Genomic DNA, 118535 nt, shown 5'->3' with positions numbered 1-118535 from the left:
GACCCTCCCACACCCCCCCCACACACATACCCACACACCACCCCACCCCCCATACACACATACCCCCCCCACACACTACACCCACACACCCACCCACCCCCCAACACACATACCCACCCCCGACCCCCCACACCCACACACATACCCACCCCCATACCCCCCCACACTCCCCCACACACCTACCCCTCCACACACACACAGCACCATACACCCACCCCACCCCCCCAACACACATACCCACCCCCCACCCACACACATACCCGACCCCCCACACACACCCCCGCCCACACATACACACACACTCGACCCCATACACCCCACACTCCCCCCACACACCTACCCCCCCCACACACACCACCCATACACCACCCCCAACAATCAGGTTCCTACTTTACTGCTCGGTGAACAGCCGTGTGAGGGAGTAAGGAAACTTGCCCAACATTTCGCCCGGCCTGGGAATCAAACACAGGTCCCCTTCGCTTGCGAGGCCAGTGCTCTAACCTCTAGGCTGCAGGATCTTTAATCTTCACCCGAACAGTGGCATTTAGCACCAGATGTCAGCAGCAATGATCCAGAGGTAAAACACAGATCGAGCCGGGAAGGAAAGGAGTTCAAGTGTAAAAGTCCAGCATGAGTTGTGTAGGGGCTGACGCAGTGTTGTAATGTGACAAGTAGCAGGACTGTACAGAGATGGCCAGCAATCCCCCAGATAAAACTGGTCATTTACTTCATGGCTGTGTGCAGGGCATTGCTGTGCACAAATTGGCTGCTGCATTTTGCTTACAAAACACATAGTCACTGCACTTTACAGGATATCCTGTGAAGGATTTTGAGACGTCCTGGCTCGAAAGGTGCTACACCAAATGCAAAGATTATGTAATTATTAAAACTGACCTGAGACTTTGGAACTCCCTGCCTCAGTCTCTCCGCCTTGCCCCCTCCCGGTCCATCCTCAGGTCACATCTGAAGACCTTCCCGGCTCGGAATCGAGCTCCGCCACTGTTAAGATGCTATCCCACGTGAAGGGTGGTATATAAATACAACTTAGTGTTGTTAAAATGTAGCAAACAGACCGCTGTCGACAGGTTCTTCAACATCGTTGTTCTGTTCAGTGCTTGAGTGTATGTGTAAAGGGGACAATTTGTTATAGTAACTTTGCTGAGGCCCTCAGAATGGTTAACTACAAGGGGAAAGTACTTTGTTTTTATAATGAAGGCTTTTTAGAATCAGTAGGTGATATCTACATCTAACAATGAAAACAAGCGGTGTGGGGAAGTTGTACTGGTTGACTAGATTGAAACGATGTTCTCCAGCACCCTCTTCTGTTGCTGAAATTGTTCTCGACGTGTATTAGGAGATGCACCACAGTTTTGTACAGTACATACATAAATCTGATGTTCCATACATTTTTAGTCCTTCTTCCATAGATTACTCCAGTGGGTGGATATTCTCGATCCGACAACACTCCTGGCGTCAGACGTAAGTAAAGTTCTTTTGGAAAGCAGGATTGGATGCATAGGACAGTTGGGTGATTGGTGACGCTGTAAATTAATCCAGGGCTTCATATCTTGTGGAACTCCATCCTGCCGCAGTTTATCCTTGCCTTTGAGAATCTGCATGCTTTTTAAATCCCTAACCACGGCTTGCTGACCTCACCTCTCTTCTTTCTCCTACCTTGGAACTGAGGAGGTGGTTCCTTCATCTGCGTTTCTCGGTTGAAAAGGGGAACAAACTTCATGTATTTTGGGGACATCTGAGCCTCAAGATGTACGTGAAGCTTTAATCTCGCTTTTTTCTGCTTCACAAGAAAAATGACTCTTGCTCTCGTAGCAGCAGAACAATCCTCATGTTAGGAAACGTTAAGAGCCAGAGAGAAATAACACGGGCTCAAGCTATTGTGATGCCATCGCAGCATAACCGGTTTGTCACACGATTCACAGAGGCTACAATCAGGACACTATTTTGCAGCCTTCAGCAAAGCTATAAGGAGTCGAGCTTTTATTTTGGCGGGAGATCCCAATGTTTTTCATTGAAAATTGGGTATTTTAAGGTCGGAGCAAAACATGCTCGATACTACAGTGGGAAGAGGGTTGGGATTATGGAAGGATGACATTGATTGGGCTGAAGGCTCTTCTCCAATTGGCGTGATGTTGTGATTCACTTTACAGTATACTCTGAAGTGCTTTGAGACACCTTGAAGATGTGATAAGGCACTATATCAAATGCAGGGATTATTATTTGAAAATGGAGTCAGCACAAAAAGAGAGAAACTTATGATCTAATTCAACGGCTAGAATTGATGTAAGACCGATTTATTATTGTCTCAAGCTTATCAGAACACGCCACGTCTCTGAGCTTTCAAGGCAAGTCTGTGCTTTCCAGATAACAACAACAACAACAACAAGATTCCATTTATAAAGCGCCTTTCACGTCAGGAGGACGTCCCAAGGCGCTGCACAGTTGGGTCATGACCCGAGCAGTGGGGAAATGGTCAGGGTGAGGGGAGGGGAGGGAGCGAGGAGGGGGGAAAATGGTCAGGGTGAGGGGAGGGATGGGAGGGAGCGAGAAGGGGGAAGAGAGTCGAGAAGGGAGCTGAAGGCTCGGTCAAAGAGTAAACACTGAGCCTTATGCAAACCTCGTGAGTGTCATGGATTTTCTCTCTGTGTTCTACGTCAACAGAAAGAAATAGAAAATGCTCAAGCTCCACTACAGGACAGCCAGCGAAATCTGAAGGAGCCGGTGAAAGATGAACAGGTCAGTCTAGTATGAACCCCAAAGGCAATCAAAGGCTGTTGTGAGAAGCCAACCACTTCCTGGAATTTTAGGGTCTGATAACCATTTGGGATTCATTATATTTGTGTGACAGCCCGGTGCAGTGGTAGCACTCTCCCCTCTGATTCAGAAGGTTGTGGTTTAAGGCCCACATCGGGACTTCGAATCACTTAGTCTAAGCTGATGGTCCAATGCAGTGCTGGGGGGAAGGGTGGTGTTGCATTGTCGGTGATGTCGTCTTAGGATAAGACATTAAACCAAGGTCCCATCTGCCCATTCAGATGGATGAAAAAGATCCTGCGGCACTATTCGAAAAGAGAAGGGAGTTTCTCTCTCCCAGTGTCTTGGCCAACAATCCCCCAAATAAAATTGGTCACTTACTCCATGGTTGTTTGTGGGATACAGTTGCTCTGCACAACTGGCTGCTGCACTTCGCCCACAAAATATACAGTATATCCTGTGAGACGCTTTGAGATGTCCCATCGACATGATAAGACGATTCACGAAATGCAAGCATTATTATTGACCGTGCAAATCAAACTTGGTGAAAAATCGTTTTTGAATTTTTCTGTGTGTGTGTGTGTGTGTGCCTTTCAGATTAAAGAGACACGGCGGCTCATGCTGGTAAGTGTTCAGGAATATTTACTATTAGCACGTCAAAGACAGCAGTTAGATAGTGAAGATATGGAGTTTACTGCAAAACAGTAAACTAAGTGATACACACTGGTTATTTTTAAGCATATTGAGAAGCTGCCCTGTAGGAAAGGTCCTATATATATCGGCCAAGAATCTCCTTCAGGAGAAGATTGGAGACCAAAAAAAATCAATGAGGCAGTTCAGAATCATTGTAGCTTTGGGCACCGTATCATCAATGCAAATGGAGCCTTTATTTTTCAGCTACTTACAGCAAATGTAAATGATTGCTTGTAGCTTGGCAATTGTGCCATCTTTGCGTGCTCATGTGATTAACCTAATGCCAGTTTCCTTGCTCTCTTGTTGATCCAGTCTGCGGTTCATCCGGACACCGGCCATTTGATACCGCTAGTTTTTCGACCTCAGGGTGAGTGTTTTTTTAGTTCACTCCTTGAAGTTCTGAAGTAGTTTGCTTAACAATGCTACTCATTGCTTAACGTGAAGTTTGTTATTTTTTTTCTCTCTCCCTCTTCCACCACCAGCATTCATGCCAATTGCTACGCCTTTGGTAAGTGCTCTGGAACACTCTTCCTCTATCCCTCCACCTTGCCCCTTCCTTGCCCATCTTCATATCATGCCTGAAGACCTTCCTATTCAACCGTGCCCACGATCACCTCCCCTTCTCCCCATCTCTGTGTCGTGCTCCGCCACTGTCAAGTGCTCTGGGACGCTACACTGGTGCGGGGCGCTACAAGTTGTTGTTGCGATACTAGAATGAGTGAAAGTTGAGTTTACCAGTTCAGAAGAAAGTCAACAACATTTCCCTCGTCCTCTCGTCCCCCATATCATCTCGAATTTTTTTAGCTCATTTTTACATTTTTAATGTCATTCTACAGATGTTTTTATCCAAATCTAATTTTTGCAAATTATAATCTGCACTGTGCCATTCGTTAATACATTGCAGTTAATAGTCCTATTATATATATATATATCCTGTTTATACTATAGCTTGGCTAGATCTGCCTTCATTGGCATTGATTTTCAGGGATTCAAATTATTTGCACGTCAGGACGCCATGTGCACATGGGACCTTTGAGACAGTTTATTTTCTTGACCAATGCTACTTTACTGTAGTAAGAGGAGTCCTGTAGCTTTGTGGTTAGAGCACTCACCTCGCAGTCGAAGGACCCTTGTCTGAGTCCTGGGCAAGGCGAAACCTTAGGCAAGTTTCCTTACTCCACACGCCTGTTTGCCCAGCAGTAAGTAGGAACATGGTTGTTAGTTGATCGGCGGATCGCTTTTCCGGCTGCTGTGTTTCACCCACAAAATATAGTCAATTCACTTTACAGTATATTCTGTGAAGCGCTTGAGATGTCTTGAACACGTGATAAGGCGCTATATCAAATGCAAGGATTATTATTTTTATGTAAAAAGTGACGGCAGGATGAGGAGCAACGATATTTTAAAGGCAACATCAATGTACGGAGTTAGATATACCCGGTGGTGTTTAGCACCTACAGCACTGGAGCAGACAGTTTCTCTCCCAGCTCTCGGTTGTAGGTCAATTTGTAACCGACTCCAGGTTTGGTAACTTTTCTTTTAACCAAAAGATGTCTGCAGCATTCATTGCACGCCAGTCTCCTATCCCACCCGGTAATCCTAGCTCTCCATGAGGCTGGGTGAGTGCACAGGACCTTCAGAGAGCAGGATCGCACTGCGTTGCTTTTAACTTAGATGTAAATAAGAAGAATCGATCTTAGAAAATAAAAAGGATCGATCTATTTATTTTCATTGTGCTTTTTTAAAAAAGTATCCCAGCTGGGCGCAGAATTGACAGAATCCTTCACTGTAGCAATAAACCCACAAAGTACTCATCACATCAACGTGCAGCCTTAAAACATTCCGATTACCCCGTACACTTTTCAAAAGCGTTCTGCTTGCATTTCAGGTGATCGGTATGCTCCTGCCTCACCGAGGGATGAAACCAGCTTTATTCTGGCAGGTAATGGTGGTTGGCGAGTAATCTAGACCTCTACAGCGATACAGTACATTATCAGTACTGCATGAGAGAAGTCGCTGGGAACACTCAGCAGCTCAGGCAGCATCTACGGAGAGAGGAAAGTGAGTTAACGTTTCAGGTCGATGACCTTTTGTTAGAACTGAGGGATGTTTGCAAGGGAGCAGTTTATAAGGACAAGCAGAGAAGGGGGCGGGGAAAGAAAGACAAAGGAAAAAAATAGGTGGAAGATGATGAGATCAGAGGTGTTGGTGGTTGGTGCAAGACAAAAGAAGGCAATGGTGGGCGATTATAGAAAGAAAAGTTGTGTCTGAGACCCAGAAGTATTTTGGCTTCTGTTTCTGCATGAGAGAGACTGCAAGTCAATATCATAAAGTGGTTGGGGTTTCAACGGAAGCTAGCACCGGGAAATTTGACAATGCAATACAACTTACATTTAGATAGCGCCTTTCACATCAGTACTTGGCATCCGAGCAAGGGGATGGGGGTGGGCAAAGTTGACCAAAAGTGTGATCAGAGAGGTATATCTTGAGTTTACGCACTTACTCTTCAGAAGAGTCGCATCAAGGTTAAAGTCCGGAGTTAGCCAGGTTCAAACTGAGAGGGTTGAAAGAGTTAGAAGGTGAGGGAATGAAGATCGGTGTGAAATGCAGAGAATCAGGAAGTGGGCTGTCCAGTGTTTCAGGTCCCGGATGTCTTGCCTGTTTATTAGTTAAGCTTGACAATAGTTCACTTGGTTTGCTCCGTCCGGGAATAGCGAAGGTCTCTCAATATTCAGAGACAGACATGTTCGACATGATTCAATTACAATTGAATGTCCCTGAGTCAAATCAAACTTTGCACCATACACACAAGTTACAGGGAGACCAAAGTTAATTTACCCTGAATTAATAATCTGCTGCAACACTTCACATAGTTTCCTGCATCCTCCCCTGTTTAGGTTTTAAAAGGCTGTTGGATTAAAAGTTTGGGCCTCCTAAGTAGTTTTCTCCCAGCAAACAGTGAAGATGATGGGAATGTTGGTGTATTCCCAGCTCTCAGTGCAGGTGCGATGCGATCGGAAGTGAAATGCTAATGTTTGGTATTCCATCAAATCCCAAGCTCACAGTACATTCACAGTCACAGTGCAACCGGATATTCAGCTAAAGTAAATAGAGTATGTTATAATGGGGCTGTGCTAAGAAAGAAATCCCCACGATATTGTTTTCAGTTTTAATGAAGTCTGCAAGCAGTTGCTAATGAGGAAGTGTGTGAAATCCTGTAGCTTAGTGGTTAAAGCACTTGCCTTGCAAGCCAGAGGACCGGGGTTCAATTCCGGGCAGGGTGAAATGTTGGGCAAGTTTCCTTACTCCGCACGCCTCTGTTCACCTAGCAGTAAGTAGGAACCCTGTCATTAGTCGATTGGCGGATCGCTTTTCTGGAGGTAATAATCGCTTCAAAGAGAAATAAAAAATTATAATAATTTGGTCATTCAATCCACGACTGTTTTTGGGGCGCTGCTGTGTGCAATTGGCTGCTGTGTTTCACCCACAAAACATACAGTCAATCACTACAGTCTATTCTGTGAAACGATTTGAGACATGTCGAAGACATGATAAGGTGCAAAATCAAATCAAATGCAATGATTATTATTATTAATATCCCATGTTCAAATCCATTCACTCCCTGGCCCTGTTTTTTCAAGTCCTGTCTTAAGGCCTTTTCGGTCGTGCTTACAGTCAACTCCCCCCTCCCCCACGCCTAAAGGCGCACAGTCAGGCTCCGCCATCGTTAAGCGTTCTGAGACGCTGCCCTGCGTGGAGGGGGCTAAATAAGTAGAAGTTGTTGTCTTTATAATATGCTTTTTCTTTTCTCTTTGTGTGCAGTTCCTCTTTCATTCTTACACCGCTGGCTTCAACTCGGTGAACCGAAATAAAACCACCTCTAGAGTGAGTGTGAACTTTGCAAAGAACTTAAGTTTGTATCTCATTCCGCTAAAAATCTGGTAGATCTTATAATAATACATATACATATTTATCAAGAGTATCCTAAGTAAAGGGCATTACACAAATGCAAGTTGATGATGTGTTTTCGTTTAGGATGAAAAGGTTCCTTTAAAGCAAGTTCTACTCTTGGTTGGATCAGTGACCTACACAACCTGTTTAGGGGTGAGTATTCATGGCATTAGGTGTATTTTCAAGAATTGTCTTGATGTGATGTAGGTGGGCTCCGTGTTGCTGGCTTCTTGTTTGTGTTTCTGGCAGAAGAAAGAAATGATTCACTGTCGCTCAAACAGCCATTAAATGCATCTCAACATTTTGCACTAACCTTTTGTTTCCAGAATTTAGTGAGGTAGATTGCTAAAAATCAGAATGTATTTCCTACATTCTGAATGGGTGTTGAATCAAGAAAAGAGCGAGAGGAAAGATGCTTGAGTTTTGCACCCATGTCGTAAAGCCTTCCAAGCTGTTATCCTTAGGCAAGTTTCCTTACTCCACACGCCTCTGTGTACCCAGCAGTAAATAAGTAGGAACCCGGTTGTTAGTCATTTGGTGGATTGCTTTCCAGGGGTAGTAATCCCTCCAACAACTACAAAATTTGGTCACTCAATCCACGATGGTTTGTGGGACACTGCTGTGCGCAATTGGCTGTTGCGTTTTCCCCACAAAATACACAGTCAGAGGCCACGGGGTCTGACATGGTAAGATTAATAGCAAGCTTATAAACACGCAGATCATAGGATAATGGGGTCATCCTCGAGAGGCTCCAATCTTGGCTGTTCCCTAATAATAATCCTTGCATTGCCAAGATTGGCAAACAGCTGGTCACCCCACAGCAGTTTTTGTTTTTGGTCAGCCGGGTGTCTGGAACTCTCTGCCTCAATCCCTCGGCCTTGCTCCCTCCCTCCCCACTTTCAAATCCCGCCCAAAAGGCCTTCCTTTTTGATCGTGCTTATGGTCACCTCCCCCCCACTCCCTCTACCCCTGGCTCGGGGTCAGACTCTGCCACTGTCAAACGCTCCGGGATGTTACCCCGCGTGAAGGCCGCTATATAAATGCAAGTTGTTGTTGTCTTGGCCAATGCGGAAACCCATCACCATGCTTAAGAGCCTCCAAACCAATTCTTTTTTTTAAATATAGGTGTTTCCGCAATTTGTGATGTATCGATATGGATTAAAGAATCCTGGAATACAGAGTCTGTTCAGAAACATTATACCTGTGCCCGTGCTTGGTAAGTAGAACGACTACTGTGCTTGACAAGTAGACCCGGTCACTGAGGGCTCTGGCAGCGAGTAGTCTCCGGGTTAATAAATAAAGAACTGGCTGTGCGATTGACTAAAAAAAATGGTGATCCTTGCATTTGATACAGCGCCTTATCTCATCGTTGAGACGTCTCAAAGAACTTCACAGAATATACTGTAAAATGAATTGACTGTGTGCGGAGTCCTGTAGCGTCCTGTTTTGGTCAGAGCACTCGACTTGCTAGCGAGATGACCTCCCCGACATGAATGGCGCTGTATCAATGTCAATTTTATTGTAATATTGAAGTATCTTGCACGAGGGTTGGGCAATGTTGTTGGTTCCCGCAGTTGCTTGGAATCTTTTCGTTGATCTCTTGTCTGTAATAGCAATCGCAGGAGCTTTCAATGCAGTAGCCGTTCGAGGTGTTGAATTGGAGAAGGGGATTGAAGTCACAGACAGAAATGGGAATGTGGTCGGAGTTTCTGAAGCGGCAGGAGCCAAGGTAAGGAAAGAAAGTATTTCAAATCAACAAGCGGCTGAATTGTCTAATAATTAAAAGTCCATCCTCTGTCATTGTGTGTCATTCAATAATCTGCAGGTGAAAGCACGACATCGATCAATCTCTTTAATTCTATTTGATTTAAGACTTAAGTCATTCCTCAATAGACTTTGGTTATGTCTCAAATAACAACAACTTGCATTCGGATCGCGCCCCTCACGCAGGGTAGCGCTTGACAGTGACGGAGCATGAGGCCAAGCCGGGGAGAGGTCATCGTAGACTTGAGTACGAGTTGAGGTGTAAGAGGAAGTTCTTCAGGCGAGACCTGAAGCTAGGCAAGGAAGGGGCAAGGTAGAGGGATAGAGGAAGGGTGTTCCAGAGTTTCAGCGCTATTTGATCTTTAGACGCGTTTGACTAGTGAGGATTCACTGAAAAACGTTTCAATGCTTCTTCCCTCTGAAGGCAGTGAAGGATACAGCCATTTCGAGAGCGGTGTTAATCGGAACCACAGTAGCTGTGCCCAACATGCTTGGCAGCTATTTGCAAAGGTAGGCAATCTTTTACAGACTCAAGTCAATCCCCTGACCATTCCATTTATATAGTGTGCTTCAGGCGGGGTAATATCTTGGAGCCCTTAACAATGCTGGAGTTTAACGCTGATTGAGCCAGTGAGAAAAGAGAGACGACCATATGCCCGGTCAAAGAGGAAGGTCTTCAGATGCAATCTGAGATCAGCAAAGAGGGGCAAGACAGAGGGATTGAGGCAGGGAGTTGCCAGAGTTTCGGGGGTTACTGGCTGAAAGCACGGCTGCTGATGGTGGAGCGAAGGGGACGAGGGACGTGTAGAAGGCCGGAACCGGCTGATTGAAAGTGGCGGGTGGAGGAGGAGAATAATAATAACTTCCATTCGATACAGCGCCTTATCACGTTTTCAAGACGCCTTAAAACATTTCACAAGAAAATACTGTGTATTTTGTAGGTGAAACCCAGCAGCCAGTTGTGCACAATTGGGAGATCTTATCTCAACCTTTAATCTATTATTTAAATAAGGGTACAAAACCAGCTTTGCTTTTTATGAAAATATTAAGATTGAATGCTTCGTCATTTGATTTTTTTAGGATGAATTTCATAAAGAGAGCCCCATTCGCTCTGGCTCCCATCAGACACATAGCGACCGCGCTGGTATTCGGACTGATGGTGCCGGTTTCCTTCAGCCTGTTTCCTCGGATTGGAAAGGTACGTAACCAGTGTTTAAGACCTTCAGCAGAACTTCTCTGTCCTAATCTCTTCCCACCCCTATGAGTACGTACCATCAGCAATCAGCATTGCTCCAGCCCCATTCAACCAGCCATTCCTTCCAAACCACCTTTGCAAATGTGTAAAGATGTTGCAAATCGAACATAGATTCCAGAGGCTGAAAGAAAGCTGTTTTCTTCACTGTTTCTTCTAAGATCAGTTTCTTCTAAGATTGTGGAGTGGAGTCCTGTAGTGTAGTGGTTACAGCACACGCCTCGCGAGCGAGTGGACCCGGGTTTGATTCCCAGGCAGGGCATAAAGTTGGGCAAGTTTCCTTACTCCACACACACACATGCCTCTGTTTAACCAGCAGTAAGCAGTAACCCAGTTGTTAGTCGATTGGTGGATCGCTTTTCCGGGGGTAATAATCCCTAGACGACATGCACAACAATCTCAATGATCTGTAAAGCACATGAAAGGAGAAGTGATGTGTGACTCTCACTGCCTTAGACGCTCACGCGAACAACTGCAACTTGGTTGGACAAGATCGCAGCGGCCCATCAGTACTCATACATGCAAAAAAAAACTCACAATGGCACTAAACCTTAGCACAAATCGCTGCTTACAGGAGAGCTGTGAGGACAGGGAAGGTGGAACGAGGTAGAAATGAAAGTAAAACAGATACTTAACAGCACAAATCCTTGTTCAACTTTTTGTTTCAGATATCCAGGAGCAGTCTTGAGCCGCTGATCCAGTCGGCCACAACACAAGATGAGCTGTATTACCACAGAGGGCTGTGAAGGACAGTTGCTGACTCAGATTGCATCACAGAGACACATATGGTTTGTGTGGGCACCTCTTGTTAAATGCCGCTACACAGGGAGGAATTCCACCTGGGTATAAATTCACTACGTTGCTGTTTCTGGAGTCCTGCAGCTCAATGGTTAGAGCACTCGTCTCACAAGTGAGAGGACCTGGGTTCGATTCCTGGGCAGGACAAAACATTGGGCAAGTTTCCTTTCTCCATACGCCTCTGTTTACCTAGCAGTAAATAGGAACCCAGTTGTTTAGTCGATTGGCAGATCGCTTTTCCAGGAGTAACACCCTCAAAAATAATAATAATATGGTCTTTAAAAATTCACGACTGTTTGTGGGACACTGCTGATGCGCAACTGACTGCCATTTTACCCACAAAATATACAGTCACATTACAGTATATTCTGTGAAGTGCTTTCAGACGTCTCGAAGACGTGATAAGGCGCTATATCAAATGCAGGGATTATAATTATTATGTTTGTTGCACATCACTGTACGCACATTGGCTGCTGCGTTGGCCTGCAAAACACACAGTCACTGCACTAACAATAAGTCCTGTGAAGCGCTATGAGAGAGATATCTCCACGATGCTGTATGAAATGCAAGGATAATTACCACAAATTCTGTTTGTGGAGCTTTTTGGAGGGTCCAGAATATGGAAATTCTTAAACTGTTAGTTCTTTTAAGAACAGTAGAAAATCGGCTGCAAAGTTAAGACTGAACACAATAATTTGCCAAATTTCTGGACGCTCTGAAATGTTACTTTAAATGTGGACCCAGGTGGAATTTCCCTCCAACAGCTTGATATGAAGATATCCTGGTGCTAAAATTCTATAATCATTTGATGTCCTGGATGGAACGAGCAACGTACAGAGTTAATTTAATTTTACAACACTTTGATCTCAATCTGTCAGAAACCAGCTGTAATTCCTACTGAAGTATTTTCTATCCTGTTTTGTCACTTAACAGTTAATTCATGTTAGCTCATGTAGTTGCAATTTTCGGGACACAAGATATCGTGTTTGATGAAGTGGACCACTAGATGATCGCTGGAAGCAATTTAAATATTACAGTTCATATTAATAATAATAATTTGGTCACTCAACCCAGAGCTGTTTTGTGGGACACTGCTGTGCGCAATTGGCTGCCGGGTTTCGTCCTCAAAACACACAGTCACTGCATTTTACAGCATATTCTGTGAAGCGCTTTGAGACGTCTCAATGATGTGATAAGGCGCTATATAAATGCAAGGATTATTATTATTTTATTATATTATCTCCAAGCACCATTGCACAACTGTCTATTTTGGGGACCAAAAAGATGAGAATCCACAATTAAATGTGGCCACATGTGTTAGAGGTGTGTTTTATTTTGTCCGTCTTAAATTCTCCTGTCCTCTCTTGCAGATGATTGCTTGTTGTGGTGCAGCGTACAGAGACAGTCCTTCAAAGAGTCAATCTCTGTCTGCGAGCCTGAACAGGCAGTGTTGCCGGGTCTTCGACAAGCAGTGGAACGAGTTTGGTCCTGGCATGTATTGCATTAAGAGTCACTGAGTGGAAATCACGAGTGTGGAAACGCTGTAACATATCTTTCCCCTTATCCACTCCCCAGCTACTGGCAAATATATTTTCGTCACATCATCAGCCAACTACCTCACCAGCTTGGAATTTCCCACAAAATCATGTTTTCCATTTAGGGAAAGTGTTGTATTGATCCTGTTCAACTTGATGCAGACTGTAAAGACTGCTAAAATATTGTAAATTAACCCATTGTAATTGAGGAATTGCACCTCATCCAGTGGTAATAAATGCAACTAAGACACAAGTTTGCTTTCCTCTTATTTATTGTCAAAATAGTTGAGAGAAACTATCTCGGATATCTTGTCTACTGTTGTGGTTGTAATACCTGAATATATCTCTTAAACGATTATATTATAATATTAAATATATTAAAGAGAGAGTGTGCGTCACCAACAGTGCTCTTATTTCAAGTGAAAAGTTGCTTACAATTCACAAGTTTTTCTTTCTCAAATGTCAAAAACTATTTTAAATCTGTTGATAATCGTGGAGTCCTGTAGCTCAGTGGTTAGAGCACTCGCTTTGCAAGTGAGAGACCTGAGTTCAATTCCAGGCAGGTCAGGGCGAAACCTTGGGCAAGTTTCCTTACTCCACACGCCTAATAATAATCCCTCCAAAAAACCAAAAACAATAATTAAATTGGTCATTTTCAATCTACGACTGTTTGTGGGACATTGCTGTGCGCAATTGGCTGCCGCGTTCGCCCACAAATATACAGTCAATTCACTTTACAGTGTGTTCTGTGAAGCGCTTTGGGATGTCCTCCCGACGTGAAAAGCGCTATATCAAATGCAAGGATTATTATTATAATATCATTGGGGTAAGCAACTTCCTAAATGGAGTTACTTAGCTCATGTATGCAAATTAACAACCATTATCACTGGAAAAACCTGGAGCTAATGATTAGATTTGCAAAGGCTGTTCTCTTCCTCCATTTTCTCTGAATATTCTCCCCGCTGCAAAATGCAAGGATTATTATTATGTGGCTCCTTTACATTTGGTGCAGCACATTTCACTTTGGGAGGACGTCCCAAAGAGCTTCACAGGATATACTGTAAAGTGCATTAACTGGTCGCACAAAAGCCCATGGATTGAGTGACCAGTTTTTATTTTGGGGGATTGTTAGCAAGGACACCGGGAGCAACTTTACCTCTTTGCCAATATTGCCACAAGATCTTTTAACATACACCTGAACAGGCAGGTGGGACCTCGGTTTACAGTCACGTCCGAAGGACGGCATCTCTGACAATGCAACAATCCCTTCAGCAGTGCATTGGAGTGTCATCTTAGACTATGTGATTCCATGTCCCGATCTGGGGCCTTAACCAACACTTCTGGCTGAGAGGCAAGAGTTCTACCACTGTACTTAGTCCAGAAACCTTTTCCATTGGTAAACATATTGAGCACTTTTATTTTTTTCCCTTGAAGCTGATTGGAGACAATGATCCATTATTCAATTTAAATCCAAAATTTTATTTTTCCAACAAACAATTCTTGTGTGAAAGTTTTCCCGTTTTACCAAGCTCCGGATTATGTGTGCCCAAAACACTGGTTCAAATATATCCAGGCCACATCGCGTTAAATGGTAAATGTTTCAAGTCCCACTCCGCCCAGCTTCATCTAACTTTACAATGGAAAATATTCTTTGGCCCCACAGGGCAGATTCAATGTGTTACGGATAATTATACGTTTAATCAGTTTTACCAAACAGTAAAGTAAATGTATGTGGTTGAAATGGGTGTGTTTGAAACACAGCAAACAAACCTTTGGGCTATCAAGATTGTGCGCTGTTTATTGTACTCTGCGATAAACCGCCTTAACTGAAGCGTGAGCGAATCTGACAGACGCCCTCCCTACAGCCTCCGCACTGCTCTCAATTGTGGAGTTCTGTAGTGTTGTGGTTGTAGCACTCGCCTCGCAAGTTGCATTCCGGGAGTAATAATCCCTTCAAAAAGATTTTTTTTCAAAAAATAATAATTTGGTCACTCAATCCACGCCTCTTTGCTGTGCGCAATTGTCTGCCACGTTTCGCCCACAAAATATACAGGTCAGTTCACTTTACAGTATATTCTGTGAAGCGCTTTGAGACAACAACTTGGATCTATATAGCGCCCTCCACGCCGGACGGCGTCTCAGAGTGCTTTACAGTAACGGATCCCGGGGCCGAGCCAGGGGGAGGGGGAGGAAGGTGACCAAAGGCGCGGTCGGAAAGAAAGGTCTTCAGCAGAGACCTGAAAATGGGAAGGGAGGGAGCGAGACGAAGGGAGTGAGGAAGGGAGTTCCAGAGTCTCGAGGCATAGTGGCTGAAGGCACAGCCGCCAAGGGTGGAGCGGAGGACTCGGGAGGACGAGGAGGAGGTCAGACCCGGAGGAACGGAGGCCACGGGCACTGTTTTGAGGAGAGAGGAGGTCAGCGAGGTAGGGGGGTGCAGAGGAGTGCAGGGACTTGAACACAAGGGAGATGATTTCGAAATCGATCCTCTCTGGGATAGGCAGCCAGTGTCTGGCAAGGCAATGGGTGATCGGGGAGTGGAGTTTGGTGCGGGTGAGAATGTGGGTGGCAGAGTTTTGAATGATTTGGATTTTATGGATGGTAGTGGATGGGAGACCGGCGAGGAGGGCGTTAGAATAGTCCAGCTGAGAGGTGACAAAGGCATGGACCAGAGTTTCAGCGGCTTTTGGGGAGAGGTATTGGTGGAGACGGGCGATCCGTCGGAGGTGGAAGAAAGTGGTGCTGGTAAGGGACCGGATGTGGGGGAGGAAGGACAACTGGGGGTCGAACCTGACGCCTAGGTTGCATACAGGTTCGGAGAGTTTTAGGGGGAGGTCGGGTAGGTGGCGGAGGTGAGAGCCGTGAGATTTTAGACATTGACAAGAGCCAAAGAGTATGGCTTCCATCTTGTCAATGTTCAGCTGAAGGAAGTTTGCGCTCATATAGCCCCTGAGATCTGACAGGCAGCTGACAGAACATCAGGGGACTAGGGGTCGCAAAGAGAGGTGGAAAAGTAGAGTTGGGTGTCATCCGCATACATGTGGAAATGTACCCCATGTCTGCGGATGACGTCCCTAAGAGGGAGCATGTAGATCAGAAAGAGGAGGGAGCCAAGGATGGATCCTTGGGGTACCCCGCAGGTAACCGGGTGAGAGCGGGAGGAGCAGCCATTTGTGCAGATGTACTGCTGGCAGTTTGTGAGTTAGGACTCGAACCAGGCGAGTGCGGTCCCACTGAGGAGGATGACGGAGGAAAGGCGGTGGAGGAGGCTGGCCTGACTGTGTCGAACGCGGCAGAGAGGTCCAAGAGGACAAGGAGGCAGAGGGAGCCCTGGTCACAGATGGAGATGTTTGTGACTTTCATAAGCGCAGTCTCTGTACTGTTGGCGGAAACCGGACTGGAGGGGTTCGAAGAGGGAGTGGGAGGAGAGGTGTGCACGAAGTTGGTCGGCAACAACCCGTTCTAGAGCTTTTGAGAGGAAGGGCAGGTTAGAAATAAGGTGGTAATGGCTTGGGTTTGAGGGATCCAGGGAGGGTTTTTTCAGGAGGGGGATGATGACAGCAGTTTTGAGGGAGGCAGGGACTGGTCCGGAGGAGAGGGACTGGTTGATGATGTCTTCACTTTACAGTACATTCTGTGAAGCGCTTTGAGACGTATCGATGACCTAATAAGGCACCACATCAAATGCAAGGATTATTATTATTATAAATGCCATTCAATACATTATTCTCACTTTGCTTGAGATTTCTTCCAGTTATTGCGAAAAGATGTCAAGAATAGTGATTCCATATATTAAAAAAAATGATTTGGATACAAACAGAATCCTAAACCAACCGTGCATCAAATTAAGATGTAATTAAATATTTAGATTGGCAATAACTAAAAACAAAAAGTGCAATTAATGTTCAGTTACAGAAAACGTGGCATGATGAAGGCGGAGTGGGAGACTCACTCGGTGAATGAATGCAGCGTTGTGTGCAGAAATGCCAACTCTTCCCATTGGAGAACTATGAAAAATTGCTTTGGAAGCTGTGAGATTCTCATCAAATAAAATAAAAGTAACACCAGGTATAACATACAGTAAACAACACTCATTCAATCTGTAAATAGTAGAACTGATCATACTAAAGCATTAAGTCCCTCAAAAATTGGGTGTTCTTCCCAGCTAACCAACAGACCACAACTTACGTACAGTAATTCTATTACAAATCAGTTCCAGACAACCTTCTTGGCCAGGGTCAAACTTTCAGGCAGTTTTTTTGGTGAAGGAATGCTTAAAACATCCTGAAAACGCCTCCTTGGGCCATGTGAGCGTCACTGACTGCTCTCACGTGGTGAGCTGCTGATGTTAATCACGTCACAAGTAGAATCAGTGAATTTACCCAGGATGAGTGGGGAGGGACGGGGAGGGGGAGGTAAGGGGGTTAATTACAGAATAAAAATGGTCACTGGCTCTTTGGCTGTTTGTGGGACATTGCTGTGCACGAAATTGGCTGCTACCTTCCGCCCACAAAATAATAATAATTGTTGAATTTTCACGTCATTGAGATGGCTTAAAGTGCTTCCGAGAATATGCTGTTAAGTGAATTGACTGCATATTTCGTGGACGAAACGCACAGCAGTGTCCCACAAACAGTCAGGGATTTTTTAGTGACCACATTTTGCTTTGAAAGGTATTATGACCCCCGGAAAGCGATCCGCCAATCGACTAACAACAACAAAATTACATTTATATAGCATCTTTCACGTCGGGAGGATCTCCCAAGGAGTTACGGACCCGAGCTGAGGGTTGGGGTGTGGGAGGGGGGGAAAGCAGGGAGATCGAAAGCACGGTCGAAGAAGAGGATCTTGAAGTGGGTCTTGAAGGTGGCGACGGAGGGGGCGAGACGGAGGGACTGTGGGATGGAGTTCCAGAGGGTGGGGGCAGAGTGGCGGAAGGCCCGCCCAGCGATAGTGGGGTGAGCGAGGCGGGGGACATGAAGCAGGCCGGAGCCCACTAAGCGGAGCGAGCGAACAGGGTGGTAGGGGGTTAGGAGGTTGGAGAGGTAGGGGAGAGCAAGACCATGGAAGGTTTTGAAGGTGAGGACCAGGATCTTGAACTGTATCCTCTGTGTGATGGGAAGCCAGTGGAGTCAGGCGAGGATGGGGGTGATAGGGTCACGGAGTTTGGTGCGGGAGAGGACATGGGCTGCAGAGTTCTGGATGATCTGCAGCCTGTGGAGGGAGGAGTTGGGGAGGCCGACAAGCAGTAAGTTTGCATAGTCGAGCCTCGATGTTATGAAAGCATGTCTGAGGGTTTTGGCGGCCTGCGGTGTGAGACGGTGTCGGAGCCTGGCGACGTTGCGGAGGTGGGGGAAGGCAGAGCGGGTTATGGCACAGATGTGGGGTAGAAAGGACAGTTGAGGGTCAAACAAGACCCGAAGGTTCCGGACTGGCTCAGTGAGGTGGAGAGTGTAACCATGGATGGTGATGCTGTCAGCGTCTGAGGTAAGTAGGCGCTGATGGGAGCCAATCAGCAGAGCCTCGGTCTTGTTGATGTTCAACTAAAGAAAGTTATCTCTCATCCAGGTCTTGATGTCTGACAGACATTCTGTCAGGACAGCAGTGGGTCCTGGAGTCAAGGGTAGAGGTAGAGAGGTAGAGTTGGGTGTCATCCGCATACATGTGGAAGTTGACCCCATGTCTGCGGATGATATCACCAAGACGGAGCATATAGATATTGAAGAGGAGGGGACCAAGGACAGAGCCCTGAGGAACGCCGCACGAGACGGTCCGGAGGCTAGAGGAGAAGCCATTTGAGGAGATGAAGTGCAGGCGGTGTGAGAGATACGATCTGAACCAATCAAGGACAGCTCCGTGGAGATTGAGGTGAGAAGAGAGGCAGTGGATGAGGATAGAGCAGTCGACGGGGTTGAAAGGAGCAGAGAGGTCAAGGTGGATGAGGAGGCAGAGGGAGCCCTGGTTGCAGATGGACAGAATGTCATTTGTCACTTTAACCAGGGTGGTTTGTGTGCTGTGGGCGGCACGGAAACCCGATTGGAGGGGTTCGAGAAGGGAGTGGCGGGAGAGGAAGGAACGAAGCTGAGAAGCAACAACTCGTTCCAGGACCTTGGAAAGGAAGGGAAGGTTGGAGATGGGGCAGTAGTTAGGGAGTAGAGAAGGGTCCAGGGAGGGTTTTTTTAAGGATAGGAATGATGACAGCGTTTTTTAAACAACCGGGTTCCTACTTACTGCTGGGTAAACAGAGGCATGTAAGGAAACTTGCCTGAGGTTTCACTCTGCCAGGAACTGAACCCAGTTCCTCTCACTTGCGAGGTGAGTGCTCTAACCAACTGAGCTACAGGAATCCACATTAAAGTATAATAGTTTACACTGATTAAGCTCTCTGAGATGCGTTTTGGAAATGTGAGGAGTGCATCGCCCTGTGTGAGGGGTGCATTATAAATGCAAGTTGTTGTTGGAACAGGAGTTACCCATTTTTTCAATAACAATTGGGGGAAGAATTTTGTTTCTAATGTGCATTTCCACACATATGGGCTTTACAGGATGTGTCACATGCCCCCCCCACCCCCACACACTTTTGAACACAAAGAGAATGAGGCTGACAACTGAGTCAGCAGATCTTCTCGTGACTGACGGACAGATCACTGGTGAGTGCTCTTGAACAGAATGATTTGCTGAGAGACCAGAAACATTGTGTTCAGCTCTGCTCTCTTGCACAAGGTCCTTAAAGAGGATGCTGTCTCTACAAGGATCTTTGTTGATGCGCTGGCACAGTGCCGGCTGGAAAAGGACAATCGAGTCATATCTGAAGCATCTGCTCAGCGGCCGCCAGGTGATACAGGAAGTTTTCGGTCGCCGGTGGGAAGCGACGCTCTTTCAAGACCTCCAGGGTGATGGTGGGCTTCCGATTCTCACCTGACGCTGAGGCCAGGGAGGCCAGATTAGTCAATATTTCTTTGTTTTCAATGAAATTTCCTGAAATAAAGAATGAAAAGTCACATGAAAGCAACAACAAACTGCTTCTGGTGTGGGGTTGGTATCAGGAAGAGTGGAGGACAGGGAGGGTAGGGGGTAGGAGGGTGGCCAAAGGCACCTTCGAAGAGGTGGGTCTTGAGACGGGCCTTGAAGGAGGCAAGGGAGAGGGCGAGGCAAAGGGAATGTGGGATGGAGTTCCAAAGGGTAAGGGGGGGGGCAGAAAATGAGATCAAGCCACTGATCTGTAGCCACTGATCTGGGTTGGACTCCAGTTGAGGTTGATAAATGTGACAAGCTCCTCAATGTCTCCAGGACACTGCCTAGAGTGAAGCACATCCTGCCTCATACCTGGTTCCGTTACCTGCCCTGTGCTGAGGTAGATGTTCTCAGCCAGGCAGCAGCAAGACCACGACAATTTTTATTGCTGTGCAGAAATTGGCCAATGCGCTCGCTTACACCCACAACAGGACCTACCTACACCTTGTAAGAAAAAGAACTCTTCCGAGATGTTTTGATGTCGCTGGCACCTTAACAAGGGCAAGTTCTTTCACGAGAGGAGAAAAGATTGAAGAGAAAGGGAGCAACAACAACAATTTTGCATTCATCTAGCGACCTTCACGCAGAGTAGGGTCCTGGAGCATTGACAGTGGCAGAGTCTGACCCCGAGCCAGTGGAAGGGGGGATGGTGGGGTGGGGGGTACGGGTGGTGGGAGGTGACCGTAAGCACGTTTAAAAAGGAAGATCTTCAGGCGGGATTTGAAAGTGGGGAGGGAGGGGACAAGGCAGAAGGATTGAAGGAGAGAGTTCCAGAGTGCAATGGCTGAAGGCATGGCCACCAATGGTGGAGTGTACAGGATGAGGGACAAACAGGAGGCCGGAACACATCATGCGGTAAAAATAATGACCGTTTCGGAATAAATTACCTTGATGACTTGACTGTCTGATTTGTCTGGGTCATCAGCTAACTGGACAATGAGTTGGCCGATGTCCTTGTGCAGTTTACCCATTGTCATTGCCTCTGCGGTGGAGAGAGGGAAAACATTTCTACATCAGAAGCGACAAGAAAAAACGCGTTTAATTCTTTACTCAACGGACACAAGATTTTCCTGGCCATCGACAATATAACTGTCCATCAACAGCTTGACCGTGCTAAGGAAGAGGATGGTCCAATTTTTAATCAGTTGGGAGGGAAATGAAAAATGTGAAGCTTTATTGCACCGTTTATTTTAATATGGTGATAAACACCATATTAAACCTGCTATGAAACATCGTATTTTTCACCCCAACATGTGACTGTCGTCATCACACATCAATGACTCACTAACGCTGTTGCTCCCAACAATGGCTATTGGTATATACAAAAGATCTAAAACGGAACACAAAGTACACGTTTAATCCACTTTCGGTTGTATGATGTGAAGTGCTTTGAGACGTCTCGACGACGTGATAAAGCAATAACCCAAATGCAAGGATTCTATATGATACATTCTGCAATAGACACACTCTGTAGATTGCAATGGACATCAGAGGCCCCAAATTCCGCCTTGTCTTAGTTTTTTTTTAAGATCAACAACAACAACTTGGGTTTATACAACACCCTTCAAGCCAGATGGCATCTCAAACCCCTTTTGTCTTACAATTTAAGTTCCTACAGAACTGCGCAACAATTCTTAAATTCAGCCTTAATTTGGAATCCAGGTTGTAAGGACGTGACTGTTCTCACAGTTTCTGAGATCTATATTTCGGACTTGGTGTGACCTCTCCATCACCAGGTAGAGAAATAACTGTTCAGTCGCCCGATGCAGCAGCGATACCTTTAGCATGTGGACTAACGTTGATCTCACTCTCCAGGAGATTCACAAACACATCGTACAGGTCTGACCGGTCAATCACCTTTACGTCTGTGAACCCAGCGACATAACCTGCGTGAGAAACAGACACAGATATTGTCATAGCATGTCACAGCTCAGAAACAGGTCATTCGTCCTATCAAGTCCACGTTGGTGTTTTTCTCCACCTCAGTACCTTCTCAATCCCCCCACAACTTTAATATTCCCTCTTCCTCAACCTAGCACCTGGATGATCACTTTCCTTTGGGTGTCAGTCGGTAGCACTCTTGCCTTTGAGCCAGAAGGTTGTGGGTTCAAGATCCATGTAGGGCCTTTGAACTCACAGTCGAGGCTGACACTCCAGGGCAATGCTGAGGGAGCGCTCGATTATCAGAGGTGCCGTCCTTCAGATGAGACATTAAACCAAGCTTCTGTGTCTGTGTCTGTCCAGGTGCAAGTTAAAGACTCTCCAGCACTATTTGAAAAGAGAAAGGAGTTTTTCCCCCTATCTCCTGGCCAACAATCCCCCCAGATCAAATTGGTTGTTGTTTGTGGGACATTACTGTGTAACGTTCTTACCTGTGCAGGTCTTTAAAGCATCCAGTTCTTCATGGTTCAAATGAACGTAAGGGTGAAGTATTGACCAGTCCTTTCTGTGCCAGATTAGTGTTGGTAAAGTCCTAAACAACAACAATAAAAATTCATATTCTTTTTATCTTTCACACACTTACAGACTACCTTTTATCAGACCTTTCACAGTGGGAGGACATCCCAAAGCACTGACTGAGAGCCTGAAATGAGTGTGGGGAAGCGGAGAGAAAGCACAGTCAAAAAGAAAGATTTAAAGATAAATAATAATCCTTGCATTTGATGCAGCGCCTTATCATGTCTTCCAGACGTCTCAAAGCGCTTCACAGAATATACTGTAAAGTGAATTGTAAAGTTGTGGCTGGTTCCTGTGTGTGGTGCGTTTACCTGGTGAACTCTTGCAATGCTTCTATGCGAGGGTGGTGGACGATAATTCTCTTCTTTAGCATCAACGCGGTGTACAGGATAATGGTTTCCATTCCAAACTGATTTACTACGTCTGAGATTAAAAAAAAGGGAGGAATAAGCGGACATTGTTTTTTTAATCCCCCCCAGTACAAAGTATTTATAAATTAGATAAACTTCAGGCTTTGTGGATTTTAAGAGTGGACAGAAATGGGCGCTGTCACTAGCATGGGGTCCAAGTGAAACAGCATCAGCCTGAGATTTATTTCTCTGTATAAAACACGGCTGTCCCATCATTTATCCAGCATGGACTAGTTGGACTGAATGGCTTGTTTCCGTGCCGCAAAGAATTATAGAAACCCCAGCAGAGATAATAATAATAATAATCCTTGCATTTGATATAGCGCTTTTCACGTCGGGAGGACGTCCCAAAGCGCTTCACAGAACACACTGTAAAGTGAATTGATTGTATATTTGTGGGCGAACGCGGCAGCCAATTGCGCACAGCAATGTCCCACAAACCGTCGTAGATTGAAAATGACCAATTTATTATTGTTTGGGGGTTTTTGGAGGGATTATTATTAGGCTCTGTGTGGAGTAAGGAAACTTGCTCAAGGTTTCGCCCTCTGCCTGGAAAGACACAGGGCACAGAAAAAGAATTTGCAACTGTCCACGCTGGTTCTATTTCCCCACTGGAACCACCTACTCGAATCGCATTTCCCTGGTCGTTCCCTATAGGTTATGGCCTTTCCCACCATTATTTTTGAAGTGTTTTATTTGTTGTGATAGAAATACAAACCGTGCCATTGTTCATAGAGACTCCAATTATTTTGCCCTATATCCCTTGATACTCTGAGCTAACAAATAGCTATCCACCCCGTGCTCTAAGACCCTATATAAGGCCTCTACATAAGTGCAAGTTGTTTATAATAGAGGCTTTAGCACAAAAGCCTACTCCGGTACTCAAAGTACTGTATAATGTTTTGCCTTTACCTTTGATGGATCCTGCAAGGTAAGCCTTTTTGGTGTCGTAGTCCTTGACAAGAAACGACCCATTCTCCTCACTTTGACAGATGCCTTTAGTAAGGACAGAAATGTAACTCTCCATCATCTTGGCTGGGTTGCCATGTTTCATGTATATCCTTCGAACGAATCAAAAAATTATTGTTGACATAATATATATATATAATATATACACACATGTGCCTCTGTTTCCCTAGCAGTAAATAGAAACCGTTTGTTAGTCGATTGGCGGATCACTTTTCCGGGGGTAATAATTCCTTTTTAAAAATATTGGATCAATCAATCCATAGCTGTTTGTGGGACGCTGCGGTGTGCAATTGGCTGCTGCGTTTCGCCCACAAAATATACAGTCAATTCACTTTACAGTATATTCTGTGAAGCGCTTTGAGATATCTCAATGATGTGATAAGGCGCTATATTAAATGTAAGGACTATTATTATATATATGTATATAATGTGCAGTATATATATAATATGCACCCAAAAGTATTATAAGACAGAATGAGTCACAAAGAATGGCTTTTCCTAAAACCATTTGTTTTTAACTACAAGAGTAGTGTTCACTCAGCCTGTTTCACAGTCCCCTGCCTCCCCACCTCGCTTTGCCCCAACTCTCTGGAGCTCCATCCTAGAATCCCTCCGACCTGCTCCCTCCCTCACGTCGTTCAAGATCTGTCTCAATCTTACCTCTTATTGGAGTCGGAGCCTTTGTGCAATTTATAATGGCACACGTTGCCAAAAGCACTGTGAGCGACGGCAACTGGAGTTAAGCGCTCTAGGACTCTACCCTGCATGAAGGGCACTATATAAATGCAACTTGTTGTTGGCGTTGTTGTTGTTTTCCAGCCCTTTGGAACTTACCTACATAACACTCTGCCAAATGATGCATACTTCTCTGGGTTGTAGTCTTTGGCAGTTAGCACGAGAGAAAAATGAGTCACCTATGAGGAAAGAAAGATCAAATATCAGCGTCACCCAGATTTGCACCACTGTCAAGATAAAAAAAACGGCATATGTTTCTACATCACTTGATTGTTACAATTCCGTCACAGGTTTCTGTCAAAGTGCTGCAGAATAACACTTTAAAGCAAAAAGGTCGCAACCTTAGGCAAGTTTCCTTGCTCCACACTCCTCTGTTTACCCAACGGTAAGTCGGAATCCGGTCGTTAGTCGATTTTTCTGGGAGCACTAATTCCTTCCCAAAAAAAATTTGGTCCGTCACTTATGACTGTTTGTGGGATACTGCTGTGCGCAACTGGCCGCCGTGTTTCGCCCACAAAAAACAATATGCCCTGTGAAGCTCTTTGAAACGTCTCAATGGCATGTCGTGGAGTCCTGTAGCTCAGTGGTTAGAGCACTCGCTTTGCAAGCGAGAGACCTGAGTTCAATTCCAGGCAGAGGGCGAAACCTTGGGCAAGTTTCCTTACTCCACACAGAGCCTAATAATAATCCCTCCAAAAACCCAAAACAATAATAAATTGGTCATTTTCAATCCACGACTGTTTGTGGGACATTGCTGTGCGCAATTGGCTGCCGCGTTCGCCCACAAATATACAGTCAATTCACTTTACAGAGTGTTCTGTGAAGCGCTTTGGGACGTCCTCCCAACGTGAAAAGCGCTATATCAAATGCAAGGATTATTATTATATTATTATTATAAGGAGCTATATCAAACGCAAAGGTTATTATTATCGTGCTATATCGAACACAAAGATTGTTATTATCGGTTGGCAGAGGCATTATTCAGGCTTAGATGGTGTATTGCCCTGGTTCGGCCCAGTCAATAGAAGAAGGAGAATAAAAGAGCCAGATTCGTATTTAAAACCGATGTACCTTTGACAATGCAGTGGGGTCCTGGACTTGTGTCGTCGTGATATAATACCACGTCCTTCTGAACTGGCCAAACACAAAGGTGTGGAGGACATTGTTTTCATCGGTGAGACAACACTTCCTTAAGAGTAATTCTCGGAACTCTGCTGTGATGGTGGGATAAGACCAGACCCACAAGGCATCGCCATTTGTATCTTTTTCTAAGCAGGAAAGATTTTGACTGTGAGAGTACGCAATGGTCAGCATTGGAAGTTAGTGCAGAAGGTTATAACCTGATAACCACCATTTCTCCGTTGATCAATACAGCAACAACAACAACAACAAGATTCCATTTATAGAGCGCCTTTCACGTCAGGAGGACGTCCCTTATTAATACGAATTAATAAGCCAGCGATTAATATAAATCATTAACCGGGGGGAGGGAGGGGACCCTTCTTTACAGGGCGAAACGTGGGGCAAGTTTCCTTACTGCGACACGTCTCCGTTTACTCAGCAGTAAGTAGGAACCCAGTTGTTAGTCGACTGGCGGATCGCTTTTCCGGGGGCAATAATCCCTTCGAAATATATCGTATCCCGTGAAGCGCTTCGAGACGTCTCGGGGGACGTGATAGGGCGCCGCATCACATGCAAGGATCACCATTCTTCTTATTAAAATCGTTAGCCGGTGATCATTATAAATCAACGACTAATAGCAAGTACAGATCAATAACCGGTGCCGCTCCTTCGCTCAGTGAAAACCATTCCATCAAATGCAAGGAATTATTATTTAGGATTATTTTTGGGGGTCTGGCAGCTCCTGATGCTGAAAATACTCAATGAATTTGCTCTGATCCCACTGACTGTGTGTGTGTGTGTGTGTGTGAGAGAGAGAGAGAGAGAGAGATCAGATCAGGGCCCTCAATCCTCGACACATTCCTGCAGATTTGCCCTAAACAGGAAATATTTCCCCCAAAACAAGCACAACAAAGTGCTACACATAAACCTTTCTCTCCCAGATGGATACAATACTTTTGTGCAAATAAAACAACTCCTTGCAATCACGTAAATATTGTTTTTTTTTGTTGCAATAATGTACATTTTTTTTTGCTGCAATAATGTATCTGTTTTTTTTTTGGGGGGGGGGGAGGGGATTCCTGGCCGAGAGCTAAACCAGGAAGAAACTGCATGCATTGCAAACTTCGCTGGTGTGGTTTCGAAACCGTGGGGGTGAAATAAATGCACATTGCACAGTTCAAGCTCACTCACTTGCTTTAAATTGCTAAAGATATAGATGTATTCCTATTTTTGCAACCGACTGAAGGGAACCAGGAGCAAATATTAGGTACTTACCGACCAGTCCCACACTCTGCATCAAAGGCAATGCAGCCATTGCTTGGCTTGTGCTCCACAGTCACAGCTAAAGCTCTCTCTTTCTTCCTTCCTTCTTCCTTCTTCCTTCCTTCTCTCTCTCTCTCTCTCTCACTCACTCACAATCCGGGTTGGCAAAGGAAACTCCTTCTGCACCCACATCAAACCAATCCAATCAGATCCAAACCAACATAAATCAAATTGAAAGCAAAATTAAGTTACTTATTTTTAAAAATAATAATAATAATAATAATTCAGTCACTTGGATCCACGGCTGTTTGTGGGGACGCTGCTGTGCGCAATTGGCCGCCGCGTTTCGCCCGCAAAGTATACAGGCACTGCGCTTTACAGTATATCCCGTGATGCGCTTTGAGACGTCAAAAAGACGTGATAAGGCTCTTCCCAACTGATCAGTTAGTATTTATAATAATAATTTATATAAACGGAACAACACAACACTCTTGGTAAGAACCTCTCAGGATTTAATGTCAGACTGAATTGAATTTACCAGCAATTGTATTACAATGTATTATTTCTGTCCATTGTATTGCAATATTTTTCTAACTATAGCGTTACCACCGTTGCAGAATTAACTGCGGTAACTCACTGGATTTGATATTGTTGCAATGTAACAGGTAATGTTTCTTACCAATATCATTAGATTGTCGCTGACTTCATTAAGGTAACATACCCTCATTAATCTAACTTACTGTGACTGCAACTAACATTAATATTATATTATACATTTCCTACTTACTCGCGGTAACTAGAAACCCGGTTGTTAGCCGATTGGCGGACTAGTTTTCCGGGAGTAAAACTCCCTTCGAAACAAAAAATCAATTTAAAATAAAAATAATAATTTGGTCACTTCGATCCACGACCGACTGCGGGGACGCTGCTGTGCGCAATTGGCTGCCGCGTTTCGCCCGCAAAAAAAATACACAGTCGCTACGCTTGACTGCGTATCCTGCGAAGCGCTTCGAGACATCTCGAGGACGTGATAAGGTACAACATCAAAATGGAAAGATTATTATTATTACTATTATTATTCAGACTACCGTCGGCAGAGCGAATAAAAGTAATAAAATCCTTGATCGATATGATATAGGAACTATATACACGAAATGTAAGAACTATTACGATGATAGTGTCATCATCATCCATGTTATTATTATAATAGTAATAATGCTATATTATATATAATAGGGAGAGGGGGAGAAAGGGAACTGCGCGCGCAGGACGTGCCTTTGATTGACAGGAGGGTGGGTGGGAGAAAGGGAGCTGCGCGCGCAGGACGCGCCTTTGATTGACAGGAGCCGGCGGGCCGGGGGGGAGAAAGGGAGCTGCGCGCGCAGGACGCGCCTTTGATTGACAGGAGCCGGCGGGCGGGGGAGAAAGGGAGCTGCGCGCGCAGGACGCGCCTTTGATTGACAGGAGCCGGCGGGAGGGAGAGGGGGGGGAGAAAGGGAGCTGCGCGCGCAGGACGTGCCCTTGATTGACAGGAGCCGGCGGGAAGGAGGGAGGGAGGATGTCACGTGACGCGCCGCTTCGCCCTCCATTTTGAAGCGGTTGTCGGCAGCGGCACTCACACACACACACTCACACACAGAGAGAGACAGAGAGAGAGGGAGAGAGGGGGAACAGGCGGCTGAATCTCGGCCGCGGCAGCCAACGAGCAAAGACAATGCCGGCCTACTTCCAGAGGCCCGAGAACGCCCTGAAACGGGCTAATGGTGAGCGACGTGGGGGAGGGGTGGGGGAGGGGAGGCCATATGGCGGAGCCAACGTGTGTGTGTGAGAGAGAGAGAGAGAGAGAGGGCCTCAGGCCTCACACTAGGCCTCTCCTCGGCACATGGTGCCTTGGCAATGGGCGCTCTCGCTCGGGCGCTGCTCGGCCTTTCCCTCCAAATCTCCCCCCCCCTCCCCTCCCCGCCGCCGCCGCTGAATTAACCCTCGACTCCCATCAAAGCCTTTTCTTTTTAAAAAAAACACGTAGTCACGAAGAGAGCAGATTTCTCCTTTCTTCCCTTCCCTCCTTCACTCTCTCTACTGCCTCCTTCCCTCCCTCCCTCCCCCACCCCGCAGTTTGTCTGTCCTTTATAAAGTATTTGCAAACCTCCCCCTTTCTCGATGTATATATATATATATTTCACCCACAATATATACACATACATCCCCTTATACACACACACATATGGTATAGTCTGTGAAGCGCTTTGAGACATCTCCCAAGACCTGATGATCAGGCGTTATATCAAAACGCAAAGCATTATTACTATTTAAGTTAAACATATTCGGTTGTTTTTGGTCGGTTATTATACATATGGAATATCTATGATACGTCTGTGGACGATAGGTGTGTTTTAGGTTGTTGTATTCTTAGTGGGTCTGTGTGTTGGGGCGGGGGGGGGGGGGGAGAGAAGAGAGAGGTTAGAGGTTTGCACCCTTTCTTGGGGGTGTAGGGTGGGGGCTGACTGGTTTGGAATCGAGGGGATCTGAGATGAAGCAGAGCCCGTTCTTGGCGTCCCGCGGCTTCCGCCTTCAGCATCGTGTACAATTCTGTCTTTAACACGCACGGAATTGTAATGACTACTGCCCCTTCTCTCTCTCTCTCCCCCCCCCCCCCCCCCCCCCTTTGTATCTTTGCTCAAAGTTTTGAAATCTATTTATCTTTCTCCAGCGCGCTGGCTTCTATTTTTTTCCCTTTTAGCTGCTGCCTTTTTTTCCTACTGATTGATGTGTTCTTTTAACCTTACTTTTATTTGGAAGGAGGGGAAGGAGATGATTTTCTTCGCTCTTTCCCTCCCTCCTTCTTAACTCTTCCCACCACCCTCCCTCACGCACATAAACACGTACACAGAGCCCTGACTCTTGGTAAGATAATGATCCCTCCAAAACAAAAAAACAGTAATAAATTGGTCATTTTCAATCCACGACTGTTTGTGGGACGCTACTGTGCGCAATTGGCTGCCGCGTTTGCCCACAAATATACAGTCAATTCACTTTACAGTATATTCTGTGAAGCGCTTTGGGATGTCTAGAAGATGTGAAAAGCGCTATATCAAATACAAGGATTATTATTGTTAAGATACAGTGCCACAAGTGCTCTCTGCCCTCCCCCAGGCAACTTAATCATTTAGTGAGGCAAAGGCGGGCGTTGTGTTTGACATCCATTCTTTCTAACGGAGATCACTGAATAGGGGTCATAAATACAAACTAGGGTGGATTTTTTCCCTCTCCTTCCTCCTGATCAAATGTTCAGCGCAGTTTCAGGCCCTATCTAGTGACCTGGTTGAGATCAGCTGATTCAGCCCACCCAGGTATACTCAATAAGCCATTAGTGGAAATTTTAATATTTTGAGAGTTGCAATTGTTGTATCATGGCAGTTTGAGTGTAAACGTAAATAACAGTGAGCCACGGTTGAATGAAACTCAAGGTATGCACTTATCTCAATGTTTAGGTCATTTTAAAAACTGTTTTAAAGAATTAATGTGAGTCTTAAAATCCTGCATATCTAGATTATGCATATTTTAGATCAAGTGAAATTATGCGATTTGGGGGTTATTGAAGGAAAGTTTGAAATAAAAATGACACTCGTGTAAGGTTGCTCTGGGTCAGAGAGAGGTGGCAAAATTATGCGGGAAGTAAGTTGTAACAAAAATAAATTGCATTTATATAGCAATTTCATGTTGGAAGGATGTCCCACGGCATTGGACATTGAAAGGTTTGCACCCGAGTTTGAGGGGGTGGAAGTGCATGTCTTAAAGCATAGTCAAAGAGAAAGGGGTTGAGATGAGCCTTGAAGGAGGCAAGGGAGAGGGGAGAGGCAAAGGGACTGGTGGAGTTGCAGAGGGTGGGATTGAAAGGCTGAAGGCTTGACCGCAGAAAGCAGGGCAGCGGATATGGAGCAGCCCAGTGTCTTCCAAGCGAAGGGAGGGGAAGATTGGTAAGGTTTTAGCAGGGTGCAGAGGTAGATAGCGGCAAGACCATGGAGGGCTTTAAAAGTGAGGACAAGTATCTTATATTTTATCCTCCGGGGTTCGTGGAGATGGGAGTGATAGGCTCATGGTGCTTGATGTAGGAGAGGCACACTTACACAACTATTAGCTTCATTTCAAAGCAAAATGAAAAATAAACGTTGCCATTTTATTTTGAAATTAGGCTAGTAAGTGTGTCCATAATACTTCAGATTAATGGGGGTAAAAGAATAATAATCCTTGCATTTAATATTGCGTCTTGTCACATCTTCAAGACTGTAAAGTGCAGTGACTGTGTATTTTGTGAGCGAAACACAGCAGCCAATTGCACGTTTAAAAGATTTAAATCTTATTTAGACAAATGCATTAAAATATTTTTGACCTTTGATACTGTTGAAAGTAGCTTTTATTTCCATGTTAAACACGTCGTCTCCTTGATTAAAATGAGTCTGACAAAACAAAAACTTCAAGAACTTTTTATTGTTAGCATGCTGTGATTGGGGGCCCTGTAGCTCAGTGGTTAGAGCACTGATCTGGGTTTGATTCCCATCGGGGTGAAACCACGGGCAAGTTTCTTTGCTCCATACCCCGGATAATAATCCCTCAAGAAAAAAAACAATAAATTGGTCACTTCAATCCATTTCTGTTCGTGGGTCACTGCTGTGCATGATTGACTGCTGCGTTTTGCCCACAAATATGCAGTCAATTCACTTCACAGTATATTATGTGAAGCGCTTTGAGATGTTTAGAAGATGTGAAAAGCTCTATATCAAATGCAAGTATTATTATTAGGCACTGTGTGGAAAACCTGCATTCAAAGTAACAAATACTTATCCCCAGAGAGCTGCCTTTTTCTATTTGTATTCCCAGTATGCTAATAGCTACCCAAAGGTATTTTGATCCAATTTTTGTCATTTTATATAATGATAAATGTAAAGGCATGATTTTACATCTATGGCCGCTACCACAAAGAGATTAGCTATCTTAACAATTTACATTGAACTGTGCATATTGAACTTTACTACTATATTTTTGCCCACATAACATACAGTGAATTCACCTTACAGCATATGCTATGAAGTGCTTTGAGACGTTTCAAAGGTGCGATGAGGCACCACATCAAATGCAAGGATTGCTATTTCTAAAATGATACATTTAATTCAACAAGGGTTGATTGCAGCCTTTATGGATGGAAATAAAACAATAAAGTTTCTTTTGACTTTATTTGAAAAATATTACTGCGTTGTTTGAACTGACTTTAATAATTGCTTACAATAGCAACTTTAAATATACAATCTTATGGCATTGAGTCTGTCAGTTTGTTGGTTTATTGTAAAAGTTTTAAAGACAAAATTTGTCCAGTCAAATTTATTTCTGGGTGGCTATGCTTGAAGAGTACTAAAGTGTGAATTGATGGTTTGCATATATGCAAATTCTGGTCCTTAATTTACTTAGATCTGATTTATTTTACCGAAAGACAGTACATTTTTAAAAGTTCTAATGGTGAATGTTTGATTACAGAATTCTTGGAGGTTGGCAAGAAGCAACCTGCTCTTGATGTCTTGTACGACGTAATTAAGAGCAAAAAGCATCGAACATGGCAGAAAATTCACGAGCCGATCATGCTGAAGTACCTGGAGCTATGTGTGGATCTTCGAAAGAGCCACCTAGCAAAGGAAGGGTTGTATCAGTACAAGAACATCTGCCAGCAGGTAATTTACCACTCTGGACAAACACTTGAATTCCTTTAGTGTAAAGGCAAACTCAGTGTAATGTTAATGCAAGGCTATTTGTTTGGCCATCATACCAAATTTTCACGAGCTGACAATTACCAGCAACAACTTACACTTTGGGTTATATAAATACTTTGTTATAGGTGCAGTGGTGACTCTGATTTTCAATACTAGGCTAGTGTTGCTGATCTTTTAACTGTTTCTTTCATGTTTTGCAAATGAAACTTAGTTTTAATGTATGCAAAGTAATGTTTGGTCATAATCAAAAGCAGCCTGGTCTTTACAGGTTTGGCAAATATTATTTCAGGGATCAGTGGTGGTTGGGGAGGGGGCGGGTATTCAATGTTTCATATAGCGTCCTTCCTTTGAAGTATACCAGTAGTTGGGGTTTAAGTGCGTCGTGACTCTCATGGAGCACTGGATATAAAGATGAGCTCTGAAACTATTCATTGTACGACTGCCTTGTAGAGCATTCTGAGCCCCAGCAAAGGTCAGTCAACAGCACTGTTCTGAGTGAGTTAGGATTCTCTTTTGTGTGTAAAACGTAGAACATATAGTCCTTAATGGTGATGATAACAAAGAGTAAAATCTGAAATGCAAACACATCACTTTCACTGATTGGTGCTATTGGACTGTAGTGAATTGTGGAACTTATTATTCGTTCATTCTATTCAATCATTGTATACAGTATCTTTATAATTGTGTGTGTGGACTGCTGGTATGTGCCCAGTCTGTGTGGTAACGTTGTTGTGCTAATCACGTGTATATAGGCATTGATTGCACTCATTATAGGAAGTGTCTGCAGTTTAACTATGAAAACTTTTTAAATAATCTGTCCTATTAGTTTGGACCAGAGTGTTTTTTTCCTTTTCATTCCCTCTTTAAAATTGATACAGAAACTTTATTTTTTTGAATTAACCTATAGAATTTGGTTTTGTATTCTCCTTTTTCTGTGTCCTGTACTACTGTTTTTCTTGTACCTTTATGCTCTGTAGATTACTAGGGCAGGATTCTCGTATAGTTCAATACAAAACTCTGCTGTCTTATTCTTATAAATTCGTTATACAAACAAAATTGCATGGCCTGTTCTGCCTGCTTGGTGCCATCTATTCACTTTTTACTGTAGAAAAACAGAGTTGTGTTTCAGGTGAATAGAAAAGCATACCTCTCTTAACTTTCTGAGATAACCAGCTTGCCTTCTTTCTTAAGAGTAAATTGAATCCTGTTGCCAAGTCCCCGGGTAATGTTTCCAGCTCATTTTGAAAATGTTTAGTGCCTTTTGCATTACATTTCACTTTTCAATTGTCTTTTCTTTTGTCTAGGTCATCAGTTATTAATTCAGGAAATCTGCATTGAATAGCCAATTGCCTTTAACATTAGGGATTTTGAGTTTCCCTCAAATCAGTGTCAGGAAGTAATATTTTCCCATGCTGCTGGCCATCTAACAATCCTGGCGGGTGATTCACTCCCTCTGTAACCCGTAAATGTTGTGTTGTGTTTCTGGAAGGGAGACAAAAATATTGCTTACGTGACCCGCAGACATTTCTCAAATAGGACATCTGGCTCTCAGCGGCCAAAAGTTTGGACCACCATGATTTATGGTGATGGGGGTATTGTGACTTGAGTGGAATATGAACTATGTTTATTTGTTGTTGTTGTTGTTTGTGGTAGGTGAACATCAAGTCACTGGAAGATGTAGTTAGAGCCTATCTGAAGCTGGCTGAAGACAAGACTGAAGCAGCTAAAGGAGAGTCTCAGCAGATGGTGCTTGATATTGAAGATCTGGACAACATTCAAACTCCAGAAAGGTAGGTTCTGACAACATGGGTAAAATACATTCTTTAGCAATAAATCTTGCACTAACCTTAAAAGCTGGTCTTGTGGATATTGGCTGCAAGATTAAAGAAATGTAGTTAATAATTCTCAAATGCTTGGTTCCAGTGTACAGGATTTAATATTTACGAGGTTGGTTTAAATTTTCAAGTCTGTTCCCTCATTTCTTTTATAGATAAATGCTGCAAAATGGGTAATTCATTTAAGTATAGTGTTTGGTGTCCCCTGACCCCTGCTGGTAAGAATACATGTGTGCATATCAAGTGGGAAATTCCCTCTGGTTGAATATAATAATGATCCTTTCATTTGATATAGTGTCTTATCACATCTTTGAGATGCCTCAAAGCGCTTCACAGGATACACTGTAAAGTAGATTTAGGGTAGATTTAAACATTCCCTCCTCACCCACGCCTGAATAAAATTCTACTGTCAACCCTTCCCCACCCAAGATAAGGTGCCCACACAATCCATCAAACGCAGTCACTCATCTAAACTTTTTATACCTTCAAGTCTCCTTTTTATATACAGGGTGACAAAGAAGTCATAGTACCATTGCAATGTCTAATAATTTTTTAAAGAAATAAAATAAAGCTTGCTGATACTCCCTGTCTACAGGAAGACTGGTTATTTGGATGAAATACCAGAGGGCTTCCAACAAGAGAATACAGTTAGATAGCAGACAATTTTGGTTTTCAAGAAACAAACCACTTAATTAAGATAGTTTCTGTGAAATTCTTTGCAGTGTTTTGCTGAGTGCCGTGAGTGGCGAGGACACCCAAGATCGTACCGATCGTCTGCTCTTAACTCCGTGGGTCAAATTCCTTTGGGAGTCGTACAGGCAGTGTTTGGATCTGTTGCGTAACAACTCTAAAGTGGAACGCCTCTACCATGACATTGCCCAGCAAGGTATGTTTGTCTCAATCTCCATTACTCTGGTTTATCCCCCTCACCTTCCACCAGAGGTCACTGAATAGTGATCAGGGCAGAACGGAGACTGATTTGGGATTTTCCCAACTTGGGGTAAGGCCAAAGCAACTGCTATCTTGGCTGAGATCCACTGACTCACCACAAACTGGGATTCAAACATTCCAGTCTGTGTGGCGCAGTGCTCGGACTCTCCTATGATCAAAACGTTTAATTTCACTTTTTGGCCATCGATCGTTTGCTGGTATTTCTAGCGTTTAGGTTTTTATTTATTCCCGTCTCCATTCTGCAATGTCTGGCTTCAATACAATTGTGTAACTATTTTCTCGATGCACAACAACAGCATGACCTTCCCGTATCCTTGTGTGCCTGCTTTGCCTTATCTCCTCTCCACAATGTGCTCAATGTACTGGTTTGTGCAAAGGGCAATGTTACAACGCTGCCTCTCTCCGCCACCCCCCTCCCCAATTCTGGCATCACTACATTGCAATCTGGTGCTTTTTATGCAATAAATAAGGAAAGAAATTATATTGTTATATTTGAAAATGACACGAATGTCCTCGAATTGAATCCATTCAAATTTTCAAGGTTAAGATCGATAGATATTTGTTAGTAAGGGTACCGAGGGATATGGAGCTGAGGTGCAGATGAGGCATGGTCTAATACAAAAAGTCATGATAACTACCCCATTGTCTAAAAAAAAATCATAATTTCTTTAAGACTTAATAGACATTGTAACGGTGTCACAACTTTTTGGTCACCCTGTAGAATGGTGGACCAGGCTTGAGGGCTGAATGGCCTACTCCTGTTCCTATGAGTTCACTTGTGCTTCCTCCTTGTCTAGCCTTCAGGTTTTGCCTGCAGTACACTCGTAAGGCAGAGTTCCGCAAGCTGTGTGACAACCTGCGTATGCACCTGGGGCAGATCCAGCGTCACCATAACCAGAGCACGGCTATCAACCTGAATAATCCCGAGAGCCAGTCCATGCATCTGGAGACTCGATTGGTGCAGCTGGATAGTGCGATCAGTATGGAACTCTGGCAGGTAATAAAATCAATCAGACAAATGCTCTTGTCCATTTGCCAAGTAGCTTGTGTGCCCAATAAATTTTAAACTGAGGGTCCACAACTGGCTTGTCGCTTATTATTGCAGCAACGCTAAGGTACTGTACATTGAAAAATAATAGTTGGCCTCAGAACTTAATAGCACTCGCCTGTGGGCTTAATACCATGATTAGAACCTGGAGCTCCTCGTTGAGTTCACTGGTCTAGGGTTGCAATTGTAAAACTGTTGTGTACTAAATTTGAAAAGATCCCTTGATGTGGGAATTTGACTTCCTGTAAGACTGCTGAAATTACAAAAATTCTGGTCTAGATTTTTGTGTTGGATCATGATGGAAGTACATGCAGCTGAATTTCTCTCAACATTTATTTTGTAGGAAGCATTTAAAGCTGTAGAAGACATCCACGGGCTGTTCTCCTTGTCCAAGAAGCCTCCCAAGCCGCAGCTGATGGCTAACTACTACAATAAAGTCTCCACTGTTTTCTGGAAATCGGGAAATGCTCTCTTTCATGCGAGCACCCTTCACCGGCTGTACCACCTCTCCAGGGAGATGAGAAAGAATCTCTCCCCAGATGAGATGCAAAGGTGCAGAGAAATATTAATCATGCTGCTTTTGACAAAAAAAATGCCGTTTTCTTTGGGGTATAATCATACTTTGGGAAACCCACCTTTGCAGTGATCCAAAGGTGATTGTGCACTGATACTCTATGCCATAAAGTGGTAGGATGCAGATTCTCACCTGCAATTCACCACAAGGTGTGAGTTCCCATTGTCAGGGGGATTAATAACAGATGCTTTCCCAAGAAAGGTAGAGCGAGGACAAAATATAGTGATTTCACCCAGATTACTGTCACACACACGTTTGTTGATCTATTCCACATACTAAGCTTGTTCATCTTTTCGGAGGGAAATCACTATATCCTGGAGTAAGGACTAAAAAAAGAAAAGTAACAACAACTTGCAATTATATAGCACCCTTCATGCTGTGCAGTGTCTCGGAATGCTTAAAAGTATTAGCCGTTGTCAAATCTGAGTCACTTTCCTGCATTCTTAAATCTATACTCTGATATAACCCAATGCTATGGTATAGTCCACTTTTCATTGTGAATCTCTTTGCATCTCAGCTATTTTGTTCCTTAATCACAAGTATGTGATTCATAATTGCTGAACAAATTGCGTAGTTTGAAGAATATGCTTCAGGAGTCACTTTAACAGCGTGTGCGCGGCTTTTTGTGCTAGAACAGCAAAAAGGCCCGTACTTTATTTAGATGTATTCTGTTTTCATTCCTCTTGTGTGCAGGATGTCCACTCGAGTTCTTTTGGCTACGTTATCAATTCCCATCACTCCTGAAAGGACAGACATTGCCCGTTTGCTAGACATGGATGGCATTATTGTGGAGAAACACCGGCGGCTGGCTACACTGTTGGGCCTCCAGGCACCTCCAACTCGAAAGAGTCTGATGAAAGATATGGTAATGGTGTTTAATCTATATTCACAAATAGGTGATCAACACGGTCTAGGAACTAGGTTTAGCATTTTGGCTTCACATTTAATTGTCTGGCTGTAAAATTCTGAATGTTACAAAAGGATAGATCTACACAGTCACTGCTTTTCGTACTGCTGGTTACTTTAGTTCCCCAGAGTGGTACGAATTGATTGCCTTCAGAAATTCTAATGCAAATTGTGGGTGAGACTCTTTATTCCTGTAAGCGGATTTCACACACAACCTACTTTGCTCAACTGCAATTCAAAACGTTGGAAACACTGGGCTAATAACAGCAGTATGTCCTTTGGATCATGCATCCAAACGAGTTCCTTCTCGATTGGCAACATTTTAATTTTAGGCTTTGTCTTCTGGAAATACTGTATATCATTAAGTGGTTGGGGTGGGGGGGCTGGAATTACAAAGTTACACCATATGTTGGTCCCGCTCAGTTGAAGTCTAGTACTGTCAGAATCAGAATTCGCAAGAACTTAGATACCATCGCAGGATGGTGTACAGGTTTTGCATATTTTTATTTGGGTTCTATCCTTTTAGTCTGAGGGTACAAAGAAACATGAGGCGACACTTATGTCGTTTTGAGACTATTGAATGCTTGAAGTTCATATATTGTTGCAAAACAGTAAGATCGCTGACTGGAGTTCTGCATTTGAAATCAGTAACTTCAGCTAAGTTAGAAAGTACCTTGCCATTATTAGTTTTGACTTATCCTCGGATATTGTCTCAATCTTGCTTTATCCCCTTTTCTAATATCCATGGGGGGGACCCTTACTTAAGCTATGAACATTTTTTTTACACAATCGTTTGTCTGCCATTTTACTGTTGATTCGAACAAGGGTTTAAGTTTCAAATGTTCGCTTGAGATGTAGGCGTACGTGAGAATGCAGGTTTAGCCTGGTCACATTGTTCAGCACCATTCGCGAATGGCGCACTTCATTGTCTTGATCTCTGCTGTGGGATTCGAGATATTTCTTATGTGCCAGATTAAAAGTTGAAGGTTAATTAGGAGCGCAGCTGTTTCAAACGTAGTTACGGCTGCCAGTCATCTTCAGACAAAACTGTCACTTCAGGGATTCAAGTTTCTGGGCAGCGATTTTATAAAACCTACTGCTGACTTTTGAATTCCAGTTGTAAAGGTCATTGATACAAACATATTTAATGAATAATACTTACTTTGCTTCTCGTATTTGATGTAGCGTCTTATCACATGGCCTGGACAATGAATTCATCTCAAGGATTAATTTTTGTCCAACTTTAAAATGTTAAGACTAATTGAATTGTAGCTTTGGGATTAGCAAGGTGCTCGTCTGATGCAGAGATTTGAATATGAAATGGATCTTGTCTTGCAAATAATCTATACCAAGATGCTCAGGTAACCAAGGTCCTTTGGATTGGTTTCAACAAATCAATTAAAATTTGAAGCTCCTTGATCTCAAGTGCACGTGTGTCCTTGTGAAAAGATTTCAATTCTGGTGGATAATTACGGGTGTGTATTAAGTCTGTCCAGTGAGGTTACGGTTGTCTTACTAACACTGTCCACTCAGGATCTTTTGAATGGATCAGGAACTGTTTTTTTTCTTGAGGTGATATTGACATAACTCCTATTGATTTGTGTAGATCACAGCAGGCAGTATCCATCGGGGTTTACAGACAAAGAAACATAACTGTAGATTTTAGTAGTTCAGGTAAAACTACTTCTATGAAGGAGTTCCATTTTAGTGCTTTATTAACTTGTGGGCGATTGTGTGTCAGCATGGGTTTTGCTTCAGAGGAGTAGATAGGAAGAACATTTGCACCAGTCTCTTTCGGAGAAATAAAGCACATTGATAGGCTTTTATCCTTGTCTTATACTTTTTTATTTTGGATCAAACCAGGTGCGGTTCAATGTGATGCAGTGTGTGGTTCCTGAAGTGAAAGAGCTTTATAACTGGTTAGAAATTGAATTTCACCCACTCAAGCTTTGCGGACGGGTTACAAAGGTAAGATCATAACATTAATGGTATTTTGCTGCCAAATGTAACCTGTACAGTAGTTTGCCTTTATGTTGCAATTTTCACATCAGTGCGAGAGAGGGGGGAGATCTCAAAGCGTTTGAACCCAATATTTGTGTGACGAGGTTCATAAGCCGTGTGTTAGATGTAATTTGAAGGGGGCTAAGCATTTAATTCTTCATATATTGGGGTGTGGGGTTAAGGTAGGTTATTGTGAAACGATATCCTGCAGGATTTCTGTAACTGTCTGTGTTACTGTCTGTTCTGTATGACTGTCAGCCCATTTCATTATCTTGTTCTCTGCCTTTGTGAGAGCAGTGATATTTCTGATGGTGCTAGAGTAACACTGGAGGGTAATTAGCAGTGCGGCTGAGTATGTAGCCGTTGTTGTCAGTCTCCTTCAAACATTTGCATTAGTGGCGTTCATTGAAATGTTTCTGTGCAAAATGAAATGTTCTTTCATGTGTGTTTGATCGTTGGAAACTTTTGCTTGGTAAGTAACTGCTAGGAGATACTCTTTCGTTGTCAGGGCATTGTATTTATTCATGTGTCATTCCCTTTTTAAATCATTCTTGTATGAAATAAAAGGAATGCTGCATCCTTGCTGTTTCACAGTGGTTTTGCGTGTTCTTTCTCCAAGGTGCTGAATTGGATCCGCGACCAGTCGGAAAAGGAACCCGAGCTCCAGCATTATGTGCAACATCTGCAGAACAATACTATCCTGCGGCTCCTTCAACAGGTTTGTGACTTTATCAATAAGAAGCTGCAGAGGTTGAATTGTTTTCAGAGATTAGGATGAAGAAACGGCCAGCGTTCAAAATTTGTGTGCTTCTTAATGAATTTGGATCAGTTTAGATAAGGGAGCTTTGTTTTACGACCAAGCCAATTCACCAGATTAAATCATTCACCGTGTGGCTGTAGGATCTTGCTTGCAACAGTCTCTACACTTACGTTTATACAGCACTTTTCACATCAAATAAATAGCTGAATACTTTACAAACATCAAATTGATTAAAGGAGTGAATTTTGTTCCAGGCACTCGACACTAATTGTGATGCTCTTGAGTTTTCGATGTGATAAAGCACTTATATAAACAAATACGAGTTTTGTTTCTTGGTTCTTTCTAAAGTGGTTAATGGAAACATCAAAAAATGTACCTCCTTTTTGTTACTTGATGCATCTATCTCTATCTGCTGCTGGCAGTGCTTTCCAGTCAGTTAACCCAACAAGATATAATTAGTTCCTGTCCAAATTTCCCACAAGTAACCAGAGGGATCAAATTAATTAATTAATTAATTTATGCATGCAGTTTATTTATGCAGTTTATTCTTTTGTTCCTTGTGAGCAAAGTGAAAGTTCTTCTGTGCTGGAATAAAATTGGAGGTTGGTTGGTAACTGTGTGATATATAGCTGTGCGCAAAATGGCTGCAGCATTTCGACCACAAAATCCACTTTACAATATATTCAGTGAAGCGCTTTGAGACATCTCAACGACGTGATAAGGGGTTATATCAGAGGCAAGGATTATTGTTATGATATAGCTGTCTCCTGGCTGTGTCCATTTACAGAAATGTTGTTTTGAATTGTAGTGATTTATGGGCAAACTTGTCGCCTTCAATTTCAAAATTCACTCAATTTTCAATTTGAATGTGCTATACAACAACAAGTTCACATTTGTATAGCGCCTTTCACGTCAGGAGGACGTCCCAAGGTGTTGGAAATTGAGGTGGGGAGCACCAAACTTTACACAGTTTTCTTAATGGAATTGTCATGCGTTTTAACTTTCTGAATGAAAACTTCCAGTGTTACTTATGCATGTAGTCTGGACAATAATGCAGCTAATCTATTCCATTTTATCTTCCCTTTTTTCCCATTCCAGACACACATCCATTCACTGTAGTTTTTCTAACTATGTCACATTTAGCCTTTTTGTAATTTGTGCCAAGTCTCCAGATAAGGCAGAATGAGCTTTGCGAATTAAATGTAATTTCAATGTTTGTGGCAATTGTATTTGTGCAGGTGGCTCAGATTTATCAGAGCATCGAGTTCTCTCGTTTGGCTTCCCTGGTGCCTTTTATTGATCCTTTCCAGCTGGAACGATCTATTGTTGATGCCGCCAGGCACTGCGACTTGCAGGTAACGGGCAATAACTTGAGTTATCGATCTGTAGCAAGGTACTGTGCAGTGAAGCTTAACAACTCTTCTTTAGAATGTGTTGACAATACAAAATTACATTTGTATGACAAGTTTCACATTGGGAGGATGCCCCAAGGCGCTGGACAATTGCTCCGTTAGCAGAAAGTATTCACATAAAAAAGGTTCAAGGGCTGCATGTTAGAAATTTGTGGGGACTTAAATTGTTCGTTCACTGGACCTCTGATATTTGTTTTAATGTGTCTGCTCTTATAATAAAGCCGATTTTTAAAAAATTGGTCAATGGAGATAAGGAATTTCTTTAAGTGGAACACTCTGCATGTATTGGAACAAGTCGTGTTTGCACTCTAGTTTTGGGAACAAGATCAGAAAGTCAGTTAGAAACCTATGCCGCTGTAGTAGGCGTGCAGGAGAATGCCATCCAGTTTAATTATATTCTCCTCTGTTAAATATCTTCCAATAAATACATTATTGGAGTATGGCCAGACTGGGTTCTTATGACAGTTCTAATGTTTTATTTTAGAAATGATTGAAAAAGTAAACCTAGAACAATATTTCAGGACGCACAAGAACAGTAGAATAATAGGACATTAGTTTAGAATCACAAAGGGGGCAACTTCAGGATAGATACCAGGGAAGGTTTTCCTTACCCAGAGGGTAATTAATGACTGGATCAGGTTGCCAGGAAGAGTGGTTGAGGCCAGAACGCTAGACTCATTTTCAAAAGACAAAAAAATGATGCTGTGATGGGAAGATGGTAGGTGGTGGGTGTTCCGGAAGGATGGTATAAAATTCATTCACTGCGGTCAGGGTCCTCTTCGTCTGATTTAATCTTGTGATATCTTAGGTACCAGCATTCCGTATTGGTCCATATAATGTGACAAGGGATGTTTTAAAAAAATTCTACATTTTAGAAACTGTTTCTTGCGGTATTTGATCCTGCTTATGCTCACCTCCCTCTCCCCATGGCTAGGAGTCATACTCCGCCACTGTCAAGCACTCTGGGACACTACCCTGCCTAAAGGGCGCTATATAAATGCAAGCTGTTGCTGTATTGTGAAACATATTCTTTTGTGTTAGGTTCGCATCGACCATTCGTCGCACACTTTGAGCTTTGGCTCCGATCTGAACTATTCTCCAAAGGAAGACTCTCCAGTGGGACCTTATTTGCAGCCAATGCCATCCGAGCAGATCAGAAGCCAGCTCACTGCCATGTCTTCTGCTTTAGCCAAAGCCATACATATCGTGAAGCCAACTCACTTGCTTGTAAGTATTTCCCCTTTAACATTCCCAATCCGGTGCTCAGAATTAAGTTCAACACTTCAAAATGCGTATGGTTGATAATGACAATTCTAGCCTAAGCTACACATCAGCCTTGGAAAACATAATGTGAAATTGGAGCATCACATTTTGAGGATATGAGAGTAAATCTTGAGTTCTGCATCAGAGTTTCAATTTTGAGTGGTTGTGAGAGCATGTCTCACCAGATACTTAAGTGAAGCACATTTTTGTTTTGACCCACGCCTTTATCCTTAATGAGGGCAATGGTATACCTAATGTGCTAGAGTAAACCTGAAGGTCAATTAGCAGTGTGGCTATCTCTGTATCCATTGCTGCCAGTCCCCTTCAGATAAATGCATGTACGTACAAGGTCAGTTACTTTGTACGTACCAAAGTCACTTCTGTATTATTTTGGTTGGTGAATTGGGAGTAAGTTGATTGTAATACAATTTTTCGATGAGGTAACGGAGAGGGTGGATAAAGGTAGTGCAGTTGATGTAGTTTATATGGACTTTCAAAAGGCATTTGACAAAGTGCCACATGAAAGACTTGTAAGAAAGATAGAAGCCCATGGTATAAAAGGGACAGTGGCAGCATGGATCCAGAACTGGCTGGAAGACAGAAAGCAGAGAGTTGTGGTGAACGGCTGCTTTTCTGACTGGAGGGAAGTGTACAGTGGCGTCCCCCAGGGCTCGGTATTAGGACCACTGCTCTTCTTAATATACATAAATGATCTGGACTTGGGTATAACAAGTACCATTTCCAAGTTTGCGGACGACACAAAGTTAGGTGGGGTAGTAAACAGTGAGAAGGGTAGGAGCCAACTGCAGGAAGACATAGACAGAATGGTAAAATGGGCGACACATGGCAGATGAGTTTCAATGTAGAGAAATGCGAAGTAATGCATTTTGGTAGAAAGAATGAGGGGAGGCAATACAGGCTGGTAATACAATCTTAAGGGGTATAAAAGAACAGAGAGACCTGGGGTGCAGGTAAATGAATCCTTGAAGGTGGCAGGACAGGTAGATAAGCTGTAAAAAGGGCAAATGGGGTTCTAGGCTTTATAAATAGGGGCATAGAGTACAAGAGTCAGGAGGTTATGATTAACCTATATAAAACACTGGTTAGGCCTCAGTTAGAATACTGCACCCAGTTCTGGGCACCACACTATAGGAAGGATGTTAAGGCATTGGAAAGGGTGCAGAGGAGATTTACGAGGATGGTACCAGGAATGAGGGACCTTGATTATGAGGAAAGGCTGGAGAGGCGAGGATTATTCTCATTGGAGCAGAGAAGGTTACGAGGAGACCTAATAGCGGTCTTCAAAATCATGAGGGGATTTGATAGGTCAGAAACGGAAAAACTGTTTCCACTGGTGGGTGTGTCGGTGACTCGAGGTCACAGATTCAAAATAGTCTCTAAAAGAAGCAGAGGGGAGAGGTGAGAAGACATTTTTTTGTTGCAGCGAGTTGTTCGAATCTGGAACCCATTGCCTGAAAGAGTGGTCGAGGCCGATTCGATAACTACTTTTAAAAATGCGATGTACGGGTATTTGAGGAGGACGGATTTGCAGGGTTATGGGGAAAGGGCTGGGGAGTGGGATTGACATTGATTGCTCTTTTCAAAGAGTCGGCACAAACTCGATGGGCCGAATGGCCTCTTTTTGTGCTGTACAATTCTATGATTCTATGCATGAGTTTAAACCTATCCCGTTTTTTATTCCCCACCTTTTCTCACTGTCTATTTAACGTGTTAGACTGAAAAGGAGGAGCAGCATCAGGTGGCTGTCAGTAGTTACTTGAAGAACGCTAGGAAGGAGCATCAACGTATCCTGGCCCGGCGTCAGACCATCGAGGAGAGAAAGGAACGTCTGGAGAGCCTGAATGTCCAGCGAGAGAAAGAGGAGATGGAGCTGCGAGAGGCTGAACTTCAGAAAGTTCGCAAGGCCGAGGAGGAGCGTCTAAAGCAAGAAGCCCTGGAGCGGGAGAAAGAGCGCCTCCTGCAAGAGCATGAAAACATCAAGAGGAAGCACGTGCGAGAGCGGCTGGAGCAGATCAAGAAGACTGAGTTGGGAGCCAAGGCGTTTAAAGACATTGATATTGAGGTAAGATACCGCTGAGTGGATTGTGTATCTCGACTGTCTTTGCTGGGATCAACTGACTAAACTTGGGACCTGAAGTTGCAACCTTCTGGTTTGTATTGCTTGGTGTTGCATCGCTCAGGTGCTGCCTTTAACGACTGGGCCAGCGGAGAGCCATGTTGTTTATCAATTTCCCTTCTCTTTGGTTCTGCCACTCGTAAGCAAGCATGTTTCTTTGTCTGGGGGAAAAAAAGACTTTAATGAGTCAGCAGTTACTTGGAAGAACATCCAACTCCCCGAGTATCAATATTAAGTAAGCAGGACCAACTTTAAATAAATCACTGGCAATTTTTGTTTCACTCAGAAGATAATATTCCCGACTCTGCCAGATGCACCCTGCCTGCTGCCGGTCAGGTCAGGGGAATTGTGAGCATTTACCTGAACCACCTGTCGGGCCAGTAAAATGAACAATCTGATGCCTACAGAGAGAGAAAAACTATCTAGCCCTAGATTTGTCATGCTTAATAGCGTTTTGAGTAATGTAAGTTTAACAGCTCCTCTTTTTATAGGACCTTGAAGAACTGGATCCAGATGTCATCATGGCAAAACAGGTTGAGCAACTGGAGAAGGAAAAGAGGGAACTTCAGGAGCGTCTGAAAAATCAAGAAAAGAAGGTGAGTAGGAATATATATTTCAGGTATTTAAAGCGTGCTAGCCAATGAAAAGCAAATGCCCAGTAATCCTTCACCTCAAGTCTGAGGTACCCAGTTCATATCAGAGTCCTGTAGCTTAGTGGTTAGACCAGTTGCCTCGCAAGCAAGAGGACCTAGGTTCGTTTCCAGGGCAGGCAAAGGTTGGGCATGTTTCCTTACCTCCCCCACCCCTCTGTTTGCCTAGCAGTAAGTAGGAGCCCGGTTGTTAGCCGATTGGTGGATCGCTTTTCTCGGGTAATAATCCCTTCAAAAGTAGATAATAATATTTTGGTCACTTAATCCACAAATGTTTGTGGAACACTGCTGTGTGCAATTGGCTGCCGCATTTCCCCCAGAAAATATGCAGTCACTATACTTTACAGTATATTCTGTGAAGCGCTTTGAGATGTCTTGAAGATGTGGTAAGGCACTATATCAAGTGCAAGGATTATTATTATTAAACCCTGAGTTGTGGAGGAGGAAAGTCATTTTAAAAATTGATCGACGGCCAGAGTGACCGATGTGCTCTTGTTCCTGTTGATGTTTTACACAGGTGGACTTTTTTGAAAGAGCCAAAAGATTGGAAGAAATACCTTTACTAAAGAATGCTTTTGAAGAACAGCGGATAAAAGATATGGATCTGTGGGAAGTTCAGGAGGAAGAAAGGGTGAGTCATATCATTTGTCTCCACTCTTCTACCTACTGCATTCAGTATTGTCTGCTTTTAACTGATCTGGTATTTTGCTCTACTCAGTCTTGCAAAGAGATAATTTGCCTGTTGGATATGGTATTAGTTGTAATCTCTTTTTATTCACAGATCACCAATATGACAATTGAGCGTGAGAAGGCACTGGAGCACAAGAATAGGATGTCCAGAATGGTGGAGGATAAAGATATGTTCCTAGCCAAGCTAATGTCTTCACGGCGCACAATTTATGAGGTATTTTCTTTGGGTAGAACAATTTCAAAGCCGTTTCTTTGCAATGCGAATTCTTGATTAGATTTGCTGTCTTATTTAAAAAGTTCATAGAATTTTACAGCCCAGAAGGAGGCCATTCGGCCCTTCGTCTCTGTGCCGGTTGATTGAGAAAATACAATTCTACACAAAGAGGTAATTGAGAAGAAAGTTGAAAGCCAAAGGGAGTTCGTTCATGATCTAAAAAATGAACCTAATGACTAAATGGTTTAAATTTACAGAGAGCACTGATCTGGGCAGGTAATTGGAGTTCAGTGTCCGAAGAGGTAGACCGTATCTTACAAAAATAACTCGATGGAGAATGCAGCTCGACTGAGCCCTGGCAACTTGATTCTAAGTGTAATTAGGTGAAAATTAAAATAGGAGGCAGATTTACTCACATGTATTTTATAGAACTTGCCAAAGAAGCAGGTTGAAAAAGTAGGGGGAGTTGACTCGTCATTCACCAAACTGAGGCAGCAAACACTAAACAAACTGAGGGCTGGACTACAATTTCATAACTAATCCCCGTTACGTTCCCCCAGAGGCAGTGTCGAGGAGTGCTTTGAGGATTATCTCCAGTGTTAATGGGATGTGTTATGAGGAATGAATAGATGACCGCTTGCACTTGTATAGCACCTTTCATTTAAGATGTCTTTCATTCCTATGTTCAAGGTGTATTATCTCATAATGTAGCTTCCATTTGTAGCTTTATCTTCCATAGTACCAGCCATTCACTTAAACTGTCTTAATTTTTTTTGGATTAAAGGAGAAACTGAAGAACTTTCAAGACAAACTCAGTGAGGAACGGGCTCAGCGTCTGGAGGATCGCAAAAAAAGGCGTAAAGAGGAGAGACGTAAAGATTACTATATTCAGCAAGAGGAGGAGGCTGAGCGGCTGAAAGAGGAAAAGATCAGGAAAGGTACGAATGCTGAGACCGATTGACTTTCACAATAGATTAGTAAATGTCACGTATGTGAAATGTGCCGCGTGAGCGGATTCTCATCTCTAATAAGTTTTCTTTTTATGTAGAACGCGAAGAGAAGGATCGTGTTGAGCGTGAGAAGCGAGAGGCAGAAGAGCGCGAATACCAAGAGAAATTAAGGAAGTTGGAAGAAACTGAGAGGAAACGGCGCCAGCGAGAGATGGAAATCGAAGAGCGAGAGCGTCGCAAAGAGGAAGAGAGGAGAGCTGCTGACGACCAGACTCGCAGAAAGGTGGGTAGCGGCTACCTTATGGGCTTGACGGGTGGAGCTATTATCGGGGGACCTAAGCAATAAAGAAGCTGTTTTGCGGTGCTGTCCGCACACCTCTTTGTTAAAGGTACACTCCTTCAACTGCTCTGTTATCCCATTGTAGTTATGAAGTTATTCAAAATGACTGTCGCGTGAGAGATCCCAAAGTTTGACCCTGGATTTCAGTCATATTAATCATTGTTATAGAAACAGGAGTAGGCTGTTCAGCCCCTCGAGCCTGTCACGACATTTTATAAGATCGTGGCTGATCTGCACTTTTAAGTCCAGTTATCTGTTCTTGCTCCACATCCCTGAATACCCTTTGTGTCCCTTTATACAAAGATAATATCTTCAGTCATGCTGCATTCTAGCTAGAAGTAGAAACTCATCTCGATTACTAATTTGTATAGCCTAATGTGCTTTAGATATCTCACAATCGAGTTTTTCACACATATTACTATTGGCATATGCTTCCTAATGTTGAAACCACGTTTGATTCCAAATTGGCTAATTTGCCATTAATCCTTCAAGTTCAACTTTCTTTTAAAACTCTCACATATGGAACTTTTATCAGCTGACAGTAGATTCCTAATTAGTAATGTGTTTTGGTATCGAACTGATGGGAGCTTGGTTTAACGTTACACTGATGCAGTTTAAAACTTTTGGTCTGTATGTTTTCCACTTTGGAGAATCTCTGCATTGAAAAGATTCTCCCATTTTTAATGCGGAGGAGTTGTTTGCAAATGTGTGTGTGTTGCCAAACTACGACTCTGTTGATTGATCTTAACATTCACAATTGATGCAAAATGATTTGAATCTGCCACTTCATTGCTTCTGAACAGGAATCATCAATGCGCTGGTCTGACAGAGACACAGATCGAGATAGTGGCTGGAAGGACCGTGTTATAGAAAGGGATTCTGAGTGGAGACGTGGTGGAACCGATGGGTATGTGGTTGTTAAAGCCTCTCGTAAAAATGTGATCCTGAGCATTTTCACTGAGATTTTTTCTCTCTATGTGACTGTTCTCCTTTGTGCACTTCAGAGAGTGGCGCCGGGGAGAGAGTCGTGGCATGGATGACGAAAGGCCGGTGTTCCGCCGTTTGGAAGACAGGCCTCGGCGGGAAGAGGAGCGGGAGTCTTTATTCAGAAGAAGTGATGATGAGAGAGGGTCGACTTGGAGGGACGATGATCGAGAACGTCGACGTGGAGATGATTCCACAGCATGGAGACCACTGAGTAAACCTGGTATTTTGTTATCTGTCATCATTGAAAACATCTTTCACTTTTTTTATATATATATATATTATTATATATAATATATATTATATATTAAAATGTTGCAGGTGATTTTTTTTATAAGTCAACTGTTTAGAAAGTGCATTTCCCTATCCACTGTTGTGAATTTAGAAATATTTTCTGACTCTTAATTTTAACATCGTCAAAACTAAGAACCATTGTGTTTGGACAGAACTATAAGAGATTGCGTCACCAGTAGAGCACTGGCAGTCAATTTGACCTCCAGGTTGTTGGTTGCCCTTCAGATTTTATTTGCTTTCAAAACGAATATTTTGGTATCTATATATGATAATAATCCTTGCATTGGATATAACGTCTTATCACATCTTCGAGACGTCCCAAAACACTTTACAGAATATACTGTAAAGTGAATTGACTATATATTTTGTTGGTGAAACGTGGCAGCCAAATGTGCATAGCAGTCGTGGATTGAGTGACCGCTTTTCTTTTACTATACTAAGATAGATTTTGCAAATTTTCTATTTTAAGACAGAATGGTCTTAATGTTTCCTGCAGATGAATTTCCCAAGTGCACAAATCAGCTTTGTTATATAATGCTGTTTTAACAGAGATGGGGTTTCATAGAAAATAATCACCTTGCATTTCATATTCCATCTGCAACTTGCTATAGGCCAGTGGTGCTGTTTAGCTACTACTTCACGTGTAAAGAACAGCCAGAGCAGCATTTTAGACTTTTGTTTCTTAAAATTTCCCAGGCAGTGGATGGAGAGAGAGGGAAAAGGCCCGGGAGGAAAGCTGGGGTCCACCCAGAGATGCAAGGTCGTCAGAGGACCGGGACAGGGATCGCGATGTGGATCAGGAACGCCGTATGCCTCTGAGGTTTGTAGATGGAGCGGAGAATCCGTTTGCCTTCTTCACTACAGTGTTAATGCCACTCATCCTAATGATAATGATAAGTACACCTGGATCCAATTCAGACAGAAATGTTGACCTTTTTATAGATCGGTGTCCTTTTATAAGTGCAAATAGAGCATTGTTGTTGCATAACTTTCTCCATACCAAAGGTTGATGCCCGGGTGTGAAACTCATCTTTCCGAAAACACAATCTTGATCTTCTGCGCTTCACAGTGTTCCTACCAGTCAGTTGACCAGCAATCTAAAGTACACAAAATTGTTCACATCATATTAACTGGTGGCCAAGTCTGACCAGTCCAGAGTGAAGTATTTTTGTTCCAAATGTGTTTTGCTTCAATCATTTTGAGATTGTTTTGTTTTCCCTCTCCATTGGCACAGACTATTTTTATTAATTTTGTCCATCTATGATCATTAGTGCTTGTGATTGGTAATAATAATCCTTGCATTTGCTATAGCACATTATCATGTATTTGAGACGTCTCAAAATTATATTTCATAGAATACACTGTAAAGTGAATTGATTATATATTTGTGGCTGAAACACGGCATCCAATTGCCCACAAATAGCCATGGATTGAGTGACCAAATTACTATTATTATTTGTAGGGGTGATTACCCCGTGGAAAGCAATCCGCCAATCGACTAACAACCGGGTTCCTACTTACTGCTAAGTAAACAGGTGTGTGGAGTGAGGAAACCTGCCTAATTCATATTTTTTTAAGGGGTTATTTGACTCATTTCCTGTGAGCAGGTCATTGTCAAATCTAGATGGTGGAAGTGGAACATAAACTTGAAAACCCACTGAAATTACCTTGTATGTGTAATGGTCCGCACCTCCAGCTGTGTTGTGTTTGGCGAGCCTGACCTTGAAGATTTTCCGTCTATAGGGACAGGGAGGAGAGCCATTGGAGACGTGGGGGCGAAGATACCAATAGCTGGCGAGAGTCTGTTCCACGGCGTGATGAATGGGACGGTGAGAGAGATCGGAAAGAGATCCGCAGCGAGCGCAGAGATTTGAGGGATAGCAAGGATCTGCCAGAGCGCCGCATGACGCCGCTTAAAGCTGACCGGGACGATGGTTAGAGAATGCAACTTTGTGGAGCTTGTGATGTGTGTTTGTGTGTGTGTGCATGTAACGTATCTGCTGGTTTAACAGATTTACTTATGTTCAGCTGCTCCAGGCATCTGATCTGCTCCTAATGTGTGAACGAACGTCAAGTGGCCATGAAAGTCACCCGGACATCGAGCCCTTTTATCTCTCCTAGGCATTATGTAGAAATGTGATTGCTGCGATGATGTACCTCGGTCATCTTTCCCGCTCCCGCCGCCCTCGCTCCCACCCTCCACCCCCATCTCTGAGGCCCAGTCAGTGTCATGCGTATCAGGACATCCTCCTGACATGAAAGGCGCTATATGTAACATTGTATTGTACCTCAAACTAACTTTTAACCCCTGTGCATAACTGTAACACATTGCATTCTGTTACAGCCGTGTGGCGGCGTGCGGGTGATGACAGAAAAGACGAGCGGGAAGACAACGGGGTAAGAGATATTACCCGAAGAGCTCCACCACCAAATGAGGGCGACCGAGAGAGAGGAGGGGGAGCAGCCACCAGGGGAGCTGATAAGGAGAAAGATTCAGCCCGTCGTACCAATACCAATACCAACACCGAAACTGACGAAGACGGTTGGACCACTGTCCGCCGCTAAGTGTCTTTCAGCCCAGTTTACCTGGACCAATTAGCTGTATTCATTTTGAATCTGAATTTAAGAATTACAGTAACTTTATGGTAAATTCTTTGGAGATTTTGAAACTAACCAGTAAAGTTGATGTGTTTATTAAAATGTAAGCATGTACCTCTATATTAGTACAGCAAATTTAATACAAGCCGATCATGCAGCTGAAACGAAAGAAGCCTGCTAAACCGAACATCTGTTGCATGTCAAAGTCTTGCCTTCACGGCGCCAGCATTTCACTCGACAATCTAAAGTGTGACTGCTGCCTAGTTTAAACTTTCGGAATTTCCTAGTTCTATTAAATGAGCGAAGGCAACTGTGTTCAGAAAGGGGAATAAACATACCATCTGACAGAGCTGTAAACATGGATGCATATTGTGCATAATGTTAACTTGTGGGCTGAAATTGGGTCAAGTCGCCACTGTATACGGTCACCAATAAAGGTTTTTGTTATCTGACTCTGGTACATGTACTGCCAGTATGTCTATTGCCACCACAGATGTACATTGTGGATTATTGTGTGAAAGTATTTTTAAACCAATTGTCGCATACAGTACTCATTATTTAAACCTTTGCAGTTTGGAGTATCTTTGGTCAGGTTTAATTACCCCTCCTCCCTCCCCCAACCCCTTTCCTCATTTGGATCATCAAAATTAACTTGGACCTAATTTTCTTTCTGTCTTTAGAATAAAGGTTTTCTTTACCAAATCTATCTTTGTTGTAATAACTGTTGCATGCTACAGTACTGATCAGTGCAGTCAGTGCTACTGTTCCAGGCAAAGACAATGTCAAATAAAAGAAGTTACAAATTACCAGTCTGCATTTGTTTCTCTTCCTCCTCCACCCACTCGCTTCAACCCCTCCCCCCTTTTGAAAACTCATCTTAAAAGTTGAGGAACCCCCCCCTCACCACTCCATCATTGGTAGCCATGCCTTCAGCCACTATGCCGAAACTCTCCTTCAGTTCCTCCGCCTTATCCCCTCCCTCCCCACTTCAAATCCCAGCTAAAAAACTTTTTGATCGTGTTTACAGTCCTCTTCTCCCCCCCCCCCCCCCCCCCCCCGGCTCAGTGCGAGACTCTGGGATGCTATATAAATGCAAGTTGTTGAATATATAGGTTAACTGTCAAAGCTTTTGTTTGACGGTAGAGTTGGGTGGGTATTCTGTGACAAAATAATGGTGAAATCAAGTGGGCAGAAGTGCTTTCATCGGAACTGGGTGCAAACCCTCGACTATCCAGCACCTTGGGACATCCTCCCGACGTGAAAGCTATCTAAATGCAATTTGTTGTTGAAACTCAAATGAATTCGTTGAACTTTACTGAATCCAACTAAGATCCATTAAATAAGTTTACAGGTTTCCTTTTCGGAAAGAATGGGGAAGAGAAGGTTTATTCTTTGGGGGAAACTTGCCCTTAAATAACTTTTTATTTGCTTGAGATGATCATCTCAATTCCAATCTTTTATTACCTAGCACATCATTCTTCGAGCCAGCTCAGCCTCAAGGAGGCCCTATTTATTATTCCCCCACACCCAGGGGATAGTCACTAGTTGCTGCTCCTCAACAAGTGCAGGTTTGAGGATTCAATGCAGTCTTGTATGGCTTTACGTTGAAACCGCTTTGTCTTGCCCAACTTTTGTGCTGCCAGCAGAGGGAGCAGAAATATGTATTTGAATGGTCTGGATGTCCCTTGTCCTCTTCTCCACCATTCAGTCACTGTGCTCTGAATCTCGATCCCCTGCCTCTGTCTTGCCCCCCCGCCACTCCCTTTGCCCATCTTCAAATCACACCGAAAGGCTTACCTCTTCAACTGTCTTTGTTCACTTTCCAACATCCAACCATAAATGTTGTACTTGTTGATGTAGAAATCCGTACAGTACTGTGAATAATGGAATGTGTTGCCATTGAGTGCGTCCAGTTGCGGTGTTGTATGATTCAACACAGAATCAAGTTTGTTCTAGGTAATGGAATTACTGTGCGTTAAGCCCACAGGTGACTCCCCTCTATTGTATCAGTTAACTTCCATGCAGAAGGCATCGTTGAGTGAGGCTGATGTGATGATTAATGACATTCACAGCGAGAGGAACACACGCCAAATCTGTGCCTTGACCAAAAACTTTCATCTGGATCTGGCCAGTGGATCTCTCTCCTCACGCCCCAGTGACAGGAAGCACAGGAGCGCAATTAACAGGCTTGATTGTGGCAAGTGTCATTAGGACCAAATGCAACAAAAACTCATAGATTGGGGATTAATTACTTTTAGAATATTAAAAAAAGTTGTCAAGTGGAAATGGGTCAACTTAAAGTTCAATTGTACTGTGAATAAGGTTCTCAAAATGACCAATGTACTCCTGAACGGAGCCAGAGGTTGGGTGGGGAAGACTGCTACCCTTAGCTCAACTGAACCCAATCCTTAGATTAAGTAATAGTTCAGTTATTTCACAGTGAAGATTAATCTCGTAGAATAACTTCGGGTGACCCTTTTGTGATGTTAGGAGCCAGATGGAGTCCTGCAGCTCAGTGGTTCCTCACTCCTCAGTTTACCCAAAGGTAAGTGGAAACCCGGTTGTTAGGCGATTGACGGATCGCTTTTCTGGGGGTAATAATTCCTTCAAAAAAAAATTGGGTCAAAATTATTATTATTGCCTACAAATGCTCAAGGCGTTGTTCCAATTCAGGGTCATGTGCTATTTGAGCTGCGGTTTTCTGTTCAGATTTAGTGCTTCACTCCAGAGAGGCAAAAGAGACAGGTCTATGTTTTTCCCAAACAAAAAAAAACAGGTCGATATAAAAGATGTGGGAGGGAACCAGAATATTTTGCATTGGAGTCTGCAGATCTCTCGATGGCTGTGTTTCCCGACCGCATAAAATGTTACAGGGATGGTAGACCAGGAGGGGGAAAAAAGATCAGGGTCTAGGAGCTTTCCTTGAACAAACAATTCTCCCCCAATTCTCACCTTATCAGTAAATTAAAGCCTAACTTGGAGGAACGCATTGTCTTTTGATGACTGATTGATCGCAAGGATTTGCATGGCTCGTTTCCATTTTAAAACCAATAGCCTTTGGAAAGTGCGTGGAGTAGAAGCAATTAACGCATGTAAATGAGCTGGTAGGTTAGGTCCAGGTTTAAAACAAGGTTACAGTACAACCCATCGAATTTATCAGATAATAATAATAATGCTTGCATGTGATATAGTGCCTTATCACGTCGTCGAGACGTCTCAGAGCGCTTCACAGAATATACTGTAAAGTGCAGTGACTGGTGTGTTTTGCGGGCAGCCAATTGCACGCATCAGTGTCCCACAGTTGTGGATTGAGTGACCAAGTTATCGTTATGATTTTTGAAGGGATTATTACCCCTGAAAAAGCGATCCACCAATCGACTGACAAACCGGGTTCCTACTTACCGCTCGGTAAACAGGCGTCTGGATTAAGGAAATTTGCCCAGTGTTTCGCTCTGCCCGGGAATCGAACCCGGGTCCCCTCGCTTGCCAGGCGAGCGCTGCAGGACTCCACGTGGGGAGTGCCTTTGAGTGCAGCCTTTATCGGCGACGTTCAAACTCCCTTAAAAGTCACTTAAAGGCTTGAGCAATGAATGATAAGGCTCTTTGATGGTCCTCGTGGGAGTTAGTTACCATTGCCAACAGCTGCCGCGTTGAAGCCTGCAATCAATTCACTGTTTAACCACAGAAAGGCGCTCCGGCAGAGAACACAATTCACCATAAAGGGGGTTGGAGAGGGGGAAAACACACCATAAAATATGCTAAAACGTGAAAATTTATTGGGATTCTCTTCCCCCATTTCCCCCCCCCCCCAAAAAAAAAAAATCCTATGACTCATTATTATTATTATTATTAGTATTAACAATTTCATGGTATACATTTTACCTTAAAAATTCAAAAACCATTACATCATCTCTTAAAGCAAACAATCAAAAATACATTCTCATACAATATCACTGTCCTTAAAGTCGCTGTTTTTCTCTGAATTAATAATAATCAATAATCAAAATCGATGAACAAAACAATATATTCAGTTCCAATAAACTATGCCTCTCTCCCCCCCCCCCCCCCCCCCCCCCCCCCCACTCTCCCCCACACACTCACCCCTTCCTCCCTCCCTCCCTCCCTCTCTCTCTCTCTCCTCTTCTCTTTTAAACATCTCCCAAGATTATATAGAAACTTGAGGTAGATTCCCAGTGTGGAATTCCTTCCACCAGAAACGTTAGGAGATTTCTTTGTAAACAAATTCAGACCCCAAAAACAAAACAAAAACAACAACAAAAAAAGAGACACAGTGGGGGGGGGGGGGATGAGAAAAGGGTTACATTCAGTCACTATTAAAAGTGTTTATATCAGGACCTACAGTCATTCATTCAAAAAAAAAGGTCTGGATCATGTCCTGTTGTTTACACACAACACACACACACACACACACATGTCTTATCCATGAATCTGAGCTGCATTTTGTCTCTCTAATTCCTCTTCCCCCTTTCTCTCTCTCTCTCTCTCTCTCTTTCATTCGCATTTTCTCACTCATTCTCTCTTTCTCTCCCTCTCATTTTCTCATTCGTTTTCCTCCTCTTTTCTCTCTCCTCCTCCCCTTATTCTTCTATCCTCTGGTATTTTCCTCTCTCTCTCTCTCTCTCTCTCTCTCTCCTTCCCTGGTTTATCTCTTTCTCTTCTTTTTCATCTCTCCTTCCCTGGTTTTTTTTCTCTCTCTCTTTCTTTTTTCTCTCTCCTTTCCTGGTTCTCTTTCTCTTTCTTTTTCCTCTCTCCTTCCCTGGTTTTCTCTTTCTCTTCTTTTTCATCTCTCCTTCCCTGTTTTTCTCTCTCTCTCTCTTTCTTTCTCCTCTCTCCTTCCTGTATTTCTTTTTCTCTCTCTCATTCTTTCTCTTTCCTCTCTCCTTCCCTGTTTTTCTTCCTCTCTCTCTCATTCTTTTTTCTTTCTCGCTCTCTCATTCTCTCCCCCACCCCCCACCCCTCTCTCATTCCGTTTTCTCTCTCTCTCACATTCTTTCTTTCCTTCTTTCCTTCCTTCCTTCTTTCCTTCTTTCTCTCTCTCTTTCTTCCTCTTTTTCATTCCCTCTTTCTTCCTCTCCAATTTATTTTTTCTCTACCCCCCACCCTCCACCCAACTCTCCCTACCACACCCCCCCTCTCCTCTCCCACCCCCTTCCCCAACTCCCCCCCCCCCCCACCCTGACCCCCACCCCCCACTCTCTCCATCTCTCCCCCTCTCTCTAGCGGATTCTCTTGCTCACGCAGTTCCTGGTCCTCAGTTTGGGTGCGGGCTGGAGCTGGAGCTTGGAGAGTGGGCAGTACTTGATGGTGTGAGCGTTGTCGCCGTTGGCCCCGCACAGTGGGCAGGTGTAGCGCCTGAGGATGGGACACAAGACACGGCCGTCTGGGCTCTTGAGGATGTGGGTGGTGTAGAGGGTGATGGACTCATTATTGTTCCTGCAGAACACACAGATCTGGAGGTCGGCTCGGCCGCCTCTGCCTGTTCTCTGGTGGCCCCCGTTCGCTGCGTTGTTGTTGTTGTTGTTGCTGTTGGGGAGCAGGAGATGGTTTGGGTGGTGGTGGTGGTGGAGGTGGCTCCTGCCCTCCTCCATCATGATCAGGTCCACTCGGTTCCAGGTTGGGTGGTCGCGCTCCTCCAAGTGTGGTCCGAGCTCTCCACCGCTGTAGCCCACCGCCGAGAAGGGACTCAACTCAGAGAACCTCTCCTCCAAGTCCGAGCCCAACAGGTCCCCGTGATGGTGATGGGAGCAAAGCCCCAAATCGCTCAGGTCCAAGGAGCGGCCAATGCAAGGCGCCCCTCTTGGGTGTAATCTCAACCCTAACCCCGCCGGACCAGGGTGGTGCAAACCGCTCTTGCCCACCTCTCTGCCGCTGCCCCCATCGCTGGTGCTGTTGACCAGGGCTTTGCTGATCAGCGTCGACAGCCCCAAGTAGTCATTCCACGAGTTGAAGGTGTTCTTCTCGCCGTGTCTCTGGTGGAAGTAATCCAGGGGCGAGCTGTGCTCCTCCGGGCGGGGGGGGCTACGCGGGCGATGATGGTGATGGTGATGATGATGATGATGATGATTATTATCCACGGAATTGAAAGTTTCCATTGCTTATTGCTGAGCAAAAATGCAACGATTATTATTATTGTTAAAATCCTTTTGAGAATTAGATTTCTAGTAAAAAAACACAACCACACTTCCACCCCCCCCACCCCAAACCCCTTTTCTCTCCTCTCCTCTCCTCGCTCTCCTTCGACCAAGTCTTTGTCGTCGCAACCTTTTCTTTTGCGACCGGCTCCTTTCTTTTCATCCGGTTTCTCTCCCTCTCCCTCTCTCTCTCTCTCTCTCCGCCTTTCAAGACAAAATGTCACAAACCCAGGGGGAAAAAAAAAAATTCCAAGGGAGAAAAAGATGCAGGAAAAGTGTTGGTGGATGGCGGCGGGGGGGCGGGTGGGGGGGGGGGGCGTTGGGTGGGTGGGGGGTGGGTGGGTGGGTGGGGGGTTGGGGGTGGGGGGGGTGGGGGGGCGATGGCTATCTCTTGTGGTAAGAAAGACGATGGAGGCTCCGGGGTCCTTTCATCATCACCGCCACACTTCACACGAGAGCAGTCTTCCCCCCTCCTCCTCTCCTCACCACCATTGCTCTCTCTCTCTCTCTCTGAGCCCCTCTCAAGCCTTCTTTACACACAGCAGCTGTGCTCCCACGTTGCCCCGCCCCCCCCCACCGCTTGGCACCGCCCACTCCCCCCCGATTGGCTGTGCAGGCTGTCAATCGCCAACGGGGGCGGAGCTTACACCCCCCGCCCCCCATCCTCGTTCTGGTTGGCTGGCCGTCATTGGAAGGGGGCGGAGATTCACGCCCAGCCCTTGTTCTGGTTGGCTGTTCGGGCCGTCCGTCGTGAAAGGGGCGGAGTTGATTGCTTGCCCCGCCCACCTCCAGCCCTGGTTGGTTTCGGTGCTGTCAATCATCCGTCTTACCCCTCCCCCCCCTCCATTCCCCAGGGATTGCTGCTGTGCAGAGAGCTGTCACTCAAAGGAGGGATGAGAGAGTGGGGTTGACCCTGAGAGAGAATGGGTGGGTGAGGGTACGTGAGTCCGGTCATGTCATGTCATGTAATGTAATCAGCCGCCTTCCTCACTGCTTAATAATAATAATAATAATAATAATAATAATATAATAATAATCCTTGCATTTGATATAGCGCTTTTCACGTCGGGAGGACGTCCCAAAGCGCTTCACAGAACACACTGTAAAGTGAATTGACTGTATATATTTGTGGGCGAACGCGGCAGCCAATTGCGCACAGCAATGTCCCACAAACAGTCGTAGATTGAAAATGACCAATTTATTATTGTTTTTGGTTTTGGAGGGATTATTATTAGGCTCTGTGTGGAGTAAGGAAACTTGCCCAAGGTTTCGCCCTCTGCCTGGAATTGAACTCGGGTCTCTCGCTTGCAAAGCGAGTGCTCTAACCACTGAGCTACAGGACTCCACCTGAGGAGCTTCGCAGGCTCCTCATCCTCTGGTCACTTCTACTCTGCTTTGGAGCAACACCCAGACAGAGGCGAACCTACAATATTGTACTGGGCGGTGGGGGGAGAGGGGGAAATGTCTGTGGAGAGGAGACCAGGGCTGTATAGTGAACGTACTGAGGATAAATTGCCTGACGCAGTCGGTAGTACGCTTGTCTTTTTTGGGGCAATAAAGACCGTTGGGCTCAAGCCCCCATGTCAGAACTTTGAACTCATAATCCAGGCTGATACTCCAGTGCAGTTCTGGGTCACGGCTGCATTATTGGAGGTGCTGTTCTTCGGGTTACACTTCCGTCGGTTTGTCTAATACTACTACTAATAATCCTTGCATTTGATATAGCGCCTTATCATGCCTTCGAGACATCTCAAAGAATGTACTGTTAAGTGAATTGACTGCATATTTTGTGGGCAAAACATGGCAGCCAATTGCGCACAGCAGTGTCCCACGAACAGTCGTGGATTGATTGACTAAATTTTGTATTTTTATTTTTAATTTTGAAGGGATTATTACCCCCGGAAAAGCGATCCGCCAAACGACTTACTGCTAGATAAAGAAAGGCGTGTGGAGTAAGGAAACTTGCCCAACGATTCACCCTGCTGGGAATCGAAACCAGGTCCTCTCGCTTGCGTGGCGAGTGCTCTAACCGCTGAGCTAAAGGACTCCTGTTTAGGTGAAAGTTGAAGATCCCTTGACACTGCCTTGGCTCCAGGTGAATTCCTTGTTCGTCTAATAGCTGTTTGTGGGTTTCCTGATGTGTCAAGACACTTAGTTTCCCCCCCTCAAAAAAAACCCTGCAAAAAGCAAGCATGTCACATGGGAATAACATACCAGTTACTTGTGCGGTATTTTTACTGCAGCAAAATGATTGCTTCTCTTCTCCAGCATTCGATTCAGAAAATACCGAGAGCATTTTAATTATCACATTCAATGAAGCTGAACTGTTGAGTTTCTAATGTTGGGTTCACTGTTAATAAAGTTAAATGCATTTCATCTGCAGATCGCTGACAAGGTACAGCTGATAAATAACTCGTCTCATCGTGGACAGCTTGACCATGTTTCAAATCGTAGGGCGAAAATCCGCTGAAATTGCATAGACCCTGATCATCGAAGAGTTTAGCTTTGTCAGGAATCCGCTGTCTGTGAAAGATTGAATCTTCCTTGCAGAGGCGACATAGGGGGGTGGGGGGAGCCGTGCATGGATTCTCGGATCCAGCAGTGTAGAGCACATGGGTTCTGAATGCTCATTGCAAACTCCAAAATATCATGATCAAATACATTTTCCCGTATGAATTCTTGCAGTTGTCGCTTCCGCGTTTTTGGTCATTCAGCCCCTCAAGCTTGTTCCACCATCCTATAAGATCGTGGCTAATCTGTACCTCAAGACTAATTACCCGCCCCAACCCCATATCCCTCAATACCCTGACCGAACACATGTCTATCCACCTCAGTCTTGAAAATGTGAATGGATCCAGCATTAAATTAAAAATAGTTTGCCTAATTTGCACTGTGCCAGGTGCTCTCTGCAGTCACTTCCGAAGAGACGCAAGGTCAGAATTGTCGGACCGATTGCCACGTGAGGTTGAGGCCAGGAACAAAAGGAGTTCTGAAAATAGCCTGTCACAGTGGAGGTGGAGAGAAGTTAGCGGCACTGGTTTGCACAAAAGAAATTTGAATTTCGTTTGTTTTTTGCTGTGTTGGAAGTGTTCTGTGTGTAAGCTGAGATCGCTGAATTATGCACTTTACTCATCCCACAAAGGGATGCTTTTTTCCGTTGGGTCAGAATTGATTATTAACAATGTAATTAATGCATCCCTTTCACTGGGGCTTTAATGAGATAATTAAGGACACCTGCAGATCCCTCTTTGCACGAGCATCGTATAATTCATCCGTGTGCCCCGACAATCCCCCAGCTAAGATCGATCCCCCAGCTGTTCGTGGCACTTTGGCTGCCAGTTTCGCCTTCAAAATACACAGTCGCTACACCTGGACCCAATTGTTCAACCTGTGCTCGGCCAACCTGCAGCCTCTCCAGGTGAGATGACCAGTTCAGCATCGAGTTGAAATACTAGTGTTAGGACTTTGAATTCACAGGCGAGGTTGATGTAGTGCTGGGGGGAGCACTGTTGTGTTGGAGGAATTTCGGATGAGATGTTAAACTGAGGTCCCGTCTCTGCCTGTTCAGGTGGATGTTAGAGATCCCATGGCACTCACTATCCGATAAAAATATGTCAAAGGACATCATTAACCTTTTCAAATATCTGCTTTTAAGCAAGAAAGCTTCTAGGCCTACAACAATTGCAGACAGTTCTCCTGTTCTCAGTCTATTTCAAAATATAAATTATTGGTCTTGGCTATGAAACCGGCTGCCACTGGATTTGGTCATGTTATTCCTTCTCTCCATGCCCACTGCATCCATGTCTGCAGTCTCTCTTCCCAACCATGTCTGCAGTCTGTCTATGATTACAGTGGTGAGACATCACCTTGTTGACGAGTATCAACAAGATAATAATAATCCCTCCAAAAAAACCAAAAAACAATAATAAAAAAAAATTGGGTCATTTTCAATCTACGACTGTTTGTGGGACATTGCTGTGCGCAATTGGCTGCCACGTTCGCCCACAAATATACAGTCAATTCACTTTACAGTGTGTTCTGTGAAGCGCTTTGGGACGTCCTCCCGACGTGAAAAGCGCTATATCAAATGCAAGGATTATTATTATTATTATTATTATTATTATTAAAGAGCAGGGAGCGTCTCTCTCCAGGTGTACTCTCTCGACTACTCAAACGCCCTCCTCGCTGGTCTCCCCTGCTCCACTATTCCCCAAATTCAACTTATTCAAGACTCCGCGGCCTACACCACTACCTGCTGCCTCCGCTCGACTGGCTCCGACCTCCTCCTTGTCCCCCAGACCCTCCACCCCAACATCGACGGCCGTACGTTCAGCCACTACTCCCCGAAGCTGTGGAACTCTCTCCCTCAATCCCTCCGCCTCTCCCCCTCTCTCCCCATTTTCAGGTTGCGCTTGACTAGTTACCTCTCAGATGAAAACCCTTCCCAGGTTTCGCTCGCGAGACAGAATAGATTCCGTAAAGACTGTTTGTGAGCATCAATACCTTATTAGCTTTTCACTGCCGGGATCATTCTGCTTTGCATGCGTTGTTACATTTAAATTGGATACAGATTTGCACGAGATGTTGCAAAGGCAAATGCTGAAATGAACAGGTAGAGCGAGAGATATTCAGGAGAGAATTGTGAGCACAGTCATTGGCCATAGATTAATCCGAGCAATATTACATTTCAGTACAAAGCTTGCATTGTGGAGTCCTGCAGCTTCGTGGTTAGAGCACTCGCCTCGTAAGCGACAGGACCCGGGTTCGATTCCCGGGCAGGGCGAAACCTTAGGCAAGTTTCCTCGCTCCACACGCCTGTTTTCCCAGCTGTAAGTGGGAACCCACTTGTTGGTCGACTGGCGGATCGCTTTTCTGGGGGTAATAATCACTCCGAATTTTTTTAAAAGAAAATAATAATTTGGTCACTGTTTGTGGGACACCGCTGTGCGCATTTGGCTGCTGGGTTTCGCCCACCAAAACATACAGTCGATTCACTTTACAGTATATTCTGTGAAGCGCTTTTCACGTCTTCTCGACGTCTCAAAGCGCTTCACAGAATAGACTGTAAAGTGAATTGACCGTATATTTGTGGGCGAAATGCGGCAGCCAATTGCGCACAGCAGTGTCCCACAAACAGTCATGGATTGAAAATGACCAATTTATTATTGTTTTGTTTTGGAGGGATTATTATTAGGCTCTGTGTGGAGTAAGGAAACTTGCCCAAGGTTTCGCCCTCTGCCTGGAATTGAACCCAGGTGTCTCACTTGCAAAGCGAGTGCTCTAACCACTGAGCTACAGGACTCCGAAGGGAAATTTTCATGTGTAGATAATAATAATCCTTGCATTTGATATAGTGCCTTATCACGTCTTCTAGACGTCTCAAAGTGCTTCACAGGATATACTGTACAGTGAATTGACTGTATTTTGTGGGTGGAACAAAATGTGGGATGGCGTTCACATGTAGGAACTCTCAGTCAGGTTTGGATGCTCTTAAACACTTAATACATACACTTTACATTTATACAGCGGCTTTCGTGTCAGGAGGATGTCTCAAAATGCTTGAAACTGACAACGAGGCAGCCAGGCTGGGGTGGCAACTGAGAAGAGTGAGGAGGGGGAACGATGCCTGAAAGTGCGATCACAGAGGTATGTTTTGAGATGAGCTTTGATTGAGTGGAGGGAAAGAGGGAGTTGGAGAGAAGTTACAGTGATGGTGATGGATGTATCAGACACTTGACACTTGGTTTGGATACTCTTAATCATGGCGATGGGTTTCCTCATGGGCCAGACACCCGGTTGACAACCGCCCCATCCACCCAGCCCCCTTCCTCAGCTCTGGTGCCCATCCAGAATTGTTGAGCACTTTTGGGATGTCCCCTGACATGAAAGGGAGTGTGTATATAAGTGTGGTGTATTGTGTAGCACATACCTCTGAATGCAAATCTCGGTTACAACGGCACCTGGTTCTAGTGCGATCCCAGTCCATACAAATCCTCTCTTGAAATCGATCTACCACCGAGCCTCTCCTTATCCTCCTACCTGTCCATAGTCCGCATTCCTCAGAGAGGTTAGATTCCTGTAGTTCAGTGGTTGGAGCACTTGCCTCGCAAGTGAGAGGCCTGGGTTCGATTCCCGGCAGGGCGAAACCTTCGGCAAGTTTTCTCACTCCACACGCCTGATAATAATCCCTCAAGAAAAAAAAACAGGAATAAAATCGGTCACTTCAATCCACGACTGTTTGTGGGATGCTGCTGTGCGTAATTACAGTCAATTCACTTTACAGTGTATTCTGTGAAGCGCTTTGAGACGTCTAGAAAACATGATAAGGCGCCGTATCAAATGCAAGGATTATTATTACTGGTGGTTCACTGTATCAGCCCTTTCCTGTGTGCCCGACCCATCGTGGAATTTGTTAAGAGGTTTTGCTGCACAAAGGCTGGAATGAAGCAACACACCCATTGATAGGCTTTGAATCTAACCATCTGCAGCCAAAAAAACCACACCACGCCTTCGGCACAGGAAAGCTGCTGCTTTATATGCTCGACCACTCAGACACTGATTGTTTTATAAAGCTGCCTTATAGGATGTGACTTACAATGTAATATAGTATAATAATCCTTGCATTTGATATAGTTTGCACACACTCCAATTTCTCACAAACAGCCATGAAGTGAGTGACCAATATATCTGGACATACATGTGCTAAGTCCTTTATCACATCCACCCTAGGAGATGAACAATGCCACCGAGTTCCTCGCTTGCCCCCTCCCTCCCCATCTTCAAATCCCACCTAAAGACCTTCCTTTTTGATCGTACCTACAGTCACCTCCTCCTTCCCTCTCCCCCCGGCTCGTTGTCAGACTCCGCTACTGCTAAGCACTCCCGTGTTAATGGCGCTATATAAATGTAAGTTGTTCTTGTTAAAGTCAAGTGCGGCCCTAACCCTAGCATTAAAAAAGGGCTGTACACTTTCGCCTACAATATACACAGTCATTACGCTTTTACAGTAAATCCTGTGAAGCGCTTTGAGGCGAGACTGACAGCACAGTGAGAGTTTCCCAGTCCAGTTTTTAGAAGAACTTTTTGGGTGGTTGTTCCAGAAGGGCGAGATCAAATGCCCTGAAGTGCTTTCTTCACCCGAAGCTCTTGTGATAATCTATTACCACACCCAGCGCAATTAGTGAATGAAATAGACATTTGACACCCGCCTTTGTTCACCCGAAAAGTGGTCAGCCTTCATTTCCCTCACCTCTTTATTTCTCCCTCTCTTGTCCTTCTCCTTCAGAAAATATCCTTACTTTGTCAATACCGTTCAGGGCTTGAAGTTCTTGCCTCAGCCTCAACTATCTTATCTTAAAATTCACAATTCCCGCCGCTGTATGATTCAGTGTGTGTGTGTGTGTGTATGTATATGTTATGAGTCCTGTAGCCTAGTGGTTAGAGCGCCCAGGATCTGGGTTTGATTCCCGGCAGAGCGAAACTTTGGCCAAATTTCCTTACTCCACACCCCTCTGTTTACCTCGCAGTAAGCAGGAACCCGGTTGTTAGTCGATTGGCGGATCGCTTTTCCGGGGGTAATAGTTCCTTCAAAAAAAAATAATAATTTAGTCATTCAGTCCACGACTGTTTGCGGGACGCTGCTGTGTGCAATTGGCTGCTGCGTTTCGCCCACAAAATACACAGTCAATTTACGTAACAGTATATTCTGGGAAGCGCTCTGAGATGTCTCGAAGACGCGATAAGGCGCTATATCAATGCAAGGATTATTATTCTTATTAAATGAATTGAAAGCAGCCCCGAAAAATTCATCTGTTCAAGTTTAAGCACTTTTCTGGTTTATTTATTGAGGGTCAAAATAGCATCGGCTGGTACTTGCGAGATGCTATCATCCCACTGTCAATAGTTTTGTGTAACACTGTGTCGCTGGCAGCAAATGTGATTAAATCACTGTCATTTTCCATTGCGGCGTTTTTTTTTAATCCACGGATATGAAGTTGCCTGGGAGCTGTGTATGTGAACAGTGTGCCTTTTAATTCAGTTGTTACATTTCAGCTGCATAAACCCCATTCCAAATCATACTCTTTTTCTTCTTTTAAGGTACCCGAGAATTTAATCTTGCTGCACCTCTTCCCTTTATCACAAGATAATAGTAATAAAGCTTATGTAGCAGTGTCCACACAAACAGTCGTGGAGTGAGCGACCATATTTTTTTTAAGGGGTTATTACCCCCTGGAAAATGATATTATTAATAAAATTGTTGTGCATGTAATATTATTATGTACATAATTATTATGTATTTATGATGATGATGATGATTATCATCTACAAACCTTCGCTGCATTTCATTTCCACTTTGTGCTGTTTAAGATCAACCTTCCTGATTCTTACCCGACATTAAAACACAAGAAGTCACAAGGCTGGGAGAGAACGTCTCACAAATGGCATCTCCTATTAATCACACGAGTTCAGGGACTGTTTAACTACCGTGACTTTTGTCTTGTGGATGTTGCAGAAGCCTCTCAAATAATCCTGGGACCAAGTATCATTTGTTTTAGCCTTTACACTGCGGTTTGGTTTGGAGTACAATGAACTCCAAACATCGCTCCCACTCTTGTAAAACTCATGGTTTTATGGCATCCCTCCTGTTTATTCTCCATTCCTGTTGTTTATGGGGAGGGAAGTAGCCTGTTATAATTTCTACTGATGACCATCTTTCTTCAAGCCTCCTGCAGAGCAATAGAGACCAGTGCAGTGTATACACACTCCTCCGAGGGCCTCCTGCTAATACATGCAGATAACTGTTAATGGTTTCAAATCTGTGTGTGCATTTCCGTGCTAGGATGGGCTGGGTTAGGCTGTGATGGGATTATTATTCCCGGCAAGCCATCCGCTAATCGACTAACAAGGAAACTTGCCCAATGTTTTGTCCTGCCCGGGAGAATCGAACCCAGGTCCTCTCGCTTGCGAGGCGAGTGCTTTAACCACTGAGCTACAGGACTCCAACAAGCCCTTCTCTCTTTTTTCTTTGTGTGGATGAGTTTGCTTCTCATGGACTGAGAGGCGATTCAAAGTAAAAGTGTTTTGGGTGGGGGGTTGGGGTGTGTGGCTGGAGGTTGCTTTCTGAAGCAATTATTATTATTATTTCAGTGCGTAATGCATGCTTTTCCTCCCAAATAGGAATTGTTCTAGCTGTGGTGTATCCAATTCCTTACATACTCACAAGCAAGTTTATTCAGTGAGCTCTGTGTGTGTGTGTGTGTGTGTGTGTCTGCAGACTTAACAGCTTCACATCCCCAAACCGAGCTCATGCTCCTTCTCATTGCCAGGGTTCTCCGCGAGCAATCTCGCAGCTTTAGAAACGGGTCAGGGTTCAACTGTGCCACTGTCATGAGAAACTGCTGTCAGCAAGACTCCAAAATGGCAGGAGGCAGGAAGAGAGCTGAGCGAGACTGTCAGCCCTCTGAATAATAATCCTTGTGTTTGATCTAGCGCCTTATCCCGCCGTTGAGACGTCTCAAAGCGCTTCACAGTATATACTCTAAAGTGAATTGACTGTATATTTTGTGGATGAAACTCCGGCAGCCAATTGCGCACAGCAACATCCCACAAAGAGTCGTGGATTGAGTGACCAAATTATGATTATTATTATTATTTTTGGAAGGGAAAAGTGATCCGCCAATCGACTAACAACCGGGTTCCTACTTATCTCTAGGTGAACAGAAGGGCGTGGAGTAAGAAAACTTGCCTAAGGTTTCGCCCTGACCCGGGAATCGAACCCAAGTCCTTTCTCTTGCGAGGCGAGCGCTCCAACCGCTATGCTACGGGACTCAGATGATGGGCAATAACCATGCAGGGAGGAAAGGAAGGAAGGAAGGGTTGGCTCGGGCAAGGTTAAAGAGGTTGACTTTGAAGAGGGATTGGAAGTCAGGGAGGTACACTCAGAAAGATTTTAATGAGCGTGGGGGGAGGTGGCGCACGAGGGGGGTGGGGGGTGGGGGGGTACTTAGGGCAGGGAAAACCTGTTCTCCAGCAAACAATGTGGACCCTCCGTGTTGTACGTTTTCTTGGCTGGGGATTTGATTGAAGAGGGGGAGCGAGCGAGCTGGAAAGCGGTTGGAGCTTTCCTTACTCCCGTAACATTTGCCTTAAATGGGGATGTGTCACTTCACATTAAAGCTAGCCAGAGCAAAGCACTTTATTTTGGTGTGTGTGTGTGTGTGCGTTTGGAACTGCAAGGAATTCAGAAAGTCGATTTTTAACAAGAGGGAGGTCATCCACAAACCAGCGACAGATCAAAGATTGCTTTATTCTTTGGTTAATGGACACCCTTGCTGCTGTTTTTAGTGAAGCAAGTTTACACTTCTAGAGGCTGCAGGGGTTAGTTAGCTCTGAAGTCCACATGTTTTTGCCTTTCGTTTAATTTTCGAGGCACAAAACAAAATCCGTGCGGATTGCGAAGCAAAAAAAAAAGTGACGTTTTATAATTAAATTTCACCCTACAAAATGCAGTCGTTAAATTCCACAGTAAGATCCAGCAAAGGGCTTTTGAGACGTCTGCTACTTGACACTTGGAGGCTCCAATAATAATAATAGTACAGCGCTTTATCTCACATTGTTGAGACGTCTCAAAGTGCTTCACAGGATATACTGCAAATTGAATTGACTGTACATTTTGCGGGCAAAAGGCCAGCAGCCAATTGTGCACAGCAGTGTCCCATTTGCCATATCAAATGCAAAGATTATTATAATTATTATTATTATTATAGCATCAAGCTGTTTCTTAAACTCACTAGTCAGCAGCAGTCCCCAGGTTCAGGATTGCCCCTCTCGGGCTCTTGCTTGTGTAAATAAGTGTCAAAGTGCAAGAGTAAAGTAAACGTAAATCTGAACTAGAACTGTTCTCACTCCCCCAGCCTCTAGGCTGAGATTTTAGGCTTGGGGGAGGGACAGAGATTACTCATATCAGATGTTGTGGATTCTTGGTGGTACTGGCGGGGGGAGGTGGGGGAGTAAGCAAGGAGAACGACAGGGGGATGAATACTGTCTCTTGCTTTACTAAGCGCTCCGAGACGCCGTCTGGTGGGGAAGGGGGCTATATAAATGCAAGTTGTTGTTGCACTTGATGTGTAAGCAGTAATCACGCCAGTCCTCGCCAGTCACCACTGGCTCCCAATTACCGATCGGATCGATTTCTAGATCCTCTCGCTCGGTTTCAAACCCCTTCACGGCCTCGCACCTCCCTACCTATCCCATCTGCTTACCCCTCCAACCCTCCCACCCCCGTCACCCAACTCCACCACCCGCTGCCTCCGCTTGGCTGGCTCCGGCCTCCTGTTTGTCCCTCGTACACATACACGCTATTTATAACTGTTTATTGCAGGATGTCTTTGCCTTTTAAGTATTCATTACAAACAGAGGAAATTCCCCACTTCCTCTTTGCCTTGTGGCCACCAACCACCTCACAGCAAAGCAACAAGAGCCAACGTCAGCTAACGTTGACCTTGGCTTGCAGTTCAAGCCGGCACGCAGTTAGTAAATGCTTTCAAGATGTAGCCCCTCAGAGGAACCTGAAGCTTTATCACCGAACAACGTTTCTGTTGGGAGTCCATGCTGAAGATCAGAATATTTCTTCTGCTGAACAGGATCTACATTTCTCCTTTGGGTGTCTGACACACGCGGAAACTCCTCACCGTGCTTAAGAGACTCCATCGATCTGAATATGGGAAAATGCCAATTCCCTCCGTTGTAAGGGCAGAAGGTTCATAAGAACATAAGAACATAAGAATTAGGAGCAGGAGTAGGCCATCCGCCTCTCTAGCCTGCCCCTCTAGCCTCTCTAAATCCACCTACCCGCCTTATCCCCATATCCCTTAATCCCTTTATCCACAAGAAATCTATCAATCTTAGTCTTGAACCATTGGTTCGTAACCATTGGAGCCCCATCATGTTGCCACTTGCATTCTCCTGTATTAAATAAAGTGCGACACCCCCACTCCCCGCCCCTCCCCGGTAATTAGGCTGTGTGTAGGATCCGAAGCGCACGGGAACACAATCCCCGCGTGAAGGTCGTAACGTAAATGCAAGTTGTCGTTGTCGCTGGGGCCCCTAATTGGGGTCTGTGTCATGACACGTTTGCAGTAAAATGGCCTCCAGTCCCACTTTCAGGTGGTGGGGTCGCCGCTGATGTCGGTCCCACCTTCCGACATGTGCGTGAGCAGGAAGCCAACCAGACCACATGGGTGTACCGCACACATCCACAGGACACCCGTGTTGTAAGCTGACTCATGCTCCAGAGAGGCGTGTTATAAAGGGGGTCGTCATCTAGATTTTTTAAAAAAAGTTTGCCCCCCACTCTTCACCAAACTTTTCCCTCGCTCCCCTTCCCCCTTTTTTGAAGTCTCCTCACGGGGTACAGAATTGTCCAGGTGAGAAGGCTTTTCGCCTCTCATCACCTCCACTTCTTGGAGCCGCCTGATAGAGAACGAGTCTTCCCTTTGGGAGAAGGTTGACGTCTTAACGTCAGAGTTCAACGAGAAAACAGTTCACCACAGAAAGCTACGGCTCAAGAAGCTCGTAGACGCAGAACCAATCGGGTTGGTATAAAGGGTGATTGATCGATTGATTTCATACGTTCAACAAATTGAGACCTCATTGATTCTCAAATTAATGTATTTATTGACCATCCTTCCCTTTTCCCCCCAATTAAATTCCCTTCCTGGCCGAGATCCGGGTGTGAGTTAATTAACTAACAGTCATGAAGTTAATTAACTGTGTTGGACATGAAGAGATCAAGCACTTAGAAAGTGGTTGCCCTTCAAAGACACCTTTTACTTTAAAACTATAGCCTGACCATTTTCTTTCGGTGTTTGAACACCCAGCCATTCCTCAGCCAAAGATTTCAATACCTTTGTACTCTGCGGTATTTGCACCGTCACATCAGGTTAACACTATATCAAGCAACACACCGAATGCAGCCCTGGGAGGAATTCACACCTTTAATTGGCAGAATTGTCTTGCAGTTCAGTAGACCCGTAGGGCTAACGGCAAAACTTTCCTCAGAGTCCAACAACCTCAACTCGGGGAAAATAATGAGATAATTGAATAACCTGAAATACAAAAGAGAAGGAGCTTCTTCAGGTGATACAGAGCCTTATCACGCCATCGAAACGCCTTAAAGTACTTCATGGGATTTGCTGTCAAGTGCAGTGACTGTGTGTTGTAGGCAAACATGGCAGCTAATTTGCACACAGCCATGTCCCAAAGCAGCCACAAAGAGAATGATCAACCTCGATGATCGAATGGAAGTATTATTATTATAATCGTTATTACTGCATAACGGCAGAAATATGTGTGCGTGTGTACAATACATCCAGTCCCTTATCCTGTCCTGGTATCTCTAAATGCTTCCGACCTTTTGATGTTAATTTATTGCAGTGGTTTAGTAGCGCGGATGCACTTTGAAAATTTGACACAGATGCACAATGATTTCATCACCAGTCATTCCTTCCCCACTTCAAATGCGATCTTACCCTTTATCTGTGATCAAAGAATATCTTTTCTTTATAATACACAGGGTGACCAAAATGTTGTGATAACTACCGTATATCTAAAAAAAATCATAATGTCTTTAAGACTTATTAGACATTGTAATGGTGTCTCAAGTTTTTGGTGACCCTGTGCATTAGATATAACTGGCTGCCATATTTCGCCCACAAAATGTGCGGTAAACCCACTTTGCAGTGTATCCTGTGAAGCGCTTTGAGACGTCTCAATGACATGACAGGGAGCAATATCAAACGCAAGGAATTATTATTATTATATGTATAAAATCCACTACCAGACAATTTTTTTTTAAACTTGAATCACACCCAATGACAAATCACCAATTATTAGGATGGTTATTCCTGTATTTTTATTTCTCTGTTTAAAAAAAAAGGGAAGATATTGGGCACAGTGCTGTGGTTCTGAAAAAAAAATCACCATCTATACATCTGGGTGAATAAAGGATCCTAATCCTTTTCTAGAGCCACAACTCGCTTTTGAATAACAATGAGAAATATCATTCAGAGTAAGATTAGGAGAGACCTCTTTTTATAAGGCACTTTGTGTGATAACCTTGGGCCTCCATTGATATGTTGTGAGTCTCCCAGAGGACAGTGAACTGAGCTGCCTTGTCTAAATAGATACCAAGGCTTAGACATTAGGTCAGCCATCGCTGGCGGGTCAGTTCTCTAGAAATACAGTAGTCACTGGGGAACCTGATCTCTGTCGACCTAGACCCTTTCGTTGCCTTCATCATTTCCATGCAGTACACTTCAGTATAATATACCAAATTACAATACAATATAGCACACAAAGCTACAATATAATACAGTAAATTGCAATACAATATAATACCCTAAATATAATATACTTTAAATTATTAGTCCTAATAATCCTTGCATTTGATATAACGCCTTATCATGTCGTTGAGACGTCTCAAAGGGCTTCCCGGGATATATTGTAAAGTGGATTGACTGTGTATTTTGTGAGTGAAATTATTTTTATTTTGTATTTTTCCAGTATAATATACTAAATTGCCATACATTGCAATGTAATGCATTATTATCACAATACACGACAATGTGATACAAAATGTTACAATGCAATCCAATCCAATGGAAGCCCCTGGACTACACTACATTCATTCCTCTTCACTTCATGGCTGTTTGTGGGGAGTTGCTGTGTGCAAATTGGCTGCCGTGAGTGCCTACAAAATACACAGTCACCGCACTTTACAGTAAAATCCCGTGAGGCACTCTGAGACGTCCTTCTGCAATAAAGCATTATTATTATTATTTATTAAGCGCTACCCGGAGTGAAGAATGCCGTATAAATGCAAGTTGCTGTGAACAAACTTTCCAGTTTCGTCTTTGAGCTCAGCAGAATTGGGAGCATATTTTGATGCTGAGTTACACACAGGTTCCCAGGAGATGGTTGGCTTTTTTTCTACCGCAGCTCTATTTATACTTTATTGTAGCCAAGATCTCCACTAAAAGAGAACACTGTAAATATTTGAAGCTGAGGATATAATAATAATAACAATCCTTGCATTTGATATAGCTCCTTATCACGTCTTTGAGACGTCCTAAAGGGCTTCACAGACTATACCGTAAAGTGAATTGACTGTGTATTCTGTGGGCGAGACGCAGCAGCCACTAGCACACGGTAGCGTCCCACAAACAGTCATGGATTAAGTGACCAAATTATTTTTTTTTTTGAAGGGATTATTACTCCCAGAAAAGCGATCTGCGAATCGACTAACAGGCGGGTTCCTACTTACTGCTCGGTAAACAGAGGTGTGTGGAGTAAGGAAACTTGCCCAAGGATATAATTATAAGTAGAGGAGAGTATGGGCAACCACATTTGAAGTGAATTTTTTCCACAGTAAACTTTAGACCAAACACAACACTGTTCTGTGACCAAACACTACAGCCATCCTGAAAGCAGTTAATATTATTCTCTGAAGAATCGAATGCCAATAGCATTTGTCATGTGAGTGAAACGATGGCAAGGCTGACCTTCAATTACCAGTGGGTTAAGAGCTTGAAATGTCAAAGCGCTTTATAAATGTTGTGTGCATATACAAAAAAACTCTCTCTGAATGAGTAATATAATATACAATAACTTCCTTCACACTATTTATTGCAACTGACTCCTGGGATGTAGCTCAGACGGACTTCCCATTGTGTCAGCCTGACTCAGTTATAATAATATAATAATAATCCTGCATTTGATATAGCTCCTTATCACATCATTGAGCCGTCTCAAGGCCCATCGCAGAATATCCTGTGAACTAAATGGACTGTATATTTTGTGGGCAAAACGCGGCAGCCAATTGTGCACAGCAGCGTCCCACAGACAGTCGTGGATTGAGCGACCAAATTATTATCGATTTTAATAATAAGGAGCACTTAATAATAGTAGCACATTTGGTAGCACTGTGATCTCTGTGTCAGAAGGTCTGAGTGTTTAAGACCTTGGACCCCACGTTGCCTATTCCGTTGCGGGGCTGGGGATGTGATGCTCTGTTGGAGGTGCTGTTCCTGGGAGGAGACGTTAAACTGAGGTCTCTTCTGCCTGTTCAGGTGGAAGTTAAAGATTTATTTGAAAAGAGAAGGGAGCTTCTCCCAGTGTCCTGGGCCAACGATCCTCCAGACCAAATAGTTTGTTCACTTTGTGGTTGTTTGTGCGGGTAGATTGCTCTGCACAAAAAAAACATTGCCATGTTTGTCTACAGAATTAGATACAGCAATTTGTTTTGACATTATAGGGGCTGTATTGAATGCAAGGATGATTATTATTCATAATAATAATATAATTGGTTCATCTCATTGCTATTTGTGGATGTTCCTGGAGCTAATTAGCTGCCTCATTTCACTCTGTGACAGCATTCAACTCATTACACACTAACCTCATTCCGTGAAGCACTTGGAGACTTTTTTTTTGCTGTTGCTGCAAACGTGAACGGCGAGGTGTGAAGCTGTTTCAGGAGTGTAGAGATCTCGGAGTGTTTAACCTGGTGTGAAAGCCAGAAGAACTCTTCAAACATGCACTTTGTGTGAAAGCCACTGAGCAAAAATGCATGTGGATCCTTGAATTACATTTGAAAAAGATAGCGGTGGCGTAACAACATACAGCACAAATAATAATAATAATAATCCTTGCATTTGATATAGCGCTTTTCACGTCGGGAGGACGTCCCAAAGCGCTTCACAGAACACACTGTAAAGTGAAGTGACTGTATATTTGTGGGCGAACGCAGCAGCCAATTGCGCACAGCAATGTCCCACAAACAGTCGTAGATTGAAAATGACCAATTTATTATTGTTTTTGGTTATGGAGGGATTATTATTAGGCTCTGTGTGGAGTAAGGAAACTTGCCCAAGATTTCGCCCTCTGCCTGGAATTGAACTCAGGTCTCTCGCTTGCAAAGCGAGTGCTCTAACCTACAGGACTACAACCGACATTTATAGAGTGCCTTTCATGTTGGGAGGACATCTCAAAGTGCTTGATGATGCTGGCTGGTTTGATAGCAGCATGTTTTTAAGGGAAGTGGCACGATAAATCGGTTGCTTCTGCGTGTAACTGAAGTGTAGGGTCACGGGCATTTGCAGAAAATCAATCAATAGGCACTAAACCTGTGATCAGCAAAATAGAGGAATGGGACTGGATGCTGAGAATCGAACCAAGTTATCACCCTGACTGAGCTCAATGGGTTCTTAAATATCACATGGAGTCCCGTAGCTCAGTGGTTAGAGCGCTCGTCTGGCAAGTGAGAGGACCTGGGTTTGATTCCCGGCCAGGGCGAAACATTGGCCAAGTCTCCTTACGCCACACGCCTCTGTTTACCCAACAGTAAGTAGGAACCCGGTTGTTACGTGTATTCTGTGAAGCGCTTTGAGATGTCTAGAGGACGTGATAAGGCGTGATATCAAAGGCAAGGATTATTATTACTGGTAATGTTTTTTTCTTGCTGCTTTCCGTGATGCAATGGGAGATCTTCTGTCACTATTGCTCCAATATTGACCCCGTAGTTTGGTCTTCAAAACCCCGTTGCACACAAATCCCTTTATGCCACACTCTCTGACCTGCTCGTATCCTACTCTTCTCCCCCGCGAACACAGAGCTGCTCAACTCCTCCATATCACCATCGGTGACCCTGCCATCAGGCAATACTCCCCTGACTTCTTGGATTTGCTGTCTTTATCCCTCCACCTTGAACCCTCTTCATCTATCTCTAAATCCCACCTGAAAACCTGGCTTTTCAACCACGCCTCGCCTTTCTCTGGGATTCGAACCAGTGAGATCCTGGTCAGTAAGCTACTATCCCCTGAACTATGATCCCTTTTATCTTATAGAATTACACAGCACAGAAGGAGGCCATTCAGCCCACCGTGCCTGCTCTCTGAAGGAATTATTCTCCCCTCCCTCCCTTCCTACCACACACACAGACACCCTTTATGATAATAATAAATACATGTTCTCTTTCAAACGTTCAGCTAATTCCCTTCCTGCTCAAGGTCAGTCTCGAGACCAACCACTTTGAACGCATTTCCAGACATCTTTCCTCTCCCATCCAGCCCCCCCCCCCCCACCCACCCAGCTCGGGTGCCAAATCAGGATGGTTAAGTGCCTTAGGACATCCTCCCAACATAAAAGGCGCTGTATAAATGCAAATTAATATTGTATTGCTCTCTTCAGTGAGTGGGGTGTTGGCATGGGGAGTGAGATAGTTGGACAAACTGTGTGTGTAGGTATTTGTGTCTGTGTGTGTGGGTGGGTGTGCGTGAGGGTGTGTGTGTGGGGGGGGGGTAAAATAAAAATTTACTGCACATGCTTAATCCCAGATAAGCCAGTGTTTTTCTTATTGATTTTTTGTTACACACACACAAGTTCCAATCAGGATATAAATCCAAGTAAACATTTGGATGTTGCTGTATTGGGTTTGAATGTACTGTGTGTAAAAACAGCAACAACTACAGCAACAACTTGCATTTATACAGTGCCCTCCCAGAGCACTTCAAAAACAAAGTGCTTATGGCTGTTTACTGTGCTGGTTTTAAGACCACACACGCAGTTTGCTTCAAATTACCACAGCTGTTCATGGGGAAACACGTGTAAAGCGCCCCCCCCCACCCCCCCGAGCTGCTCATTTTTCAGACCCGGAATTCCACCTGGTCTTTGCCTGTGTCTCCAGAACCCACTTTGCGCTCAGAATTTAATTACTTGTGGAAACTTCTTCATTTCGGAGGAAGCCGGTCTCTTTTGTTCCGTAAGAACTCGCAGGCAAACGAAACCCAAATCAGGACGGATTGAAGAAAATTCCTTACGCTGTTCTACAAGGCCTTCAATCCAAAAAGATTGGGTTCAATTTTATTCGGGTCAGCTGGGTGTCTGACGCATGTGGAAACCCATTATTGTTGCTTAAGGGGATGATTACTCCCTGCTTTTCCCGGGGGTAATAATCCGTTCCAAAAAAATAATAATAATAGCGCTAATAATAATTTGGTCACCTTCAAAACACAGTCACTACACTTCACAGTGAAACTCCGGCTAGTTTGTTCACAGCAACGTCCCACAAACGGTCGTGAAACCAATGAGCGATTTTATCCGCGGGTGTGTGCTCGTGTGTGTGGGGTTGGGGGTGTGAGGGAGAGACTCGGTTTAACGAGACCTCATCTGAAGGATGGCACCTCCAACAATGCAGCCAAGTACTGGAGTGTCAGCCTCGATTACGAACTTGCGATTTGCGACACGGGGCTTGAACCCACAGCCTTCTGATTCAGAGGCGAGAGCGCTACGACTCAGCCAGGCTGATGTGCACTGTTCTGCTACCGATAGCCGATTTGTTCTGTGTCTGCGTGAGAACTGTATTAATCGATACACTCACTCTGTGAGTTTTCCCCACGCTTGCTCTACCGTCTTCCATCCATCCCGCCCCCGCAGGCCTGAAATTCCACCCAGACTTAACCCTGTTTTTGTCTTGCAAGTCCTACAATTTGGTGGGAAATTCTTAAATTCAGGATACGGGGCTAATTGAGTTGCTGAGCCATTGCTTGCAAGCAATTTAATAGCTATTTGCAAAGCAGAGGGTGCAAAATGCCACAGCAGTTAACAAGCATTCAAGTGCATCATTTATCTGGTATAAGTAGAAAAAAAGACAAGGGAAAGAGAACGCTTTATTTTGTCATGGAGTGGATTTGAACAGCTATTGTTTCACATATGAAACCCTGGACAAGTTTCTTTACTCCACTCGCCTCATAACAATCCCTCAAAAAAATATTAAATTGATTATTTCAATCCACAACTGTTTGTGGGACGCTGATGTGCGCAATTGGCTGCCGCCTTTCGCCCACAAATATACAGTCAACTCATTTTACAGTCTATTCTGTGAAGCGCTTTGAGATGTCTAGAAGATGTGAAAAGCGCTATATCAAATGCAAGGATTATTATTATTATTGCTGTAATAATAATAATTTGGTCACTCAATCCACGACTGTTTGTGAGACACTGCTGTGTGCAATTGGCCTGTATCCTTTTTTTTAAGGGATTATTACTCCCGGAAAGCGATCCGCCAATCGACTAACAACCAGGTTCCTGCTTATTGCTCAGTAAACAGAGGCGTGTGGAGTAAGGAAACTTGCCTAAGGATAGCAGCTTGGAGTACTTTACAACATGGGCACAAAACTCAAGCATCTTTCCTTTCATCGATTGCATAGATTGTACAGCACGTAAACCGGCCATTCAGCACAACTAGTTTAGATCTGCTCCTCACACCCTCACATACCCTTCTGTCCCTTCTCCTTCATGTGTATATCAAACATCCCCCTAAATATGTTCGAGTCAATTACCCTATTGTTTGTATATTGTAGTCAACCTTTGTTGGTTCATTCGAAGAGAAAAGCTGACGGGCGATTTTTAGGCTAGACACCAGGAAGTTTATACAGAGCCCTTCACGTAGGGCAGATATCATGCCTCAGAGCGCTGTGCTAAGATAGGCTCGGATGCCGAACTAGGTCGATCTTTTAACATCTGCTTGGACAGGCGGATGGGACTTCGGATACAATGTAGAAACATAGAAACAGGAGTAGGCCATTCAGCTCCTCAAGTTTGTTCCGCCATTCTGTAAGATCATGGCTGATCTGTACCTCAACTCCAATTACCCGCCCTTGCCCCGTATTCTTTGATACCCTGACCTAATGAGTACCTATAAGTTGTAAATAGTTTGGGACATGACATGTCAAGCAACTGCTAGGATGGTGGAAGGCGAACTGGATGGACCTTGGTTTTCTTTCGCCAGCAAATTCTTATGTTCTTAACATCTGATCTGATCTGATGTATCTTCTTGCCTTGTAGCCGCGCTGGTCTCTCTGTGAGGAACTGGCTTTGTTTCCCTCTCAGCCCGTCTCCCAGGCAGGGCAGCAGAGTTACCATTCCTCCACTCTCCTCTGTGAATCAATGTGTTTTCTTTCGCCTCGGAGCTTGTCAGATGTTTTTCTCTCTCCTAACCTTGAAGTTGCTTCCTGTGACCCTGGTGCTAGCAGTCACCTCAATATAAATTGGATACAAGCTAATTAACTCTCAGGAACCAAGGCAAAGTCCAATAAACCTTTGCTTCACCTCCAGTATGTTTCCGTCGAGCCTTTGATGTGACAGCTCAATGCTGTCTCTCTGGCAAGGAGCTTACCACGAACAGGAAGCAGTTAGTAACATAAGCAACGCTGCCTCAAGCAAATGGGCGATTATCTGTTTCGCTCACTAGTGAATAGCCAGCAGGAAAAAATAAAGCTTTGAGGAACAATCCTACACACATTGGAAAGCAGACCAGAGAGTAGTCCTTAAAATAAATAATGTAAAGTGAATTGACTGTGTATTTTGTGGGCGAAACTCGGCAGCCAATTGCGCACGGCAGCGTCCCACAAACAATCGTGGATTCAGTGACCAAATTATTATTATTATTATTTTTTCGGAAGGGATTATTACTCCCCAGAAAGTGATCCGCCAATTGGCTAACAAGCGGGTTCCTACTTCCTGCTAAGTAAACAAGAAAACTTGCCCAATGTTTCGTCCGACCTGGGAATCAAACCCAGATCCTCTTGCTTGCGAGGAGAATGCTCTAACCGCTAAGCTACAGGACTCCAGTAACAATTTAGACAGGATATGCTGTTCTCCCCATTGGGAATGGTGATTGGGGGCAGGGCTTTTTTTAAGGAATTATCACTGGTGGGGGAGTGAGCTCGAAGGGGAATTTTTATCCCACATCCAGAAACATTAAAAACAGATTTCTGCAGATGAAGCCAATGCTTCAATTCATAGTTGAATCATTAAAATAAAATGAAAGCAGCAAACTAATCAGTAATAATCGTACAATATCTTAAATCATTTTATAAAATTGGCCTAAAATTCTGTGAAAAACTGCATACATGGGTGACCACTTGGTGACTGTTGATGAAATCGTCATTACTTTTATTGTTATTATGATTATTATTATTATGATGGAAGGGCAATTTATTGGTGGGGAATTTTGAAATGACTGCTGGGGAATTCTGAGTGGCTTTTGGGGATTTTCCCGACCACTTTATATGTTTAAAAAATGCCTTGCCCGGGAAATCAAACCCAGATCCTCTCGCTTGCGAGGCTGGTGCTCTAACCACGAAGCGACAGGACTCCAGGAGTAACGGATTTGCCCATCGCTGAATCGCTGGTGCAGTCTGTGCCTGCCGCGTGTGTTGTGACATTTTGAGCAACCTATAAAACATTATTATTCCCCAAGGCGATCGAAGAGTTTTCTTTGGGGGTTTCGAAGTATTAATCTGCGACTGTGTAAAGAACCAATGGCACCATTTTGCTAGTGTTGCGGGACTGTGGGCAGAGCGAAATGTTAGACGCAGATTTGCACTGTAAAGCAATGCAAACCATGGAGTCGAAAAATGGAACCCCACCCTTCTCCTTCCCCTCTCGCTCCCTGCTCACCCAACCCCTCACAATGATACAATCAGGCCGACTAACTACATTATCCTGCTAATCTTTTCCCTCAGCGAGTTCCTAGCTTTGCCGTGCTGTGAAGATTTGAGCATCGGATATCATAATACTATAATACATACAAATAGTCTCTCATCGTGCCTTGTCTACAGTGTTCGCTCCACGAGTAACTGGCAGGAAGCGATGGGTTCGGAAACATTACAATGGTGGAGTCCTGTAGGTCAATGGTTAGAGCGCTGGCTTCGTGAACGAGAGGACTTGGGTTCAATTCCCAGGCAGGGCGAAACGTTGGACAAGTTTCCTCACTCCACACACCTCTTAGCAGTAAGCAGAAAGCCGGTTGTCAGTCGATTGTCGGATCGCTTTTACGGGGGGTAATAATCGCTTCAAAAATAATAATAATAATAATAATAATTTGGTCACTCAATCCACGGCTGTTTGTGGGACACTGCCGTGCGCAACTGGTTGCCGCGTTTCGCCCACAAAATATGTAGTCACTACACTTTGCAGTATATTCTGTGAAGCACTTTGAGGACATCTCGACGACGTGATAAGGCGCTATGTCGAAGGCAAGAATTATTATTACTATAAAAGAAACAGTCTTTGGTCTGATCTGCTTTCTCAATAACTCCCCCACGCTACCTCCTGCGGACACGCTTTCCAAGCTCCAGTCTATTCTTTCACTCAGCTCTCTGCCAGCGCACTGCTGGGCTGGTGATAACTACTGTGCAATGATAGATGACCCCAGGAGCAGCCTTTACGGAATGAGGAAAGATTCAGTCATCTCTGAGATAAGATGGAGACTAAAACAAATGCCACCGTCCAGCGCAGTATCCTTTTTATTTCTCATTTTGTCTTTTAAAATAGGCAGCAATCAATCGCCCTGTCTTATTCTTTTGTACGGCACCAAATTGCTCCCTGCGAAACATAGACAGTATTAACCTTACAATAACAATAATAATCCTTGCGTTTGATTTAGCGTCTTATCACGTCGTCAACACGTCTCAAGACGCTTCACAGGATACACTGTAATGTGAATTGACTGTATATTTTGTGGGCAAAACGCGGCAGTCAACTCCGTGTCTAAATAATTGACAATAATAGTAATGATCCTTACATTTGATACAGTGCCTTTGGCCTCAGGAAGATGTCTCGACGAGCTTCTCACTTTATACTGTACAGTAGATTGACTGTATTTTACGGGCTAGCAGGTCGGTCAGTGAACCAAGGTACAGGCACAAGTCAAAGCGCTGGGGGGTAGGGAGTTCAGTCAATTTTTGGGGCTAATCCGAGCTGCTTAGCGTGGTTACTGATTGAACGTTCGTAGTCGCCTGGTTTCTGAGAGTGCAGAAGACAGCTTCAGAACTGTTGAGCATTTGATTTATTGGGTTGTAATGTGGCAGAATAGCTGAGTGGTTGAGAATTCATCATCTGAAGGCTTCGCTGTGATGGTCTCTGACTGCCTCCCTCACCCCTGCTTTTACTCCCATCGCGATTTGACTCGACTTACCCTAATGAGCCATGAGCAAACTCCTTCGCACTGTCCTACCACCACACAAGTGAGACTGGCACCTGTTGTCTCACTGATTCGCACCACGTTCCCTTGTAAATGACGACTGTCAACAACAGATGGGCTTGGCACACACTCTGGGGTTTTGCAGATGCATCCGATGCCATCTGGTGTCAGCCTGGCTGAGCCAGTAGCACTCTCGCCTCCGGGTGAGAAGGTTGTGGGTTCAAGTCCCCATGTCCCATTGCTGGGATGCTGAACTCACAGCTGACACACCAGCGCACCAGTGCAATGCTGGGCTGGGGTGGGGGTGGGGAACGGGGGCAATATCTGGTTACACATCAGCCGTCAAATTGACCTCTTTCTAATGCTCCTTTTGCGAAGATCAAACAGAAAAGGGAAACCACTTCAGGACACGCTCCTTATTTAATGACCCGAAGCGTAAAGCAATAACACGTTGTCGGGAGTTGTTAGAATTTAATAAAACATTTGCCTTTCTACTTTTTTGTTGTTGTTGCATACCAAATCAGATTTCGCTCACTCAACCCACGGCTGTTTGTGGGGACGCTGCTGTGCGCAATTGGCTGCCCTGTTTCGCCCACAAAACTTACGGTTAATTCACTTTACAGTGTATCCTGTGAAGCACTTTGAGACGTCTCGACTTATGTAATAAGGCGCTACATCAAATGCAAGGATGATTATTATTGTTGTTGCTGTATTGCAGCGTTTAGATAGATGAATAGATTTATTTATTTACCCTCCAGTGAGCCAAGATACAATGTGCCATTGGTTCTTAGAAATCAGAGGTTGCAGCGTAGTTGAGGATGGTTTCACAAGCGATATTTGCACGGCTGCCACATCCTAAATGATGTGCTTACAACGGCTAATCGCTGTCTGTGCAGGCAGAGATTACACCGCATCTACCATCTGCCCTTTGGGGAGATGCTGACAATCTGGCCTTAGTGATGAGGAGCCACAAGATAAGCAATGACTCTTCAGCCTTTCAAAAGAGTCTTGTCTCCGAGGAGACCTTCTGGAGATGTGTAATAATAGTAATAATAATAATAGTAATAATAATAACCCTTGCATTTGATTTAGCGCCTTACCATGTCTTCGTGATGTCTCAAAGTGCTTCACAGTAAAATATAGTGACTGCATATTTTGTGGGCAAAATGTGGCAGCGAATTGCGCACAGCAGCGTCCCACAAACAGTCGTGGATTGATTGATCTCATTTACGCTCAAAAAGATCCAGAATTTGGTAAATTCTTAAATACAACCGCGACTTTGAATCTGTGTTTCTCTGCAAAATCTTTTAAGAACGCCAATTCTTAAAGCTTGAATTCAATGATTTTCTTTTTTTTTGTTCCTTTTTTTTTTGCAAAAACAATTGCCGATGCGTTTCTCCCACAAGATACACAGTCACTCCACTTTACAGTGTGCACAGTGAAGCGCTTTGAGACGCCTCAACGACCTGATGAGGCTCTATATCGAATGTAAGGATTATTACTATTATTTATTTTGCTCACCGATTGAAATCTCTTTCCATCCCTTTCCACCTTCCTCTCCCCCACCCCCACCCCATTCCTCTTCCCCCATCTATCTCTTTCCTATCTCTCGCGTTCTTCCTCCTTTTAATGTTCCTATCTCTCCCTTCGCTCTCGCTCTGTGGTCCCTCTCCCCCCTACCTCCCAGTCTATCTCCCTCCTCTCTACGTCGTTTCCCTTTCGTTTTGAATAATTGAAACGTGCGGCGTTTAAAAATAGGATCTTACAGCGGGCTTTTTAGACGTTATTAATTTAGCAGTCATTACTGATAGAATGTGCGTGCGAGTGTGTGTGAGATTAAATTCAGCAAATTATGAAACCCACCAGTGGGGGGACCGGGGGGTGGGGTGGGAGGGAAAGGGAGGGGGATGGGGATGGGGGAAGAGAGAGGAGAAGGGATAACAACAAGATTGATTATTTGCCTGTCCAACATATTAACATATGAAGATTTAGGCATGCAATTTTAAATCATTTAGCAGGTTAAGCCAGCCTCCCAGCTGTTCCCTTTCATCTTTCCGCTTGGATCACACTGTCTTACAACCACGTTGCCTTTTGTGCTGGCTTGGCTTCTGGTTCCTGCAGCCACCAACCCCCCCCCCCCCCTCCCCACCACCACACACCTCTCAATACATTGCCCAGCTCAGGAATAATGAGGCCTCCCTCCACGTGCGTCGAAATGAGTTTTGCTCCATCTGCCGTTTCGGGATTTTAATTCCATTTCCATTTATCGCTAAGCGAGAATATTAAATTACACTCTGAGATGTAATTGCTCTGGCGCCTGACTCTTTAAGGGCATCGAGGTGTTTGGTACGATCTTTGGATCAGGCGAGATGTCGAACCAAAGTCCTGTCCGTGTATTTGTACAACAACAACAACTTGCATTTATCTAGTGTCCTGCACTCGGTGTAGCGTCCTGGAGTGCTCGACAGTGGCGGAGTCTGACCCCTAAGCCAGAGGGAGAGGGAGAGGGAGGTGACCGTAAGCACCATCAAAGCGAAAGGTCTTTAGACGGGATTTGCAGGTGGGGTTGGGAGGGGACAAGAGGATGGATTGACGGAGAGAGTTCCAGAGTTTCGGGGCGTATTGGCTGAAGGCACGGCCGCCGATGGTGGAGCGGAGGGCGCGACGGAGGCCGAAGCCAGCCGAGCGGAGGCAGAGGGTGGGGGAGTAGGAAGCAGCAAGATGGGAGTGAAGTTCCTGAGAGCGGGGTGGGTGTGAAACGGTGTGGAATGGTCCAACAATGGTGGGGCGGCTAGGACGGGTCAGGCGGAGCAGGCTGCTGTACGCACTGTACGCTCTGTGCCGCTGTTTCCCTGGTACTCCGCGGTGCAGGCCATGTTGGAAGCAGCTCTGTGGATAGTGGATCGATTCTGCCGCGGGTTTTCCCCACTTCTCTTCTCCGTTCTGCCCTCTTTGTCGCCACAGCTATTCTGCCGAGCAGCACGTGGCATTGTAACAGTCGTTTAACTCAACCCTTCCATCTCCAGAGCACGTGCGCTGAGCAGTCGGATGGTTTGTGCTCCGCCTGGCCATTCCCGGCTTGCGTAACGATTGTGCACAATTCTCCAGCACCGCTGGGGACGCTGCTGTGTGCAATTGCCTCCGCGTTTCAGCCACAAAATATACAGTCAATTCCCTTTACAGTATATCCTGTGAAGCGCTTTGAGACGTCTTGAAGACGTGATAAGGCGTTATATCAAATGTGAGGGTTATTATTCTAATGCGTATTATTATTTTCTGCCAGATATGGGTCATCCCGACTCGGTAGTGAGTGGCGGGGTAGAGCAATATCCTGACCAACAATCTCCCCCTCCAGGTAAAACTGGTCACTCCCTTCAGGGGCTGTTTGAGAGACGTTGCTTTGTGCAAACTGGTCGCCGACACACAAATGCACACAGTCACTACACTTCACGGTAAATCTTGTGAAGCGTCCTCTTCACGTGAAAGGCGCTATGTTAATGATAACAATAATAATAATCCTTGCATTTGACATAGTGCCGTATCACATGGTTGAGACGTCTCAACGCCCTTCACAGAATATACTGTAAAGTGGATTGACTGTGTATCCTGTGGGCAAATTAAATCTCAAAATGATTATTATTATTATTAATAATAGTGTAATTCCTGTGAAGCACTTTGAGACGTCTGCCCACGATGAAAGCCACCGTATCAAATGCAAATATTATTATTATTATTTTATTATTATTAATATCATAATATATATAATGAATGCTGTTCATTATTTAACCAAGGGATTCACACCTGATTCCTGCTACACTTCATAGTTTGTTCTTAATGTCATATCAGACACCTTCAAAGGTTCCGCAGGGATCGGATTACTTTGGAAATAGATCTGGTAAAATAATCATAATAATTGGACGGATCACACTCACGCACTCACACACTCATCCTCTGGAAGTCTAAGCGCAGTTAAACATTTGTACTGAACACAATGAAGTACTTTTAAATACAATCATCATCATTCTTCCATATGTTTCAGTTGTTGGTGGGTGCACTGTAGAAAAACACACACACTCGGGGGTAATGGGACTTTGTGGACACCCAGTATAATTAGTATTATAATGTTGCTGAGCCCATTGGTTCCTACCAGCTACTTGTGGAGCGGGCATTGTAGAAAAGGCAGAAAAAATACCTTACGAAACCCTCTCCTTTATAATAACAATAAATGATAATAATCCTTGCATTTGATACAGCCCCTTATCACGTCTTCGAGACATCTCAAAGAGCTTCACAGGATATACTGTACAGTGAAATGACTGTATGTTTTTGTGGGCAAAACGCGGCAGCCAATTGCGCCCAACAGTGTCCCACAAACAGTTGTGGATTGAGTGAACAATTTATTATTTTTTTTCCTTTGAAAGAATTATTACCCCCTGGAAAAGCGATCCGCCAATCGACTAACAAGTGGATTCCTACTTACTGCTTGGTAAACAGAGACGTGTGGAGTAAGCAAACTTGCCCAACGTTTCGCTTGCGAGGCGGGCGCTCTAACCACCATTGTAATGTTTCTGAACCCATCGCTTCCTGCCAGCTACCCATGGAGAGAGCATTGTAGTTAAAGGCAGCAAAACAACACCTTACAAAACCCTCTCCCTTCCTACTTGTGTGATGATGATGGAGACTGAGCAGCAGAGGATCCCGTTGGGACCTATTGTCTGGGGAGTCGGGGAACAAGCATTCACACAGCGAGAGCGAAAGTAATTTGCGGTGTGGTGTGTCAAGTCACACATGCAATTCGCAATCCGGCTCGTTCATTCCCCGGTGGTAATGGAAACAGGAAGAGAGATCTTCAACCTGCTGTATTGCCTTACACTCGCACAGTGTGATTGCGAGCTCCAAGAACACGCTTCTACATCGATTTTCTTCACAGATCCCCTTGTGATCACAGCACAGCACAGCTTGGCTAGCGAGCCGTGCCTCTTTGCAGGCGAGGTTCGCACGAAGAAGAGCCTTCAGTAGGGACCCGGTTGTCAGCCGATTGGCGGATCGCTTCTCTGGGGGTAATAACCCCTTCGAAACGATAAGGTTTAAAAAAAATAATAATTTAGTCGCTGAATCCTTCACTGTTTGTGGGACGCTGCTGTGTGCAATCGGCTGCCGCGTTTCGCCCACAAAAATATACAGTCAGTTCACTTTACAATTGAACTGTTTGTGGGACGCAAATATATTCTGTGAAGCGCTTTTGAGACGTCTCAAAGACGTGATGAGGCTCTATATCAAATCCAAGAATTATTATTATTATCTCTTTCCTCTGGAATATCCGTCCTTCTGTTTTCCCGTCATAATATTAATAATCTTTGCACTTATTGTATTTTATGGGCGAAATGCAGCAGCCAATTGCGCACATCAATGTCCCACAATCAGTCGTGGATTGAGTGACCGAGTTGTTTTGGGGGGGGAGGGATTAATACCCCCGGAAAGCGATCTATCAATCGACTAACAACTGGGTTCTGATTTACTCGCTAGGCAAACAGAGGCGTGTGGAGTAGGAAAACTTGCCTAAGGTTTCGCCCTGTCCGGGAATCGAACACAGGTCCTCTCGCTTGCGAGGAGAACGCTCTAATCGCTACGCTATGGATCTCCACGAGTCATAGCATCTTCTTAACTTAGTCCCAGCGCCCTGGCCCTGTACACCCTTTCTTGGTAAACCTGTTCTAGTCGATTTGGTCTTTCAGCCAAATGACGGCAACTCCAACAATAGAACACAACCCCAGCACTGCATTGCCATGTCAGCCAGGACTAGATGAGTTCAAAGTGCCAATGTGGGGACTTCATCCCCCAACCTTCTGACTCAGTGGCAATAGTGCTACATTTAAAGATCATTGACATCCATTGGCACATCCCAAATTTGAATAAAAAAGCCCACATTGCTCTGGATATAATATATCCTGTGAAGCGCTTTGAGATGACTCAATGACGTGATAAGGCACTATAGCAAATGTGAGGATTATTATTATTATTATTATAGAGCGCTCCACCATTCCTACACCAATTAGCTGCAAACGCACAGTCAGTTTACACAGGGGAATGAAATAGCTCTTTGAGACGTTTTGACATTGCAAGCACTATATCAAATGCGAGTACTGTATTATTGTTATTTCTTGAGGATGACATTGTAAATGAGTGACTGGAGCCTTTATAAACGATAGCCGAAAGGAACGAAATTAATAGTTATCAAAGCAGAACAATCCAGCCCTTTGTTGCAGCCTTGGAAGCTAAATAAAACGTCTAAATGGGTAAGCATGAAAGGTCTGGCAAGTTATCAATTGGCCAACACTTTGCCAACTTTGGCCATATCTCCTTCCCACCTGCACCAGGCTCAAGATTGAGTGATACTCCCCTCTGCATCTGTGTTTGTGTGATGCGTGTGTGGTGTGCGCGTGGCGCGTGTGTGTGTGTGGTGTGTGTGGTGTGTGGTGTGTGTATGTGTGGTGTGTGTGTGTGTCGCGTGTGTGTGTGTGTGTGTGTATGTGTGTGTGTATGTGTGGTATGTGGTGTGTGTGCATGTGTGGTGTCTGTATGTGGTGTGCGTGTGCGTGCCAAGCTAAATGCAGTACCAGACAGAAATCTGTATTTGGACTAAAATTCACTCTTTCCTATCTGTGATCGATTCACTCACCCTGTTTCCCTGACCTGATTTCCCACCTCCTTCCTTCCCACCCCCTAACGCCCCTCCAGAAAAAATATCCGTCTCACATTCACCCCGTGGCTCTATTTCCGGGTTTTTGCCAGGTGCAAAAATAAAGCTGTCTCGTTTCACTATAATAATAAAAACCCGCGTTTGATCTAATTTGATCTCATAATTCCAGGGCCTTGGGATGTCCTCCCGACGTGAAAGGCGCTATACAAATGTAATCTTGCTGTTGTTGTTGTTGTTGATCTAGTGACTTTTCATGTTGTTGAGACATCTCAAAGTGCTTCAGGATTCACAGGATGTATTGTAAAATGGATTGACTGTGTGTTTTGTGGGCAAATACAAATACAGTCACTATGCTTATTAAAAAAAAACATGAATAAAGGGCCCGTCCAGAAGTTACCGTAGAAACATAGGGACAGGAGTAGGCCATTCAGCCCCTCGAGCCTGTGCCGCCATTCTATAAGATCATGGCTGATCTGTACCTCAACTCCAATTATCCGCCCTTGCCCCATATCCCTTGATACCCTAACAAATATCTATCAACCCTGGAGTAGCATTGCCAGAGCAACAACTACACGCTACCCTTACAATAATATTATGAATAATCATAATAATTACATTAAACATTAATCACATCTTGGGTTGTTTATAGTGCCCTTCACGGAGGACAATGTCTCGGAGTGCTTTGTAATGATGAGGTCGGATGACGAGTGAACATGCGGAAGCTGACCATAGGTGCAGTTGAAGAGGTAGGTTTAATAAGGGCCGGATTTAAACGCAGATAGAGAGAGGGCGGGAGGGAGGAATAGACAGACGGAATTCCAGAGGTGGGCGATGCTGGGGGTGTGGTACAGCAGCTCAATAGACATCCCAAAGTGCTTTTCGGAGAATAATCAATTACAAGTTACAAGTGAAATGAATCTTTTGGAAGCAAATCTGTGCCAGCAACACTCTGTAAATGGCAATGAACCCAGCAGCAAATTCATGTGAGCCAGAGGATACACTTGGATGGTGATGAGGGGAGTAGAAGGCAGGGTGACCAGGCTCACAGTAATTACTGTAAAGCACTTTGAGATGTTTGGATGTGATTAGGCACAAAAAAATGTAAGCCCTTTCTTATTCACTGAAACTCGCTTTTTTTTGATCAGCCGAATGTCTGACACATGCAAAACCCATCATCATTACTTGAGAGTATCCAAACCGAGCTGAAATTTCTATGTATCCCACCTACACATGGAAATCCAGGAGATAGTTTGTTGGAATGGAATGCGCACTCTCTCTCTCTCTCTCTCTCTCTCTCTCGCTCGCTCGCTCGCTCTCGATGCATCCTGCTTACCTAATTCCGGAGAGTATTAGGCGCAGGTTGACAAAAGCCAAGGCTTGGGAACCTCACTAACAGAGTTCAGCATCAGTCGAGGGGATCAGTTGGGTTTGACATTTTTACTGCTTTGTACCTCCAGTGAAGCCAATGCTCATAAACTCCCTGGCTGAGATGTGGCGAAAGAAACGAGCATCTGGAAACAGTACATGACTGTGATAAACATCTGTATTGAATTCCATCCCACAGGAATTCGACACGGCCCTTCTTGTAACTCGGGCAAATTTGCCCTGAGACTGTTTTCAATTGTTATAATAATATTAATAATAATAATAATCCTTGCATTCGATATAACGCCTTATCACATTGTAGCGACGTCTCAAAGCGCTTCACAGTATATACTGTAAAGTGGAGTGACTTTGCATTTTGTGGCTGAAACACGGCAGCCAATTGCGCACAGCAGTGTCCCACAAACAGTCGTGCATTGAGTGAACAAATTATTATTATTATGTATTGGTTTATTTATTGAGCGAGTGAGGGAGCGAAAGTGAGTAAAGGAGGGAGTGAGTGAGTAAATGAACGAGTGAGGGAGTTCAGTCTCAGTTACTCCTGTATAGCATCAAAATAATTCTTGCATTTGGTATAGCGCCTTTCACGTCAGGAGGACACCTCAAACATGCTGCATAGGATTTATTGCGAAGTGAAGTGACTGTATTTGTAGCCGAACTCAGTAGCGTTTGATGCAGGAAAAAACGGACAGCAATATTAATAATCGTATAATAATCCTTGCATTTGATATAGGGCCTCATCACGTCTTATATCAAATGCAAGGATTATTTTTATCGTCAAGAATTATTATAATAATAATAATCCTTGTATTTGATATAGCATCTCAACATATCATTTGAGAGGTCGCAAAGAGCTTCACACGATTTCCTAAGACTGTGCATTTTGTAGGTGACGGGGCCATCTAATTTGCGCACAGCATCATCTCACAGACACTCACCAAGTCAATAGGCAATCTTATCTCATCCGAGGCCCTTGGACACCTCTGACAAATGCAGCAATCTCCCCCCACCCCACGCCCCTGCCCGCCTCCAGTACCGTAACGCTCAAAGTTCCCAACTGGAGGATCGAACTTGCAACAACCCAAGAAACCTATCAACCCAACTAAGTTGAGACCTTACTGTCAGCTGGAGAGAGACTTTGTGAGAAAGAAATTGTGAGCTGACTTCAAAGCTTAGCCGCTCCCATTCCACAAAGCTTGTGTCAGTTGCTCGTGGCGGTTTTGTTCGTCTAGTCGGTACCTTTGTCAACAAGGAATCTCTTTGATCTTTGAGCCAACGTCAATGGCATTCTTAAGAGCGCAATTATTCTTGATCATTTGTGCAAGGGGGGTGGTGGATGGATGGGTGGGGAGACGATGGGGGCAGTAATCATGTTCCATTGCATTAGCTCGAACAAAGGGCTGCAATTCTCACGGTCTTAGCCCTGAGACCATTTTATCCCACAAACAGCCATGATTCACAGCAATTGGAGACCAAAGTCCCTATTGTAATAAGACAGAGGAAACACCTAAATAGGCAGCCGGGAGCTCTGTTTAACATTTCCTCCACATCTCCTCCAAACGGCAACTCCGACAATGCAACACCCCACCACCCCCCCCCAGCACTGCACTGAAGCTTAAGCTTAGATTTAAGTGATTACTAAGTTCCGACACGGGGCTTGAACCCACAACTTTCTGACGCATTCGCGAGGGCTACCACTGAGCCAGGCTGACGCACTGAATAATCGCACTTAATAATTGATCTATATTCTTAGCGCAAATCTTGCACTCTCACCGACTGAAAAATAAATCCAAACCCGAGGGAATGAGAAATCCCTAGTGCGAAAGGTATTGAAATCTGCACCTGGCCTTTCAGAGCGGCAATGCTTTGAAGAGAGGTCGCTTGACATTTGCGGAGCTAACTGGCTCGTTTGAAGCATTGGAACCTTTAAAACTGCATTAGGCCTCTCTGTGAAAGCTAGTGTGTGTGTGTGTGTGTGTGTGTGTATATGTGTGGGGGGGTGTTTCAGACACTGCTGTGCGCAATGGGTGTCCCGTTTCACCCACAAAATATACATGCCCACACACATCCACACCCACACTCATGCAGACGTAAATCCACAACAGCACGCACGCACATGACACACACACACACACACATCCACACCCACATGTATCCACACACACGTGCACACACCCACACCTGCACACCCACGCACACAAACATGCACGTATCCACACACGCGTGCCAACACCCACACACATATGCACACACATAGCTGGGCAGCTAGCACCCCCAAGCACAAGTTGTTTCCCTGCTTTACTGTGGCTGCCTGGTTGGAGATCAGTCAAAGGGAATTGCCAGAGAGAGCGCGAGAGAGAGAGAAGGGTTTTGTAAAGAAACTGCACGTACAGGCCGTTCCTTTTTAGCCCCTTTGTCACGGCGTTTGAAAGGCTATCAGTGGGCTGATGATCAGTGCCAGCAGGGAAAGGGCATTGGATGTGAAAAAGAACTGAAATCCTTTCTCTTTGCTTGAAGGCAGAGATTCGAGCGGCTCACAATGCAGGAGTTTGCTGAGAAGTTTGGCTAATCATTGCACAGAGCAGCTCATTGTTCAGTTCAGTATAGAGTCCTGGGTGCAACCAGCCCTGACCTGAGCAATCAGGCCTCGCTCACCGTCTCAGGCGACGAGACTTTAGATCATCGGTTTGGGCACGAAATACAAACCAGATGAAGGTTTAAACTCCTTCAGCAGGCTAGCCAGATTGCAGGCGGGGCAGGCCTCACAAATGGGTATGAATGTGAGGCACTGAGAGGTGTAAACAAAGAATGGATTTATAATAATAACAACGCATTATTTTTAATAATAATAATCCTCGCATTTGGCACAGCGCCTTTCACACCAAGAGAACATCCCAAAGCGCTTCACGGGATGTTCCGTGCAGTGGAGTGACTGGATTTGTGGGCAAGTGCGGAGGTTAATTTGCGCACAGCAATGTCGCACCAACAGCCGCAAAACATACAGTCGATTCACTTTACAGGGTATTCTGTGTTCAGAGAGAAAGGTAGAGAGTAATGGAGAGAGAGAGAGAGAGAGAGACTTAGAGAGAAAAAGAAAGAAAGAAAGAAAGAAAGAAAGCAAGAAAGAAAGAAAGAAAGAAAGAAAGAAAGAAAGAAAGAAAGAAAGAAAGAAAGAAAGAAAGAAAGAAAGAAAGAAAGAAAGAAAGAAAGAAAGAAAGAAAGAAAGAAAGAAAGAGAGAAAGAGAGATGGAGTGAGAACGAAAGAATGAGAGAAAAGATAAATTGTGGCTTTGCACTCGTTGTGACAGCTTATCACGCCATTGAGACGGCTCAAAGCGCTCCCCAAGGATTTCACAGTGAAGTGTAGTGACTGTGTATTTCTGGGCCAATTCATCTGTGGTCTCGTTCAACCCGCATTAAAAATAAACCAACAGCAACAACAACAAATTGCATTTACATAGTGCCCTTAACACGATTAATTCTAATCAATCCCCTGACTGCAGGGGTGAATAGCTACTAAAGCTCTATTAGTTACCGATACAGAACGATTCTCCAGTCGAGAGACTTTCTCTCTTCTCTTCCTCCACCTGCCTTCCAGAGATAATCTTGGGAACACGCTGGAGGCTTTGCATCTCCTAATCCGAGAGCTGCGAGCAATTCTTTCTTTGCCGTTAGTACAGTATGAATAAACGAGCGGGTCTCTGGAGTGTCGAGCCCTCGCGGAAAGCACGTCGACAACGCTAGGTGTTGATGCGGTGGAGAAACCCATCAGCCTCTGTTTGCCTAGCAGTAGGCGAGGAGCCTGTTTGTTGGTCGATTGGCAGATCGCTTTTCCGGGGGTAATAATCCCTTCAAAAAAAACAAACCACAATAATAATTTGGTCACTCAATCCACGGCTGTTTGTGGGGACACCGCCGTGCGCAACTGGCTGCCGCGTTTCGCCCACAAAATACACAGTCAATTTTTTTACTTGACAGTGCAATCCGTGAAGCGCTTTGAGACGTCGCGCAGACGTGATGCGGAGCTGTATCGAACGCAAGGATTGTTATCATTATTAAAGATGGTTACGGGAGTGCGTTGTCGGGAGGGGAAAAGAAGAAAGAAAAGGCTTCTGCGGCTGTTTCCATTAACTGGTTCTGCTGCGTGCTGCGTGGCTGACTGCACCGACTGCCATTCATATTTCAATTTCACCAGCAATGCTGTACACTCCGGTAATCAGGCACATTAATAAGCTTGCTGGTGGGGAGTGGGCAGTGGGGGTTGTGCTAGAGCGGGGCAGGGGGTGGTTGGGGGAGGGGGGGGAAAGGTAAACACAGTTCTTTCACTCTGATCTGTTAGCCTCTGCCTGAGCACACCTAAAAAATAATAATAATTTAGTCACTCAATCCACGACTGTTTGTGGGGACGCTGCTGGGCGCAGTTGGCTGCCGCATTTCTCTCATGAAATATACAGTCAATTTACTTTACAGTACATTCTGTGAAGCGCTTTGAGACGTCTCGAAGATGTGATAAGGCGCTATATCAAATGCAAGGATTATTATTGTTATTGTCATTATTATTATTATTATTATTATTATAGCGGTTTGGATGAGCCGTTCAGATTGCAGATGAATGTTCCGCCCTCCCGCCCCCGAGTCCTTCTGCCCATTACACTGTGGGCTGCCCATGGGACAGGGATAGATCCTATTGCGCCTGCTGTCATATCTGTCTGCTTGAAATGTGCAAAAAAAACAATTCAGGCAGAAATAAATCCTCATGTATTTTTAAAATACCCTGTGGAGGGGAGATGAGTTACAGCACGCTATCCTTTTGCAACACAGTAATTAAACAAAATCCCATTAATTCCATTTTTAAAAGGATCATTACAACAGAAGTCAAGTGGCCTGTTTTCCTGCAAACGCTTTTGCTAGAAGCAAAGTCCCTTTTTCACCAGAGTTTCAGTTTTTTTTTTACGATACCATACAAAGTGACATTTGTACAGCGCCTTTCACGTCGGGAGGATGTTCCCAAGGCATTTTTCTCACCCATCTCAGTAGGATATTCAGCCTGGCTCAGTCCAGAAGCTCGCAGGTTCAAGCCGCTCCCACGTCGGGACTTTCGAACTCATGCAGTTCATGCTGACGCTCCAGTCCAGTCCTGGGGGGGGGGGGGTTGAGTCGCATTGTCAGATGGTGCCTTCCTTCAGGTGAAACGTTAACCCGAAGTCCTGTCTGTTTGGTGCATGTTAAGTATTCCGTGGCTCTACTTAAACAGAGAAGGGTGCTTTTCAGGGTGTCCCGGCCTACACTCCCCCAGATAAAATTAGTCGCTGACTTTGTGGCTGTATTTGGTACATTGCTGTGTGCATATGCGCTGCTGCATTCACCGATAAGTACAGTCACTCCACTTTACAGTAGAGCACGTGAACACCTTTGAGATGGGAAGGTCGCTATGTCAAATGCAAAGATTATTATTTGCATTATTTGATGATGAGTCTTGCTTTTCTGCAATCAAACGACCACAGTAACAAACTCGCCCTCGTATAAATCAGATGGATGATATTATAATAATAAATAATAATCCTTCTCTTTGATATCGCACCTTTACATCGGGAGGAGCGCTTCACAGGATTTACCGCAAATATCCCGTAGAGGAGGAATGTATTTGAGTACTGCGTGACTGTGTGTTTTGTGGGCAAATGAAGAGAATGACCATTCGTGTGTTTGGGCGAATTCTTGGCCAGGACACCGGGAGAGAGAGAGAGAGAGAGAGAGGAACCCCCTTCGCTTCTCGAATAGCCCTGCGGGATCTCTAACGTCCACCTGAACAGGCGCAGACCTGGTATTTAGAAGCACTTTACTGCTGTGATACCAAAGCACCGAGCAGGCAACCAACGGGCCAACTCACTGAGGCATCAGAGAATACCATCTGCTCCTGTGTTTCCTTTCAGGAGCCTGATTTTCGGAACTGAACGGCCTTTCTGCCAACGTATTAATGTGTCCCTTTCAGTGCATAGACACTGTGGGCCTCTGAGCGTCCAGGCATGCCATTCAAATTACATTCGAATGATACATTTGGTGTGAGCAGACACTAACTGGTAATTACACCCTGTCACAATTTTGCATTCAGGGCCCGAACATTACCAGGCGCCGTAGGGAAGGATTTCAAAACTGGCTCAGGACTGGGAACATGTAGCAGATGTGAACGAGAGGAGCTCTATAGGGCGAAGTGATGAACCGTCAGTGTGTTTGCTAGTCTTCTCCCCACCCCCACTTCCCCCACACCCATCCACCCCGCCCCCCCCCCCCCCACCCACCCACTGCCTCTTTCATGTACTTTGAAGAGCTGATGACTTAAGTGTCAAGTTTTTAGTTTGAGACACTTTGCTTTCAAGAAGGTGAGCAAAAGCTGCCTCGAAAAGGAGAGCTTTCTTTTTTTCAAAGCACTTAACTGAGCTTTGGCTTAACTTGACGTAACGCCTTCTCACACACCTGCTCAGACCAGACACACACACACACACACAAATACCCATCGCATTACTAACAGCGGAGGTTCTGAATACAGGCCGGGAGCCCAGGCGAAAGACGTTTTTAAAAAGAATAGCTGAAAAACACACCAGAAATATGGGCAAAAATCCATGAGTACACTGGCACCAGCCTTTAGGTGTCTTCAATTTTAAAGGGATTTTTTTGACCATCCTTTCTTTTCTTTTCTTTCTTTCTTTCTTTCTTTCTTTCTTTCTTTCTTTCTTTCTTTCTTTCTTTCTTTCTTTCTTTCTTTCTTTCTTTCTTTCTTTCTTTCTTTCTTTCTTTCTTTCTTTCTTTCTTTCTTTCTTTCTTTCTTTCTTTCTTTCTTTCTTTCTCTCTCTCTCTCTATATATATATATAGACAGACAGACAGACAGACAGACAGACAGACAGACAGACAGACAGACAGACAGACAGACAGACATTTAATGTCAAGCACAGCTGGAATATAATAATAATAATCCTTGCATTTGATATAGCGCCTTATCACATCTTCGAGACGTCTCAAAGCACTTCATGGAATATACTGTGAAGTGAATTGACTGTATATTTTGTGGGCGAAACGCGGCAGCCGATTGCGCACAGCAGCGTCCCACAAACAGTTGGGCATTGACTGACCAAATTATTATCTTTTTTAAGAAAAATTTTGAAGGAATTATTACCCTCAGAAAAGCGATCCGCCAATCGACTAACAACCGAGTTCCTACTTACTGCTGAGTAAACAGAGGCGTGTGGAGTAAGGAAACTTGCCCAATGGTTCGCCCTGCCCGGGAATCGAACCCAGCTCCTCTCGCTTGCGAGGCGAGTGCTCTAATTGCCGAGCTACAGGACTCCGTGAGTGAATAAAAGGAATGAAATATTGTGGCAAAATGTCTTCCGGTCTCTACTTAGCATTCTCGCATAATTACTGGAATCCTGGGGGGGATGAAGCGAGGGATTTCATCGCGCTGGCTGTAATATTTGAAATAATGATCTTGATTTTATTGCTCTGTCGCTTTCAACCACCCTTGTTAGGTGCAGCGACCTGAAAGACGATCGATCTGTGCGCTGGAGCTTTCCAGCCAACACTTCCGTGAGGGTGAGCGTGTTGTCACTCCCCACCCCCTCCCCCACTTCCACCACCCCCACCACCCCCCACTTCCCCCTCACCCTTTCCCCTCTTCCCCCTCCCATAGATTGTGTGAAGGGGCGCACATGACCATCACAGCATATACTGTGAAGCACTTTGAGACGTCTCAAAGATGCGATAAGGTGCTATATCAAATGCAAGGATTAGTATTATTATTATTGCTACAGTCACCCGCCCTTCCTACCCGGAGCGAAAGGTGTCAGACTCCGCCGTTGGCAAATGCTCTGAGACGCTAGGCTGAGCGAAGGGCACTACGCGAACATAATAATAATAAAAAAAATTAATAATAAACAATTTGTGATAGCGCCTCATCACGCCGTTGAGACGTCTCAAAGCACTTCACGGAATATACTGTAATGACCGTGTATTTTGTGGGTGAAATGGAGCAGCCAATTGCGCACAACAGTGTCCCACAAACAGTCATGGATTGAGATATCAATATTTTTTTTTGGGTTGGGGGTTGGGAGTGGGGGGGGAATTATTACTTCCCTACGGTTTTGTCCTGCCCAGGAATCGAACCTGGGTCCTGTTACTTGCGAGCCACAAGTTGCCGTTGGTCGCGGGATCTTGCGATACTACAAGCTCTCTGCCAAACTGCCCCGTGGGCTTGGGCAAAGCTATGCCAGTAAGACGTGTGTGTGTGTGTGTGTGTGTGTGCGCGCGCGTGCGGGCGTAGCAACGGTATAAGCAAGTGCTGAGGTAATTACAGTCAGATCTGCGAGCACCTCCTTTCTGACACTCGTTAATTTCAGGTCAATTTGGTCATTTTCAGAATCAATCGTGGGTTGACCTTGTTCTCCTCCGGATGGTGGGACAATAGGTCTATCACTGGAACCATTACTGCCAAGAAACGCAACCCTTTAATCAGGCGTTCAATGTAATTTCTTAAGTACGCCCCTTCCCATGGGGATGTTTTAAGCTGTTATGTTCGGCTCTGCGCTATTTTAGTGCTATTTTAATGTCCCTATGTTGCTGGCAGAGATTCAGGGACGAAAGCTGGACTTACAACCCCTGCTCCTAATCGCTCTCCTCGTGTGGGTGGGAATCCTCTACTTAATCATAATCATAATAATAATAATCAAAATAATCATAATCCTTGCATTTGATATAGTGACTTATCATGTCGTTGAGACATCTCAAAGCACTTCACACAACATGTTGTAAAGCGTATTTTGTGGTTGAAAAGAGATAGCCAATTGTGAACAGCAAAATCTTTTTTTTTGGAGGGCTTATTACCCCCGGAAAGCGATCTGCCAATCGACTAACAACCGTTGGCAAACAGAGGTAATCCTAGTTCAGACTCAGAGCTGAGCTACCCGTTGTCACTTCCCGTCAGTGTTATTAGAACATCATTTTACACGTTCGGCTCTTTAAATATCTTCCTAAAAAAAACCTTAACCCTGCTCCAGAACAACAACCACAACAACCACTTGCATTTATGTAGCGCTCTTCACATCTCGGAGCGCTACCCAGTGCCAGGGTTGGTGCTCGAGGCACCAATATGCACACAGCGTTAGTTACAGAACACGTTGTCACTTGCCAACTATTCACTCTGCCCCCACTCCAGTCATTCACTTTGTGGCTGTTTGTGGGACATTGCTGGTGCATCTGTTTCGCCCACAAAATACACAGTCAATCCACTTTACAGTATATCCTGTCAAGCGCTTTGAGTCGTCTCAACAACGTGATAAAGTGCTATATCAAATGCAAGAGTCATTATGATCATTAAATTGGCTGTTGCGTTCACCTACGAAATTCACTACACTTTGCAGTAAAATCCGGTGAAACGCTTTGAGACATCCTCCTGTCATTAAAGGTGCTGTTTCAAATGTAAGTATTATTATTAGTAGTAGTATTATTATTATTATATTAACTTAACCACAGAATTTGGCCTCCTAAAATGTACTTATTGTCTCACCTGAAGTTGCCTCGCAACAGCACATGCAGTGAACTCAGCATAGGGTGAGTGAACTTCAGCGGCGTGTATATCACAGCCAGACAACGTATACAGTCACTACACTTTACAGTATATTCCGTGAAGCGCATTGAGACGTCTCAACGACGTGATAAGGCGCTATATCAAATGCAAGGATTATTATTATTATTATTAAATGAACAGCCTGATTCACGCCCACACGAACTGCAGATGAAGAAATCCACGTCATTGATTGAAAGAATTAAACACGGAACAAATAAGAGTTTGAACCCCCCCAAAAACATACGTCAACGACAACAAACATTCGAGGAAAAAAAAACCAGGCTGAAATCGTGAGGCACATTTTGTTTGGATTTGCAGTTTGGATATGTTTGTGTTTGGATTGCGGAATGAGGTGCAAAGTGCTTTCATCTGTTGGGATTCGGTGCGTGCGCCAGGCATATTCGGTTATTTCGTAAACTTATCAGGATTTAGCTTTTACTGAGCCGTAACCATTTGGATTTTCCCGGATTTGCCACTAAATCCCGCTCAGGTTGGCGTTTCACTCACCCCGCCCGTCGCATTTTGATTAAGTTAAACAAATAACATTGGGCAACGCTATCTGAGGCTGTTGTCAACTGGTTGGTGTTGGGCTTTCTGGCAGTCGGTGGGACATTTCTGTGCATAAATTGGCTGCTGTATTCACTCGCCGGCAAATACAGTGCCATTGCACTTTACTGAATACGCTGGGTTGGTTTCACACACAAAATATACAGTCAGTTCACTTTAAAGTGGAACAAATGCAAGGGTTATTATTACCATTATTATTATTAACAATGTACCGCACAAAGAAAACCTACATCAGAAACAATGCCAAACTTCTCAGGGCTTCTGTCTTTCATCCTCTACGTGTTCCTGCGTGTTTTCTTTTCCCTGGATGTTCGTTTCGCTGGCTGGAAGGAAAGCCTGTGCGTTTATTTTAATGTGTGTTTAATGCGCGTGTGTTAGTGTCTTTCAAGCACCGTGTATGATTTATAACACAGAGCACAGGGCCCTTTTTAATTAACCGCAGATTATTTCCTGATTAAACCTCCCGACGATTAAACCTTGTGTGTCAATGACACAACGCGGGGGCCAAGGACACTGAGAATCAGCTGCTTAACTGACGGATTCCCTCCAGCGCAGAAGAAATAAGTAAAAAGAAGATGGTAGTGGAGTCCTGTAGCTTAATAATGATAATGATTTGGTCACTTAATCTACAACTGTGTGTGGGACGCTGCTGTGCGCAATTGGCTGCCGCGATTCGCCCACAAAGTACACAGTCACTCCACTTTGCAGTATATCCTGTGAAGCGCTCTGAAACGTCTCGAAGACGTGATAAGGCGCTTTATCAAATGCAAGGATTATTATTATATTAGTAATATGTATTATTCATTAACGGCTTGCGTGTCAGACAACATGTCATGGTTGCTCTTCCCTGCACTTGCGTGGCAAGAGCTGCTTTTGTTATAATTTGTATTCAGGGAAATTAAACATTATGTCACCTGTGTGACTTTCCACAGCACCACGAACTCCAGCTGTGACACATTTCAAACATCTGTCGATTGCCATTTGATAGCGGAGACAAAGCAGCAACTCAATAAATTGGACCAGAGAGAGAGAGAGAGGCTGGAGATGGAATGACACGCAATGTTATTGTGAATGGCGTGCGACAAACAGCAACGACAAACTGTATTTGTACAGCAACTTTCATGTCGGGAGGACGTCCCAAGGCACTGGACACTGAGGGGTTTGCACCGGAGCTGTGGGTTGGGATCAGAGAGGGGTGGAGGGCAAGGGGGAGGGGTGGGGGGTGGAGGAGTGAAGATGATCGAAGGAACGGTCAAAAAGGAAGGCACTGGTCTTGAAGGAGGCAAGGGAGGGGGCGAAGCGGAGTGGTTCCGGGATGGAGTTCCAGAACGTGGGGGCAGAAAAGCTGAAGGCCAGACCTCCAATGGTGGGGCAGGCAGCATGGGGGACGTAGAGCAGAGTGTCAGCCTGGCTCAGTTGATGGCTCGTCTCTGAGTCAGGAGCAATGTCAGCGTAGACTGTGACTTTAAAGTCCCGACGTAGGGCTAAAGCGCTCTGGGACGCCGTCTGGCGAGGAGGGGGCTATATAAATCCAAGTTGTTGTTGAACCCATAGCCTTCTCCAGTGTGCAATGTTGTCTGCAGATATCAGGGGAGAAATTTGGGAACTTATACCCCCTCCTTCTCCTCCCCGCATCCCCCAAAAAGGCCAGGATGCAGGACTCATTTAAGAAACGGTTCCATGTTGTGCTTAGCCGGAGGTAGTTATTCTGGAGGGATGAGATTGGATGGGCCGAAGAGTCTCCTTCATCCAAACCAATCTTGTGAGCACAAGCGTAGCCTTGATGAGTTGAATGGCTGTTTTTGTGGCCGAAACATCCTATAATTGAGTCTGAAGGAGTTTGATGAGATGACAGATCCATGGGTCTCACTGGCCCTCCATTACCTGGTCTAAGAAGCTATTGTTCAGGTGTGAGCTGTGGCAGTGAGTGTCAACGCAAACATGTATCATCACAGAGCCGTACACAGTTTGTCGGTGGGGAGGTAACTAGAGACCATCAATATCAGATAGTTGCTAAACGAGTAAACGGGGAGGTTCTTAGAAGTTCTTTTCACGAACAGAGTCGTGAGGATATGGAATGTCCTGCTGGGAGTGGTGGTTGAGGCTAGAATCCGTTTGACCTTCCAGAGGGAACTAGACAGATACCTTAAAAAGAGGCAACTACAGGAGTGTGGGGAAGGGCAGGTAAATGGGACTGAAAGGATTGCTCTTGAGGTTATCCGACACAGACACGATGAGCCAAGTAGCCTTCTTCTGTGCTGTAAATTTGTATGGTTCTGTAGTTATACTTACAGCTCAGAAGAAGGCCATTCAGCCTATCATGTCTGTGCTGGCTCTTTAAAGAGCAATCCTTTCAGTCTCATTTACCTGCCCTTTCCCCACACCTCTGATGGTATATCAACAAAAGTTAGGGTACTCACTACCCTCACTCTCAGCCCCAGTGACTACTTTGGACATGGTAACCATGTGAAAGACGCTGTACAAATGTAAATTTGTATTGTATTGGACTCTCTCTTCATTATCACAAGTTGTCTGTTGTTCACATATGAAAAAGGCAAGTTTGCTTACTCCACGCACTCTGTTTACCTAACAGTAAGTAGGAACCCGGTTATCAGTCGATTGGTGGATCGCTTTCCTGGAGTAATAATCCCTTTAAAAAACATACACCAAAACAATTTGGTCACTTAATCCACAACTGTTTGTGGGACGCTGCTGGGCGCAATTGGCTACTGCATTTCGTCCACAAAATATACAGTCAATTCACTTTACAGAATATTCTGTTAAATGCTTTGAGATGTCTCAACGACATGATAAGGCGCTATATCAAAAGTGCAAGGATTTCCATTATTTAGCTATTTAGAATGGCGGTAATGTTACACTGAATGAGTGTTTTAGCTGAAGCAAGAAGCATATTGAGAGGGACGAGAGAGAGAGAGAAAAAGAGAGGGGGGCATAATGAGGTGAATTTGATGCAAAATAGCAAACGCCATGTTAAGCAGCACAGCCCATCTGTGGTCCTCGAGTGACAGTTAGATCCAGCTGTACGCTGAATTTTTAAAATCAAATTACATCGAAGCATGGCACCCTAGAGTAAGGTGTGGGGAAGGAGCCAGCAGATAGCTTCATAAGGTCAGTATCCAGCTTGCAATCTGTCCCGTTTCGAAGCCTCTTCAGTAGATGTTCTCTGGGTAAAACAATTTTTTTCTTTCTGACGCAAACAAGACTAAGTCTCCTCCTCACACGCACCCTCCTCCCCACCCCCCAACCACACTCGCCTCTCTCCCTCCTCCCCGTCCCCGAAATCCAGAAGCCGCTGCACCCCAAAACTCTGGATCACTCTCCCTCTATCCCACTTGTCCCTTCCTTCAGGTCGCACCTGAAGACCTGCCTCTTGGACTGTGTCTACGGTCACCTCCCCCCCATCTCAGCGTCCTGCCATCGTATCAAATGTAATGATTATTATTATTATTATTGTCAGAGTTGCCGTCCTTTGATGGAGGGGGTGGACATTGAAGAACCTATTCCCCTGTTGGAAAAGAGAAGGGTGTTTCTCTCTCTCCCTGTGTCCTCGGCCGCCAATCCGCCAAATAATAACACCGGGCCTTCACTTCATGGGCGTCTGTGAGTCAACGCAAATTGGCTGCCGCGTGCAGAGGCCGCAGTCACTACACCTCACAGCGACTCCTGCGAAACCGCTTTGAGACGTCTCGAAGACGTGATGAGGGCTGCGATGTCAAAAGGGAGGATTATTAAAGTGCCTCTGAGTAAGTTGAAGTCGCTGCTTGGGTGGGTGGGTGGGGGTGGGGGTGGAAATGGAGGAGAAACTGAGGCAGGCTTTGTGAAAGTTGCAGGGAAGCAGCAGGGGGAGCTGGCTACTGTCCAGGTTAATATAAATGCCCTTCCCTGGCAGAGAGGAGAGAACAGCTCGTGTTGAAAAGGAGAACAGGCTCCACTCTGTTCACACAGCGCCTCATTCTCTCTCACCAAAGTAGCCGGTGGAAGATCTCAGCAGTGCCTTGAAACAGCTGTTTGTGTCAAAGATTGACAACCCGAACAATGCTCCTTTTTATTTCATTCTTTTTCTTAAAATAAAGGTATAGAATGCTTTTCTCCTCCTTCCCCCTTCCCCCTTCTTTCTCTCCTTGTATTGGTCTCCCGGGGTCATGTCGACTGTTGCTGTGTAACCAGCGAGGCTCTTCCCCATCAGCCTCGTTGAGGTAATGCCTCTCCAGTGATCAGTCTCTCTCTGCTTCCCCCCACCTCCATCTTTTTGGGGAGGTAGCCGGCAGATGAAGGAAGTGGAAAGGATTGGGAGTCCATAGCTTTTCACTTCCAATGCCTTTAATCGCTTGCAGGGAGTCCTGCAGCTCAGTGGTTAGAGCACTCGCAAGTGAGAGGACCCAGGTTTGATTCCCCGGCAGACGAAACCTTAGGCAAGTTTCCTTAATGCACACGCCTCTGTTTACCCAGCAGTAAGTAGGAACCTGGTTATTAGTTGATTGGCGGATTGCTTTCCAGGGGTAATATTGGGCGCCCTAACCTCTAAGCCATTGGACTCCACATTAGCCTTGTATCTCTAAGTCAATGCAACCAGTTTTTTCCCAATTTAGTTAAATGTTCCAGGTGAATAATGTTTTTTTTAAAGAAAACACACAAATTCCGCAATTAAACGAAGAGAGCTAAGTTTCACGTCGAAAGTCTCATCCGTGTTTTCGACAAAATTTTTTTTAAAACCGGGGAAGAAATAAACATGATCTGAAATTGCATCTAATCTTCTGCTCGTTAATGTCTTTCGTAACTGCTGCCTGATGTGTTAGTATCCCATCAATTATTTAAGCAGCAATAATAAAACGAGCCTTGCAATTCTGCATCTAGATCTGTTCCCTGAGCAACTCAAGTCTTCAGCTACTCAGTTCTGGATATCAGAACGTTCAATTAACACGCACATTCCTGATCTCTGGAGCAGGCTGGATTATCAAATACGCTCTGTAATTGTATCTTGTTGTTGTTTACAAAGCCCAGCAGCCTGGGGAGGAAAGCTCTCTCTCGCTTTGTACACAGCTATCAGCTTTGCTTTATTATGTAGGAGCATCCGCATCACTGACTTACACGGCATTTGAAGAACGACAATGGGATGCCCAAGTCTCCCACCAACCTGCCCCTAATACTCTCCCTAATACTCTCCTGAATTGGGTAAGCGAGGGTGCGTCCTTCCAGGGAGAGAGAGAGAGAGAGAGAGGGAGAGAGAGAGCCCATTCTGTTCCAGAGAGTGGTGCACCTCTCAGTTTGGTATGGATGCCCAATTCCAGAGAGTATTACGCGGAGGTTGGTGAGAGCCAAGGTTTGCGGAACCCAGAGTGTGCGTTGGGTTAACTGCTAATTCAACAAGCTAAAATCACATCATGTGCCAATGAGTGGCTATACATTTATCATATAACATTTGTGTGAATATATACAATATATATATATATATAATTAATAATCCTTGCATTTGATACAGCGACTTATCACGTCTTCGAGGCATCTCAAAGCGCTTCACAGAATATACTGTAAAGTGAATTGACTAGATATTTTGTAGGCGAAACGCAGCAGCCAATTGTATATATATACAATACAAAATTACATTTACACAGCACCTTTCACGTCGGGAGGACGTCCCAAGCGCTAGACAGTCAGGGATTTGGATCCGAGCTGGGGGTCGGGATCAGTAGGGCTGGAGGGCGGGGAGAGTAGGGGTAGGAGGGTGGTCGAAGACACGGTCGAAGAGGAGGGTTTTGAGATGGGCCTCGAAGAATGCAAAGGAGGGGGCGAGGCGAAGGGGATAGAATGGATATAGATGTGGATAAAGACGATTCCCTATCCTCGTTTGAAAAAGACGCGACTAATCTATTTGGAGCCGTAGAATTGCCTTTAATTTGCTAAATCCCCAAAAGAGCTCATTATAAAACTCTACGTTGTGAATGCCGCACATCACTTTCCCAATCCATACATGTAATTATGTTCATAAACCACTGTCAACAGTGCCAGCTGGTTACATCACTTAATACAGCACATCCTCCTCACGAGTTTAGCCTCCTAATGGCTCACTGTCGCGATTACCCTGTTCTTGCAGTCTTTTGTAATGTGTAAATAATATGTATGTATATATATAATATTATTTAAGGGAAATGGGGAAGCTTGACCCTTTTTCAATGGGTTCTGTAAGATTCCAAGTGGCAGAAGCTGTTGACAGCACAGAGTTAGGAGGAAAAGCCAACACGAGCTTATAACAAAGTATAGATCCAGAGCTGCCTGATGGACAATCAGCTCACAAGCAGCCTACAGGGTAAGATAACACGCGGGCGCTCGCGGGAAAAAACCCTCGCATTCGCATCAAACAGTGGCGGAGTCACACTCGTATATAAAGCAAAGGAGATGCACAGGGATGATCCCAGAACTGAGAGGTTATACCTATCAGGAAAGGATGAACTTGCTTGGACTCTTCTTTTGAAAAGAGGAGGGTAAGGGGTGACCTGATAGGGGTCTCTAAAATGATGAAAGGTTTTGATAGGGTCGACATAGAGAAGATGTTTCCACTTGTGGGGGAGACCAAAACCAGGGGCCGTCAATATAAAATAGTCACAAATAGATCAAATAGAGACGTTAGAAGAAATTTCTTCACACAGAGCTTAGTGGAGTCCTGTAGCTCAGTGGTTAGAGCATTCGCTTTGCAAGCGAGAGACCTGAGTTCAATTCCAGGCAGAGGGCGAAACCTTGGGCAAGTTTCCTTTCACACGCCTAATAATAATCCCTCCAAAACCAAAAACAATAATAAATTGGTCATTTTCAATCTACGACTATCTGTGGGACATTGCTGTGCGCAATTGGCTGCCGCGTTCGCCCACAAATATACAGTCAATTCACTTTACAGTGGGTTCTGTGAAGCGCTTTGGGACGTCCTCCCGACGTGAAAAGCGCTATATCAAATGCAAGGATTATTATTATTATTATTATTATTAGTGGGAATGTGGAACATGCTGCCACAAGGAGTTGTTGAGGCAAATAGAATAGATGTATTTAAAGGGAAGCTAGAGAGGTACATGAGGGAGAAAGGAATAGAAGGTTATGCTTGAAGGCTTAGTTGAGGAAGGGCAGGAGGAGGCTTATGTGGAGCATAAACACCAGCATAGACCAGCTGGGCCGAATGGCCTGTTCCTGCGCTGTATATTCTAATGTATCCTAATGTAATGTAATGCTCGGCTCTCCTCGTGCTCGCTAACTTATGGTCGTCACACATATGCTGATGCGTACGGGACTACTGTACAGTAAGGGTTGGTTTCATACTTCTTTACCAATGTGATGTTGTGCTGCCAGTTGTTAAGGTTATGTGTTGACTGTTATGTTTGATCCCATTGTTGTGTTCCTTATATGCAAGGTAGCCGAGAGTTGCTGGATTTTAATAAAGAGCTCAAAGCAAAATACTGCAGATGCTGGAAACCTGAAACAAAAAACAGAAGTCACCGGGAACGCTCAGCAGGTCAGGCAGCATCTATGGAGAAAGGAAAGTGAGTCAATGTTTCGGGGTCCACGACCCTTGGTCAGAACTGGGGCATGTTGGGAGGGAGAGGCAAGCGAGAGGACCTGGGTTCGATTCCCGGGCAGGGCGAAATGTTGGGCAAATTTTCCTACTCCACCCGCCTCTGTTTTACCTTGCACCTGTTGTTAGTCGATTGGCGGATCACTTTTCCGGTGGTAATAATCCCTTCACAACAAAAATTAACTTGAAAAAGTAATAATAATTTGGTCACTCAATCCACGACTGTCTGTGGGACGCTGCTGTGCGCAATTGGCTGCCGCATTTCGCCCACACACTACACAGTCAATTCATTTTACAGTCTATTCGGCAAAGCGCTTTGAGACATCTCGATGACGTGATGAGGCGCTATATCAATCGCAAGGAATATTTTTATTTTGATTATTAAAGCACTTCACAGCATTTTAACATCAAGTGGATTGAGTGAGTGCTTGTAAGTGTGAGTAGTTGATGAATAGACAGTATATTCTGTGAAGCAGCGATGAGACATCTCGAAGCTGCGATAAGACACTATATCAAATGGAAGGATTATTATTATTATTATTTGGAATAAATAAACCGTGCGAATGATCCAGCATTCCTTACCTCGCAGATCTTTTCTACTCTGGAGAGCAGCGCACACCTGTTTGTTGCCTGGTTACCACCCCAGTAAAATAAGGTTTACAGGAATGCTTTTCTGTTCTGCATCAGTGGCAAACCTTACCCCAGGGAGACTCAGCAACCTGGCTGCAGGCACCACAGAGACATGTAGAGAGCAAAGAGGGAGAAACTGTTTCCGCTGGCTGGCGGGCGGGTGGGTGGATCGGTAACCAGAGCACACAGGTTTAAGATAATTGGCAAAAGAACCCGAGGGGAGACCAGGAGAATTTTTTTTATCCAGAGCGTTAGGTCTGGAATGCACTGCTTGAAAGGATGGTGGAAGTAGATTCGATAGCAGCTTTCAAAAGGCAATTGTAATAATAATAATCATTGCATTTGATACAGCGCCTTATCATGTCTTCGAGACGTCTCAAAGTGCTTCACAGGATTCACTGCAAAGTAAATTGACTGTGTATTTTGTGGGAGACGTTGGATAGGTATTTGAAAAGGAAAAATTTGCAGGGCTATGGGTCAAGAGTAGGACTGGTGGGCCGAATGGTCTCCTTCTGTGCTGTAAGATTCTACGATTCTGTGCAGTCGTTGTGAGCCAGAAATGGATGGTTTGTACTCTATATGGACACTTAGGCTGTGCTGTGATACCTGATGCTGCCCTCCCTACCCAATGCTTTGCAAAATATGGTCAGCGCTCAGCAAACTCAGGCCTGCTTCATGTCCCTCTCTGTCCGATGTCAGGCAGGCTTTGAGTCTATCTGCACTCCATTCTCTGGAACGCCATCCCCATAGTCCCTCCAACGCGCTCCCTCGCTCCCCTCCCTCAAGGCTCAGCTCAAGTCCTGCCTCTGATCGTGCTTTCAGCCATCTTACAACAGTAATAAATAATAATCCTTGCATTTGATATAGTGCCTTATCACGTCTTCGAGGCATCTCAAAGCACTTGAATCTTCAATACAATACAATTTTACCCTCAGGGTGCCCAGCCAGCATTGTCTAGCGCTTTGAGAGACCCTCCTTTTGTGAAAGGTGCTATATAAACATACATTTATACAGTTGTTAGACGATTGGCGGATCGCTTCCGGGGTTCCTACCCCTTAAAAAAAGAATAATTTGGTCACTCAATCCACAACTGTTTGTGGGACACTGGTGTGCGCAATTGGCTGCCGCGTTTCGCCCACAAAATTTACAGTCAATGCACTTTAAGGTATATTCTGCGAAGCGCTTTGAGACGTCTCAATGACATGATCAAGCGCTATAGCAAATGCAAGCATTATAAATTGCATCGTATTGAAGATTCAATTCAGCTTCAACCCTACAGTAACCGAATAATTATTAAACCCGAGAAATGGTGTAGCAGGAAATTGGGAGAAGACTGAATCTCATTCTATCAAAATGCTATTCACAGCAGGATTTAATACCTGCTATTCTTTTGGTGAACGGACAATTAATCTAATGAATCCGGGGCCCCCCATTGTCCTCCGAGCCCACAATGAAACCAGATTACTTGAAAGCCCAGGTCGTGCTTGGAATTTCTTTTTAATTACATTCTGACTTGATTTGGGAGGGGAGGGAGGAAGAGTACAATGCAGTCTTTACAGTGTTTCTTATCATGCAGCTTTTTTATAATGGATTTGCCATGCATCGGTGAAATATTAACCTGTTTTTTTTGCGCAAAGTAGTGTAATTCTGTCCTTTGGATGAGGTGTTCAACCCAGCTTCCAGTCCGTACCCGTGCAGGTGGATGTTAAAGATGGATCCAATGCCACTGTTTCAAAATAGGATGCAATTTCTCCCAGTGTCTGCGCCATTCACTCACGGCGTGACTGTTTGTGCACTACACATCCCATGAAACGTTTTGACATTGTGACAAGGCGCTGGATGGAATGCAAGGATCATTATCAATAATTAAAATGAAACAACAATGATAATAATAATCCTTGCATTTGATGTAGCACATGGGGAGGATGCCTCAAAGTGCTTCACAGGATTCACGGTGGGGTGTAGTGACTATTTTTGAGGTGTATTTTTGAGGTGCATACTCCATTTTGAGGCTCCACCGTACTAACTCCCATCTCCCATCCCCCTCCCTCTCTTCATTCCATTACCACCTAATGCCCTGTCCCTTTCCACCTGCCCCTGCACGCCCCATCACTCCTATTCCTTTCTCCCTTATGCATTGCCCTATATAGAGCATGATAGGGCAATTTCAAATGCATTATCAACCACAATACCGCTGGGAAAAATATCCAGCTCAGCTAAAACCAGTTGTGGTGTATTTAATGTTGGCCTCAGCAATTCTTTGACCAACTTATAGCATCCCACGGAGAGAAGAGATGCAGCTTCTGTGTCTTTTTCTTTTGAAAAACTAATCATTGCTTTAAAGCACCTCAGCGCTGGAATTTGGTGGCTTCCTTGGTAATTATTATTGCTCTTACCAGGTTCCTGGCAGAGCTAATAGCTCCAGACGTCCTGTGGGATTTACACAGGTTGGCTTGCAGTGAAGCGAATGTTTGACTATATAGGTCAAACTATATAGCTCAGTGGAGTAGTTAGTAGTTAGAGCACTCGCCTCGCAAGTGCGAGCACCTGGGTTTAATTCCCAGGCAGGGCGAAACATTGCACAAGTTTCCTTAAACGCCTCTGTTTACCTAGAATAAGTAGCAACCGGATTGTTAGTCGATTGGCAGATCGCTATTCCGTGGTAATAATCCCTTCAAAAAATAAATCAATAACAATAAAAAAAATTGGGTTACTCAATCCACAACTGTTTGTGGGACATTTCTGTGCGCAACTGGCTGCCACGTTTCACCCACAAAATACACAGTCAATTCACCTTTGAGACGTCGCGAAGACGTGATTAGGTGCTATATCAAATGCAAGGAGTATATTATTATTAGGTCTGTTCTTGTGTTCAGCTTCATCTGCCGACCTCCTACACAAACGGACGTGGGTAAACTTAGCTTTAATTGAAGCACATGAGAAATATGAGTCACATTCAATTTAGAACGTATGAATCAAGCCGCAGTTTCCCATGTCGTGCAGGGGTCTGATTTAAGATTAAGGCTTTATTAAATGTTATTTGCCAAGGCTGTTTCAGAAATTATGCAAATAGGGCCCCATAAAGTCTAATTATTAAGGGAGAGTGTGACCTCTTGTTGTGAGTGGTAGGGATTGATCAATGAGGAATGGCGAGCAGAGTAAATACACAGTGAGCAGCGAGGAGAGGATACACAAAGAAGAATTTTATTTTTGGTCAGCTGGGTGCGCAACACATGCGGAAATCCATCACCATGCTTAAGAGCATCCAAACCAAGCTGAGATTTCCATGAATCCCACCTACACGTGGAAATCCCAGAGATATATTGTTGAAATGGAATGCGCACTCTCTCCCTGGAGGGATGCATCCCGCTTACCTAATTCCGGAAAGCATCAGGCGCAGGTTGGCAAGAGCCAATGCTCGCGGACCCCAGAGTGTGCGTTGGAATAACTGCTGGAGTCTAACCTTAGCTTTAAGAATAACTGTAAAGGATCATAATAACCATCCTAGCATTTGAAATAGCACCTTTCACATTGGGAGCATGTCTCAAAGTGCTTCACGGGATAAACTGTGTATTTTGTAGCTGAACGCAGCCGCCAATTTGCACCCGGCAATGATCCACAGACAGCCATGAAGTGAATGACCAATCTTAACTGGGGTGGAGGGGTTGTTGGCCGGGTTACTGGAGGAAACCAGTCTCTTTTCCAATAGTGCCATGAAGCTTTAACATCCACCTGAACAGGCAGAACTCGGTCTAACACCTCATCTGAAGGACAGCACCTTTGACAATGGATTGCTCCCCTGGCACTGCATTGGAGCGTCAGCTCAGAGGAGGAAAAATCAAAGTCCAGACTTGGTGCTTGAAATCACAGCCTCCTGAATCGGAGGCGAGAGTCCTACCGACTCAGTGTTCAATTTGCACAGGATTTTAAAATAATGGTCTCCAGTTTGAGACCCAGAAGAATTTGAGGGCTCCGGACCGCAATCCATTTTTTTAAAAAAAGGAAAACTTTGCGTCAGTGAAAGGTTTACAAATGGTTGTGGCTGAAGCTTGGTGGTTTATTCCCCAAAATGTTCTCCCGTCAAATGGAGCAGGGAATACTTGCATTTTTCATCCTTGCATTTGATATAGCGCTTTATCACGTCTTCGAGACCTCTCATTATGCCTCAACTTGCATCCCCAGCCCCTACCAGCATTCGCTGCTGTTCTGTAGAGCATCCACAGAGATCAAGAGCTTAACATGTCAGGAATTAGGAAGTTAAGAGCTAATTCTTGCTACTCCCTGATACTGCGAAGGTCAGCGCACTAATCACTGCACCGACAAGCCCGGCTTTTTTTGATTTTCCAAGACCTGGTCAACTCCACCTTGTCGTCAGAGGTTAGAGTTTAACTGGTGGAAAGATTTAAAATCAATCACTCGTTAAAGCCTTCGGTTTGCGTGGTTTTAATGAGTTTCAGTGCATTGATTTTTCTCTTTGAATAACAGCCGTGAGAAAGAGAAGTCTCAGAGGGAACCTTATAGTCCTGTAGCTCAGTGGTTAGAGCACTCGCTTCGCAAGTGAGAGACCGGGGTTCAATTCCCAGGGCGTAATGTTGGGCAAGTTTCCTTACTCCACACGCCTCTGTTTACTTAGCAGCAAGTAGGAACCCACCTTGTTAGTTGATTGGCGGATCGTTTTTCTGGGGATAATAATTCCTTTTTAAAAAAAAATAATAAATTGGTCACTTCAATCCACGACTGTTTGTGGGACGCTGCTGTGCACAATTAGCTGCTGCATTTCACCCACAAAATGTAGTCAATTCACTTTACAATATATTCTATGAAACGCTTTGAGACTCCATGTAGTTACTATATGGACTGATATAGGAGATTGTTGGCCAAGACACCGGGAGAGAGAAACTCCTTTGTCTTTTCCAGTAGCGCCATGGGATCTGTAACATCCACCTGAACCTTGTCTGATTAAATTAAAATAAGTTGCAAGACCTCTGTGATTTTAACAACTGGAATCAACTCTGACACCTTTTGTCTGAACATTCTCCAAATGCATTTCCAATCTGGCAGCACAGAACGGTGGTGCTCGAACACACTGAGCAATGGAACTGACAACATGGCTTTGGTTCCTCACACAGTGCTCTCTCCCTCTCAGGGAAGCTGTTGGAGAGGGAGGGGGGGATGACAGGGTGAGTGACCCTACTCCAATATCAAACATTAGCTGGTGGCACATTATAAAGTACCATTTATAAGCTGCCAGTTTCTTGCTGTAGCTCAATGGTTAGAGCACTCACCTCGCAAGCGAGAGGACCTGGGTTCGATTCCTGTGAAGGGCAAAACCCTAGGCAAGTTTCCTTACTCCACACGCCTCTGTTCACCTAGCAGTAAGTAGGAACCAGATTGTTAGTCGAGTGGTGGATCGCTTTTTTGGGGGTAATAATCCCTTCAAAAAATATATATATAATAATTCAATCTGCGACTGTTTGTGGGACGCTGCTGTGCGCATTTGGCTACTGCATTCGCCCACAAAATATACAGTCAATTCACTTGGCAATATATTCTGTGAAGGGCTTTGGAGACATCTTGAAGATGCAATAAGGCGCTATAACAAATGCAAGGATTATTATTATTATTCAAGGGAGTTGAAACAAAGAGCAATTTGCCAACCTTTAGGCAAGATAAAGAACCAGTTGTATCACCTGCAATATACACAGTCACTACACTTTACTGTAAAGACCTGTGATGAGACATCCACCCGATATGTGGCTGTACCAAATGCAAGGAGTATTACTATGATATATAATCACATGTGATTTGCTCAGCAGCCTGTCTAATGTGAAGCAATGGGTCATGAAATAAAGTCAGAAAATAATAATAATCCTTGCATTTGATATAGTGCCTTATCAGGTCTTCGACGCGTCTCAAAGCGATTCGGAGAATATATATATATATATAAATATATACTGTAAAGTGTAAAGTGTAGTGACTATATATTTTCTGGGCGTAGATGCGGTAGCCAATTGCGCACAGCAGCGTCCCACAAACGTTCGGGGATTGAGTGACCAAAATGGTGAGAAGCACACAGAGAGAAAGGAAAGTAAAAGATTTCAGGTAAGCTTCATGCATGTTCTGCTCTGCAATTTGGCATTCTTACCGTTGTTTTCATTTCAGATTTCTAAATTGGCTTTTTTTTTCCAACCTATATCATTTCGTCTTGGAAACCTTCCTGCTACATTTTGTTTGAAGAAAGACCACACTTTTATGTTGCCCCCAAACGACACGCAATATATCTTTAGGAACTGGCTCCTTCGCTGTAAAATGGTGTGCAGTATTTCCAGCCAGATATTATACGAACCAAATCTGGTTTCCATAACAGCCATTAAGTGGTAACAAATCAAGCTGCCTGTTAATGCGTTTGCTGTAACAATAGGCTCTTTAACCCAGTTTATCCTGTGATGCTTTTTACATGGCAGATCGAGGAATGGTATACAGTGCAGTCAGCTCATAGTTTATCGTTTAAAGTTTATTTGAAACACGGTGAAAAGAGACACATAATCCATTTCACGTAATGTGCGAGATGACTTAAAGAATTATAAGGTCACCGAGACGTTGTCTATCAATGTCTCAATAGCTGTTTCGACTGCAAATAGATCTCCTCTATCAAAATCATATCAAGAGCTGCTCACATTCTCAGAGATCAGACTCCAGCACAGTCACAACCATCTTTCTCCGTCTCTCAAAGCAACTTCCATTTAAATCGGTCAACTTGACCATTTCCAACAATAGTTGCTTGTAATTTCTTTCATCTTGCTCTCTCTGCTCCCTGCAGCAATTTATTGTAGGGCATAGGTTCATGATCATCTTCCTTGCATTTGATGGAGCGCCTTTCATGTCAGGAGGATGCCTCAAAGCGCTTCAAGGAATTTTCAAGAGAACATTTTGGGTTGGTGAATTGGCTGCTGCATTCGCCTACCAAATGCACAGTCACTGTAGCTTACAGACAATCCTTTGAAGCGCCGTGAGACGTTTTGAAGCCATGATAAGGTACTATATCAAATGCAAGGATTATTATTATACGGGTTAAAGGGAATTCAGCTCCATTTACTGTCCTGAGAGAATTTATCATTGAGAATTTATCATTATAAATAGCTCCCAGGCATATTTCAATGATAAATAACGTTTAGCTTATAAATGCAAATTAAATTCTGCCTATAAAATTGCATTACAGTTATTCATAAGCAGCAGTGACAATTCGATAACGGCAATGGGAGCCAAGGCTATATCAGTGAATTCACCACACTGATTTAATGGAGGCGAATAAGTCCCAAAGTTTCAAGCAGAGGAGAATGATTTGATTAAGAAAATCTAGCTGAACTGTTGTATAAGCAAGGCCTCTTTAGCTCTGTTTGTGATCTTCTCACTCGTTTTCAAATCCCTTCATGCCTTCGCACCTTCCTTTCCCTCTCACCTGCTTACCCACCACTCGCTGCCTCCACTTCGCTTTTCCGGGGGTAATAATTCCTTTAAAATAAATAAAAATAATTTGGTCACTCAATCCACTACTGTTTGTGGGACGCTGCTGTGCGCAATTGGCTGCTGCGTTTCATCCACAAAATACCAACACAGTCAATCCACTTTAGAGTATATTCTGTGAAGCGATAAAGAGCTATATCAATTGCAAGGATTATTATTATTTTTTAATTTTTGGGGGTGAGGAGGGCTATTTGGCTGGAGGTTTGCTTTAGATGCCACCGTGATCTAATCCCTGCCTAGTTAGTGTTCTAACACTGTTGACGTGGAATAGCCAAGAAGCTGTTTATGTGTGAGAGGGTTTGGAGACACTTTGGAGGCCAGATCGTGGGGTCATTAACTGATTGTGCTTGGCGGATTGCGAAATATTTACTGTGCTCAAAGGGGGAACTGATGCCAATTTCGGAACGGTCTCTGTGAGAGATTCTAATTGCCGTGCCGACACATGAAGAGCTTTTATATTTTTTTAAATAGGTTTTGCATCAGGTGAGGGCAGATTTTGGCCCCCCAAAAAATCAGCAAAATTCACAGTGTCGTTCGTTTGTTGTTCTGCTTTTTGTCAAGGAAGCACGACAGAGAACGAAAGGACACTGTTTACAGCATCTTGTCCCAGTGGAGTCCTGTACTGTATTGGTTAGAGCACTCGCTTTGCAAGCGAGAGAACCTGGGGTCAATTATCAGGCAGGGCGACACCTTAGGCAAGGTTCCTTACTCCACACGCCTCTGTTTACCTAGCAGTAAGGAAGAACCCAGTTGTTCGTTGATTGGTGGATCGCTTTTTCCGGGGCTAATAATCCCTTCAAAAAAATAATAATAATTTGGCCACTCAATCCACGACTGTTTGTGGGACACTGCTGGCATCCAGCTGACAAGAGAATATCAGAAAGAAAACATAGAGTTACCCACCGTTATACAGTCACCTTTGTCTTGTCCCCACTCCCCCCTCCCATCAATTGTCAGCCTGCCTCAGTTGGTAGCAGCCTTGCCTTTGATGTGTGTTCAAGCCCCCACGTCAGGACTTTGAGCTCATAGTCCAGGCTGATACTCCAATGCATTGCTAGTGGAGCGCTGCATAGTTGGATATTCTTTCTTTCTGAAGAGACATTATGCTGAGGACCTGTCTGTCTATTCTGGTGGATGTTAAAAATCCCATGGCGTTGTTCTCCTGGTGTCCTGGTAGCAATCCCACCCCCTTCCCCAATAAATTGGTCATTCATTTCATGACTGCTCATGGGACATTGCTGTGCCCAGATTGTTTGCGGTGTCGCTTACAAATACAACAAAAAACCTAGCTGTTGTTCAGCGCTACCCTTTGTGATGCAAATTGTTATTTTATTTTAATCTCCTTCACTGATCAAGAAACAAGCTACATTTTGATGGCATTATTTGTTAATTAGATAAAACGCTGCACATTATAGTCAAGATTAAGGCCAACACCATAGTATACACAATTATTTCACTATCACACATGTATCATGGTGAATGATAAAATGTAATACCAGTTCCCTCTGCTGGTTGAGGGGGACATGGCTTCATAAGCAGTGATGAAAGTGCTTTTTCAAAAAAACACACCAAAAATTGATCATTGCATTGTTATAATAGTTTTTCTCCTTTAATATTGCTGCATAAAAGGCCATAGTCACAGGAGCACAATATCTAAGCAGTTCAAGTTTTCATTGATTTAAAATATGACCAGCTTTCATAATAATAATTCTTGTATTTGATATAGCGCCTTATCAGGTTGTCGAGACTTCTCAAAGCCCTTCACAGAATATATTATAAAGTGAATTGACTGTATATTTTGTGGGCTAAACACAATTGTGCTCAGCAGTGTCCCACAAACAGTCGTGGATTGAGTGAACAAATTATTATTATTTTTTGAAGGGATTATTACCCTGGAAAACGATCCGCCAATTGTCTAACAACCTGGTTCCTTCTTACTGCTGGGTAAACAGAGGCTTCTGGAGTAAGGCATCTTGCCTAAAGTTTTGCCCTGACCCGGGAATCAAACCCGGGTCCTCTCTCTTGCGAGGCGAGTGCTCTAACTACTACACTAGAGGACTCCACCAGCAATCTTTAGAGGTGAGACGATCATAACTGTATGTTTTCTATGCACATACACAGGGCAAAACCTTAATTTGGTCACTCAATCCACGACTGCTTGTGGGACACTGCTGTGCGCAATTCATTGCCACATTTTGACCACAAAACATACAGTCACTGCACTTCACAATATATCCTCTGAAGCGCTTTG

General features: G+C 44.3%; 4 protein-coding genes and 1 non-coding gene across 6 annotated transcripts; 3 read left to right on the top strand and 2 right to left on the bottom strand.

Moving 5' to 3' along the window:
- Nucleotides 1–1413: 1413 nt before the first annotated feature.
- sfxn4 (sideroflexin 4) lies at nucleotides 1414–13162 on the top strand (the record flags this gene model as incomplete). Its single annotated transcript, XM_007903608.2, is given in 14 exon segments — nucleotides 1414–1479; nucleotides 2680–2754; nucleotides 3370–3396; nucleotides 3778–3832; nucleotides 3948–3973; nucleotides 5354–5407; nucleotides 7288–7350; nucleotides 7501–7569; nucleotides 8542–8632; nucleotides 9030–9145; nucleotides 9605–9690; nucleotides 10261–10378; nucleotides 11101–11220; nucleotides 12601–13162. Coding segments are annotated over 13 exon segments (924 nt in total), but the record flags the coding sequence as incomplete, so codon positions are not given.
- A 5917-nt stretch (nucleotides 13163–19079) lies between these two features.
- dennd10 (DENN domain containing 10) lies at nucleotides 19080–26869 on the bottom strand. The gene is given in 10 exon segments (XM_007903607.2): nucleotides 19080–19725; nucleotides 19728–19740; nucleotides 20664–20758; nucleotides 21555–21662; nucleotides 22149–22249; nucleotides 22545–22656; nucleotides 23556–23704; nucleotides 24447–24526; nucleotides 25419–25615; nucleotides 26745–26869. Coding segments are annotated over 10 exon segments (1056 nt in total). The 5' UTR covers nucleotides 26785–26869; the 3' UTR covers nucleotides 19080–19564.
- Nucleotides 26870–28287: 1418 nt separating this feature from the next.
- Nucleotides 28288–52904, top strand: eif3s10 (eukaryotic translation initiation factor 3, subunit 10 (theta)). 2 transcript variants are annotated; one of them, XM_007903606.2, is made up of 22 exons: nucleotides 28288–28495; nucleotides 32262–32452; nucleotides 34145–34281; nucleotides 35049–35212; nucleotides 36075–36274; nucleotides 36669–36877; nucleotides 37593–37764; nucleotides 39669–39773; nucleotides 40426–40524; nucleotides 41805–41921; nucleotides 43020–43205; nucleotides 44977–45324; nucleotides 45870–45974; nucleotides 46546–46659; nucleotides 46810–46932; nucleotides 47717–47870; nucleotides 47981–48165; nucleotides 49026–49129; nucleotides 49227–49420; nucleotides 50197–50320; nucleotides 51244–51434; nucleotides 51845–52904. In XM_007903606.2, exons 1-22 carry the CDS (start codon nucleotides 28447–28449, stop codon nucleotides 52063–52065), a joined length of 3492 nt encoding a protein of 1163 aa, XP_007901797.1. In that variant the 5' UTR covers nucleotides 28288–28446; the 3' UTR covers nucleotides 52066–52904. The 2 variants fall into 2 exon arrangements, with proteins under 2 accessions (XP_007901797.1, XP_007901796.1); XM_007903605.2 differs by having other exon boundaries at nucleotides 49227–49429.
- On the top strand, nucleotides 40062–40195 carry LOC121849492. The gene has a single exon (XR_006085245.1). It is a non-coding gene; the product is annotated as a small nucleolar RNA SNORA19 (small nucleolar RNA).
- A 4425-nt stretch (nucleotides 52905–57329) lies between the features above and the next one.
- On the bottom strand, nucleotides 57330–58334 carry LOC103185244 (nanos homolog 1). Its single transcript, XM_007903644.2, has one exon. The coding sequence runs from the start codon at nucleotides 58209–58211 to the stop codon at nucleotides 57336–57338; it is 876 nt and encodes a 291-aa protein (XP_007901835.2). The 5' UTR covers nucleotides 58212–58334; the 3' UTR covers nucleotides 57330–57335.
- Between the last annotated feature and the right edge of the window lie 60201 nt (nucleotides 58335–118535).

The sequence above is a fragment of the Callorhinchus milii genome, unplaced genomic scaffold (genome assembly GCF_018977255.1).
Source record: "Callorhinchus milii isolate IMCB2004 unplaced genomic scaffold, IMCB_Cmil_1.0 Scaffold7, whole genome shotgun sequence".
NCBI lineage: Eukaryota > Metazoa > Chordata > Chondrichthyes > Chimaeriformes > Callorhinchidae > Callorhinchus > Callorhinchus milii.
The sequence above is the reverse complement of the archived record's forward strand: the minus strand, read 5'-3'. Positions and strand labels throughout refer to the sequence as shown.

Excerpts from the sequence above, each read along its gene's own strand:
- eif3s10 (XM_007903605.2), top strand. The coding sequence starts at position 28,447 with ATGCCGGCCTACTTCCAGAGGCCCGAGAACGCCCTGAAACGGGCTAAT. Across the intron at positions 40,525-41,804 it reads TCCTGCGGCTCCTTCAACAG|GTGGCTCAGATTTATCAGAG; the intron begins GTTTGTGACTTT and ends GTATTTGTGCAG. Across the intron at positions 47,871-47,980 it reads AGAGGAAAAGATCAGGAAAG|AACGCGAAGAGAAGGATCGT; the intron begins GTACGAATGCTG and ends CTTTTTATGTAG.
- LOC103185244 (XM_007903644.2), bottom strand. The coding sequence starts at position 58,211 with ATGGAAACTTTCAATTCCGTGGATAATAATCATCATCATCATCATCAT.